General features: G+C 35.9%; 8 protein-coding genes across 8 annotated transcripts in view; 2 read left to right on the top strand and 6 right to left on the bottom strand.

The window, feature by feature from the left end:
* The window catches only part of LOC129262166 (KH homology domain-containing protein 4-like), a 22410-nt gene extending 16421 nt beyond the window's left edge, over positions 1 to 5989 (bottom strand). Inside the window, exons 1-5 of the mRNA XM_054900222.2 lie at positions 5845 to 5989; positions 4435 to 4714; positions 3603 to 3713; positions 2918 to 2997; positions 1191 to 1243 (exon numbers count right to left, since the gene is read on the bottom strand). Coding sequence (XP_054756197.2) covers positions 1191 to 1243; positions 2918 to 2997; positions 3603 to 3713; positions 4435 to 4714; positions 5845 to 5852 — 532 coding nt within the window. The 5' untranslated portion in view covers positions 5853 to 5989. The remainder of the gene's footprint in view (positions 1 to 1190; positions 1244 to 2917; positions 2998 to 3602; positions 3714 to 4434; positions 4715 to 5844) is intronic.
* A 7030-nt stretch (positions 5990 to 13019) lies between these two features.
* Positions 13020 to 16914, top strand: LOC135154278 (uncharacterized). The gene is made up of 2 exons (XM_064100171.1): positions 13020 to 13647; positions 13994 to 16914. Exon 2 carries the CDS (start codon positions 14326 to 14328, stop codon positions 16048 to 16050), a length of 1725 nt encoding a protein of 574 aa, XP_063956241.1. The 5' UTR covers positions 13020 to 13647; positions 13994 to 14325; the 3' UTR covers positions 16051 to 16914.
* Positions 16915 to 22232: 5318 nt separating this feature from the next.
* LOC129261597 (nucleolar protein 6-like) lies at positions 22233 to 49670 on the top strand. Its single transcript, XM_064100170.1, has 24 exons — positions 22233 to 22545; positions 25575 to 25790; positions 26993 to 27109; positions 28606 to 28788; positions 29615 to 29786; positions 30345 to 30464; positions 31167 to 31327; positions 32482 to 32602; positions 33213 to 33376; positions 34030 to 34145; positions 35640 to 35817; positions 36788 to 36910; positions 37115 to 37263; positions 38970 to 39213; positions 40138 to 40255; positions 40780 to 40934; positions 42049 to 42212; positions 42795 to 42947; positions 43954 to 44051; positions 44752 to 44876; positions 45298 to 45390; positions 45928 to 46119; positions 46928 to 47029; positions 48081 to 49670. Exons 2-24 carry the CDS (start codon positions 25593 to 25595, stop codon positions 48234 to 48236), a joined length of 3402 nt encoding a protein of 1133 aa, XP_063956240.1. The 5' UTR covers positions 22233 to 22545; positions 25575 to 25592; the 3' UTR covers positions 48237 to 49670.
* Positions 49671 to 60390: 10720 nt separating this feature from the next.
* LOC135154277 (hemicentin-1-like) lies at positions 60391 to 67420 on the bottom strand. Its single transcript, XM_064100169.1, has 2 exons — positions 66617 to 67420; positions 60391 to 62914 (listed from the first exon to the last, which is right to left on the bottom strand). The coding sequence occupies exon 2, from the start codon at positions 62906 to 62908 to the stop codon at positions 61172 to 61174; it is 1737 nt and encodes a 578-aa protein (XP_063956239.1). The 5' UTR covers positions 62909 to 62914; positions 66617 to 67420; the 3' UTR covers positions 60391 to 61171.
* Positions 67421 to 69401: 1981 nt separating this feature from the next.
* LOC135154132 (uncharacterized) lies at positions 69402 to 79804 on the bottom strand. The gene is made up of 10 exons (XM_064099405.1): positions 79533 to 79804; positions 76288 to 76339; positions 75809 to 75867; positions 75192 to 75253; positions 74473 to 74546; positions 73960 to 74030; positions 73473 to 73579; positions 73090 to 73154; positions 72592 to 72683; positions 69402 to 71876 (listed from the first exon to the last, which is right to left on the bottom strand). The coding sequence occupies exons 1-10, from the start codon at positions 79603 to 79605 to the stop codon at positions 71716 to 71718; spliced, it is 816 nt and encodes a 271-aa protein (XP_063955475.1). The 5' UTR covers positions 79606 to 79804; the 3' UTR covers positions 69402 to 71715.
* Positions 79805 to 83521: 3717 nt separating this feature from the next.
* Positions 83522 to 95129, bottom strand: LOC135154131 (arrestin domain-containing protein 1-like). The gene is made up of 7 exons (XM_064099404.1): positions 94521 to 95129; positions 93057 to 93167; positions 88607 to 88836; positions 87436 to 87621; positions 86785 to 86970; positions 86345 to 86531; positions 83522 to 85897 (listed from the first exon to the last, which is right to left on the bottom strand). The coding sequence occupies exons 1-7, from the start codon at positions 94660 to 94662 to the stop codon at positions 85743 to 85745; spliced, it is 1197 nt and encodes a 398-aa protein (XP_063955474.1). The 5' UTR covers positions 94663 to 95129; the 3' UTR covers positions 83522 to 85742.
* Positions 95130 to 97138: 2009 nt separating this feature from the next.
* LOC129260339 (gamma-aminobutyric acid type B receptor subunit 2-like) lies at positions 97139 to 113747 on the bottom strand. Its single transcript, XM_064099403.1, has 12 exons — positions 113686 to 113747; positions 110121 to 110318; positions 109469 to 109699; positions 107838 to 107901; positions 107349 to 107435; positions 106446 to 106602; positions 104254 to 104386; positions 103442 to 103549; positions 101545 to 101670; positions 100675 to 100820; positions 99963 to 100155; positions 97139 to 98654 (listed from the first exon to the last, which is right to left on the bottom strand). The coding sequence occupies exons 1-12, from the start codon at positions 113731 to 113733 to the stop codon at positions 98490 to 98492; spliced, it is 1656 nt and encodes a 551-aa protein (XP_063955473.1). The 5' UTR covers positions 113734 to 113747; the 3' UTR covers positions 97139 to 98489.
* An 8587-nt stretch (positions 113748 to 122334) lies between these two features.
* On the bottom strand, positions 122335 to 131418 carry LOC129261598 (proline-rich protein PRCC-like). Its single transcript, XM_064100168.1, has 7 exons — positions 131019 to 131418; positions 129824 to 129969; positions 128577 to 128627; positions 127212 to 128030; positions 126591 to 126737; positions 125430 to 125495; positions 122335 to 124744 (listed from the first exon to the last, which is right to left on the bottom strand). The coding sequence occupies exons 1-7, from the start codon at positions 131398 to 131400 to the stop codon at positions 124655 to 124657; spliced, it is 1701 nt and encodes a 566-aa protein (XP_063956238.1). The 5' UTR covers positions 131401 to 131418; the 3' UTR covers positions 122335 to 124654.
* Between the last annotated feature and the right edge of the window lie 12761 nt (positions 131419 to 144179).

Genomic DNA, 144179 nt, shown 5'->3' with positions numbered 1-144179 from the left:
ATAAACATCCTGGGTTTTTTTTCTTCACTTTAATATAGATAGTGAATTTTAGTTTCCTATGGAAAACAAGTAGAATGCCTCTGGCCGTCTCACCTGCATCACGCGATTCAATATAGCAGCAGTGCTGACTTCGAAAACTACTATAACTCGCACAAGATGTTCAGTGATACTTGGTTACTCTTATGTCCACGTTTTATTAACTAGACCAATACACTTACAGAGATATGATGGTAATTCAACAAATACCCCCAACATGGCCAAAGTTCATTGACCTTATATGACCTTTGACCTTGAACATGTGACCTAAAACTCGCACAGGATGTTCAATGATACTTGATTACTCTTATGTCCAAGTTCCATGAGTCAGATCCATAAACTTTTAAAGTTATGATGGTAAATCAACAGATACCCCCATTATGGCCAAAGTTCATTGACCTTTGACCTTGGTCATGTGACCTGAAATGAGCACAGGATGTTCAGTGATACTTGATTACTCTTATGTCCAAGTTTTATGAACTAGACCAATATACTTTCGAAGTTATGATGGTAATTCAACAAATACCCCCAATTTAGCCAAAGTTCATTGACCCTAAATGACCTTTGACCTTAATCATGTGACCTGAAACTTTGGACAGGATGTTTAGTGATACTTGATTACTATTATGTCCAAGTTTCATGAATCAGATCCATAAACTTTCAAAGTTATGATGGTAATTCAACAGATACCCCCATTCGGCCAAAGTTCATTGACCCTAAATGACCTTTGACCTTGGTCATGTGACGTGAAACTCATGCAGAATGTTCAGTGATACTTGATTGACCTTATGTCCAAGTTTCATGAACTAGGTCCATATATTTCTAAGTTATGATGACATTTCAAAAACTTAACCATAGGTTAAGATTTTGATGTTGATTCCCCCAACATGGTCTAAGTTCATTGACCCTAAATGACCTTTGACCTTGGTCATGTGACATGAAACTCGGGCAGGATGTTCAGTAATACTTGATTAACCTTATGGCCAAGTTTCATGAACTAGATCCATATACTTTCTAAGTTATACTGTCATTTCAAAAACTTAACCTTCGGTTAAGATTTGGTGTTGACGCCGCCGCCGTCGGAAAAGCGGCGCCTATAGTCTCACTCTGCTATGCAGGTGAGACAAAAACCCTCTATCATAGAAGCTACTCACTGTCCACACTCTCCCTTGTTGGTCCTTGTACACATAGATATAATGGCCTCTCTCTGAAAAAAAGAAAACAATTTATTTCAAAAATTAAATTCTGAATTGACAAAAACAAGCCTTTTGCTAGATGAATTTTATTTCTTTCAGCATTTCAACATTTTCACTTTATTAGGACTCATAAGCTGGGTTGAGAATAGGCTGAGAAACCCTTCCACAAGTGGGAGTTGTGGTGTCAGTCTGCAATCAAGTTAGACCCCGTTCTCATCTTCTTTCTAAAACCAGATTAAAGACGCAAAACAGTCTTGAAAACCACATCACGGGGTGGTTTTCCAAACTGGTTTGGAACACTACTTGAGATCGCTTTAAATGTTCCCATTTCACGTTAAATAGGTTTCTACTAAACTAGTTTTAGCAAGTACATGAGAATGGGATCTTACACATTATAATTGGTTCGGAGGCTCAAGTCCCGAGTCAAATTTTTTGGATAGTGAAAATGGTTGTTGGACTCGCAGATAATTATATCTGACTGATGTATGTCTGTAAATGCGCAAACATCTAAATTGCAATTCACATTTTACACATACTTTCAGCAAAAGAAACATCATGAAAAGGGAAACTATTAAAAAAAGTTATTTCCTAAGTACATAACCTGCTTAAGCTGAAATGTTTTTCAAGGTGATTTAATTGTAACGATTTTGGGGAATCTAATGATCACTGCAACAATGACCACTTTTGAGGTCATTGCAACATAAGAAAACAATGCCAAAATTAAGAACACAACTTCTGAATGTGTGAGGACGTGTGTGCCATAACAATGGCTTACACATAAGTTTAAATTGCACAAAAGGAATTTAATAGAAATACCTGAGTATAAACCAGTTTTCAAATGACAAGATATGTCTATAAAATTTAAATACCATCAGTAATGAAAACCAATGTGGGATTCCCTTTACTCAGACAATGGTGTCTACAAAAATGCTTGTACACTTCTCATTTCTTGTCACTTGTAGAATTCCCTATTTGTACCAAGTACATGATGTTTTTAAAGGTCAAGTCCACCCCAGAAAAATGTCGATTTGAATCAATAGAGAAAAATCAAACAAGAATAACATTGAAAATTTCATCAAAATCGGATGTAAAATATGAAAGTTATGACATTTTAAAGTTTCGCTTATTTTTCACAAAACAGTTATATGCACAACTCGGCAACACATAAATGAGAGTCCGTGATGTCCTCCACTCACTATTTCTTTTGCTTTTTATTGTTTGAATTATACAAAATTTCAATTTTTACATATTTCACAATAAGGACCAGTTTTACTGAACCATAAAGTGTTAGAACAATTGTAATTCCCCATATTCATGGAGGAAGAAAACTTATTTCACCTTCCAATGAGGAGAAAATTAAGATATTTCATATTTCATATAATAGAATACAAAATAAATTGTGAGTGAGTGACGTCATCAGTCCACTCATTTGCACACCGACCAGGATGTGCATATAACTCTTTTGTGAAATATAGCAAAACTTTAAAATGTCATAACTTTCCTATTTTACATCCGATTTTGATGAAATCATCAGTGTTATTCTTGTTGGATTTTTCTCTATTTGTTCAAATCAACTTTTTGTTGGGGTGGACTTGTCCTTTAAGATTCATTCTAAATGCTCAAACAAAATATGACAACATTGAAGTCCATGCAGCATATTCACTGATTTCTTGAAAGAAACTCACCCCATATTATTTGTTGCTCTATCTGCATATGACATGTACCTCCCTCTTGTTGATACAGCCGCACCTGTTAATCTACTGATCTGTGGAGTTAGGAAAAATGATAATGTGATCCCATTACATAAAGCTAAGCAATTGATCATGAGGCTGATACTATGATTGATTATAAACATTATACAATAAAATTAATCGCAGAAATCCCTATGACCAATCACCAAGTTTCTTGTTACAGGAACCCTGTATGCATACATGCATAATGATTATGGTGGAATCTATAGGAATTTGGTAAACAAACGGGAGATTTCTTCAGAGATGACACCACTTTTCATGGCATCCCATCTTATAAACAGATGAGAATAATTGGTTCTTTTTGTGATCGATACCAATGAACAGGATAACAAACTCATCCAAGGCACTACGTCATTCTTAATGGTGGAAAAGGTACATGTACATGTACCTCAACAGATTGAACTAATACAATTTGGGGATAATTCAAATGTTTAATAAATTCATTTATTATGGACTTAAATTTTTTTCATCTATGATTCGTTTTCAATTATTTTTATTTTGTCTTATTTACTTATCCGTTCATTCGTTTATTCATCATTATTATTATTTCATTTTGGGGAAGTTTCTAAACAATAAATGAAGATTCTAAGAAATTATTACATGTCTATGAATACAATACCTCCTCTTGTGTAGATCCTTTAGTGAGCATGTTACGACATTGAATGGGTACTTCATTGATTTCAACTTCCGCAACCAGCGGTTCACTCTTGCCCTTCTCTTCCTTCACCGGCTGAAAAATAAACACCAGATTTGAATCCACTGGAGAGTTACATAATTGTTTCATGTAAATGTGTATGGCTGCATGGAGAAATATGTTACTCACAAGGCTTTACTTTTTCCTTTGTGTACATGTATACCAGTGATGATGTGAGATGAAAGAACCAAGAGGCAGCAGTCTTGCTTCCAGGTCCTTCTTCTTGTCAGCTTAAAAATTAGATAATGCTTTGAAGGTGACAGCTTCCAATCTTGTATTTTAAACAAGTTAAATATTTATAATAGTATAAAAACAAAGACTGCTTTTACTCTGTATCTTTCAGTGAAAACTGTATTGTGGCTTCAATTTATTGAGATAAAAACTGATTTAACCAAAGAATCTTGTGATTAGACCAATTGGTATCATACCTGGGACCTGCTTCATACAGACACTTGTGGTAATTTTGTCATAAGAAACCTTGATATTAAATGGCGAATGAGCCCTGTCAACATTGCAATAACCACAATGGCATTGATATCATAATCTCAAATTCTTTGTAGAATGGGGCCAAGGCTTTTATCCATCTTACAGAGATCCGCTATTGATCAAAATCAAACTCATATTGATCTCCATTGTGTAGTCAAGACTAAGAGATAAGAATTCAAGTTCAATTTGAATCTATTGCAACTGTCTGTAAAACGGGGCCGAGATATGCACTTAGACTCTAGGATGTGTTTGATTGCCGACGTTTACATACCAGCTTGACTTGTTTCTGTTTGTTATCTGGCTCTGCTGGTAAGATGCCTGGAGGGAGCTTCAGCTTGCCCTTGGATATCAGCATAGCATTGATTCTAGCCGCTGCTGCTGATGCGGCCTCAAGACTGCTGACCTGCCCATCCAACAACTGTGCTGCTGTAGCAGGGTACTGAGAGGGAATCATAGGAGCAGCGGGGACAAGGGCAGGGGCGGGGGCAAGGGCAGGAGCAGGAACCATGGTTGAGGGCGTGTCCCATTTGGAGCGGCGGGGTCGGGCGTGGCTGATGGAGTAAAATAAAGAAAATGTTTGAATTCACATTTCATCTCTACGTATGAGACATCTGTATAGTATGCTTCTGAAATTTGATCTAAATGAATTTACATGTAATATTCTTTAATAAATGCATTTCCGGTAAAAAAACAAAAACACAAGCTCACTTTCCAATTAAAAAGAAGTTTAAAAAAAAAATCAAATTCAGGATGTTTTACGTTTACTTGTGGCTAGTTGAATATATCTTTGAATTCATCAAAAAACTTCCTCAGAGCCTATAGAATATTCAACTTCATTATCCTTCTTCTAAGCAGGTAAATTTCAGAACACTTTAAACTTGTTAATCAATATCCCTATTTTAAAACTCTTTCTCTGATAACGGTTAATAATTTGAAGTTTTGAATTTGTTTCTGGACAGTTGAATGTCCAAATAGTTAACATGTGAAGTTATGATCATGAACACCAGTCTTGACACAGAACATATCATGAGTCTTTTATTAAATACTTCAGATTTGCATTCCATGCAATAAAAAATCGAATTATTACTTGAAATTTCAATCCTACAAGGTACAACTGAACAATAAAGCTTTAGTAAATTAAGAGGCTTTTTTTTTTATAGGAGGAAATTATAATTTGTTAACAAATTTTCGGCATTACTCCTATTTGTTTAAGATCAGTATGCTCGATCTGTAAATGAAAATCATAAGATCAGTATGCTCGATCTGTAATGAAAATCATATGATCATAAGTCAGAAAAAATTGGAACCAGTGGGATTCGAACCTGCCATCTACTGCTTTCCGGGCAGCGACTCAACCACCAGGCTATTCTGGTTCACGGCTAAGTCACGATGAACTGGAATTCAAATACCCTCGATCCTCTTCTTTCTGACTCATTAATATTCAAAATACCGTCCGCCGTGGACAATAGATAGTAAATTAAGAGGCTTTTTTATAGGAGGAAATTATAATTTGTTAACAAATTTTCGGCATTACTCCTATTTGTTTAAGATCAGTAAGCTCGATCTGTAAATGAAAATCATAAGATCAGTATGCTCGATCTGTAATGAAAATCATATGATCATAAGTCAGAAAAAATTGGAACCAGTGGGATTCGAACCTGCCATCTACTGCTTTACTTACTCATTCATTCTGGAAGCGGTCACGCAATATTGCAAAGATATACAAATACACTTAGTCCTTGTATACGGTCAAGTTAACTGATGAAATGATGTAGAAAAGAGTATTAACCATCATGAGGTTAACATCATCCCAATGATATCTGAAAGAGAAAAACAGAAAATAAAAACAATCAAGATTTACCTAGGGGGTGCTGTGTGTGTTATTCACCATAGGCAGCACCCCCTGGAAATCTGGTAGGTATGCTAGAGCTGAAATGCAACCAAAATCACCTTCATTTTGTAGTGAAAACCCTTTTTGGGGGCTTGTAAAAATTTTCTTGGACCAGGCCACCAAAATCACATTTATTCTGAGCGAAGACCTTTTTTTAATTTTTTTCTTTTATTTGCTTGTCAAATTTAAACTAAATCACTTAAAGCGGAAGTCCACCCTGAAGAATAGTTTGTTGTATAAATACCCCAAAAAAATCATTAAAAAAATACTGGTGCAGCCGTGGACCCTGCTCAGCTGTATGACACACGCATACGCACACATCTAGTAAACATACATTGTGCGTAAATAATCCACTGCGCGCAAACGGAAATTCATGAAAATTTATAAACTTTGTTACGCAAGCCTATGCCTATAGCTTTACTAGGCCTTCAGCGCTACTCCGCACTGATATTTTAGAACCACACACCGAAATCCAAAATGCAAATATGATTAGAGAATGTGGCCAAACTTGAAATGACCTTTCAAAATATTTGATTCATTGACAGATATGATCCCAATTTTAGCAGATTTCGGAGCCAAGTCTTATATTGAAATCCGCCTGAAATCCAGACAGATTCGCTGCCGCCGCTTTCACCGTACAGCACGGGTTCGAGTACAATCACGGAAGGGGAAATGGAGTATTCTTACACCCTGCCATAGACTTAGCAGTAGCAATATTGGCATCGATGCATTAGAGCGAAATGACGCGCATACAAATTTCATGCCCATTCGCAACAGCGCCATCTGGTGCCTACTACAGCCGTGGCTACCAATGGCCATGCCATGGCCATGGCTCACGGCTCACATCGAAATATTGCCCATTGACTGTGTGACATAAACACTCAAGCTCCACACAGCTCACGGCAGAGATTCAGAAACCGCTGATTGGTTCATCGCGCAGATCACGTCATGGTCATGTGGTCACAAAAATTATTCGGCCGAAAAGTATGCGCAAGCATTGAAAGCGATAATGATATCCAGCCACGTTTTCCACACTTGAAATGGTCTTGGCTCGTGATCGGATCACTCAAGTATAGATCGAAAATTATCGAGATTCTGCAATTTCGAAACCCTGCACTCCATGATCGACTTTGTACACGTTGCGATAGATTCCATAAACTCTGACGAACACGATGTGACTATGGTGCTATTCTGTATGATTTTGATAGATAAGCAAGAAGCAATCAAAATACGCTTACCTGTGCGATATTGTTGAGAAAATAGATCGTCTGAAAATGCCTTTCATTATTCAAATAAAATATACGAAAGTGAAATTCTATGTCGATTTTGGTACGAGGTGATAGAGAATTACACATTGTCATGTCGCTTGTTTTGATGCCATGTTGTTCTGGGCACTGGAGGCTTGCAACGCGCGTGCTTTTTTTATTTTCATTCATAAATTGGCTTGCGATCGTAGCTGGATGATGTCATGTAATATGCCGACCACTAGCGGCGAACATTAAGTTATTCATGTATGCTATAAATTTTGTTGTGCAGCATGGCAAGGCAAAAAAGTTTGACAAAAAACAGTTTATGTCACTTGGCCTCAGGGTTGTAATAAAAAAACGTTTTTTTACTTTAACAAAACAAATGAATAATTTTTAATTGTTTTAAAATGCTTTAAATCATTTTAAAATGTTTTTTTTCCAACCAATTATGCAATTTTCTGTAAAACAATTAAACTATGTATGTACGTGCATGATTCAAGCTCTTGATACAAATTTTGGGGTAGGAAGAGATGACTACATATTTTTATTGAATTTGCAATAGAAAAGTTTATATTACTCCATAATTACTAAATCATGGAAATTGAATGCTTAAAAAAAAAGAACACTAAAGTTAGTTGTAATTTTATAAGTTTAATCCTCATACTGTACATGTAGTCACAGGGTATTTCGATTCTTATCAATCAGGGGGGGGGGGCTAAACGAATTTGTACAATGGTAGAAAATGACCTAATCTATGGGGTTTCAAAGCTTAATTTCATTAAATCAATATATGCTTTACTAATATTTCATTTGAATCACTTACGTCAAATTTAGTGCATAAAATACAAATTAAGGTTTATATCTATAAATAAAGCCTTTGATCTCTTCATTTGTTTAATTGAGGAATTCTAATCAAATGCTTATTAGAAACAAATCAGTATAAACATGTTTTTTTATTATTCAAAACTTTTTTTTCAATTTATGAACTTTAAAAAAAAACTTTTTGTTTTTTATTATTTTTTTAATGGAATTATTGTCAATAATTTTCCAATCATTAACAAAAGTACAAATAATGATACAGATACAAATTTTGGTGAGAATTCACATTGGATCTATACATGAAATCGCATTTTTGAGCAATTCAAGGTCTGACATGTACTTTGTGTTATATCATGACCATATTACCCATGCATGCATCCCAAAAATAGTCTTGAACGATATGACGTGGCCTGATTGATCTTGACCCGATTACAACAATTCTTACTTTGAAACCTATACCATTTTAAAGCATACATATTCAGCTTTATCATGATCTTAAATTCATTTGGGCTCAAACAAAAATAAATTGTAAAAAAAGCAGCTTTTGTCAAGTGAAAATAATTATTTTGTAGCATATTTTAGATAAAAAGTTTCACCTACATTACAAAATCTTCATATAAATTCAAACACATGACATGAAAGAATTATTCTTCTTCTTTACAATGATACCAAAATCATAAAATTCAATGTATTATTACAGCAGCAATGACTGAATGAAAAGATGTGTTTTGGTCCGCACCAAGCTCATTAAATATGCAAAACCTCTCCATTGTCTTAATGTAAAGTCAATGGAATACAAAACCAATTTTTGTGACCATTTTGTGACCATTTTGAACCCAAGTCTTCAACAGGCTCTAACTTCTTTGTTTTTGAGCCCTTTGAAGTAAATGTAATTTAGGTATCAATGGAAAGGTGAAAGAAAGCTCAATTAATGTGTAATCATGTCACTTTGTAATTTTTCTTCTTAATACATGTGTAAAATAATTTCTTCTAATCAATTTTAATTAATTATGCAAATTTCGCAAAATAACAATTACTCGCCTCTTTTTTGCCAAATGAAGGTGATCATGATAGATAATTTATATCCCGGTAATTCAGTTGGCATCAAAACAGCATCATGTAGATAATTTCCTAAATGAATTTGTTTAAAGTATTGTTTTTGTAATTTCTAATGTATTTCTTTGTTTTTCTGATATAAATTACAAGCCCTTTTTCAAATTTAGTATTGTATACATGTATGTACGGGGGTCTTTTTTTTACATATGAAAATTATCATTCCTTTTGTACTTTGTATGACCAAATGAAAATACAAGTGTGCTATTTTCTGATGTATTTGATTGTTTCATCAATTCCTTATGTATTCTATTGTTACAACAATTTGTTATACATGTATAATATGTAGCTTTTGATTTTAGAGACAATGGACATTTGATTACAATTTTTTTTGGAGGGATGAGCAGCTGAGTGTAAAATATGTATGCAATTTATTACAAGTATCACCAAGTATAAAAATTAAGCTTTAATATATTTTATCAGTTTTCAATGCATTTCTTAGATTTGTATACATACATTGTATAGCAAAGGCCCTGTTTGAGCTCTCTTTTTTAAGAAAAATAAATAAATTCAGATTCTATGGTGAAATCACTGCACATAAATGTATACAATTTTTTACACATGTATACTTCCATATTATTATGAATCAAAACAAAAAAAAATTAGCAAGATTTTGTGTAAATGAACTTAACAATCCAAACTTGAAATGCACCAAATTATTAATTGAAGCAAAAAGAAAAGGAAAAGAGTGGTCTATTTCTTTTAAAACAAAACACAAAACAACCAGGAAAAAACAGATATCAAAGCTACAAAAACAGACATCAAAGCTCCAAACAAACACTCAAAACAAGAGAAACAAAAGTGACACAAAAACTTGTACCAATCCCATCCCCATTTTCAAGTCTAAAACACAGCCCTCACCTTCACCCCTAACAAAAAAAAAGGAAAAAATAAAACATAAATAAAATTAATAAAATAGAGAAAAAAATCATAAATACAGGACTTAGACCCATCTGGAAATGAAATATTCTTTCCTCTGAGTTTTCATGTATTTTCCAACAAGAGTGAAAAAAAAATTAAAAATTAATTAAACAACATAGTTCTTGCATTTTAATTTTAAAAAATCAACATTTAAGATATTCCCTTTCAAAAGCAAATCCAGTCTCCAAATAATGAAACATGAAAAAAAAAAAATTAAAAAAAATAAAAATAAAAATAAATAAATAAACAACATAATCTCTGCATTTTAATTAAAAAGTCAACATTTATGATATTCCCCTTTCTAAAGCAAATCTAGTCTCAAAATAATGAAACATGATTGAAAAGTTTCCAAATATATTTTTTTTCCTACAAAAGAAAAAAAATAAACACTATAGATTTTGCATTTTAATTAAAAAGTCAACATTGATATTCCACTTCCAAAAGAATCCAGTTTCCAAACGATGAAATATGATTGAACAATCAACCACCTTGACTCTTGACTTGGGAAGAAAAAATATTTTTGTGACAAAATGTATGTATTAAAATCAATATCAGAATAATAATCTACGGTATGACAGAAATTTTCAGAAAAAGGCACAATATAATCAACAAACAATTCAGATCCAGTTCAATCCAGCATGAACGACTCACTATCGACCACTCCCTTCACCCAGCCCTCCGCATCAGGTAGCTTGACTGCCGAGAGACCGGCGGGAGCCCACCGCATCGGGCAGCTCGACTGCCGAGAGACCGGCGGTGACAAGGGTACATGTAGCTTGCGGCTCTTATATCTGGCCTGCGTTTTTAAAGAATTGGTTCATTTTGGTTTTATTTTGAAGATCAATAGTTAAAGACTAAATATCCTTGTTTGGAACTTTTTTCTACTTTCATCACAAATTTTCGATCATTTATGCATCCAAAAACTTGATGAACTTTTAAGCTCCGATATCCATACTTGACAGGCGAGTATCCATATTGAAACTTATATGTACAGAAGTGCACATTGTCGACTGTCTGAAAAAATACACAAGATCGCATGCCACTATACAGTTAGGGTGTCTGAAGCCACACTGAAAAGTGTCAGCATAAAACAGGCTGATTTAGGGGAAAATATGGCACATTTTTTCGGGAAATTCAGGCTGCTAGAAAAATGTGATCTGAATTGATTATTAACTTGTGTTTAGCATGTATGGAAGAGAAAATTCAGGGGCTTCTTTTGACAGTATGGACAAGTTTATAGGGTTATTTGAAATTAAGGATTTAGAGATAGATTGCAAACCCTTATTTGTGTGTGTGTTGAGATTGCCATTTCCCCATGCGTTTTCTATGGCCAGAAAGTACTGTTGTAGTAAGTCACCCCACCCCCCATATAGGTCTTCCACCGGGAGATGGCGCTGGACCCCTTTTAGACGCTGGAGGACGTTGGATCCCTTGGATCATTGTATTTGAAGCTGAACTCACACGGAATAGACAGGAACTAGGACATCACTCCAGGAAAATACTGGTTAGTGACTTATTCCTTATATTCTAGCTTCAGGTATCAACCTAGTGGTCAAGCTGGGGGCGCGACCGCTACAGTGGCGCTGCGAGCCTGACTGTGCCTGCTTTTGTGGGCATTCTAGGCCAAATTATTGAAATTAATTGGGGTATAATTGTCTCGCGGCGAGCTAACGGCCCCCTATTGCGCATCGGACGAGCAAATCCCTATGCCCCGCTGCGTGGGGGGAAATGGTCGCCGCTCGAGTACGAGAAATCAGTTTTAGATTGGGCTAATTACAGTTGATAAGGCTAGATTCAGAGCCTTGTCGTATTGCATATATTCTATGAATATTGTCCCTTGTTTCATGTTTGCGATTGTCCTGAATTGAGAGGTTAAATCTTGATTTGGGACATATTTAGGCAATCGTCCCCTGTCTTTTTTGGTAAGGTTTTCGTCGCGGGGACTGATGGTAGTTCCGGTCCCGTGACGGAAATTTCCAGAAAAGGGGGGAGAACACACGTGTTGTTGTGTTGTGAGTTTGTTTTAGTTTTGTGCTTTAATATCCGTTTTTAGTTGTGGACTGTGTTTCACGTTGGTGTGATTGTGTGATTTGCTTGTGATTTTGGGTGTTTGGATGATTTTTGTGTCGTTTTGCGAGTGATTTGTGAGTGAACTATTTTTGTTGGGGTGAGAGGTGCGTAAGAGTGTGTGTGTTCCGGCTAGGTAAAAGCGCGCGGCCCGATCCAAGATTTCACGGCGATCTATTGGCGGAGAGATATTATTGGTTCTCTCTGCCACCGACCGGCGCCATCTTGTTTTACATCGTCGGCTCAACGTTTGGGTCTAGTTTGAGATCCGAACTGACGTCAGGCCGGACCAATCCATCGCACGTATACGGGTAAACAACGGCGATTATTTGGGCGATACGTAGGACGGGAAGCCAGACTGACCAACAAAGGTAGGGCATTATCCCAATCCTCTCTCGCCTGCCTATTTCGGATATTTTGAATTTTGTGTGGTGTTTTAGGGTGTTTTGTTCAAATTTTGGGGGAACGTTTTGTACTCGAAGCTGGGTAGAATTCACGGTAATTATCGAGATCTAACCAGTTAGACCGCCCGATCATTTCCGGGTTTGACGTTAGATCCAGTGCAACTGTGCACGACCATTGGTTGTGTATTGCATACCTAATAGGTTGGTTTTTGGTGCCAGTGTGTAGTGTTGTCTTGCGTGTGGACCCACCCACTCGTTGTAGCGGGGAGTCCGTTGCCAAATAAATAAAAGAAATTTTTTTTTGGAGAGAGTTTGGGATGACTGTGTATGTGAATAAGTACATGTAATTTGTCTGTGGTGTGAGCGGGCACTAGTCACTAGCGTGATTGAGGACAGAACCAGCTTCGAGGATTAATAAAATAAATAGGTAAATTAATAATAGACAAGTTAGGCTTAGAGGTTAATATAAATATTTTTAGAGCTACAATTATTCTTTTTGGCAGTGCTAGTGCAAACTATTAGCAACAACTAAACTAATCTAATTAATAATAAAAGCTAGACTTTTATACCATAAATTGGGTTCGCATTTGGACCTAATTTTTTGGGATAGTTTTTTGGATAACTTTAGCAGGTTTTTGGTCGGGCTTATCGCTGTGCCTAACCATTGACTGTTAAAGGTATAATTTTGGACTCTATACCGGTTGTTAGTTGCTAAAAAGAAAATAAAACGAATTTTATACCATAAATTGGGTTTGCTTTTGGACCTAATTTTTTGGGATAGCTTTTTGGATAACTTTAGCAGGTTTTTTGGTCGGGCTAATTACTGTGCCTAACCATTAACTGTTAAAGGTATATTTTTGGACTTATACCGGTTTTATAATTTTAGTTGCTAAAAATAAAAGAATTGTTATAAAATAAATTGGGTCTGCATTTGGACCTAATTTTTTGGGATAGCTTTTTTGGATAACTTTAGCAGGTTTTTGGTCGGGCTTATCGCTGTGCCTAACCATTGACTGTTAAAGGTATAATTTTGGACTCTATACCGGTTGTTAGTTGCTAAAAAGAAAATAAAACGAATTTTATACCATAAATTGGGTTTGCTTTTGGACCTAATTTTTTGGGATAGCTTTTTGGATAACTTTAGCAGGTTTTTTGGTCGGGCTAATTACTGTGCCTAACCATTAACTGTTAAAGGTATATTTTTGGACTTATACCGGTTTTATAATTTTAGTTGCTAAAAATAAAAGAATTGTTATAAAATAAATTGGGTCTGCATTTGGACCTAATTTTTTGGGATAGCTTTTTTGGATAACTTTAGCAGGTTTTTGGTCGGGCTAATTATTGTGCCTAACCATTAACTGTGGAAAGGAATATTTTTGGACTTTTACCGGTTTTTATAATTCTAGTCGCTAAAAAATAAAAGAATTTATTGGGGCCACTTTGGGATAAATTTAAGTAGGTTCTTGGTCGGGCTTATTATTGTGCCTAACCATAAATTGATTGGGGTATACTTTTGGACTCTTTTTTTGTAATTTAGTTGCCAAAAGAAAATAAAAGAAAGAATTTAATAAGATAGATTGGGTTAGATTGAGACCTAGTTTTAGAATAGCTTTGGGATAATTTCAACGGGGGTTTGGTTGGGCTCAGTATTGGGCCTAACTGAACCTTGCTAGGATAACACCAATTAGGGTAAACACAACATGGACGGGGAAGAGAAAATCCCTATCAATGTGTGCTCCTTTGAGGAGTTCAGGTCGCTAGGGCTAAGTTCAGCCCTAGCTGGGATAATTCAGGGGATTCGAATGGATCAGGGGGAGATAACCCCTGAGCTATTTGAGAGCAGCCCAGCGCTATGCAGCAATAGGGAGCTAGCACGAAGAGTAGATTTTTGGGAGGGCACCCAAGGGGTAGAGGGCAGTATTTTTATTACCCCTAGGGGACGCCTCACTGCGAGCACCCCGCATAGCGAGTCTGACCAAAATGGGGTGGCAGGTTCCGGGGGTGTTTACTCCTATGACCAACATCAGCCCCCTAGGTCAAGTCAAAGTAACCAGTCTAGTGGGTCCTGGGGCGCCAGCTCATCTCACTTCCGGGAGGAGCGGGGGCCCGAGCCCCCAAGCACCCGAGAGGCAAGTATGAGAGTTGGTGTAGAGCCGAGGGTCAGACCCAGGCACCTAATAGGCGAAGAGGCTAATGGGGCCTATGCGAATAGAGGCATGCAGGTAAGTGGTGATTCAAGCGAATGGTCCGGAGGTGATGACCTCCCCGCTAGGCATCCCTCCCAAGGGGGGAGGCAAGGGGCAAGTATAAAGACCAGGGTAGGAGACGGGAGGGGCTCCTCAGCCCCACCCCCTACCCCAGATTACAGCGCAAGGAATGTGCGGGCGGGTATGACACGCCCAGCCCAGTACAGTTCATCTTCGCCGCTTAGTAGCCCGGCTGCGTCACCTGCGAATTCTAGTGGTTCCTCAGGAAGGGGGACTGGTGGTGGATTACCATATTACACGCTGCCAAAGTCCCTCACTTTCAACGGCAAGGGTAACTGGAGGGCTTTCTTCAGAAAGTTCTCCGCCTTTGCTGATCACCATAATTGGACTGCAATGGAGCGCGTAAGCCAGCTATACTGGGGCCTGAAAGGGAAGGCTGAAGATTATTTGCTAATGGTCTTGGACCAAGAGCCAAATATGCCATATGCAGGTCTAGTGGCCCGGCTGCAGCACAGGTTCGGGGAGGAAGGGCTCTCTGAATCTGCTCAGCTGGAGTTTGTGGCAGCCAAGCAGGGACCCACTGAATCCCTGCCAGACTGGGCAGACCGGGTGCTCCAGCTAGCAGCGCGTGCTTTTCCAGGGGTCAATGGGTCCTACCCGAATAGACAGGCGGTCCTTCGCCTGTGCCAGGGCGCCCTCAACCGAGAGGCGGGGTGCCACGCGCTTACGCGGAATCCATCTACCGTGAATGAGGCGCTTAAGTATATTGAGTGGCACCAACACGTGCACCGCGCAATGTACGGGCGTCCCAAGGCAGTGTCTAAGGCTAATGAAGGGGAGGTCCGTAAGGTGGAACTACCCCAAGGGAACAATGCAGCCCTTGAGCAAAGGTTGGTGAACCTAGAACGCAAGACCGATGAACGCTTGGGCCACATCGAGCGGGATCTGCAGCGTCTGGGTGGTTTGGAACGGGACCTCAAGAAGGTCCTGGAGGCTATCCAGACTAGGCCCCAACCAGCGCGTGAACGCGGGAGGTCACCCGGTCGGGACCGGTGCTACGAGTGCGGCGGGATTGGCCACTACAGGAACAATTGTCCTTCGGTCCAGGAAAACAGGGCCAAGGTACAAGTTTCCTTTGTAGGGGACCAGGAGGAGGAAAACTCCAGCGGGTCGGAGGAGCTGGCCAGCCCCCGGCCCCCACCGCCAGAGGCCAAATAGAGGGTTCCAAGCTAGCAAGCAGCTCAGAGGGGCCATCCGTAGGCTCATCTGAAGGAATAGCAGAGGGCGTGTCGGAGCGCCTGATAGTCCCAGGGAATAATGTAACCCGAATAGCTACTTATGTAGAGGCTGCGGCGGGGGATCCAGTAGGTCCCTCGAACACCCGAATATCAGACCTGGGTGAAGCCATTCTGGAATCAGTTCCAGATGCTCTCCCAGGGCTTGGGTGTGCAAGCGAGATTGAAGAGGTAGTGGTGTGTAGGTTAGAGTCGCGCTCTACTCTCAAGGTCTCAGTTGTTATAGGGGGGCAGCCAGTAAGCGCAGTTGTCGATACCGCAGCCGAGGTATCCATCATCTCGGATAGGCTCCTGCAGTCACTGGACCCCCAGCCCCCTAAGTTGAGAGAAGTGATCCTACATGCAGCGGGACGGGATATGAAGATGAGGGGGACAATTGTCGGTCCCCTTTCCATAGAGCTTGGGAACCAGACGTTCTCGGAGGAAGTATATGTAGCCCCTATAGCTGATCATATGCTCCTGGGATTAGATTTCCTCAGCAAACGCAAGGCTGCGATTCATCTCCAAGATCCGCATATGCAGTTGGGAGGTCAGAGAATTCCGCTTTGGTATAGTGATGACCCTGGGCGGCAGATCGCCCGGGTTCATTTGCACAAGCGAGTAATTGTTCCTCCGAATGCAGTTAAGCGGATCACCGGCATTATAGACCAACGTTTAGGGGATTTCATGTTTAACCCTTAGGATGGCTTACGGCTCCTAGTTCCCGGTTTGGTTTACAGGGCTGGGAAAACAGAACCCATCTGATAGGCACCTTAAGGTAACCTGCTCTGAGGTGCTGGGGGAAACTGAAAAAAATTGAAGGGAAGGGAGATGGGATCGCTCCCTGTTGAAAAATGGGTTCACCTGGATCGCGGTTCCTCTACCGAATTACAGGCAAGCAGCCGTACTATTGGGGCTAATGGTTCAGCTTGTAGATGGAGCCAGTCCAGTACAAGTCGGTCAGGGTGAGGCCAGTGGGCGTTACCGATGGGCAGCTGCCCAGACCCGTTACGGGTGGAACAGGAGAAGGATCCTACCCTGGGTTCACTAGCGAGGTGGGAGAGCTTGTCACCTCAGCCCGGCGGATAAGGTTTCTCACCCTCATGGAGCGAGCTAGGATTAACCATCTGGCACTCTATGGGGTGTAGTGAGGAAAAAGGGGACTGGAGGAGATCTGTCCTCCATTTGTCACGAAGGGATTTCGATTCCCTTTGCATTCTTGGGTTAGCTTAGCGCGTTTAGGACCCTATATGTTTTTCTGTACGGGAGGGACCAGCCGAGTCGCCTCCTCTTTGTGTTCGTTGTTTTCGTCTATCTTTTTTGTATATTTAGGCCATGTAGGAAATGCTTCATGGTCCGCTTTGGAGGGGAGTGTTTTAAATGGCCCTTTTCGCATAATGGCAGCGCTGACGCCCCCTTCTTGCACCTGGGGGACCTAGGTTGGGTACTGGTGCTCCAGTCTCTCAACCGAACGGGAATGCTATGTGTTGCACAGCCCGGGTAAGATGGTGCCTCGACAGGGGAGGGCCAGCGGCAGCCCACTGCTATGGGAAAGTGGAGCTTTCTGGGAAGGGGGGACCCTCCTGGGATATGGGTTTTGGTATGGGTTTTATATTTTTATATATATATATACCATTGTTCTATATGTTTTGTATGGGTTTTTTAAAGAACCTCAAAACTCTAGGTTTTTAGGTGTTATTACGGGTTTTTACCCTTTTTATGTTACGGGTTTTTAAAGTTTAAAGTGTTGAACAAGTTTTTAGCACAGTTGTGCCAAGTGTTTTGGATAGTTTTGGAGTTTTTATTTATAAAAGAACGGAATATGTTTATGGCTGATTACGGGTAGCAAATTATAATTAATTTTGGGAATGCAGACTTGGGACAGAACAATGCTGCATAAGTACTTTTTGCCAAATTTTAAGGAGCATTGTGTACATAAAAGACCAAAGGGAATTTTTAAATGGGCTTGTATTTACTCATGCCCAGCCGGGAGATAAGGTCTCCTGGTTGGGGTGCCTAGGGAGTGGAGAATTTTTTCCTCCCTCTGCCTGGTGTCTGGTTTGGATAGCGTCCATTTGGGTTGGAAACTCGAGGGACCGAGTTTTATAGAACGGGGGGGACTGTTGTAGTAAGTCACCCCACCCCCCATATAGGTCTTCCACCGGGAGATGGCGCTGGACCCCTTTTAGACGCTGGAGGACGTTGGATCCCTTGGATCATTGTATTTGAAGCTGAACTCACACGGAATAGACAGGAACTAGGACATCACTCCAGGAAAATACTGGTTAGTGACTTATTCCTTATATTCTAGCTTCAGGTATCAACCTAGTGGTCAAGCTGGGGGCGCGACCGCTACAGTACTATGGGAAAATGAAATTTCTGTTTTGTACAATTTTTTCACTTTGTCGCAATGCTTGGTCTTTAAAGTTTTAGTTTTAGCAAATGGCATTTATATCTCACTAAATACTAATGCTTTATATCTACTAGTACTACTACTAGTACACCCAGTTGTTGTGTGTCCGGACAGGTTGTGTGTCCGGACGATCAATTTTATTTTTACTTTAGAAAGTCATTTGGAAAAATTTACAAGCAAAGTTTCATCAATTTTTAGTACAAAATGTTAAAATTGTTAGTTAGCATGGTTAGGAAATATTATAAAGAACAAAATAGAAGATGATTAAAACTATTGAATTCACATTTTTAGTGGAATCCAAAGACAAAAAAGAAGGCTTCAAAAATATAAAGTGTCCGGACACCCGACTCCCCATCCTACTAACCCTGCACAGACAATGTACTTCGTCCAGGGATTTAGCTCCTGTGCAATTCGAATGACTGCATCACAGATTTGTGATTATCCTGTTAGATGAGTGTGCATAAGAATTGCATGCGCCTGTAATACCAATGACATTTTGTGTGACCCAAGCCACACAGTCACAGGTCACAGCCCGCGCCCGAACTGGGTCCACACGACTTGCCGAGATTATTTTAGCTCTGAAAATCATCATTTTTCAAAAAATTACTTTTCAAAACATCAGCAAAAAGAATCATGAAACATTCACCTACAACTCCATATGGTGATTATTTGATTATAGTTCCAATACTCACTTGAAAATGAACGAAAATACAGCTCGCCAGATCGATCATTATCGTCGATAGGTTACGCGCGACGTCCATTGATTATGGTATCATTAAAAAGACCAAAAAAGAAAGAAAGAAAATAAGAAAGAGGGGAGAAAGGGCGAAAAAACCCACATGGGGCTGTTCTATAGGATCGCAACAGGGGTCACATAATAAATATATGCGGTATATATGGGGGGAGGCGGGGTAAGTTGAGCCACCAACCCCAGGCCGATAATTGAGTCAGACATTGTGGTGGTGCCATATATTGTATTGATGATCCCAAATTTTTCAACGTTCAAACAAAAAATAATTTTTCAGAGGGAAAAATACAAATTTCTTTTAAAAAAAAGGTGTTAATAGATTTGAGGATTGTAAACCAAAATACGGCAAATATCCGGCAAGAGAATTGCGAGAGAGCAAAGCGAGCAAGCAAAAATTTTGACATTTTCATTACAAAGATCCAATTTTGAGAGAGATTTTGACATAATATACAGAAAATAATATAATTCTTGGAAATGACAACTTCCCGGAATTTCTCACTTCCCGAAATGATCTTGGAAAATAGCAAAACTTCCCTGAATTTCCTGGATCTCGGGAAGAGTGGAAGCACTGGGTTGAGCCAACCAACATGAGGCAAGTTGAGCCATGGTAGTTCATATGGTAATGTATATATTTAATATCTTAAAAAGTCATTGAGTAACATGCAGGCAGAAAGGACCAAATTCACAAGACAGCTAGTTTCATCAAATGCAGATATCTCTAATACCCCCATCGGCTCTAATTCAATTGATTTCCTAAGATTATTGAACTTCATTACAAGGAAAATAGTGCACAAAAAGTTGAAACTTCTGTGATTTATTGAAATTATATAAAAAAGGATGCCTCATATAATTTCTTTGATTTATCCTGAAGCGCTTCATTTTGAATTATAAAGAAACCTAAGTGTCATTCAAAATTTCAAACTGAGGGCGCAAAACAGGACAGGAGATGAATCTGCAGGGAAATGACATGAAGATTAATAGAATTTGATTAAAAATATTGTACTTTTTTATTTAATACGACACGAATTTTATACATTCCTCTTTTTAAATTAGGAACCTGTTTGCCCCAAAATTATGGTTGTTTAGTAATGAGCTGAAAGCGGGAGAAGTTGACTTCATGGAGGTGACGGCAGAAATTGATATAAATAACGATTTTACCCGCCCGGAGCCGACCCGACCAGAAGTTGCGCGATCAATAAAAAAAAATATAACTTCATATACTTCAGCCTAACCTTACTCTAATTCCATGCCCTAATGTATACATTTGAACTTTAACTGGCAAGAAACACATATAGCTGAGGTGGAAAAACAGGGTTAGAGAAAGGGTGGGGGAAACAATGGTATTGTCATTGCAGCGCGGGAGCAAAATTCATATATAAATTTAGAGCAAGAGTGAAGGAGTTTCGCTATTGAGAAAAAAAAAGAATGAAAAGAAAAAAAACCCGACAAAGCTACCTTTCCTCCCTTCCCTTTTCCTTTTCTCCTCTCTTTTTTCCCTTCTTTTTTTTTCTTTTTGGGGACGTTTTTTGGGGGGCGACCGCCCCCCTGGCTACGCGCCTGCCTACATACCGCATATTCATAATACATTACACTAGAAACACACTTTATATATTATATCATAATACATGCATAAGTGTGTGTGTGTGTTTCTGGTGTAACGGAGGACACCAAAAATGCATGCACATTTGAGCACCCCAGAACAATTAACTTAAATTTCAGAATAATGCAAGTCAGTCAATCCTTTTAACTAATCAACAAAATATATACCTTTCTAAAGAATGTAATGTCGGAAAAGTATTTCCAGTTTCATTGTGTTAGTCATTAATTGAATAGGCAACTAGATAATTGGCGTCTCATAAATGCTATTATTATTTTTTTAGTGGGGACTGCAAATTCTCCATTTTTTATTTCAAAGTGTCATTTGAAGCGGTCTGCATCTGTATCTATAAAAACCAAATGCAAATAAGATTTAAATAAAGTATAATTTTTTTAACAAATATGATTAGAAAATGGAAGCATTGTTATGTCACAATATTTTGGGGGGACACCAAAGTCATCTGAAAAATATAATAATGGCCATATTTTCACATATTTTTAAATATCTTTTATATTTTGGCTGATTGTCCTTTATTTAGGAATATGCAAAGGCTATATAAATAAGCTAAAATATTTCACTTTCGAAGGGGAATATATAGATTGTACATTCAACTGAAAATCATGCTGTTTCCCCCTGGCGGAATCAGGGGGCACATCCGGCCCATTTGGAGAGGCATATAAATCAAAATTTGTAATGTAAATATGCCGTTCTAACAGATGTGTGCCCCCCTTTTGAAATGAGGATCTTTCTCTTTTTTTTGCTTGTCAAATTTTTCGTGGTCGAAATGAAGTTTTTGGTGAAAACTTTTTTTTTTTTTTTTTTTTTTTGGGGGGGGGGTTGTCAAATTTTCCGGGGACGAAAAAACCTTAAATCTTAAATCTTAAATTGATTTTGGGAACGCCAAAGCTATTACACGTTGAGCACATTTTCGAAGATTTACTTATGGCCTATTAGTACTAACAATAGGCCTACTGATTAAAAAAAGTTTTAGAGACTGTACAAGCTATTTCAATTCAATTAAAGGGATGGTCCAGGCTGGAGATATTTCTATCCAAAGTCACACCCGCGGGTGTCATCACATATCACTGAAGGCAGTATTATTCGGAGTATTATGCTATTATGCTTATTTATGGAAATGAGGCCTATATATCATATTCAAGAGGCTTAGATTTGGGCTTAATTGCGGTTAATATATATATTTTAACAGATAGGCCTAACGTCTTTGATATAAAGGTATATACAAACAAATTTTTCCCAGGTCGCTTTATCCAGCTCATGTTTCGAGTGAGTGAATTATGCATAATGATTATAGTTCATGAAGTACGTGCTTAAAACGTCTTGCTTTTTAGTGGGTGGGGGCTTGACCATGCACATTAAAATCACAATCAATCCGGCAATCAATATTGTGGACGTGGGATTACTTTCCTCATGCAAGTCCTCACTGTCGCATTCTTTTGTTTCATCCACTTAATTATCCCCATAGCTTTAATACACACTTTTGATACATTCCCTTCTAAATTATGCTCCCCCTAATTTTTCTTTCTTTCTGATTTTGTCGTTCAAAACTACCTGCACATGGCCGACCGCGCCAGGCCGCACCGCCAGCAGCGTACACGTGAGTGCTCGATTGCCTGGGTATTGTTGATGTTGTTGTTCCCCAGACTTATTTCCAACATTTTCAGTAAGTATATAAAAAATGTGCGGTAATTTTAACAAAATATTGTAAGATCTATCCAGCCCCTTTGTCATATTATGTGATCTATTCCGCATTCAGAGTTATTTCGCTATTTATTATCGTCCAGGACCGACCGAGGCCGTGTCAAATCCAACTTAAGTCACGACAGCAGTCCCATGCATATGATTTGACGTCAGGGTGACCAGATTTCACAAAATGATATACGGGACAATCGAAGCCTCGTCGACGTCCGAGGCCGAGCCAGGTCTTAATTTTAAAAAAATCAACAAAGAAGGCTACACAATGTTAGACTTGTAAAATATTATAAAGAAAGGGAAGGGAGAGTGAACGAAAGAATGAAGGAGAGAAAGAAAAAATGAACATGATGAAAAAGGGGGATGAAGTAAAGAAAATGAAGGAAAATTCAAAAGAAGAACAAATGAAAGAAAGTTTCCAAAAAAGGATGAAAGAACAAATAAAAGAGAAAAATATTTCTGTCATTCTCTGAAAGTGAAATGAATAAAGTAAGAAAGGGAAGATGAATGAATGTGTGAAAGAAAAGAATAAAGGAAAGTGAAATAAAGAAAGTAAGAAAAAAAGAATGAAGGAAAAATGTTTCCTTCATTCTTTGATTTTGAAAGAAGAAGGAATAAGGAAGGGAAAATAATTGGAAGAAAATAGCGAATGAACGGATGAAAGAGAGCGAGGAAAGAATGAACAAAATGATAATGGAAAGAGAGAGAGAACGAAAAGGAGAGGAAAGATCAAAGGAAGGAAAAGTTTAAGGAAAGAAAGAATGAATGAAATAAAAAAGGAAATATAAGAGAAGAAAATGAACAGCAAAAGGATCAGGAAAGAAAGATTGGAAATAAAGATAGATGGAATAAAATAGGCAAGCAGGAAGGATAGAATTAAGGATGAAGAAAGAAAAGGATAGAAAAGAAAGAAAAATTAAAGGAAAAAAGTTTAAACTTCAAGCAAACAAAAAAATCCAATCTAACAAAAATCTTGATGATATTTGGGTTTTTTTTTAAATATATTTCAAAAATTGCTAGAAAACTAAAATGTTTTAGAAATGATAAAATTTCAAAAGTGAAGCATTGTAAAACTTAAACATTGCGGTATCACTCACAGGAATCTCTCATCCCATTACAAGTTCGCACCGATCACAACAAGTCTCAGAACGAAAGCTGAAAACTCAATAACTTGCTCCTCTGACTACATCACCAAATCAGTAATCTGGACCAAAATAAAGATTATTATTCAGTTTTGGCCTGAAATGCTCCAAAACGGGAAAAAATAAACTTAAAAGGGGAAAAAACAGTGACTTTCTTCGGCTGTCGCGCCCTGTCGTGCAACTCCCACTTCCCTGGTTGATCCGAACTTCATACATAAACATATGGCCATTGAGTTCGTGTACAGATCGAGTTAGAACTTTGGTCTCTGTAATTGGTAAGTGGAGCCAACGGAGTTCAGTGAAACAACCAACATAACAGAGACCGAAGTTTTTGGTCTAGACCAAACACTATAGTCTATAGAGGTCTAGGCCTGAATTGGGCGACATGATTACACATGCTGGCTCACACTAAAGTACTACCGTTTATGAATGGGGATGATAGTAAAATATCAGAAATTGTTAAATAAATCCTCTGAAACGACGATTATTCCTGTCTAGTCAATCGTGGGCTCAAACATATTTTTTAGGTCTTAACGTTAGATCTATGTTTTTTTTTTCTCAAAAACTATCCAAACGTGTTTAGGTAGGTACTCCCATGATGGGCACTAGATCGTGCTGTTGGGCATGTGCGCAAGTAGTCAATGCGTGAGTTGGCCCCAACTACTGCAGCAGCCCGGACACAGTACACTGTGTTCGGGCTGTGCTGGCTTTTACTCGGTCTCACCAGGTGAAACCAAGAAAGCACCCAGAATCAAAGTAGGAAAGATAATTTTTTTTTTAATGTCAGAAAGGAAATCTATACATACTTACAAATTCATCCAAAACTATCCTGGTCTGCAAAACTTCAAAATGATGCCCCAAATCTAGGGAAAATCGTCGAAAAAATCACCTGGTGTGCATCAAAAGTCGGTCGTGCAGGAAGCAATGGAGAATCGGTAGGCCTATAGGCCCTTGTGAAAAGGCACACGAAAACAAACCAAAAACAATATTTTTTTCATCCATCTGGTAGTGTCATCAAACTTCCACACAGAATTTTGAAATTTTGACTAGAAAATTATGTGAAGTTTATTCATGAATAAAAAAAAATGCTTTTTCTCCTTTATTTGTTGATTAATTTATTTTATTTTTTTTGCTTTATACAATAGCTCTAGGTGGGGATAGAAAATTTCTACACAGAATTTTAAAAATCATTAAATATGCTAATTTATGCATATTTTTCAAAACTCACAAGAAATGCTTCTTGTTTATTTGTTGACCGATTTTGAATATTTTTGTTCCATCTGAGAGCTACGTGAGGTTCACCAAGGTTCTACACAGAATTTAGAAATTTTGAATGGAATATTATTTATGCTTGTTTATATGAAATTTATTCATAAATCACAAAACATGCTTCTTTTCCATTATTTCTTCATCAATATCAATTCTGTTTCCTCAATTTATTTCAGCAATATAATTCACTACAGTGTCAACTGGGCTGAAATTAAAAATTGTGAAACCTAATGACACATAACTCCACAACCGTAAGTCAAAGGTCATTTTCAGATCAACATTAAAGTTTATGTGCAAGGCTCCTATGACAAGTGTTATTCCATTCCAGTCATTTCACAATGAAGTTTCGATACAATTCTGTTGCGTGCCCTCGCAAATCACGATATTTCTGGTTATTTTCATAAGTGGGGGAGACACAAAATCGCTTTTGCCTTGTTTATTTCAATGATACTTTCAAGTCTGACTTCTCTAGTTTAAATTTCAGTGCCTTTGTTATTCAGATGTTAATCCTCACTGGTTTACTGATGGTGATTGAAAGTCAGAAATTATTCAGACTAATTTTTATGTCCATCTTCTCTCCCCCACAAAGCTTTACGGATTGTACATCATGGGTAACAAAGAAGGAGAAGAAGAGTCCAATGTTGCCAATTTGAGGAAACGACTGTCTCCCGGGACGATGAACAGATTGCCTTCCAAGAAACAGAAACTAAATAAAGCTGAGCTGTATAAACCTCCCACTATGACGGAACTAGCTTCTCTAAAAGAGACAGAAATTTTGTACAACTCCAGCCTTTTCAAATTACAGGTATGAACCTTGCCAGTTTCAACTACTAGCATAAAGAATGATGAGGTAATCCAAATCTTAGTTTGTCAAAGATAGATTATATTATCTAGAGTGGATATCGACCAATCAGCAATTTACCTTGTGGGCAATTCCATAAAATATGTACATCCAATCCCCTGTATGTGGGACCTTCATGAAATTTTCTGTCTCTAATTTCTTTTGACAGTCTGTAATGTTCTCAAAGGACCATGACTTGGTCAGTTAATGAAGTGAAGTAAAACTTGAGAAAAATGGGGGTTTGACATTAAAAAAGTTTGATCATTTTATGGAATTTCCCTTATATGTTTTTCAATCACACTCTTGATGAATTAATTGTGCAAGTGAATTCAGTAAATGCAATGGCTCATCTGTGGGTTATATTTAAAGGGGAAGTTCACCCTGATAATAGATATGTTTAAATATTAGCAGAAAAAGTATTTTTTTTAATGTGAAGGAGGGTTTATGAAAATCCATTAAAAGATAAGAGATAATGAATTTCAAAAATTAAAATTTGTGACATCGTATGCAAATATTAAAGAATTTAATTGAAATGAATTGAAAGAAGCAGCAGCTCCATGAATTCAATAAATTCCTCTTTTTTAATGGTGACTGAAAATATTTATCTCATATAAGTGGGTATGAAGTGATTTGTATGATGATGTAATGAATGCACAAATAAACTCATTCTCAATTTTCTGTGAAAGTTGCATTTTATTGAATTTAATCATATGACCAATCACAAACCAAACTTTGTTAATCTTTTGTGGTTTGCACCCAGTTTTCACAAATATTTATGTTTGGTTTTTCTGCTTTTATTAAAACAAACTGCAACAAACATGCATAAATTGATGCTTCATTGAACACATATGGGAAATATTATTTCTTCATGGGGTGCTGAATTCATTTTTTGCTCCTACAGTTTTCTTTGGGCATAAATTAGCCCACAGCTCTTGAATGATGACTCCCTTGTTTGTGTATATTATTTTACACAAACAATGTACTCCAACTATTTCAACCGGTGTGAATTTGTAGCCTATTGACAAAAATATATTGTTAATGCAGGAGATCTGCTTAAACCATGGCTCAAACCATGGATTAAAATACACCATTGTGAAACCAGGCCAATAAGTTTTCAATTAGTCCCATATTTTGTCCTTCTTTCAATAATCATATTTTCAAATTAGATGGATGAACTTCGCTTGGAAGTAGAGTTGAAAGAGAAGAAAAGGAAGAATTTGCTTCCAATTCTTCGGTCAATTGAAGAAACCTTGCGCAAACTTCCACCAGTGACTTTCCCAGATGTGAGTACTATTAATCTTGATATTTGGAGGCATAATAGCTCAGTCGATAAAGTTTCGGATTCTAGTGACCTGTGTTTGATTCCCATTTAATGCACTAGTGCCTTTTGGCAAGGCATATAGCATCATATCCAGGTCCTTTGGAAAGGACCTAAATCCCTTCGGTCCTCTGGTTATTTGCCTAAAAGCATTCATGCTTTCTTAGCATTCAGGTGAAAGATCACTACCCCCACCACAACCACTATATCTGAGGTATTATAACCATCACTTTTTGACCGCGTCGCTCGCTGACTTTTTACTTTCAAGTCTTGCGCAACTTCTGAGACCAAATTTGCGATGCCTGGGTACGCGGTTACGAAATTACGCAACATTATGTAAGTGCATGTCAGACCCAAAATTGCTCAAAAATGTGAATTCATGTACAAATCATGTCGCATGAAATATGACTGGTGGAAAACCCCCATAGGTGACGTCATCAAGCCGCTGCGCCGCAAGCAAACTTATGAATGAAAATATAGTAAGCATGCGCAGTGCAAGCCTCCCGTGCCCCACGCAGTATTCCATCAAAACAAGTCTGCAATACTCTGTTACCTCGTACCAAAATCGACCTAGAATTCCACTTTCCTATATTTCATATTAATTATGAAAGGTATTCTCGGAGGATCGGTTTTCTCACCGATACCACACAGGTAAGCAAATTTTGATTACTTCTTGCTTTTCTGTCAAAATCTTACGAAGTAGCGTCGATATTACATGCACAAAGTCAATTGATTTCCGGGTAGTTTCGGAGCGCCGAATACGCCAGCCAATCACGATTGTGTTACCATAAGGTATATCGCTAATCAGAACCGCAATGCATCATGGGATCAAAAAGGGGGCCGTTAGCTAGCTCTGCGCACGTGCTTAGCTAGCTAACGGCCCCCTTTTCGATCCCATGATGCATTGCGATTCTGATTAGCGATAAACCTTATTTTCGGTTTATGATGAACTGAAAATGGTAACACGAACATGGTTGGCTGGCGCTTCGTATGCTCAAGCTGCAAAAGATACATGGCGACGATCGAACGATCTCAATCACAACATCACTTGAAAAACTTGTATATTTATGGATATTTCGAGGGTAATTGGTGAGATTCAAAATGAGACTTTTGTGATGAGTTACAAAAATGTCTTACACTACGCAATACAAATCATGCAAATCAAATACGTATACGTTATACTGGTAAGCAATTTTCGGGCATCGGTTATTGATTTTTCTACCCGGGTTCCCGAGGCTTCCGGGCAGGACCCGGGTACCCGGGTTTTAGTCCCAGCCCTAGAAATACCTAAGAAAAAATTTGAGATGCCAAATTTTTTTTGATGTACATTGTATGTACATGTATATTTTAGTAAGTGCTCCAGAAATGTGGCTAACCATTTTGTATATTCACTGTACAATTATTGATTGTTTATAAAGAGAGTCACCAAGTTGGTTCCTTTCTTTTTTGTCCATTGAATAGGCCTCAGAACTTGATGGCTCCCTTCCCAAGAATGTTCATTTACCAATGCGCTGGAAGAAGACTCAACTCAAAGGAGAAATCAAGTTATGCAAGCCATCAGAAGTTAAGATCATCGGTAGCTATCTTCTTGGAACTTGTCTTAATGATCCTCTAACTGTTGACATGGCCATCCAAATACCAATTGTGAGTAAAAATGATAACCCCTGGGGTGTTTTACGAAGAGTTCAATTTGACTTTAGAGTCGTGCTTTAATGCCAACAAGCCCATGGGATCTAATACATAATCTCGATGATGACTGGCTAGTACTCCGAGTTTGATCTGACCAAGGCAAAGATGCCATACATGTAGGTACTGCACACAAATGGGAATTTAGCTGCAATTTTGAGTCAAACTTAAATCTTTGTGAAACACTCCCTTGACGGTTATTCTGAAAATGAACTTTTTCTTTGACTTATCGTCATCGTCAGTCATATTGATAAATAAGAATACACACCATTGGCTTAACACCACACACTTGCATATTGGTCCATGGGTGCAAATATGCCCTCATCAACCAATCACATGTATACCTTCAAAATTGATTTTGACAATTGGCAATAATGAGGGTAATCTAATTTTCAACAGTGCTAGCTCTTTATCTCTCGATGGATTATCTGGCAAGAACAGTCACAGCTGTTATTAGCCTATGCTCTGGAGGTATTTTTCTATGTTGACAATGAATAAAAATAAAAGAGATTTTGAAAAAAAACAGATACAAATTCTCTGTCTCGGTTTATTAGACTGCTAATAGAAAAGGCTATTAATATGGGATTTGGGATCAGCATTCCCACCGAAGTCAGTCAATATAGCACTTAAAGATATAGAGAATTTCCTATATTACTCTTTTTAGTCTTTATTTCTTACCTACCTTTTGATCTGTTACTTTTGTAAGATAGTTCTAGGAATGAGACTATCAGTTTCATGACTGATACTTTCTGTCTGTATTCAATATATCCATTTGTTTGTGTAGGAATGTCTTCAACCTAAGGATTATCTCAACTTTCGTTACCACCACAAGAGGGCACTATACTGCACATATCTTGTGAAGCATCTCAAGAAGAAAAAGGATCTTGTCAAGAGTGTGACTTACGGTTCATTTCAGGGGGATCATATGACCCCAGTCATTCTTCTGAAATTAGTTGGTATGTCATTGCTTCTCTTTTATTTCAGAAAATTCTTAAGGTATTTTGTAGACTTTTCTGTATGTTACCTCATATGTGAATTGCTTTTCCTTGATGATCAAGTCCTGATTTTAGTAGGACTAGCATTTAGTATCTGAAATTTGTGTGTCAATAACTATTGCTGAATGTTCTGTCATGTACTACGTAAAGCCCACCAATAGTTGCAGTTAGCAATAATTTTGAGAATAAGTTTCTAACATCAAAGTGAAGTGATATTTTATCATAGATCTAGACTAGAAAACTACTAAAATATAATTGAAAATAAAGTATGTTGAAAATCAAACTTACAGAGGCTTTCGTATTTATTATTGTTTGGGAAAATACTTGTCTATTGATGTTGTTGGATTATTGACTGAATAATAACAATATTTTACCAGAATCATGTGGCATATGGAATAAAAGCAAACACCATAGTAAATATTATTTATATTCTGCTTGAGTAATTTCTTTTTGGTCATCACTACAACTGTCATTAATCAATAATTTACTGAGTTCAGTTTTATTTGTTTTTTTTCACAGGTAAGAATGTAACAGTGAGACTGATTCCATGCCTACCAGAGACTGGATTTAAAGAGACCAGATTTACTCCATCTAAGAACAACATCCGGCAGCAATGGTATCAGAAAAACTGTGAAGAAGGTACACTTATATGAATTATAATTCTGTGAGCAGTGAGATGATTAATTCATATTTTTTTGAAGTTTTAACAGGTATAATAGTTTGCAGGTGTTGAAATTTGGGTGGTTGGAGACTGATTTATGAATATTTAAGGCAGTTTTGTTCTCTAAGGTAAATTTGATCCCACCCAAATATTGCACACTGTCACAAAATGGAATATATTTTTAATTGCAACATTAAATTTGTTAAGTGAAGTATCAGTGCCATGATGTGTGGATATTATTGTCACATTGTGCAGCCCTGAATGCTGAAATATAACCAAGGAATTTCAAAGTGCTTTATATAAGAAATGAAGTAATTCCAATACAAAGGACACTTTTCCCGTCAACTTGGTATTTCATTTAATTGAATTGAATTTCATTTATTGTTTCTTCAACTTTTCATATACAAATTAACAAAGAAAATACATAGTACAATACATAACAAAATATTCAAGAATAATGAAAATAAAAATGAAAAAGGTTGTATCTTCTGCAACATGACGATATGATAATGTTGCAGGGGTTGCCACTATGAGCCTTACTTGACCGTGTGGCAACCTAGGAAATGTATTGAATAAGGACATCTGTGCTATGATGGCAACTCTGATAGAGACTTAACATGTCACCACATAGATACATTGCTGAAATATCAATGATAATCCTCTTGACTGTATTATTTCAGAGACATTCCTTCCCACCCCATACTACAATTGGTCTATTCTGCGAGACATGTCCCTGGAGCGTCACCTACACCACCTGTACAACGCGTCCTATGATTTCCCATCATTCAAGGATGCCATTCTACTACTCAAGGTCTGGCTACACCAGAGAGAGCTAGACAAGGTAAGGTGCTTGGTTTCTTACTGTGGTTCTTATGCGCATACTGTTTGGTTTTAAAACACTTAATCTCATGTATATGGTGTTTGATTTCAACACCCTGAAACGTTATATGCATATGATGTTTGTTTTCAAAATACTTAAACCTGTGTTTAGTTTGAAAACACTGAGATTTACTGTATGCATATGGTGTTTGGTTTCAAAACACTGGAGCTCAAGTTGACCATAGCTTGGGGCTTCAAAACTTGTGATAAGGGAACATTCAATGAATCAGATGCATTGCTATGTACATTTACAAATTTATCTCTAATTTGGTATACAATGTACTTGAAGACTCCTCAATAGAAAGTATCATGAAGGAAGTCACCCAAACTAATGTGGTTCATGTAGCATTGATTACTATATCATTGATTATATAAGGCATCCTTGCTCTCAGACTTGTCAATTTTAGGGTACTAATCTTCTCTTTGCAATTTTCATTCACTGTTCTGATGTGCTGTGTCAGGTTGAAAGATGCCTAGGTGTAAAGTCAAAATTTTGTGGTTTCCTCCCACAATGGTATGATGATGGTTACAAGACTGGACATGTATATCAAAGCTTAAACCGTTTATCATACTGTGAAGTATTTTATAATATGATGAGATATTTCAATCTTCACATTTTATTTTGAAAAATTGCAATATTTGATAATTGAAATTAATTTTTTGAATGATATTCACAGAGCTGCCAACCAGTACGTTTTTTGCGTATTTAGTACGTTTTTCAACCAAAATACAATAGTACTTTTTTCTTAAAAAAATACAATTTTGTATACGACTTTTACACAAACCTAATTTATTCAGAAAAAATAATCTCTATTTCATAAAACTTACAGAAATATGGTCTTTGGATCAATGAAATTTCAGGTAACTTGTTTTTTTCTTCAATCATTTTGTTAAAACCACGGTCAGATATACATACACATGTTTGTTTTCTTTCATCTGCAAGAGCAGTCCGCATTTTTTAGCGCGGGCGTCATGCTTTTGATTATGAAATAAAGTTTTTTTGGGAAAAATACAGTTTTTTTTGTCACAGAATACAATTTTTCATTCCTAGAGGTTGGCAGGTCTGATATTCAACATTGATATTTCTTTGTCTTATGTTTCTGATTTTGTGTGCAGACTTACGGAGGCTGTAATGGTTTCCTTCTCTCCATGCTGGTTGCTCACCTCTTAGATAATGGTCAAATAAACAAAGTCATGAGTGGACATCAGGTCATCAAGAATGTATTCCATTTCATCGGTGAGTAGTTTAAATCTAAAAACAGTAGGCAGTGACGATTGGTATCTTAAAAGAATGTATTCCATTTCATCGGTGAGTAGTTTAAATCTAAAAACAGTAGGCAGTGACGATTGGTATCTTAAAAAATGTGTATCATGGTTCATATTTACGACAAAGAGTTCCTAAATACTGAAATATATGAAGGCAGTCATTGATGGTGGTAGTGGTGTTTATGGTGGTGATGATGATATTTTGCATCTGATTTTGATGAAAATTTCATTTAAGCTTGTGTAATTTTTCTATTTTTATTCAAGTCATTTGTGTGTGTGTGTGGGGGGGGGGGACTTTCCCTCATAAGTGTTTTCTACATTTCTGATATTCAATTCTTCTCTCAAAACTCTCATATTCTTTTAATCTTCCCCTCCATTTCCTACTATATTCCACCACTTCTCTAATGTTTTTCTTTTATCTCTTTCTTGCTTTTTTTATTCTTCTCTTTCTTATGCCCTTTTCTCTTTTCTTCCTTCCTCATCTGGCTTTCTTCATTAAGCTGAATATAAATCATCTTTCCCATATATCTTGTGAGAAAGTTCCTCATATTTACTCCTTTTTCAATTTTACCATCATTTAGCCACGACTGACTGGTCATCTAAGGGTATCACCATGTGCAAGAGCAATCCATCCCAAACATTACCCGGGCTTGAAGAATTCCATCAGCATTTCCCTGTTGTGTTTGTAGATCCGTCGGGATACCTCAATCTGTGTGCCAACATGACTAGAACCACTTATGAACATGTGAGTAAACTCTCATTCTACATCAGAGTCAGGACTTAGGATTGTTGTCAACCATTATTATCAGGAAACTTCTTTATAGAGAGCGTTGTTGGCTCAGTCGGTAATGCGTCTGCCCGTCGAACCAAAGATCGTGGGTTCGAGTCCAACCCGGGCGGATGACTGAAGCCAGTCTCTCCCATGTTTCATAGATGCAGGCTAAGTTACAATGGAAAACACTACGTCCCTCGGATAGGATGTTAGAGGTGTAGAGGAGAGTCGCCACCTTTGAACTATTCGTATAAGAGTAGGGGGAAACCCCGGTGTAGTGGTCCACCTGCACTACCTCAATCAGTAATTATATCGGGAGGAGAGACCTGCGGGTCATAGTGATTCAGTTCGCTTTTCGCCTCCCAGGCACAGGTGACGCCAAACAAATGATAATAATAAAAAGGTTAATTGTCTAGAAACAGTTGCCGTGGGGATGAATAGTTGTGATGTCACACTTCTGATATCAACTTCAAGATCCGCAAAGAATGCAAACTGGCAGATTTCTCATCGATAAGAATATTTTTACTTGAAAGAATATTGAATCATTGTGTTTGTAGTATCACTGTAGTATAGGGGATATTAATTTGCTTATGTTATTGTATTTTAATTTATTTCTCTTTCACCAGCTCAAACATGAAGCAAAGTTGGGTCTAGGCTTTCTAGATGACAAGAGAATAGATGGTTTTCAGTGTCTCTTCATGACTTCAGTTCCTTTCATCAGGAAATTTGATCACCTCTTCACGTGAGTATATACTCTCAGACAACAAAACATTGTCAATTCTGCTTTAGGGATTACCTGTCTATATAGATCACAAAATTTGGTTTTATTTGAATATTTTATTTATATGTGGTGTGTGTTTTGGGAAGTTCCTGCTAATATGACTAATACTGTTTTGAGATTTAGGCATTTGTTGAACCTGTCCATAAAGAGCACCACCTCTATTCTTTCTTTATAGGATCTACTGTATCTCAAAGAAATTTAATGTTCAATAAGGTACCAAATATTAGTACTGTCAAAATTATCTTATGGCATACTATCTTTATATGCCATTTAGGTATACATGTATTGTGAAATAAGGACAGTGATATCAATTGATAGATGATCTAGTCATTAATAAATTTTGATCTACTTATGGTCGGGTCATTAAAAAAAAAATTCAAAGATTTAAGATAAATCAGACATCTTGACACGCACTCCAGAACATGAAATGGACAATCTTAACCACCATAGGAAACCAATTTTTTGTTGTGTGTGAAATGTTCAATAGTAAAACTTTAATACTTTTATTCCTCCAGTAAATGTAGATGGTTTGAAAGCATAGTTTATCGAGTTGTATGGTCAGTTCCCCCAAGTCTGCGCACCCGCGTATCTGCGCGATTCTAGTAAAAGAAGATACGCAACGAGCACGAACTTTACACATGCAATACATAGACAGGTATTCATAAAAAATCCGACTCAAAATGGTGGAAAAATAATGAATTCAGGGCATTTCATGTGACGGCCTCAAAATGCAGCCTTTGTCATCAAAATCCCCGAATCGTGTGCAAAGTGAATGAGTGCGAAGACATGGGGTACCATTTTTTTTTCAATCTGAAAATGACTGCCCACAGGTTTTTTCAAGAAAATCTTATATCTTTAATTTTTTTAATGAGAAATTTGGTACACTTACTCTTGATAATATAAGGAACACTATTAACCAAAAGATTTTGTGAAATAAGAAGGAATTCATGTTAAATCTTAACTCAAATTGTTAGGTGCGCAGACTTGGGGCCCACGATCATATGTCTCATATTCTCATTCTTGCTATAATTTGATAATTGTTTAAGAAGTCATCCTGACCTTGGGGTGTATTATAAAGCTGTTCGTATGTTAACAGCGACTTTAAGAACAACTTGTGATCCTTTCTTACATACTAAACCATCGCCAATTAACATTTTGGTGTATACCATTTACCACAAGAAAGGATCACCAGTCGTTCTTAAAGTCACTCTTAATTTACAAATAACTGTATGAAACACCGACCTGACTAGGGGCTCGATCATTCAAGTTATTCTTTCCTATAGGGTACCCATTTACTATATTTACTCAGTGGCATAAGTGCGAAGGCAGGTATTGAATCTATAATGCTTGAAACAAAATGTTTAAAGGCAAGTGCTTTAAACCACTTCACCTGCTAGATCTCTACCATTCCATTCTATTAACCATCCCAACAAATTATGTCCGTTTACACATCAGTATTACCAGGTTGAAGCAGTTGAAAATCTCTGTGAAGAGGTTTGCTCTTGAGAGTCAGTTAATGGACAGGGGAGACAACTATCCCCCCATGGTGCTACCCAAGATAGAGGAGATCCTCAGGCAAGCTCTAGGAGACAGGATAAAGCTGTTAGCATCTAGTTTGTCTCTTCCTGCTGAGGTAACCATTCCTTGAATTAAGATTATTTTCTGGGCTGGTAGCACAAATGCATGCAATCAATCACAAAATGACATTGACCAATCAAGTACATTGTTGTATTCACATGTTGTATAGCATACCAATATCAACTAATCAGAATCATTCTTTGAAATTTGGTATTGATCCTAAATCAGAATGAAATACTTCACACTCACCACTGTATCTTGTAAACATGCATGTAAATGATTACTCAATACAGCAACCACACAAAATTATGAGAATTGGAATACATTGTAGAATATTTTTTGAATAGTATTATCTACACCTGTTGTTAATTAATTTATTCTATCAAATACTGTGGCATCAATTTTCATAACGAGCTCGAGTTATTTATTCATAAATTCTCATATGAATTCAGATTGAATTTGTAACAGCCTTCACCTTAGCAACTCTTTTCCGTACACTTCTTAATTTACTTTTTTTGTAATCTGCAATTTCTTATTGTTATAATCAAATTGCTTTTCTTTTTAATCAATAGATAAATAACACTGTAAGCTGCATGGGTTGCATGTATTTGTTTTGTTACTAGTGAAAAGTTGTCACATGGTGGAAACTGTAGGAAAGTCGTTGGTTTTGATTGGCAGAGAAGTTCATTTACTATGGTAACTGATAAGCTATCATTTATGAGAGCCTTAATGAAATAATTTCAATGTCAAGTCTGTGTTACGTTGATAGATACCTTCTCAATATTGTGGAGACCAGAAAGTAGCAGGGGGAAGTCTAGATAATCAGTCTTTATCATTCTCATGTCTTGATGTCACCCTATATGAACCTCTCTTGATATTATATACCTGAGAAATGAAGTTTAATAAGTTTAATAAGTTATCAAAGTGTTATTCTCTGCAATCTCTTTTGTATCATAACTCATGAAAAGGTTGACTATATTTGAAAGGTTAAGGTTTGATGGCTTGTGGTTGTTTCTCCTCTTTAGTGGCCTGTGAATTCTCCACCCCCTACGATAGAAGAGCAAGGATCTTTGACCTTTGGCCTCCTACTCAATAGTGGTCTATCATCTAGCGTCCTTGACAAAGGTCCAGCTGCCAACACTGCAGAGGTGAGGAGGAACATTTTTTTTGTTATCATTTAGATTTAGTGTAGAATGAGAATATATAAGGCTTCTGGTGCTCTATTTGTGTGTGTGTGTACTGTAATGCAGTGAACCTTGCAAACAAGTGACCACCTACCTTATGTCCAATCAGTAGATCAAAGGGCTCATCTTTAATCTGACTTTTATTCTCTTCATTTGTTGTTGTTAAAGGCTAAGGAATTCAGTGATTTCTGGGGCAAGAAGTCAGAATTACGGCGCTTTCAAGATGGGTCTATATGCGAGGCAGTGGTATGGCCTGGAACAAGTATTGCTGAGAAGAGAGTAGTTTGTAATCATATTGTCAAACACATCCTGCACCTGTAAGTATACTGATGTTTATGTAAGTGTGCCAATCCAATGTTCAAGGTTTATTCACATCAACATTTCACATTTTCAAAAAAAAATCAACAACTCAATGACTTATGATTTTCATTACAGATCGAGCATACTGATCTTATGATTTTCATTACAGATCGATCATACTGATCTTAAACAAATAGGAGTAATGCCGAAAATTTGTAAACAAATTATAATTTCCTCCTATAAAAAAGCTTCTTAATTTACTACAAACAATGATATTATACCATTCAAAATTTCATAGATAAGCATAAATAGATATCGTAAAATATAAAATGTATGCCTAATATAACAATAGAAAAAAAGTACCAGAATGTATTCTTGTAATTGGTTCTAAACTAATGACAAAGAAAGAAAATGACAGATTGTGATATGAGGGAGCCAAAAGTAAAAGCATAGCTTGTTGGTTGAAGGCTCCAAAGGATATGCAGTGAGAGTCCCATAAAATATCAATACGATAAAAATATCAATCCCAATATCCCTTTCATGAACTATTTTTGTGCGTATGGTAAGCTAATGGTTCAACATGTGATTCATATTTATACCTTCTTATTTCGTGATTCATTCCTACTGGTGTTTGATATTTTCTTTATCAATCATGATTTTGTTCATTCTTTAATAATTTTTTGTGTACTTTTATTCTCTTTTTCATTCCAATTTGATCTATTACAAGTTTATTGTCAAATGAATTATTAATAAGCCCCATCGTACATGCAAATAACATCTATTGTGATATATTCATATAACTAAGCCAGGGGAGTTATTCAAATTTTTTTCTAACAAAATTAATCGAAAATATTTAGAATCATTAGAAATAATAAAAATGTTATTATTATTTTCTCAAATGCAATGCTGCTACCCTGCTCTCCCCCCCCCCCTTTCACTAGTACAACATTGTACAAATGTTCACTTTTTATTTGGCCAGAGCTGCAAATTCAAACAAAACCAAAACCATTATCAACTTTCAAATCTGCTGAAGAAATTGACTGGAAATATTGTTAGCTTGCACATGTAATCTGTAAAACTATGCTTCTTAAAAGACCACCACAACAAAAAGTTTATTTTAATCAAAAGAGAAAAATGTAAGAAGCATAACGCCGAAAATTTCAAAATCGGATGTATAATATGAAATAATATAATATATAATATAATATGACAGTTTGAAAGTTCACTTAATTTCACAAAATAATTGTATGCACATCCTGGTCAGTATAAAAATGAGGGAACTGATGATGTCATCCACTCACTATTTCTTTTGTATTTTATTATATAAAATGTGAAATATTATAATTTTCCGCTTATTGTCATGTCAAACAAAGTTGTTTTCCTTCCTCAACATAAGGAAATGCCATTTTATGATTTAGTCCAGTTGGTCCTTACTGTCAAATCTGTAAAAATTGAAAAAATGTATAATTCAAACAATAAAAAACAAAATAAATAGTGAGTGAAGGACATCACCATTCTCATTTGCATGTTACTGTTTTGTGAAAAATAAGTGAAACTTTAAAATGTCATAACTGTCTTATTTTACATCCGATTTTGATAAAATTTTCAGCGTCATGCTTGCTTGATTTTTCTCTATTGATTCAAATCAACATTTTCTGGGATGGACTTGACCTTTAAGAATCAGTTAGAGCCTTTCAATCATTTTTTTTCCTGTCTCATCCAGCCATGCAGGCATCAAACCACAAACAATCACATACACTGCAAGCCAACTAGATCCTATCCTCCAGCGGCCCATGCTACATCCCTCTACAGGTGATGTGGAACCGGTCTCTGGTACAGGGGAAGAGGAACTACTGGAGATCAGTGCAGCTTACACCAAACTGAGCAGGCATCTAAGAGAACTCAAGGACCTTCCTCTTATGATCAGCTCCGTTCAAGGAACCTCACCGGCTATTCGACATACGGAGGTGATAATGAATACGATGGATGGGAATAGATGATGTGTGATGTGGATAGTGATGATGATCATGATGGTAATGGTGATGGTGGTGGTGGTGGTGGTGATGATGATGATGATGATGATGATGACGACGACGACGACGACGATTATGATGATGGATAATGGTGATGGTGATGGTAATGATGATTATGACAGACCTGCCAACCAGTACGTTTTTGGCGTATTTAGTACGTTTTTGCAACCAAAATACAAAATCGTAATTAAATGGGAAAAATCATCTCTATATGTCTCTATTTCATAAAACTTACACAAATATGGTTATTAGATCAATGTAATTTCAGGTAGCTTGTTTTTTTCAATCATTTTGTTAAAACCCGGATGAGATATACACATGTTTCAATGTTTTTTTTTTTTCATCTGCAAGAGCAGTGCGCATTTTAGCTTGCATGCAGCTTGAGCGCCGCGATGAGCGAGTGCGCCACGCATTTTATTATGAAATACATTTTTTGGAAAAAATACAGGTTTTTTTATCACAGAATACAATTTTTCATTCCTAGAGGTTGGCAGATCTGTTATGATGACAATGATGATGGTGATGACAAACATGAAGATGATGATTATGATAATGATGAAGGTGATGGTGGTGGTGGTGATGAGGAGGAGGATGGTGATGGTGACAAAGGTGATGATTTTTGATGATTTTGAAAATGAATATGATGATATGAAGGTGGTGATCATGATAAAAAAAGAAGAAGAGGGAAGCTGACTGGGCGAGATGCTGAATTTATTGCTTAATGCGTAAGTTCGTAATGCTAAAAGTAATGATTCATCAGCACAAAGATCCAGCTACATCTAAACTCCTTGATCCTCCATATGTTACTGACCCAGTACCTATCAAATAGACCTATATGATCTTCCTCTCCTTTATCAGGTCTACCCACCTTGTGCAGGATGGCCATCAGACAGACTAAGGACTGCTACAAAATCGGTACCGGTCAAAATACCCTCACATGACAAACAATGTCCAACGTGGATACCAGCTGTCAGAGGTACTAGTAGATCTTATTAGCTCCTGACTTCAGTTGTACAGTCTAGTTGTATGCATGTTTTCACTAATTGTCTCTGTTTCTTGCAGAAAGATTTGCATTCAAGTTACCTAGGTGGAAGAATTTACATAAGTTCCATATGCCTGCTTTTGATTGTTTTAAAATTAAGTTGCATTTGATTTTCAGAGTTGAGTTCGATTGTAACTATATCTGCTCCAGGCTTGGTCTTGCAGTTGTCATGATGTGCATGTATGATAATTTTTATATAAAGTGCATCGGTCATTACTAGAGTTTATACAGGGTATTGCATTGATAACAGTTGTATCTTGGATGTCATAATAAGGTATTTGTTGCTGTTATGAATTGTTTGCTATGATACATACATCATTGCCATGACTGTTAATATGAATGAACCTTACTCACACATCTAAATCATGTGTCTGGTTGCACAAGGCTTTTCAATTGATTATATGGCATGATTATTATGACTGATTATATCATCTTTGCTTGTTATATTTGAACCACAGTGGTGTGCCACTTAGAGAGTAGTGGCAGGTGGCCAGATGACCTGGAAGCGATTCATCACATCAAAACAGCTTTCCATCTCAAGATGGCTGACATGCTTCGCAAGCAGTGTCAGTTGGTTACCGTGGCAACTGCTAACCATATCCTTGTGATTGTGGTAAGGATTATGACATTAATGAACGAAGGATTTGAAATTATACCAATGTGTATACCTATAACACACATACATGCACAAAAAAAGTAAACTTGATAGTATTGCCCAAACTGAATTGAATCTTATAGGTTTTTACCTTCAGAAGTATTGAGTTAATTTTGGATCATTATTGTGATTCTAATGATTCTAATGCTTTACAGCCTACATGTACATATAATCAACCATTCACAGTCGCTTTGAGACAGTGTCCTTGTAAGATGAAATATTTCTCTTGACATGATGATAATGAAACCATTTGAAATACAGTGATACGGGGGACAATGTTGTCTTTGATTTGTCACTTTGGGCCTTATGCTCGAAAAAAAAGATTTCAGAAATTGTAGCATGGCACAAAACCATGGACTATGCAGATTTTGTTCTTGTTTCATTGCGTATACTTAGAAAAGTCTCATTATAAATGCGTGCTTTTGGTAAAGGGTGCCTGATTGAAGCGCGAAAATATGAGAAATCCGCATAGTCCATGGTTGTTTGCCATGGTATAATTGAAACCTCTTTTGAGAAAACAGGCCTTTAATAAGTTTATATTTAAGTCATGCAACTTTACACAAACAATTTCATGAAACAGCACCTCTTTGTCACCAGATTGCAGTCTCAGAGCTGCCAAGTAGTACGATTTTTCCGTATTTAGTACGTTTTTGCAACCAAAATACGGCAGTACGTTTTTTCTTTAAAAAATATGTTTTTTGTATTAAAAAAAAAAAAAAAAAATGTAATTTCAGGAAACTTGTTTTTTTTCTTCAATAATTTGGAAAAACCAGGGTGAGATATACACAAGTTTCAATGTTTTTTTTTTTTCATCTGCAAGAGCAGTGCACATTTTAGCTTGCATGCAGCTTGAGCGCCGTGATGGGCGAGTGCGCCAAGCATTTTATTATGAAATACACTTTTTTTGGGGAAAATACAAAATATTTATCTCACACGGTAAAAATACTGATTTTTTGTCAAAATACTGATTTTGGGGAATAAGAATACTGAAAATGCAAAATACAACTTGGCAGCTCTGCAGTCTACCAACCGATCTATTTATCACTTTCTTTTGTTTTTGTATCCTTATTAGGATGGGTTTGTGTTCGAGGTAGCAGTGGCTCACAGGAGAGAGATTGTACTCCTCAAGGAGGTGGTTACTAAGGAAGGACTGAGCATGCTCAGAGATAATGAAAGGTCGAAGGTCGTGGAGAAAGGGACTGAACACCTACCCCATCTCACCAGTCTACTTCATGGGTAAGTATAGCATGTATATTATCAAATTATGAGATGAGGAGTAACCGATTCACAAAGAGAACCTTCATCAATTTGCTGTCATGATTCTTATTTGTTTGCTTTGGAAGATTACATGTTGCCACTCTCTGACCAGATGTTGAACGGGTACTTGGTCAAATGTTGAAGCCATTGTTATACACTTTAAGTCATTTGAGCTTCTTTCTTGTAGGAATTCTCCCTAGGAAGTGAGGAAAGCCCCTAGGATGTTGATCATTTGAAAAAATATATGTACCTTTACTTATGAAAGAATATGTTCATCCTTTACAGATTATTACGGATTATACTTTGTTTACATACAAAATCAAGAAAAGAAGGATAATTACTTCATGAGGCTTTCACCAAGTTATGTTGGTGTAGGCTTTTTTAACTGCCAACTATTGTGACAGCCACAACTTCACCTCTGGTCTATCAGAGCATTCACCCTCTTAAGAACCATAATGCAACATAGTAAGCAAACATCTTACAAGGTAATTGCCTAATGACTTATCATTTAAAGAGGAAATTTTGAACATATATATATTTTTTTGTTCTTGTTGCCACCAGTGTTCACCAGCATCACAGTGCCTTTGGTCCGACGGTCCGCCTTGCCAAACGATGGATAGCGTCGCATCTCTTATCTGATCACATGACCTCAGAGTGCATTGAACTCCTGGTAGCCTACCTCTTCTTGCATCCAGAACCATTCACATCCCCAGTGTAAGTTGGTTATCCAGGGTACAGTTGCTTATTTCATATTAACCTGTTGACTACTGAATTATGTGATTCCCATAATCTTTGTGCAGGGATCACCCGTTTCCAATAGGCAATGGGTTAATATACAAATATGTCAGGCTTTGAGAAAGTATAGTGGGAATCATTTATCCGAGGTTGGACTGGCAATTACTATTTTCCCCGAGAGGCGAAGCCCCTAGGATATTGCCAGTCCAACAGGGGATTAATAATTCCTGCTACGCTTTCGAAGGAAACGCCTGATATGTTTGTTTTATATTCCTCTTTAACTTCTAGACCTAGTCCTTGCTGATGTGTAATCAATCTAGACCGATTCTAACGTTGCCGGACGTAGTCCTAACTTAGGCCTGTCAAGCTAATGCTAGCCAGGCTAGCTGCTAGAAGCCGGCTGCGCGCGGCTTCTACCCGACTGCAGTTAATGAGAAGTATGCTGCTCTGCGCCGCTGCAGTTGCAAACAGTCTCATGATAATTTTGTAAGCTAACTCATTTTTAAGACTCTTTGGTATCGGATTTTGAATCACCTTATTAGGTATGCTAATTCGCCATCAATTTAGGTGCCTTGTATGAAGGGCCGTCATGGAATTATATTTCCTGCATGATAATCTAGACCCAATTCTACACTGACTTTTCACGATTGTAGATAAATAATTTGAGCGAGAGCTTGTATTTATTTCATTTATTTAATTTGCGGTCAGAGCCTAGGAGCATGCACAGTTCAACGTTGAGATAACATATGGAGCATGAAAGTATATCGAAAAATATATGGAGCTAGAAGAAAACTATACAGAGCTATTTGCAGCGATGATTTTCCTATTGAAATTATACTTTGTCACATGACCATGAATTGACCAATCGTTTACCTAGAATACTCATGAATATTCATAAGAGGGATATAAAGCAATATATATATGTACTATATTTGCTATATATCTCACATACAGATATTTTCATGACTTATTTCCCTATGTACAGGTCACCACAAACAGGTTTCTTACATTTCTTGAATCTTGTTTGTCAGCATGACTGGGAGAGTACACCTCTTATCGTCAACTTCAACAATGATCTCAAAGGTTGGTCACATCCATTCATTAAATATCGGTAGAAAGATTGAGGGAAAGGGGTAAATCTACAGGCATATGAAGAAATGATTTGGTTGTTATGATTATTTTATGAACAATGTTTCATTTTTATATGAGGATTAAAAAATAACAGCAATGTAAATGATGATGATTATTACGATGATGATGATGATGATGATGGTGGTGATGATGATGATGATGATGGTGGTGGTGATGGTGGTGATGATGATGATGATGATGATGATGATGGTGGTGGTGGTGGTGATGTTGATGATGGTGATGATGATGGTGATGATGATGGTGATGATGGTGATGATGATGATGATGGTGATGATGATGATGATGGTGGTGGTGGTGGTGGTGATGTTGATGATGGTGATGATGATGGTGATGATGATGGTGATGATGGTGATGATGATGATGGTGATGATGATGATGATGGTGGTGACGGTGGTGATGTTATGCCCAGCTGCCAGTAAATCCTCCAGACCAAGTGAATATTTAGTCAATTTTCTTGCTTCTTCATGGGAGACTGGCATCACAATGTATAATATAATTTGACATCACAAACTTGTGTAAGAGGGTGTTACCACATTCGGGGACTAGCATGGGTCACAATACATGTATATCAAGCACAATTTCTGTATGGTTTTATAAATATTTTGGTGTTTTTTTTTAATTTTTATTACAGCTTCAGATTATGAAGAGATTTGTCAGCAGTTCACCAATAATCGAGCTCATCTTCCTGTGATGTTCCTGGCCACACCCACTGATAGACAGACATCTTTATGGACACAAGATAAACCAACATCAATGGTAAAAAAAATATTCTCATAAAAAGATTGTTTATTTCAGAACCTTGGAATGAGTTATCATACCTCAATTGTATAGTAGTAGTTCAATGTATTTTTAGATCATTATTATTGTAAATGTTTAAGTTTTGTTTTACTGCCTCCCCAAGAAACCTTTTTAACCATTGTTAGAAAGTAGCCAAAAATTTTAGAAAGTAGCCCAACTTATAAAAAGGTCCTCATAAATTAAAGAAAAATATGAATATATGAATTATTATTTTTAAGTTTAAGATGTTTAGATAAAAATAAAGTAGCGTCCAAGAGAGTAGTACCAATATAATAATTGGAGGCAGAAAGAAGTGGGTTTTTGTTTTGTTTCAGATGCTCCCATTTTCACATAGCCTATTTGTTTTTAGCAAAGCTTTTCTTGAATGCACTTTATCCAGATTTTCCAAAGACTTGTTGAGCTTGCCCGGGAATCATTCAAAGTCTTACATCAGCAGCTGACTGAGCCATCCACACCCAGTATTGATTTCAAGGTAACAATCACTATACTAGGTTCCTTCCCTTTCAAGTTTGTCTTGGAATGTTAAAGATAAGCTTAATCCTAATCCTCCCCTTCCTAATCCATCAGTTTATGGGATAAAAATTACCCCCTGCATATAGATAACGATTGTTGCTCAAGCATTATACATTGTAACACGTTGGAAGGGAAGATTTCTCTTCCAAATCTCGCACATTTGGTACCAAAAATCAGAAAAGAGGGTCAAAGCAGTAACACTGTAAATGTATTATCAAATTAAAAAAAAATTACAAATATGTTCAACAGCCACTAAAAAAGAAATTAATATATTTTACTTGTATAATTGGTTGTGATCCTTCTTTCAGAAATTCCTACCACTTAACTTGCATTCTGTTTCAAAGATATTAGTGTTACTGATGATAATATGCGTGTAATGTACCGTACTTGACTTCTATAGTGTACGGCTACCTTTCTTTGTATATATTTTAGTAATATTTGTTTTTGTGGAAAAAAAAGAAAGAAATGAAATGGATTTCATATTTAATCTTGACAGCAAATCTTCCGACCTCCGCTTGACCCTTATGACGTGGTCATCCATCTACGAGCCAAGCTTCTTCCCAGGAGGCACCAGGCAGTGGATTCTGACTCATTAGAAAGTTCATTGACCCTCAAACCTACCCTTGAGGCCAAGCACATACCAGTGGTGAACTTTGACCCTGTGCAGTGTTACCTCAATGAACTTAGAGTGAGTCATAAGCTGAGATCCTTACAACATGATGCACTTTTCATTTTAGTGTCCATCAGTGCTTTATTTAATGTGAACATTGAACATGTTAATTGTTACACTGATAAATTTAGTGTTTATATTTAGTAATATCTATTTGTATTACATTTATTTATTTATTTATTTGTCCTTTATACCAAGGCTAGTCTGTTCAGTGATTAAAATACTGTTCTCAATTAGGGCCCTGCACAATATACATAGGACAATCATAAGAACATACTATCAAGAAACATATGAAATCGACATTATTACATTACAGTGCAATTACATAGATTTTGCTCAAGGACTTATAAGCCTACAGACATTATTTTCAGTCATGAGACTAAAGTTCAACACAAAAAGTCACTGATACAAACATTTTTACAATAGTTTTTACAGAAAAAATATAACCCTAAGAAGTAAACCATGTGTTATCCCTTTGATAAAACAAAATATGAAGTATTTGGTCTAATTATTATAAAGTATATCATAAAAATTAATGAATAATCTAGTTATGTCCTAAACCTTGTTCTATCTTATTGTGTAAAAGAGTGGGGCAAAATAAAATGAATTCTGAGTACAACCCCATGTGGATAAAGAAATCTTTCAAATAAGACATTTCAAAATGTGCACTTTAAGCTCATGGGGAAAAAAAAATCTTTTTCAGATATGAGTCAATCTCTATGATATTCATTGAGATGATTTTTCATAACCGACATTCCGATTTGCGGACAAATGTATTTTTGATTAATATTTTGTTGTGATGAATGTTTGTTTTGCATAACTCCAGGAAGCCTTTGAGGACGTAGCCTTGTTCTTCCATGATACATACGGAGGTGATCTCATTGCGGTAGTATGGAATAGACCTGCATTTAAACCACAACCTTTCAAGGTGATCTCAACTTACATGAATTGATGTGTGAATGTTGTGAAATGGAGGATAACAAAAGTAAAACTACTTATCTAAGTTAGCCTCTTAAAAAAATGTCATTAAAGTATAATGGTGGGCCCCAAGGCTGCGCACCTAACAATTTGAGTTAAGATTTAACATGTATTTCTTCTTATTTCACAAAATCTTTCAGTTAATAATGTTCCTTATATTATTGTTAGTAAGTTTACCAAATTTCTCATTAAAAAATGAAAGAAAATATAGGATTTTCGTGAAAAAACCTCGGGCTGTCATTTTCAGATTGAAAAAAAAAATGGTACCCCATGTCTGCGCACTCATTCACTTTGCACATGATTCAGGGATTTTGTTGAGAAAGGCTGCATTTTGAGGCCGTCACATGAAATGCCCTAAAATTATTATTTTCCCATCATTTTGAGTCGGATTTTTTTTTGTGAATACCTGTCTATGTATTGCATGTGTAGAGTTCGTGCTTGTTGCATATTTTCTTTTACTAGAATCGCGCAGATACGCGTGTGCGCAGACAAGGGGGACTGCGCAGACTTGGGGGAACTTGCCATACACATTTTTTTCTTGAGTTCCATGACCTTAACATCCAGATAAATGAGGCTTTACAGTTTGATGTCGCCTTGGACTGATGTCGGCTTACTCTCAGAGATGGCCTCTGTCATATCGGCCTTTTTGAGAGGAATTAATAATCAGGATGAATCAATTTATTCGGGCTAATTTTAGCCTTCATACCAGTTTACTTCTGTACTTTGTGTATTAAGTTGGATTACAATCAATGTAGTAAGAATATGTTGTACAATGGAAGTTGATTGATTTCGTACAGTATTTTATCCTTACCTCGCATGATCAAAAGAAACTGGCTGACAGTCTATCACTTCACATTCCAATTGTTTGTAAACTGTAAAATCAATTGTAGTTTTACAAACAGCTTTATGAAACCGACCCCTTCCCCCCTTCCCAGTGCTATTGAACCTTAATGACTTTTCTCACTATTTCTCGTAATTTTCCAAACATTTTGCAATGTCAGCCTCTTCAAGCCCAAGCCAAGATACCCTCGTCATCATCGTCGTCAAAGACGCCCCAAGTCATCCCCAACATAGAGGGCATCCTACAAGATTTCCAAACCATGGGACGAGGACTTGTGTCAACCATCGAGGTCCGCACAGAAAACTGGAACATTTGATTACTTCAGTCGCCTTGCAGCTCCCCTTGATTCTTCCTCCTTTTAATTAATGTCTTCCTAATTATGTAAGATTGTGTCTTTCCTCAATCAGTGTTTTTCTGGGGGAGAGTACTTGGTGGTTTTATTCATGGACATGTCCTCTTCCCTTAAAGATCTTATGAGATCTAAAGGCTCTGTCACCTGTATTGCGATAAACAATGTGAGATTGTTGGGTGTGTGTATATAAAGAGAATTGAAAATGGAGATGAAAAGTCCATCCCAAAATAGTCTAAGTCATATTTTTCTGGTTTATTCATTTGGTTTGTGTTTTTGGAAAAAGGCAAATCAAATTTGAACCTGTCTTGTTCTGGTGAGGGAATTTCAAAATTTGTGTTTCAGAAGCAAAACTTGAGAAAAGTTAATGAATTTGTTGATTTCTTCTGAAAATCAGGCATGTAATGATTCATCATATTTGAATGTGAGTATTGTTTTCTCACTTTCACCAAGCCTGCCTACATTGTACTCAGATCAGCTTTATAATCCTGTAAACAAACTTGCTTATTCTGAAGTACATCGATATTTGTCAAACATATGATTTATGAATCATTAATTTTTCTGCTCTTGGAATTAAAGGAAAATTTGGGGGAGTAAGGAAAATGTGGAAATAAACCATTTATCAGTGCATGTTTCAGCATATTAATTCTACAGGAAGGATGGTGATCAGAAACACTCAAGGGTGGACCACGTTGAGAAAAGAGGAAACTATTTAAAGATGCAAAAGGATCATATGTCAATGAATATTACACATGAATGATTGATGATCAGGATCATGATGAGGATGATATGATCATTATGAGGAGGATGGTTGTGATTTTGATGAGGATGATAATGAGAATGATGGTCATAGATCATGACCATGGTGAGGATGATCACGATCATGATGAGGATGATGAGTATCATGATATGGAAGATGGTGCTTAATTATCCCTGATTCCATTAGGTTCATTTGAAACCTCTTAATTCATAGATTAGCATTAAGCAAGTACAAAATAGTTTTCAATTTTCTTAATAGACATGCACCTGTGAAATCTGTGTGCCATCACCACCCTCCAAGGAAAAGAAAGAATATAACTAATAAATATGATGAAGTTGAATTAATGTTTATCACAATTACAATTATTTTATAAGTGGAATTTATCACTGTACATTTCTATAATGTACTTGTTATGTATGAATGTTTGATTCATTCCTACCAACCTCTATCAGCTCACATGACTTGGTTGTATTTAGAGTTTTCTCTCTTTTGTATTTATAGTCATATGTTAAGATGTACCAAACTCGTCAATTCATTTGAATGAATAATGTGTTTGTATGTACTTTAACAATGTATGACGACTTCAGTCAGTGACTTGATGTTTTATTTCAAAATATAAATGAAGAAGATATAACGTGAAATGCATGAACTTACATGTGTGCATTTGTTGTTGCTTTATTCCTTTATAATTATGATTTAGATTTTGTAATGCTCATTTGATTTTGTTCAGGGGATTGGTTGGTTGGTTGGGTGGGTGGGCGGTCGGTCGTTCGGTCGGACAATTGATGGATGGAGGATGGGATGGAGGGATGAATGAATGGATGGATGGGATGGATGGATGGATTGATTGAGTGACTGACTGACTGATGGATGGATGGATGGATTGATTGAGTGACTGACTGATTGATGGATGGATGGATGGATTGATTGAGTGACTGACTGATTGATGGATGGATGGATGGATGGATGGATTGATTGAGTGAGTGACTGACTGATTGATGGATGGATGGATGGATTGATTGAGTGACTGACTGATTGATGGATGGATGGATGGATGGATGGATTGAGTGACTGACTGATTGATGGATGGATGGATGGATGGATTGATTGAGTGACTGACTGACTGATGGATGGATGGATGGATGGATTGATTGAGTGACTGACTGACTGATGGATGGATGGATGGATTGATTGAGTGACTGACTGATTGATGGATTGATTGAGTGACTGACTGACTGATGGATGGATTGATTGAGTGACTGACTGACTGATGGATGGATGGATGGATTGATTGAGTGACTGACTGATTGATGGATGGATTGATTGAGTGACTGACTGACTGATGGATGGATGGATGGATTGATTGAGTGACTGACTGATTGATGGATGGATTGATTGAGTGACTGACTGATTGAATGATTGATGGATTGATCGACTGACAGGTTGACTGACTGATGGATGGAAGGAGGGATGGACTGAAACATCAACTGAATGCAGTCGTCTTCGTTAGATAAATGGAAATCTGAGAAGGGAAAGAGGCATTAAAAAAATATTACGTACGAAGAAATATGAGCTTCATATACTATCTAGTGGTTCCTCAATGTTGATTCAAAAATTCTGAATATGTGACGGTGATTAGGCATTTTACTCACTGGAGAAAGAATTTTGTTCAAGATTTACTTTCTCCTTCGCTGATATTTTTTATTAATCCTCTATCGTCACATTCACCCCGTATCCGTACTTCCCATCTCACACTTCATATCCTTGACTCTCTCATATCACACTGAACTGCGTTCATTTTACTTTCATTTAACCAATTCAGGAAGCGGTCTGACATCAGAACACGGACCTACTCTGGGGACTAAGTGCCAATTAGTGCCTCGCCGTTCGCCTCGGTTGATCTTAAAGGGATGCTCCAGGCTGAAAATATTTACATCTAAATAAATAGCGTAAAATTCACAGAGCAAAATGCTGAAAATTTCATCAAAATCTGATGACAAATAGCGAAGTTACATGCACGTTGTCATGAAAATTCATTAGATTGGCTGATGATGTCACATCCCCACTTTCCCTTTTCTTATGTTATTACATGAAATCATAATTGTTTCATTTTTCCATACAAAATGTGTTTCTCCCTTGTAATGAAATAAGTTGCAGCAGTGAATATTTGATGCACTTAATCAGTTGATATTCCAATAGTTATGGTTCATGAAGGAACAAATTTGAATAAACCTAATTTCATATAATGAAATACAAAGGAACAAGTGGGGATGTGTCATCAGTTTGCTCAATGAATATTCATGAAGACATGCCTAGAACTGTTTCAACGGAATTATGCAAATTTTTTAACTGCCATAACTTCACTATTTGTCATCAGATTTTGATGAAATTTTAAGCATTTTGCTCTGTGAATTTATTTTATTTATTTAGGTAGAATTTTTTTCAGCCCGGAGTATCCCTTTAATTTCTATTCGACTACCCCTGTGTGACACGCTAAATACGATGTCATACTGAAATAAACAGTTTAATGTCGAAAAAAAAATACGGGTGGGGATGCAAGTTACAACTTTTGAAGTACTTAATGCAATTGAATATAAGGTGGAAATGGAGTTACAAACATCGTCCAGTTTGGGGCAGTGGCGTACCTAGGATTTTCCACAGGGGGGGGCAAATTCGTCAGCCAAAAAGCAAAAAAAAAGTCTTCAACCACAAATAAAGGATCTCGTCCGCCAAAAAAATTGACAAAAAATAAAAAATAAAAAAAGGTCTTCAACCACAAATTAAGGATTTCGTACCAGAAAAAAAATTGACAAGCAAAAAAAAAAAAAAAAAAAAAAGTCTTCAAGACTCGTCAGGGGGAGGCAGGGATATGTCCCTTGCATGGGTTTTGACTTGTCAGGGGGAGGGGCAGTCTGCCCCCCCCCGTAGGTACGCTAGTGGTTTGGGGGAAGGGTATATTTTTATCTTAGTTTATGATATGAATATAATGAACTTTGTTATCATGGCATAAATATCAGGATGAATCATGTTATAGAGAAGTAGGTACCCTACTAATTTAACCAGTTTCTTTATTTTCAGTAAATATGTAGAATAGGAAAATCTCGGCTGACGTACCTCAGTAGGTCGAGTGGAAGCGGCAGGGAAATAGTTGATAAAGTCTGCTGTCGTCAGATTAAACTCGTGCGATTATATCACTCATAACTCATTTTAAAGGTTTAGGGAATTTCAGTCGTGCAAAGAACGTGATTGTGGTTGGATTTTTAAAAGGAAGGGGTAGCTTTCGCTATAACCGAATGTTTATGGCTCCCATCTTTCCCTCGCTTCCAACCGTCAGTTTCAAAAATTTTGTTTCTGTAGCTGCCAATGCACTCACATACATACCCTATACATATCGTTTTAAGTTTTTTTTCTCTCTTTTTGAATTTATCAAACTGTAAAATAATTAATTTTTTAGGCGCATCCAAAACCAAGTACCAACTTGAGCGCTTTTGGATGGTTAAAAAAATTGCAGTTCTTAGGGGTGTTTTCTTTCTTTAATCACTAACTTATTTACTTTCTTCATAATCAATTTACCACGTATCTGTCTGTCTCATGTGTATTTATTTTACTCACCATAACACATTAATATCTCCGCCAAAGGCATGGAAACGCTCTTTGAAAATTGGGTGCTGGTTTTGAAAAAAAAATGGTGAGAAGCAAATATATATATATATATATATATATATATATATATACATATATAAATTAATGATAACAATAAATAAATGGGCTCGCTTTCCAGGGCCATGACTCCCCCCCCCCCCCCATCCAAAAGAGGAACCAGCCCTTCTTCGTTGTAAACTTTTAAATGTTTATAGAGAATAAGATCAGATCAGACAAGGACACCGGACAAAAAAACCCGTTAGAAATCGTGATCATGATGATATTGCAAAGATTGTTGGCGGAAAAAACATTGCGAAGATGACTTCGTGAAGCTTATGCAATACTCCTAATGAATGGCAATTAAAAGGAGTTAGCGATGACAGCAAACAATAACAGAGATATAATGGAAAGATAACGATAGAATTAGTAAGTGAAGAATGAAAGCAAGCGTGAAATGGGCAGTTTTTTAATAGTAGTTTATGAGTTATCTAGGAAAAAAGTGACTAATCGTGTGTGTTTTCACAAGTCCAAATGACCTCACTTTATTTTCTTTATATATCCTAGACCCTCACCCTCCACACACATTCTCTAATATGACTAAATGGTTAAATCAACGGTTAGAGAAAGAGTTGCAAGTAAACACACACAAACCAAAAAAATAAAACGCAGATTGATTTCAACTTTCAGAAATTAAAACAAACATTTAGAAGTCAGAAAAATAAAGAACTTGTTTTATACGGAAACACAAATGTACAAAGTTATTCATTGAAACATCTTTTCATTGATGACATTATTCATGTTATTCAATTCTGCTTAGCTGCTTGAATTTGAGTCATACTTAACTTCATGTCATGTTGTCTTCGAAAATTTCGTTCTTTGATATTTATATTCCAGGAATTCAAACTAATGTCATTTAAAAATGAAATAAAATATTAGTTTACTCGAAACAATAGTATGGCCGGAAACACTCGGATTTGTTGGTAATAACATCTGGCTTATAATGCTCTTCACCATGAGTCTTTATAACAATCAATTAATTTCTTTAACTATTATCTATGTTTAGTAATAATGAATATCAACCGAAGGATATCTCATTAAACACTAGTTGATATTTCAATAGTTGAAATGGATTATCAGTTTGTCCTTCTTTAAATCAATTCAAATGATGTACTTCCTTTCATCCTTCCTGATAGCCTTAGCAGGTACCCTTCTACTCAAATAAGCTATTCAAGATAATGACTTTAGTTCGCAGTGTCCTGTAGAAGTTTTGAAATATTTAGAATATATGGGTGACGACATATACAGTGAGGTTGTGTGTCTATTTTTGTTTCCTCCAATCGGTTGATGATTAATGTAAAATTAAACCAAAATTCTAATACGTCGAGCGTTAGACAACAATGCAGAGAGTTTCATTTTATCATGGATCTAGTAGGATCCATAATATTATTAAGTCTTTGGTATGACTCGGCCGGGGATCGAACCTACGACCTCCCGTTCACGAGGCGGGCGTTCTGCCAGTGAGTCATCAACTTACAAGTCAAGGGGAGGAAGAAATTAGATACGGCGTGGTAGGAAAGAGACACATAATGATAACTTTTATTCATAAGATATATCCGATAAACATTTTTTGTACTTCATAATAATATGACTTTCAAAATTTTCGAGCTCATTGTCAAAATCAATTGTTATTTCCATTATTATATTTTACAATTTACTAGAACATTGTATTGAAAGTTTCAGTCATCATGACTTATGAAGCATCCTTCTTGCACTCAACAATATTGTCATGTTTTATCCAGCGCCGAGTCATGTTTACCGACCTTCTGTCGTACCATGTGTTTCCCAAGATGTGCCCGATGTTTCGCCAGACGATAATTAATTTCCTCCCTTCTTTAAAAGCGTGAAGTTATCACTCTGTCATCATGAAGGCAACATACATAGATTTCGGTTAATTTGAGAACTCGCCGATATATATTATCCCTCATGTATAAACTTTTGCTAAAGGTCATTCGTTCGCTGCGAATTAGCGTTGTTTTCAAAAGTTGCTTTGATGACGTCAGGAATAGTAAATTGCAGGAGAAAAAAAACAATGCAATATGTTGTAGTAGTTAACGTCCTCTTACATTAACAAATGACCTTTAACGTAATCCCCCAAATAATCTCTGAATACATAATTATATGCATATACGTCATGGTTATTTATTAAATTTTTTTGCAAATGACATTTTTACAATTACATTTAATTCGGGATCAATAAACCATACCACGTTTGCCAGTTCTAAATTGCAGCCTTGATGATAGCTTACAAGTACAGTGGTTGTAGGAATCTGCATAGTTATCGTCATAGATATTATAATGTTAATTTCATTTATTTAATTTTAGGAATCCGGGGAAAGAACAGATTGGCTATTCATAGCCGATCTGAAACTGGTTATCCCTACGATATGATTTATACATTTTGTATTAATCGTGAATAAAACCAAACCAAACAAAACTAATCCTCTCTGATTTCAATGCCATTTTGATTTGAGACATCATTGATTATATTTTCATATATACGATCCCTTTCCTTGGCATTTTCAGATGGTTGTGGTGGAAGACTTGACGAGACTAGGGGAGACGGGCTCATATATTAACATGTCACTGTGTCTGTCTAGCTTAATGAAAATCTATCTATTGTTTTACGTTTGTAACTTCACTAAAGATACAACTAATAGCTTCAGAAATTCCTGACAAGTAAGTGAAAAGGGGGTTATCATTCCAGAAAAAGGCACAACTGCCTCAAAATAGGTTATCATCTCAAACCGGGGGCGGACCTCCCATAAAGGGGGTGTTTACCTGGATCCGCGCCCATGATGTAGGGCATAATTCTATTGGTAGGACAGGAATTTCCATGACTGCGGAAATGGAGATCACTCTTGCATGTTTACGTACAAACGGAACTCTTTCCTGAACAGGGTACAGAAAATCGTGAGACATCGAAACTGAGTTCATCGAAGATGTAAATTGGTTTGCTCTTTCATGTGGGCAGGTATATATATATATATTTTTTTTTTTTAATCTAATTTCTCTCATTTTATTTTTACTTGTACCAGATGGACGGGTAGAAATATGATGTTGCATGTCATAAAAATAATTTTATTAAGATTTTCAATATTTGTCATTTTTTAGCAAAAAAAAAAAGATTCCTTCTTTTAAAAAATTTCTATCAGAATCAAGGTCAATATGCGGCGGAGAAATTAAAAAAGTACAAAATCACGTTCTTGTATTGGTATAATAGTAATTGAAATTTTTTGATTTCTTGGCTGCTAGGAAATACTAGTAGTATATTTAGATCTCCAAGAATTGTATTTTTGACAGTCTATTACAATCATAAATATTACTAGCGCCCCGTTGCCCAAACTTGAGTTACTATTATAGTAACTCAACCATCTAAAGGTAACTACCATGGTAGCAATGCTCATCAGCCTATCAAAATCAAGGATTCCACAAAAGTTACCATAATGGTAACTTTTGTGCAACAGGGTCCTGGTATGGTGGGTTGTTTGTTCAGCGGATATGTCTGGATGAGAGGGTGGGATATATACATGAATCGAATTGAAATCAAAGTGAGGTAAAATTATTTTTGTTGATCTTGTTAGGTATCTGATATCGGACGAAAATATTGATCAGAATATTAAGGATATGTTACGGTGATCGAGATTGCAGTGGTGGTATAGTTGGTAGAGGAGATGATCGTGGTTGTGGTAGAAGTTGATGATGATGGTGGTGGTTGTGGTCGTGGAAGTGGCAATGAAGGTTGTGGTGGACCGTGGTTGGATATAATTTACAGGCACTTAAGTGTTTGGAGACCAATAAAATCATTATCCCAACAACGGACAAATCATGTCATCTATTACTTCCAAATGGCTAATTCATTCCAACAGTTAATTGGTGTTTTACATTATGTTATGCTCCCTTTCCATTTTGTTATCAAACTCATTTAGGCATACATCGATAATGTATTGCATCTGTGTTTTCGTGAGGGAAAATTAGTTTGTTTTGGTGAGGAGCAGTTTTCATTACTTTTTTAATAATGAACCAATTACATTCAACTCTATAGGTTGGAAACAAGTAGACTCGTTAATCTGACATTGAACCATTCTCCTTTATTCACCTCTAAATGTTTGGTGATTTGAGTAATGACATGACCCGGAAATGATTACTTATGTCTGTAAGTAATGTATAGGTGCAGCCTATTTGTCTTTGCGATATATAACACAAAAAGAAACTGAAAAAAAAATCAGGCCAAATTAACAAGATTGTCAGTATTGATAGTCACAAATCAAATCACAAAACCATACGCCATTTAAAACCGATTTCGATCAAACGCGTAAAGGACCTGTCCTTAATTCGTACTGATTAAATCAATTATCTCACCTTTTATGTAAAATATATATGTAGACTACAAACTAATTGATACTGACTAAAAGACCAGTATTTTTCTATAATTGTTTTTGTATAATGTAAATACACTAATGTTCCATCGTTTTCTCTTTTTTCTTTATAGATTTTTTGATTGGCTTAACCTTACTATGGTTTGCAATCATCTCAGATCAAAATCTTTGCGTTCAAGTCTACCTCTACACATTTTATTGAGATGTACACGTATCATGGTATAGATGTATATGTTTTTCCAAAAATAGGAAAGTAGCTTTAGATTTTTTTAATGATTTGTGAAATATTGATATAAATAGATAAGTGAGTAGTATATATAACAATGAAAAAGTAAAAGATTTAACCAAAAATGATATCGAATTGTTAGTCAATGAATGAATGGAAGAATCGTTATGCCGGAAATTAAAATGTGAACCCTTTTAAAGGAAAACTTCGAAATTCGTTTCATATCCTATAGATCGCCATAATTATATACCCACCTGATCTGGTCGAATGCCAAGGTATATGATTAAGATAAGTCTTTCAAAGATTTTTACATCATATTAAAATAGGATGTATATAATTGACCTGTCTATGATCTGGCCCAGATATTTCAGTTTAGTTTTGAAGAAAAAAAAATTCTTGAAAGATTGGTTTACAGGAACAGAATATGCCAATAACTTAGACATTCAAGCGGCTCGAGGGGGTTAGAAATATAGCTCTACATACACGGGGTGATGCAACGGTAATTTGGTGGGGGGGGGGGGCAAGGAGGCCTTTAATGGTGAGGCCATATTTGTTGATTGAATAACAGATATTACAAAATTAACACGACCCCTAAATTTTAAATTAAAACGACCCCTAAACTTTTTAATTTTCGAATATTCTTCTGTCTCCTTTTGTTAATTCCCTTTTCTTCCTCTTTTTTTCTTCTCCTTTTTTTATATTCACTACGTGAAAATCAATGAAGCGGTTACCCTTTCTCCTCCGTAGTCCCGCCCGGCGTGATTCAATACGTCACAGTATATAAGCATAAGTTGCCTTTAATGTAAAATACATAATTTAGTTTCTCGTAGTTTCTCATTTAGTGATTTGTTGATAATTATAAAAACTATTTTATCATATCCACAGGAAGTAAAATATGGACCACCCCACTGATTTCGATTCCGGGACGTCATTTCTTTTGGCAAAACCCAGTTCATCATGTGGTTATGGTGTCCTATCTTCGTAAGGTAGAAGTTCAGCATATCGACCCCCCCCCCACCATCACCACCATTTCAAATGAACTAAGGAAATACGTCACTGTCATACGCCACGTAACTTCACCCAGCCCCCCCCCCCTATATGTCGTTCCAAATTCCTTCTCAATGAAATAAAATAAGACTGATAACCAAAATACAAATTTGCAAGAGCTATCTGAGTCAGAGGCGATCTTGAGCAGATCAAGAGGGTCAATACTATATCGACACCTAACCTGAATCTGTCAGTCTTCATCTTTACATGAAAACTGAGGCATTCCTAAAATAAACAGATCAGTCACCATGTCGATTAATTACTTCAATATAAGAAAAAAAAGTCATACACAAGTCACAAATTTGCTTGCTTTTACCACTCGTGTAATTAACGCAATAATGTGAGTGAGCCCCCCCCCCAAAAAAAAAAAAACTGTTAAAAAGTGAGAATTCTGAGAGAATATCATGTAAAAAAATAAAGAAAACGGGCGATAAGTCTTTATTCTTTATGGAGTATTTTTGTTCTAAAAAAACTCACAAGGAATGTGATTTGATTTTAATTAATAATCTTTAAATCCGGTTTTCAAAAGTATTCTTATACTCCATCATTAAGAAAAAAAGAATAACATTTATTAAGCGCAGTCGCCGCAGTAGAGTATATTCAGTCTTTCGTGGATTTATTTTTATTTCATCAAAGTGTGCCGGTGAAATAATTCAATCAATGTATGTATAATCTTATCTGTTTCGTGATATGACAATCCCTTTCGCGTGTCTTGGGGAGGATATATCAGAACGTTTTAAGGATCAGGAACAGTTGCGTGACGAGACCGGATTTTTTTTCCGAGGAGCTACCACCTCGAGTGTCTATTTTAAGAATCAATTTCCTGCTTGAATGAATAATAGCAAAATTGTGGCCCACTTTCGATGGCTTGGAATTACGCAGTCTACCTGACTTTAAAGGGCATATACACCCCCAAAAAAATTTATGAAAAGTAGCAGAACACTAAAAATTTAATCCAAATCGGATGTAAAATTTGACAGTTTTGAAGGTTTGCTTAATTTCCTAAAATATTTATATATATTATGTACATCCTGCTCGGTATGCAAATAAGAGAACTGATTAGATCCTCCACACGCTGATTACTTTGTATTTTATTGTATGATATATGAATACATATCATTATTCCTAATTATAATGTGAAACAAAATTTGTTTTTCCAAAGAAAATGTGGGATTGTCGTTGTTGCAACCTATTTCGATTCATGAATAGGCTTTAATATAATTGAAATATTCTATAATTCATGTAATAAAATACAAAAGGGATAGTGAGTGGGTAACATCGACTCTCACTCATTTACATATTACAAATCACTGTGTTGTTCATAACTGTTTGTGAAAAATAAGCGAAATCTTGAATGCAATATTTTTCTTCTTTTACATCCGATTTCTATTTTGAAAAATAGCATTGTACTTGTTTGATTTTTCAGATGGGGTGGAATTGCGCATTAAGATTTAACACAAGCACGATTCTGTGACGCAAACGAATACGGAGGACTATATGTAAGGGAGATAAACGTAATATAGGTAGATGGTTTATTCCCAAATATAGGCTCTATCTTATTTTGATCATCTTAGGTATTTATTTTGTCATATAATGTTTGTACTCTAAAAATCAAGGATTTGAAATAAATCCAGATCGGCTGTGAAAAGTGAATCAGCCGAATATTAGATTTAGTTTCAAACCGTGTAGATTTAAATATGAATCTAAAAGATTTGAATTTAAATCTTTTGAGATTTGAAAGTTAATCCTAAAGATTTAAAATAAATCCAACATTCGGCTGGTCATTATCCACAGCCGATCTGGATTTAGTTTAAATTCTTGATTTTTAGAGTGTGTATTTTTATATTGTAAGGTATATTCATCCATTTAAATATAAGCGGAAAATCTGTGGGCTCTTTTGCTTTCTGTATCGTCATTGACTTCTCTACATTGTCATCATGGTCGAAAGAAAACGACTTAAAGTCCTAATGGGTCTTTGTCAGTACAAAATTATCAAGCTTACATCTTCCATTAATGAACTTTCTGTTTGCCTGCTTTATTTTTTATACTATGTTACATTTCATTTACACTGGGGTTTTACACAAAATAATTAGATATGTACAAAATAACGATATATACAAATTATTAACATAATTGTGGAATTGGCACCTGACGAAGTATTATGAATAAATATACTACACCCTTAAGTGCTACGTTAATAGCTGGAATAGCAAAAAAGAAAAGGGTACTTTGATATCGAATCAACAGAAGAAAAACGGTCACTACTCTCTTGTATGATTTGATTATCAGATCAAAGTTTACTCACTACAATTCACATTATTGAAACTTCATACCAAAAACTCAGGCTTTAACTCATTTCCGCCCGCTCCAGCGTCACTTTTAACTTAAGATGTCAAATATTTTGAAAGGATAATTTATCAAAAAATGAGAACTTATTCATCTCAGTACTTAGCAATACTTTGACCAAGTTGACTAGATAACCTTCTACAGATTTTTTACGTGAATCGTTGACTTTTTTCTAAACGCATGTATTACTTATTACTCTACATGTATATATCTTTCCATTATATTTTCTTCGATTCGGAACGAAATGGGCTAATTTATGAGTGGATAATTTTTACTTCAATTTATACTCTTCGGCAACTTGACCTCTTTGTCAATGGATAGATTCTATACATCAACATTCCCCGATCGGATTATAATTGCTGTCGTCATCTGTCCTTGTTCAAATGAATTCCTAAATATCATCACTTCATTTTAAAAAGTTAACATAGCCCTGAAAGCTCGTCAATCAAGCTATAATTTCGATGTAAACACCATCAGGACTTTGTTGAGAAAGTTTCTTTTCCTCTGGCTTGGGTGCTTCTTTAGTCGTAAGTGTTTGCGGTTCAGGTTCTTCCTTTTTGCTTCTAGGAGGTGGATCAGGTTCAACATACTCTTCTTGAGGTGCTTCCAGCTCTGGCAAGATGTCCGGTAATGCGTAGTCATGGAAACCATCTTGATGTTCAGGCCTGGGAACCAATCTTGTTGGTGTTATGATAGGTTCGGCATAAATGGTCATTGGAGGAGCATTGAGACCTTGGTATTCGCTCAATCTTAACCCGTTTGAATCCAACTCAGCATACTGACATTTATCTGTCTTATTTGATTTCGGATGAGGATCTTTCTTCGGGCATGGCGCCGCTGTAACCGTCGTCACTGCCGTCTTTGATGTGCCGACGGAATCAGAGCTTGACAGAGACCTTTCGGAATCTTTTGTAGTCATCAATGACAACCCAGAGGCAACAGGTTTGATGTTCGATTTGGGGTTCGGCTGATCTTTCTTGTGTTTCTTTCTCCTGATGACGACGAAGTTAATAACTATAGCTGATATGACAATGAACAACCCGCCACCTGCACCAAGAATTACGAACAGGGCTGTTTTATCTGGCGATTGCGATTCATCAGCGCCCACAGACATTCCAGGACTGGAAACATCTTGTTCACCTTTTCTACCCATCGAAGAAGATTCCTGATCTGTTGGTGAATCTGTGATTAATCTTGGTGGTGGCAAGGTTCCAACAACTTCCCCAGTGATGATGCTGACCATGAGGTTAGCTGTACCCGTAAACCTATAAGAAAGGACGGGAACCACACACTTGATATTATCGCCACTGTCTGCTGCAGTTATATTCTTGATCGTCAAAGCCCTGTTATAATCGCTGATATTAAACCTACTTGATGATGCCGAAGTTATGCGTTCGCCTCGGAAGAACCAAGTAAACCTGTGCTCGTTAGGCTTATCTCTTCTGTTGCAAAGAAACGTCACTGTGTCACCCTCCTCGGCTTTCTGGTTATAAGGCTGGATGACGACCATAGGACTATCAAGTGCTAATTGCGTCGTACACCTCCGTTGTTGCGTGATGGCAGGGCTTTCTGCGCGACACTCGTACTCGGCATCAATATCGAAAGAGTCCAGCACTATCTCAAGCTCATTGACCTCGTGGTATACCTGTCCAACCGACTGACCATTCTTGTACCAAGTAAGAGACGCAGGTGGTACACCTTGATGTGAAAGACACACAAACTGAACTGTGTCCCCAACAGCAAGGTTTATATTGCTATGCTGTACGGAACATTCAGGGTATCTTTCAGGAGGTGGGAGGAGCACCTCCAGATAAGCTCCATGGCTTCCAAAGTAATTTCCCGCATGATAGTAACATCGATACTCTCCCGCATCGCCGGCTTGTACCTGGGAGATCCTTAGATTGTATTCACCCCTCCTCACGTCTGATTCGATAGTGTATTGACCAGCGGTGGGCGTGGCACCTGGTAACACTTCGGTGTTGCTGCTGATGAGCTGTCCCGAAAGACCCCTGATCCACATGACCTCGCCTCCTATCAAGTACCTTATTCTGCACTCGAAGAGGGCGTCCTGACCTTGTCTAACAGTGACATTTGAAGGGACTCTGTCTATCATAGGCATGGCCATCACATCGGCAGAGAAAATCAAGAAGATGATGGACGTCAGTGGGTGTGTGGGAGACATTGTTACCTGGGGAATACATAATGAAAAGGTGGTTGTTATAATCCATTAATCAATCATTTTGAAAACTTATATTAAACGGTAACTTCGAGAAAGGATATTGGATTTTAAGACGTTCATTTATCGTTCGTTTGAGAATAATGAATAACCATGCAAAAGAACATAAATTATCACACTAATCTTTTTCATTCGTTTACCAGCGCCGATATTGGGAATTAGCCCATTTGGCTCAAAACACCATGATGGCAAACTTTTATTCATTCTTTTTTTTTACAAATAATTGTGTCGTCATTTATCATATCCGTATGTCATTACAAAGGTAGCTTTCCTTTTTTACAATTACTGTCATCAAACTCAAACGATGGACCCTACTACATTCTCAAACACTGTATATGGCGTCCACTCAAGCAACGGATCAAAAATCTTTTCATGACCACCGAAAGGCAACAACCCCTGTATATTGTATCGAGGACAGATATTTGATATTCCGTTATAGGTCCCATATGGTGTGAATAAAACGTGTACCAAATCATGATCATACTATATAGGCCTCATTACAATGATGGCCATGATCGTCGGAAAGCGGCAATGTCAGTTAGTTGAAAGGAGACATAATCTAACATACATGTACCACCATATTGTATCTGATGCAGAGTCATAGTCTCAATGTTCAACTAGAACTTGAGGGATAAAACCAATTCGTGCCCATAAGTAATCCCAACTGCCTTACAATTTGTATATAATATGTACAATGTATAATGATTATGTTTGTTATATGTATATGAAGTTATGAAAATAAAAAGATCATTGAAAGAAAAAAAAAATCGTGCCCATAATGTCTTTAAAGATAATTCACTGTTTCCACACACCCTCTTCCTCATCGATTGGAGGGACATCGATATACATAAAATATGTACTCTCTAAATATGAAGAGCTAATCTAGTCCCTATAACATACTCCTATTGAAGTGAGACGAGTGATAAATCATTTTGGAGTGAACTGTACATCCTAGTAGAGTGTATTACAGCCTAGTCTGGAGTGAACTGTGCGTCGTTGAAGATACTTTCACTCTAAAAGGAGCTATAATGCACTCTAATACAATGTACAATTCACTCCAAAATGATTGGTCCCTCGTCTCACTATGATTATATAGGGACCAGATTAGCTCCTACGCATTTGGAGAGTAAACTCTGGAATATCAACCGGCTTGGGCTGAACTTGACAACCTAAATATTGAAACTGTAATATCACCACAAGGATTCCCATGTGTCTTATCATCCACGAAGCGAGTAATCTAATCCAGACTCTTGCATTCCACAACAACAGGAAGAGTTTCATCATAATCTGTCATCATCAAATATCATCTCATTAATGACATAACAGAAATGATGATATATAGGAGCGAAATCACAGCCAAAGAACAGTAACTATGATGTCATCTTTTCTTGACTGAAACCTTCGCAATCATCGGTTGTGACCACATTGCCTTGGTTTGAAGAACTTCCAAGAAGTTAATAACTTGTTGAAATTCATCCCTTTTGAATTATGTTATTGTTCACGGAAAATGGCCGAGTTCATGGAATACGTAACTTTGATTGAATAATGATTGACATTTTGAAATAATTCCATGATTTTGAAGTGTAAAATCCCAATTGCCTTTCTGATGGCATACCTGAAATATTGATATATTTATTGAAAAGGATGACAGCGTCCAAGCAAGAATTTGCGTGAAATGAGTGATGATATCTTGCTTTTAGATATACATTCTTTGTTAATTTTCAAATAGTTTAATTGTAGTGAGGTTTTTGTATAAGTATTCTATGATATTTTCGTAGTGCTGTATAAAATGACATCTTCTTTTTTTTCAAACTGGAAGTTTCAAAGAAATAGGACAAAATCGTGTTTCAAAGTCGAGAGAGATTTGAACTATTGACATAGTAAGCCTGAATATTTTTGTTTTTAATAAAATCACAAGGGTGCGTTTTAGATGTTGTTACTCGACATCCTTTACAAAGTTCAGTTGCAGGTCATAGTCAGGTTTGCTCGTGAGACTGTTCTGATAACGTCAATTCTCATTTCTTTTCAATTTTTATTGACATCTTCCTCTGAATCAAAGTACACTTTCTTCCCTATCTATGTTCATGCCTTTCTTATCGAGAGTGGCACTATGTACAGTGTAATAATTTAGATATTTACAAAAGAAAATAAGATGTTATGTTTGTGTAATGTAAGATTCCTTGAGCTGTAAATCAATATAAAACACAAGAAGTACATTCAATAATAGGTACATGCTGACAGATTATTTTGTTGATATACGGTGCGTTCAAGAGAGCAAACCAAGAAATGTCGATGATTTATAATTTATCATATACACCCAGTACTGTGATTCTTGGCTACTTTGATTAATTTTCAAGCAATGCTTTAATGAAATTGTAGTAGACAATCAAGTATAAAAATATAACAAGTCCGAATCAAAACTTACCCACGCCTGGCCCTTGGCTATGGGTTACTTATGCTTTTTAGGTTACAAGTAAATAATCAAAAATGCCCTAACGGCGCGTCGGGTTGACCACATCAGGAAAAGACTATTTCTCCCTGGGAGCTCGGGACAGAGGCATATATCCTTCCTGAACTATGATTTTCTAGAAATTTATTGGAACACATGTAATTTGCCGGGGTCATTTTGTTTACTAAACCGTTTTGACTCTGCTTCATTTTCTCCCCCATGCCTTCTGTATACCATTTTTATTTGTAAGTATCGGTATACATTATATGGAAACCATGGTGCGCCTACATACGGCTATTCTCTAGCTCATTTTGGGTTTTTGCAAACAATTCCTCTCACTTGACATCATCTCAAAATGTTCATTGTTGTCAATGTACGTCCATACAATTGGTTAAAACTTTATCAAATTCTGGGTAGTTTAAACCAATAATGTGTGCTTTGGGGGAAAACTACACAGTATTGGTTGAAAACTACACAGAGTTGGATAATTTTTTCAACCAATTGTTGTGTGAATAGTACGTTGCCCAACATTTTAAGAGTGTGGTGATAAATTAACACCGCCGTTTTTGCAGTGTAATTACAGGAAAATGAAAAACTGGGAATAAGTGAGCTTTTGCAAAAAAAACAAAAAACCGGGATAATCATTAGAAACAAATCAGTGAAAGTTTGAGAAAAATGAAAAGATATGAAGAAAGTTATGACCATTTGAATGTTGAGACAATTCCCCGACTTCCTTTCTACATATTTTACTTTAATTTGTCACTTTTGTAAAGTCAATCCATAAATCAGTGTTTTTCATAGGAGGACATGTAATATAAAACATATATAAACAAAGACTTTGTCCTCTCATTGGAATGAGCAGAAATTATGTTTTGGGGTAGAACCTATATTTTCAGTGTGCATGCAAATGGAAGAGATGATACTTGACATCACAAATCTTGGCCGGATTGTCAACGAAAGGATCTCAATATAGCATTGACATGAAAGCTTATTACTTTTATTATCGTCTGTCGATGTTTTTTTCCCTTTCATTTCTCTCATTTTTCGGTTTTAATGCAAGCTTACTTGTTTCAAGGGTTTCATTCTCTTTAAATATATATCTCTTACTGATATAGTGTGAGCTTGTGTCGGTCTGTACATTATTACTTAATTCCAATCTTCTTTGCACTCTCTGTTGAACTATGATAAATCGTTACGGATCTTACCTTGGATCTTTGATAATTATTACGTGGATATATCTTCAAAAGTCTTACAGCTTACGATGCTGACTAGTAAACTCTGCAGTGTTAATTCAACATAATTCCAACATTGGGTCCACCTGCAAGTGAGCACTTTGAAAACAAACTCTGGTTTTCCAAATAGAATATCCACAAGAATCCATGAATCCACTTCACAAGAATAGGGAAGAAATCTCTTTTTAGTCATCAATTACATAAACGCACCTCGTGAACTGATCAGTGAAAGGGTTTACGCTATCGCATTTGTCATTTAGGTCTTATTCCCAGTGTGGCACATGCTATCAACTGGTCACATTCCCCCAAGCATTACTCACACAGAGGAGCACCCAAGGGGTGGGTCACAAACTCGAAAACAAGCGTAAGATCCGGGCATATGATCATCGGAGTTCAAGTATAGGTCTAGATAAATGTACAGAAAGGAGTATAATGTCCCATGCGAAATCGAAGACTTTCATCTGGATTTTCGAAAGTTTTGACAATCTTTCAGTGATGTACCTAATCCTAACGCAAGGTGAGAGGAGCTCACTGTTTCTCGCACCAAGGTGGTTTGAATGATGACAGGCTGTTGGAGACTCAAGCAACGTGCAGGTGTCAACTAGTCTTGATCCGCAACTCTTGTCCGTCTGAATGCGTCGGGTATTCTTTGAAATTCTAGAATGATTGTCTAAACATATTTCGTTCCATTGGACTACATTCTCCATGCGAATGGGGGCTCTCTCCCTCAGCTTAACACTGACGGAATGGTTATGGAATGTCGGATTTATTTCAAATGAGGGGGTTTGAGATTAGACTAGTATTTGGTCGGAAAACAATAGATAGGAATGAATCATACCGGTAGAAAAAGGAAGCAACAACAACAAAAAGTTTGTAATGACGTCATGAATGTACTGTCCGACTGACATTCGGGTTTATCTCAGGATGTTTCGATGTCTTGTCTGGTGAGCATGCTAACTCATAAATAAATCCAAAGAAATTGCAGTTATTGTTAATTGTATGGCAGCCTCTACGATTTAATACCCAAAGTGGAAGATCCAACAACGTTGACTGCAAACTATTAATAGAGAAGGAGGAGTTTCATATCAAGTCCTTTTTACAGTTATTTTGTGGCGAAAGCTAATTAACTCAACTTCTTTTTAAACGATGTAGTTGCCACCAATACGAACGAATTGTTCTAACCTCTCGAAAATCCTGTTTGGTGAGAGATATGAAAATTTTGAGTCTATTTACGTTCAAGATATGTTTTTTTATTACATGAAACAATAATGCAATAATGTTTTCACAAATTATGGGTAGTACGTTTGAACGCGAGTACGCGACGAATTAGTTGATAAGTGAGACGCTTATGTAGTGGGAAAACGATTTACTGGTTATCCGAAGTTCAAGGTATTGTTAGGTATATTCTGAGCGATCACATGACTATGTCAATGCAATTGTTACGTCAGTGTATTGTTACAAAGGTAAGAGGAAGTGTGAATGCCAATGAAGATGGAACAATATTACGAGAGGAGGAGAGATGGGAGGGAAAATAGGGATTCGGATTGGAACGGGGTAAAGTAAGCTAGGACTAAGGGATGGGAGACGAGAGAGGGGGCATGTAACGATATTATGAGCGCGGGCCGGGAGACATGGAGATAGAGTAATGAAGGTAACAGTCCGTAATTCCAAAGGCTCGTTATTCCGAATGTTCTTTATTCCGAAGGTTCGAAACACGTAAATCCGAAAACGAAAAGGGGTTCGTTAATCCGAACATTTGTGGCGTTATTACGAATGTTCGTTATTTCGAAAGTTCGTCATTCCGAAAACAAAATAGGGTTCGTTATTCCGAAGCTCCTATAGTCCGAAAACGATATGAGGTTCGTTAATCTGATAAATGCAATAAACAGGAAGGGCAAGCGTGGTGGTGGGGGGGGGGGGGGGAGGCGGAGAAACACTGTTGCTGTTCAATTGTTATGAGGATGGGAAGGCACGGGCCTCCTCCACCACGCTTGCCCTTCCTATTTTCCCAGCTTCGCCACAGATTATTTCATTTTTCAGATTAAGGAACCATATTTCATTTTCGGAATAACGAACCTTATATCATTTTCGGACCTACGAACTTCCAGAATAACGAACCTTATTTCGTTTTCGGCTAACGAACTTTCGGAATAACGAACCTTATTTCGTTTTCGGATTAACGAACCATCGGCATAACGAACGTAACCCGAATGAAAACATGAAGGGGGAATAAATAAACAAACCTACATGAACAAAATCCTACTGTAAAGGTGAAAGTACAAACAAAAGAGTAACAGAAAACCGTAACATCTTATTGAGAATATTACACCTATCAAACGCTATTAGTGAAGACAAAGAAATATGATAAACCGCAAATGCATGTATGAATCACGATTCATTTTAATCTTATATTGTTTTAAACCACTCCTCCAACCGCTAAGGACATTAAAAGCCGATTTGAGTTGAATGACTGAACAAGCATTGTTCTGTCAATAGTTCACAATTTTGTAAAAGGTCGAATTCTAACATTTTTGTTAAATCACAATTTTCTTACGAAATATATAATGTGATGTATAGTAATGAAAGTGACATTGGTATAAATTGCACTTTTAATGATTGGTGGATTTTATGATACTTGTTTGCTCTATCAAAATAGGTCTTTTGGGGGGTGATTGGGGTGGGGAGTTACTCCATTTTTAAAATGATGTCCGTTTAAAAAAAGAAAATGAAATATTGGATATGAAAACAAATAATTATTCCACATACTGCTTTACATTTATTTTGTCAATAGAAAAATCTTTAATCTATAATAATATAAAATAAATCATCACAATCAATTACTACATAGGTGTATATAATGTAGGGGGCGGCTCCAGGATTCTTCATATAAATAGAGGGCTCGATTACCTTAACATGCTAAAGATAATGTCGTATTTTTTTTTAAACATTGGTATTATACATTTCTACGACTCCGTATTCTCTTGTATGCATCTTTTGCATTTTTTACCGTCCCCCTCTCTTTAGGGATCTCTCCCTTTACCGATGTTTTATCAAGGGCAGTCATCCCAAAGCCCATCCATTTTTCCCTTTGCACTGGTGCCGCCCCTGGTTATACAGCACTAATACATGTATAATACTTTATAGTAATAATCAATTTACCATTTTCCACGAATGAAAATCACTGGATATAAAACACAACTGATTTATATGATGGCGCTCTTCAAGTCAAGAATATTGTTTAATATAGTATAGTTGTGCAAAAAAAATAGTATGACCCCAAAACTGGTACATGTACGTAATTGTCATTTTCTCCTAATCATTTCGTGGATATTTTACACTTATTGATAACATTTATTTGGGGGCGTCATTGCCTTTGGTTCAAGTTTTTTCCCCCAGAATTGTTCGACCTGGCACAAGTTTGTAAAGACTGATTCGATTTCATGCATAAACATACTTATTTTACTCGAAGCTTTTCACCAAATAATCTAAATATGTAATATTCACTTCAAAAAAGAAAATGAAACATTGCTATAGATAATCGGGCATATTGGCTTGTAATGTTTGTCGTATCCTGAAATAACATCAATATTCCAATTTGCATTTCTGACATTACAAATTCAGTTAATGATAGAAGAATATTTAGATTAATTGACGAAAATGTAGGCCTGTATGAATTATTCTAGTACCATACACAAATAACGTACTAAATTGTCAAATTTCGTATGAAAGGGATAACATTTGAATGTATTTAACTGATTTTTGTACACGGCCTTTAATAAAAGGAGAACATAATTCTTCGTATGAGCGATTTTCTTGGCATATATCATATTTCACTTTAATAACAATGTGCCACAGTGCATCATTTAACATAGATTCGAAAAAGTATTTATAATAAAAAGACACAAAACGAATATACATGTATGATACATATAGCAAGCCCTTAATAGTTAAATTGTACAAATAACTGCACTCCAAGGTCTCATTGTGTACAGATTTATTATTATGATAGCTTTGTTATTTATGATATATCAATATCATGATAGACACGGCTCATCAACCAATCAAAATTAATTAAAGTTACCATAATAATCGGTATTTATGTAACCGGACCTAGGCTTTTCGAATACATTCGAATACAAAAGCACCAAATTGTAATATATACAAAATGGAAGATAAAAACACTCCAATATAAAAGTACAGCCAGCTGCATATCATAAAAAAGACTTTCTTTTAATCAATTTAAGAATGTTTGATTTCAGATACAATATCGAATGGTTTAAGTATCGAAGAAAAAAAGTTGATCAGTCTGAAAAGAAAACTGTTTCTAAAGACTAATGAAACAAACATAAACATCTAAATTGACCTGTATAATATATAAATTTTTCAATTCACATCAATTTCATAAACGCGAAATTCAAAACTATATAAAGCATATTATTTTGATAATATAATTTGGATACACATGTATATAGGAAAAGGAAAAGCTTGTAAGTTGCAATGCAATGCCACATGTGAAGCATCTTTCAATGGTGCAAGTTTGCACAGTTCTGGTGCTGAAGTACCTTTAGACCTCGAGGTGCTACTTTGCACCTTTCAAACTAGAAAGGTGAAACAAAAATTACATGTAAAAGGTTCTCTCCCAGTCTGGCATTGCGAAGAATGCGAAAAGTTTGAGTTTTTTATAGAGTATATTTAGCCATCATCTAAGGCACTGAATTAGCCAACCAGGGAAGTGCTCACACCATTACTTTAAGACCCATTCACTACTCCCATAGCCATGGGTCGGTCAGAGATCCTCGCAAGTCAAAAGAAAGAATAAATGTAAAGATATACATAAATAGTTATTTCAAACTTCTTATCAACTTCTGAAAAGTTATCTTCTTTTACCAGGGTCCCGTTTCATATAGACTTTTTATGACAAAATGTACAATTTCTGTAACAAATTTACTATCAGCCAATCAGATTGAAGGATTTCAGTAGCTTTTGACTGTTATTTTAAAATTGTTAGCTTCATGAAACGGACCCATGACTGTAATTTTGTGGGGCTAATTGAAACGAGTACTTCTGGGCCATTATTCCGTGGTGAGCGTTTGACTTGCTTGAAAGATGGCGCCGGGCAGGAGAGTCAATGGTTGAGTCACGTGACCACATCCGACACAGATCATTTCCTTGTACTCATCACTTGTGACGTCATGACTACCTTGGTTGGTCCCCTCCCATGGATTCCAGACGACTGGAAGATTCAAAAGAAGAAGTAAAAAATTGAAACCAAAATTTTTTTTAATGAAATTGGAGCGACTGATTACAGGAGGGGGGGGGGCATTCAACTGATAATGATGACAAAGATGTTTTTATTATCTCATATAGGATTATCATACCAACTGCAAAGTATTGAAGAAAGTTGTGATCAAACAATCAATGTAATTAAACAACGTCAATTAAAAAGACATCATCGAAATCAATGAAAAACAATGTAAATTGATAAGGCGATATAACTTATTTTAAAGGTATAATGCAGTGAAATTGAATCAATATCAATATTCAATCACATATTCTATGATTCAGTGGCGTACAGATGGGGGGGGGGGCTTGCCCCCCAAAAAATAGAAAGAAAAGGAAAAAGAGAAGGGTGAAATATGGTATTATTCTCTGAATATTATTCCAAAATCTGTCACAAAATTTGATTTTTTTTAAATAAAAATGTCTAGAAATTTTGCTCGCTCGCAACTTTTAACAATTGTTTTGCCCCATACGTAATATCTCGCCCCCTCAAAATGTTTGAATCATTACACCACTGCTCTGAATTTAATGATTGGCAACTTTGTGAAAATAAAATGAAGCGAACTTGATGTACACATGGAAAAACCTTAACAAAAACTATACACATAGATTATCCGATTTCTATAATCTGACAGAAGAACTAATTTTGCTATTAAAATGTTATATACCCGTGTCTGGTAAGTTCCATTTTCGGATGAAAAGTGAAGCACTGTCTTGTGTATTCTTCAGTACGTGCTCTGACGATGTATTGCTGTACACACTGAGAAAACAAAAATATCAAACATGTTATTTGACTATTGCCATATCACATGTCTTTATATATTAGTATTCATGTATATCAATCAGTGTGACATTAAAATGATATGATTTTTCATAAATTATATAGTTATACGACACGGTCATGATTAAACTTGACAAGACTTACTGCCATGACTTTATACCTTCAGCTATCTAAAATAGATGAAACTTAATAAAGTACCTGAGTTCAATATTACATGAATGAAAAATGTTCTCATTTGATAGTTGCAAGCAGAATGCCATTTCAATCAAATCACGATAAAACTAGCACTGTTCATCTATTTTTGTCTCTGTTTTTTTAAATTCTATTTATGGCATTGTTGAAATTTTGCATTCCATTCATAATTTCTATATGCGATCGTAATCACCTGTTATGTGGGCCATCAATTGAGACTCTGTCACCGCACTCTGATGTTGTGAAACTGTAATTTATCTAAGGAAGAAATAAACGAATTATTAGTAGTGTTAGATTTAATCATGGTATATCAAGCAAACGTCTATTTCATATTCATAATTCATATGTCTTATAACATATTTTGTCGTATTTTTCTATTGGATAATCATGCAAATGATTAGACTTTGTTGACCATGCGTGTTGACGGACTTTTTTAAAATACATTTTTTAAGATATAGGCCCCATGTATTTTATTTTTATTTTGAGCCATTTACTGAGAGAAAATTATTTCGTTAAGGATTTTAAATGGATGGAATCGTGTCTCAGAAGTAAAATGAAAGGGGGGTGAGAACTTACCTCATCTGAAGAATCTGCTTCTTGAAGTCCCAAAACTGATGTATTTGTGACGTCATCAACAAGGAAATGATTTTGAAGCATAGGAGAGCATGTGAAAGGTTTGGAATCTAAAAAGAAAGAGCATAATAAATTTGATAATTCCTTTAATTCTTATTATATTAAAAAAAAATATTTTACATATCTAAACATATTCATTTCCCCTCTCAATTAATATTACGTCTGTTATATCGTTGTATATATATAGAAGCGGTCTCATTTTTTTCATTCTACTTTCCATGATTATTTTTTAATTCTAATCTCACTGAGATACTCTTTTCACTTTGGCATGATATTTCCTGAGTGTTTTTTGTGTGTCTTTCCTCTTTAATAATCTATTTCCCCTTTTCCTTTCAGAATCCTTTAAATAATTCAAAATTTTCTCTTTTTTTATTTGATCCCCTGGCTCTCTCTATAAATATAAATTCTGATCTAATTTAAATGTACTTACCTTTATTTTCGATAATGTAATCAAATGTGACTTCCTTCTTCTGTAGTGAGATCTTTAATGTAGCCTTAAATCTATGGAAGCAAAGAAAGTATCGAAATATGTTTGGTGAATGAATAAGAGCACTATCTTCCCCACAGAAAATATGAGCGATGGATACGAACATTCAACAAGTAATAAAGTCTGTCAATATTGGACATGAAAAGGGTAAACACAACAATTAATGAAAATTAAAACACTGAAATTGCATAAAATAATCGAACAAAAGAATACCATTGTTGTCAGCATTTTATCATTTTAATATCACACTTCTCAAAATTCCCCTCATTTATCATAACTGGAAAATCGCAAGGATGGGCTATGGCAAGTCATTTGATTTTTTTTAAAGATTAAACAACGAAAATCATCTTTAAAGACAATCTTTTCAGTAATTTTATATATTTGATACTTTGATTTTTCCCAAGCTTATTTTTATCTTTTCTTTTTCTTCCACCATTGTTTTTTTTTCTGAATTACCTTTGGTCCCAGTGTTTTCTCGTGTTTTCGCTGTCTTCCAGAGAAAATGATGCGTTGACGTCACCATTGGGATACTGAAATAAATAAAGGAACAACAAAAATGATACCGTCTTCATTTGGAACAGCATATACATGTGACATGCGCAAACTGATCAGGACACGCCGCAAGTGGTCGACGTAAGGGGATTCTGGGAGAAAATGGGATTCTTCAAAAGGGGGTAATGATATATGACTTTGAAAACTATTTTTCTGTATTAAGGACAATACAACAGCGTTAAATCAATGAATTAAATATTTCGACATTCGCCAGTATAGCGTAAAGAGCCAAAGGTTTGAGGGGTAGAACATGGCGTACGGGGTCAAATATTTAAATAGTCGTGAGTGGGCGAAGGGAGCGAACGGAATGCTGAACCGTTTGATATTTGTATGAAAATTGATATTCTTATTCTGTGGTAAATGTTTGTAAATTATAAAGGAAAATTCTCTCATACTTCAACCCTTTTCGTTTCCTTTCTTCTTTCTCTTTTTATCTTGGTCGTGGGCCTTTTTATCGGGGGGGGGGGGGGGGTCCAGTGCATCCTTAAATATACGTCAGTGAATTCACCAGAGACACCTCTTCACAAACTTCCAATAAGTACAATAACATAGTCATTATGTCAGTTATGAATTCTGTCATCAGTTTATTTGATGAAATATCATCCAAATAAGATTCCAATTACCTTATTTTGTTCTGTGAGAACCCATTGTGATGATCTGAAGAAATCGTGTACTGGGTCGTGAGCTAAATAAAAAAAAAACGAGCGTTTAAAAATTCATGCATTTAAACGCAATAGCATCATAATGAAGATGAGTGACCAAAACAAATTCTTAATACATAAAAGACAATTTTTGATGGAAATGTATTCAAGCGGTTGTTCATTTATGCCGTTATTTCTTTCTCATGTCATTCATGAATGGAAAAGTATATATAACGATTTCTGAATTATATTAGTTCTTGAACTTCAATTATATTACTATCTATTTTTGTGTGAAATATTAATCCATGTTTAATGCATTATAAAGATAAAATAGTATCCAATTATATCACTTGCATCAATATATACAGTATGACTCCTTATTCTTATAAATTCTTATTCTATTCTCTTTGAGAAAAATCTTTATCATAAAACCATACAAGTGCCTATAATAACCATCATACTGCCGAAAACATTTCGTAAAATACAACTTAAACCAGAAAAATTGAAATTAGATTGATGAGTGAGATTCATATAGGGTACACTGACGTAATATTTCTTTCAATAAAAGGAATGGCTTACTGCATATAATTAATACTTACACAACAATAATGGAACACCACTTCTAATTGGTGTTTTGTTGTCCAATACCGTTGACTTACTGGGAGTAAAAAGAAATAAAACAAAATAATTGTTATCCTTTCTGTCTTTTGTAATTTCAATCTACACTAAAAATTTTCTGGCAACCTTTTTTTTCCGAACCACCTTTTGAGCGTGTGTGCGGCATATCTATGGGAAAAATTATTTGTGTCGTCTGAAATATCCATAAATCAAATATCGTAAAAAGTAGGGACGGAACCAGAAATTTCCAAAATGGGGTTGAGGGGTGGGGCACTCCCGAATGTTGGTGGAAAATTTTGACAAGCAAAAAAAGTCTTCACTTGCGTATTTTTCACTACAAATATTTTCAAAACCCTCTCCAAGTAGGGGGGCACGGGTCGTATAATGTTCCCCCTCGATCTGCCACTGCGTAAAAGTATCATAATATATGGAAATGGAGAGAAAGGAAAACATCTCTCACCTTAAAAACAGCCTTTCCACACCATTCATCATTAGTGACGTCACAGATGCACCTGTTATGGCACAAACCAGATACATGACAATGTGAAAACTGAGTTGACACTCAGGAAATAGTGTCAAAGGGGGCAATGAAAAGAAATAGAAATACAAATGATAGAATAAATCATATTTCATTGAATGGTTTCATGATCGAATAAAAGTTTTGATATATTGCCTCTCGCCCAGGTCATGATGAAGGAAATGAAGAAATCTGAAGGTTGGTATAAAAAATCACTTCTAATTTATTTCAAGTGTACATGGCATCTGCCAGTTTAAACTATATAAGGAAATTACTATGAAACTATGTTTCCTTTCAGTTATCCCTACTTTTTAAATACTTTTTTGTATGTTTTTAAAACGTTTTTTTGTTGAAAGAATTGTAAGTTTTATAAAGGATCGTTTAGCTGTATCCTATATTCTTGACAGTTTTATTCCGCCTCAAAAGTATACTGTATAGACTCACCATGCTCACTGTTTCCAACATATTTGCAACGGAATGAAAAGAGTAGGCATATCCGCTAATCAGTATCGCCCATAATCAAGCAACCAGAGAATGGATTAGTTTTAAATGAAGTAAGAACGTAATTTATATCAGCCTTGTTCACATATCCACAGATCTTTTATTTGATTAAAACATTAAATGCAATTAACCTCCGCTCAAGCCCGGGAGCTGATTGTGATCCTGACAATGTTTTCACACGTCACGAGATCAGTGACATGTATTTCCATCTCACATTCACAAATGCAATCACATATGTCTCATGATTAATGCCTAATGATATCATAATTTTGATTCATTTCGTTCGGGAGTGCATAATGCATTATTTCAGCGGACCTTCCCGCTGTGTTTTGAGTTAACAGACGGCAAATCAGTTCAATAGCATTTGAGGAATTTGCTACCCGGCGATTGGAGATTCCATGGGCATTACCCAATTAAACCACACTTTCGAATGTCTAGCTGTTTAAACGGCGAGTAGTGAATATCAACTTCATGTTAAATGTCAAAGATCACTTAAGTTCAATATACTGTAATTTTTAGAAGATGTAAGTAGCATAACACAGAAGCGAAATGAGCCCCCCCCCCCAAAAAAAAAAAAAGAATTCCAAAGGGACTCACATAGCGGATGAGGTGAAATTAATCAAAAGTAAGGGGAAATTGGACCTTTAAAATGAATATTTGCATTTTTGATAGAATTTGAGATAATATTCATAAAATTTTATAATATTCAATCCATTTTCCCATCCAATTCTATTTTTTCTCTTTTTTTCTTGCGGTCGTGAAACTTTTTAGGCTCTAGTGCCTCCACTCACTGTGTACGGCAATCACATAACATATCCTCTGAAATAGGCAGGTAAATCATTTTAAACTGTTTTCTGTTTATTGTTGTTTCGTTACACATGTTACAGTAAGAGTGGGAATCGCTCATACACATAGGCCTATAGGAACATTGCACTATATGAATTCTAAAATACCTCAAGAAATTATTGTCATTCATGGCCAATCTATATTACATAAAACACCATTCATGTATGTAATTTCACTCCCCCATTGATATATCGTATATCATTAATCAATGGACAAAATAGAGATGATCAGGGGCCCCTAACAAGGTTAGCGATTAATCGCTAAATTGAAAGAAAAATTATGATTGGTTCCTAGTCAGTCTACTGAGCAAAATGCGCATGCAACGATGATCTTGGTAGGCCATTTAATTTAGCGATTAATCGCTAACCATTGTGTTACGGGGCCCCCAGGACAGTTTAGACTGCAGTCACACAACCTACTTCAAACCGACCGATGGTAACAAAGTCACTGGTAATCACGTGATAGTTTTTGTCGGTATGGGATCATTTTCACAAGTATGACTGGAGCATGAGATATGAAATATAAATCCCTCGAAGAATCACTCCAATACTATTTGACATTTATTGAACTTCAGCATAGTTTTTACTCGACGAGTGAGACAATTTGGCGGTGATTCTGTTCCCTTCGGGTGTAATATAAACCAAATCACCCACATGCAAAGCAGCTGGAGGGTCCGAATGAAACACGATTGATAGCACTTTACTTTCCGTTATTTTGTTTTATTTGAAATTTGATCGTTTTTGTTTCGCTTCATTTTAAACGGTGCATATTGTCTCTGGAGAAGGGGCATAAAATATTTCGAAAAACAAGTGTCTCTATTACCAGACATTATGTAAACACATTATGGATTAGATTTATATGTTTTGTAAAATCGTTGTTCACGACAATGATAAGACTGACCCGTTAAAAAAACAACAGATGAATATTGAAATTGATTGGCTATGAATAAGATTGATGTATTTTGTTAAATTACCGATTTGGTTGATACAAATTTATGTCATTTTGAAATATCCTGAAAAATAATATTCATGACAATGACCCGTTTAAGAAGCGACAATGAATAATGAAAATTCATCAGGTATACATGGGGCGTATTTCATACAGACTTACAACTATTGTACCTTAGCAATTATGATAATTACAATGGTAAGCTTGATTTGATTAGCTATTGAGTCATGTTACCATTGTAGTGGCCATATATTAATGACAAAGTAACGATATATCTAATTATTTATGAAACGGGTAACTGTACTCAATATTTTAAGATTTAGATTTAGACGAATAATGTCATCTCCTTCAATCCTATCTTAGAGAAAATAAATATTCATGAATTACCTTTAAAAATCGTTTTATTGGTCTTAATAATTCCTTTGGTAAAATGTAAAATTTATTTATTGGTTTTCTTTATTTTATACTGCAGGTTAGGCCTGTTCAGTTATGCAAAACTGCTTTCCAAAGGCGCCCTGCAGTTTAACAAACAACTCTACATCAATAAAAATTCAATGTATATAACAAAACAATAAAGTAAAAACAGAATACATTATATACATAACGAGTGAAATCAACAATTATAATTATCATTTTTCAGGAAGAAACAAAACTTTAGAACCTATATCAAAACAAAGATGTCACTATTAAATCATTATGCAACTGAGTTCCAGCCGTGGAATTTATAATACATTATGTGTAAAAGTCTGAAACCCATGACATCAAAGACTGCCAACATAAATTCCAGCAAAAAGAAAAAAAGAAAAAGAAAGCTTAAAGACTAAAGAGAAAAATGCAAATGTAACCATATAAGCTATTTCTTCAGAAAATTGTTAAAAAATGACAATACTTACCAAGTAAATTGACAGTGACGCTTGACTCAAGCCTTCGCGCCAATACCACTTGTTCAATATGATTCTGAGGCATTGTTGATAACGTCCGCTTACAAAATTATATGAGCAAAAATAGAATATCAACAAAAACAGAGCAATCGATGGCCCAGGTCGCGTCGTTACAAATCTTATATCTGTTCGGATATCTTCTCCTCTAAATCACATTTATGATTCTTCCACTGATACGACTGAACTAACTCATAAGCATGATCGCGATATTTATACCATGCTCTGGCACGAGTGGTCCTATGCGAATCGTTTGGATCGAGTTGCGCATGCTCACAGAGAAGATAGTAATATTATTTTTATGTTACTAGCGCATGTGCTATTTTTCGTCTGGTGAGTTATTGCCCAGCCATGGTAGTAGGCCGACATCCCTGCTGCGAGGCCACGTTCACATATGAAATGATGCCGATGAATCAAAGGGAGAGATTGGGACAAGTGAGTGAGAAGCTGAAAGAGAAAGAGAGAGAGAGAGAGAGAGAGATAGTCAGACTGATAGAAAGATAGCGAGAGAGGGGGGAGAGAGAGAGAGAGAGATTATCTTATCACAGTAAGATGTGAACATAGTAAATCAAAAGCGGCATTTTCAATTTGCTGTGGGGGTGATAATAAAATTTGAATTTGTTTATAAGGGCAGAGGTGGGCGAAATAAATCCATTATCACCATTATACAGTGTGTTGATATTGCATAGGGAGGGTTTACGTGAAAAGTATAGGTTGTTCCACTTATTCTCCAATAATGCAGTGAAACAAGAACCAATGTGATCCGTAATAAAACATTTGAACGTCAAAAGAAGTAAAAGCAGACGAAATGTAATTCTGAAAAGTCTGGGAAAGACTCTCTCACCTACACACAAAAAACATAAGGATCTGCCCCAAAAAAACATGCGAATCAAATCTTATTTCCAATTGAATTTGATTTGCTCATCTTACACATACTCACGTATACACACATCCCCACACGTCACACCATTCTCCAAATACACACGCTCCCATACCCACCCTCACATGACACGCACATGTACACCCTCGCAAACACACACACACATACATTGTCACACACAGTCAATTCTCCCTCAATCTCTCTGTTATATACATGCACATCGCCCTCTCTCACAAACACACACGCACCCTCACCCACGCACACACTCTGACATATACACACGCACCCATTTGTGTTACCTCTCACATTTTCAATTAGTTTCTAAGCTTTCAATTTTTTTAGGGGGGGTTATTTACTCGAGTTTGAAATCTCAAAAATAAATTCATCTTGTATACAAGTTAAATGGAGATGATCAACTTCTTAAACATAAGTTTATTCCATCAATTTCTACCCTGACTGCTTACCTATCACCAATGTAGTTTTACCATAGACATACCAAATTAACTGTCATCATCATCACCATAACCAAACCATCCCACCACCCTCATCATTTGAAAATTTTCCAACAAGTTGACACCATCTCTTGAATGATTTGAAAAGCAACCTGCATACAGCAACAAACCTTCGAGTCATATTTTCCGATATGAACTTGACCTTGTAATTCCCAGCCGACGACATGCCGAGGGATGACGAGCGATGACATCGGTACTAATGACCACCGGAAGGCTCAGGGCAGACATCATCTGACATCTACCAGGAAATCCTCATCGGGCAGCGATGATCCCGGATCGCATCTCTCTGCTTGAAAGAGATAGTTGAGTGGCTGGAAGTTTCTTCTGATGAGTCAAGCTTGTCGCATTGCTTATGAAAAAAATCACGTCATAATCCCAACGGAGAAAATTCTTCCAGCCTCTAATATTTAGTATTTCATAGAAGCTTATGGTGGATCCAGAATTTACAAAAATGAGCATGCGGGGGTGGGGTCTAAAAATTACAAGCCCCTAAAATAATGAATGGTCATCGCAATTCGAGGAAAACATTTTGTCGTTGAAAAACAAAGGATTGGCAAGCAACAAATAAAAGAAGGTTCTCAAAAAGGGACCACATGTCTCTTTTAACCCACACCCCTGGATCCCTTCTTGGTTATTTACCCTCCATCTACTTTTTAACCGGTTCCAACCACAATCTTATTTTTAGCATAAGGGGTATCACAGTGTCCGCTATGGATTTCACACCCCCTGCTACATTTTTCATTGGAAAATTGGCGTCCGTCCAGACAAGAGTGTGACCAACATGGTTGCATACTAGTAACATTTCCGAATGGTGTCTTGTAAATGAAAACAGTCTGATGAAAGTTTAACTGATGAGTAAAAGATCCCTTTCATCCCGGTATTCCTTGAATTCAGATTAAGTCCCAAGTGTTTCTTATTAATCGTATTTACTGACAACTTTCCAGAGGATGCCGTCAACATTCTCTCGTGTTTTGAAATCAGCATGGGATCAGAGAGTATCAAACATTTATAACAAAAAGTCTGTCAAGAAAATACGACGCCCATCATCCCTCTCCTCGGTATTGAATCAAATTCATGTATTCTATCTCGCTAAAACGTGTCATCCTCTCTCTTTCCAACTAGAAAACATCAAAATAGAAATATCGACACTTTTCCCTTTCTTGTTTTTAATATGATTATGCTCCTTATTCAAGGAAAGGGCTCAATGTAATTTTGGGATAGGGTTAAAAAAAAAACACGATATAGATTAAATGCGACATTTAATTTTTGTATCATTTTATTTTGTAATTTCATCTTAATGATCCATGACTGTCAATGATAAGTTCCAATTTACAACACTTCAACACTTGGCTCAGAATTAAGTCAAGAGTCACAAATGAAACCAAGGGGTATTTTGCCTTAATGTGATTTTGTTGAAACTAACATTGATTTTTAAAAATTGGGGGATAGAAGTGTTAAATTATGGAACCTATTACATACTCGTACGAATTATTGTTCAAGGGAAAAACTAGTAACGAATGATAACAAGATTATGTTACATCTGGGCGAATAGGTTATGTTGACACATCATAACAGTGTACACTTTAAATTCATCATCTATATCCATATATACCCTGACTTTAAAAATTTGCCTTCGCTCAGAATCACATATTCGATGACGTCATCATAAAACACTATGTATATACAAAATAATGTCCTGTACATAATTATTCACCATAAATTTGTGGATTTACAACATCCATATAAATATCTATATTCTATAATTTCTATCTCTTTAATGCTACACTGCAAAAACCCCGGTGTTGATTTAACACCAACCCGGAATCTATATCTGTCCACACCAGAGAAGTATTGAAATAACACCAGTTTGGAATCAAACCGATGCTGTTTTAATACTAATTGGTGTGGTATAAACACATATCTGTTGTTAGACCAAAACCAAACTGGTGTTGTTTAACACTTCTCTGGTGTGGACAGATATAGATTCTGGGCTGGTGTTAAATCAACACCAGAGTTTTTGCAGTGTATGTTACCAAGGTTGTACCACCAAATGGTACCTACTTGGTCTTATTCCACTTATCGCCTTTGCATTTATTATTTTCAAAGGTTGCCAAAATTAATGCTATTTCTAATATACACTTTTATTTACTAGAGATGATACTGTCTGTCTGCCAATTTGTACCACAAAGAGCATGGAGTGTGGTCATCAACTGCAAGAGCATCCGGTGGCCGTAGGGGAAATGTGACTGCATCATATTGTTTCGGTGATGGATGTGATGGTTCTGAGCCCTGAAGACTATTGAAAAAAAAATGATCGAGATATCTCAACATCAGTAACCTGCAATCCAGTTTCGAAACTATATTAATTCACCAGTGCTCTTTGGTAAGCATCAATTCTCATTACCACGTCCCTTGGAAAGGACCTACAAATATCATTCCTCTGACTCATTTATAGACTGCGATCCAAGTTCGAAAAAGAGATGCATTACTGCTTTTTGATAAGCCATCAACCGACATTTATGGACCAGGGTTGACGATTTTTTTTAATTTAAAAGTAATCAAATAAAATCGGATTCATTTGATTTAAAGCAGATTTTTTATTATTTAAATCGGATTTTTAATTTTTTCTAAATTTTATTAAAAAACATTTTCTAAAAAAAGTGGAAACACCAAAAATATAACCCTTACACTGAAATCATTTTCAAAATCATACATTTCACAATTAAAATCATTATTAACTTCTATTTTATTTCATAATTAAATCAAGTCAAAATAGAATTTATATAGAATATGTAAGTCATGACGAAGATACTGTTTCTGTATCCTCTCGTGTATGGTCTTTTGCTCCTACTGACTGGTTTGGTCCAAGTTGAGGAACTGCCTTGGTACAGCTAATACTGCAAAGTTAGTGTTCCTATTCAAATATGAAATGAGGATCAGTTTCTTTGGAAGAATTCCATGACTCAGAGAATCACATTCTCGAAAGAGAAACATTCTTGATTTTCAAGCCAAACCTCCTTTGGTATATTTGAGCCATGGTTGGAGCTTTTTGACTGTTTAAAGCATTGATTTACAAAGCTGACTTATTGGGAAAAAGTTGCAAGTTTATTTGAATTACAATAATGAGTTGTACATTGTACATTAATGGAAGTGATTTAAATCAATGATTCTTTTTTTTAATCACAGTTAAAGTGGAGTAGAGGCCTTAAAGGAGTAGGGGTGTTAAAGTGTTAAACCGTTTGTAGGCTGCATTGCAAGATCAACTGATTTTATTGACATGATTTCAATTGTTTTAGTAGATACGAAGCATTTATTCACATTTTGATGATATAAAATTGATAAAATCTTTCTATTTAAAAAATAAAAAATAAAAATGTCAAACATTTGTACACGTCTCAATGGAAGTGATTCAAATCAATTATTTTTTTAAATCATAGCGATTTAAATCATGATTTAAATCAGCCAACCTTGACCTGGTCCCTCGGAAAGGCTTCTGTTTAGCTTACCAAGAAGAACTACCTATTCTGACATCCTTACGTATGCACCAGACTTGATAATTTGTATATTTACATTATACAAGTATGTTGGCCAGCGATGGCATCTCAAAGCGCTTTGTATCTCTTGGAAAAGACTATATAGAAATATTACATATAGGTTATGTCGATTCGAATCAGTGACAGGTCAATACGCCATCACGTGACCATAGCTGCGAGGATCGCATTCGTTATATTCTAGGTTTTAACGTCACCTCAGTGAATATAACTGCGTTGTAATATAATAATATAACATATATTGCTATCTTTTTAATAAATAACATTTCAACTCCGCTCCGAAGCTATATTTTTCCATCGGGAGAATATTTTCCCTCAGCGCTGCGCGCTTCGGGCAAAATATAATCCCTTGGGAAAAAATATAACTCCGTCGGGGAGAGGAAATGTTATATTCAAACTCTAGGTAGGCAATATCTGTATAATATTGACTATTATCAATATCAACAAGTATTTGTGATTTCTTATAATATTCGGGTAACATATCCGCCACAACACAATTTAGATCTTTTTGTATTTGATGATACTTTCTTTTGGTGTTGCACTCCAGCTGGCATTTTTGGCAATGCTATAAATTTCTCGCGAAGTTGTCATATATGTTCTGAAGGAGTCATGTTGCAATTGGAAAGGCATTGTATTCGATGTCTTCATTCACAGTCATGTTCACGTTTAAGGAATGTTGCTAGGCAACAGAATACTGAATTTCCCAGTGCATCTTCGCTGTAATCCCTTCAGCATCTTTCTACGGCGTATGTTCTTTTGTCAATAGCAAACAAAAGAGGAGAATCATACAGAAGCTTCCTGAAGGAGCTGCTTTGACACAAATAAAATGTAGAAAAATATAGTCTGATATTCCTCTTTTCATTTGTAATTCTATTGCGCTGGAAATGAAGCGGAAAAACCCGATATAAAGTCATATAATGAATGAATTTCATTCGATGTACACACGCTGGTTACTTGTTAATATTCCTTTTTCGTCACTGCCAAGAAAAAATACATGTCGCAGAGATGTTCAAAAAATTTCAAACGACGCATATTGCACAACAATATCTCTTCCGATCGAAAAACTCAAAATACATATCGCTTTCACTTTGCTGCATGTAATGTTGTATTAAAATTCTCTTAAGGAGACTGGTCATTCACCGAGTATCCAGAATAAAGCTGTGCCGGAATCGTCTCTCTTTTGTTAAATCGTTGAGAAATTGATGAAAAAAGGAAATAAATACTAGAATACGCCATAATGTTTCATATCTCCTTGAACCAACGGCGAAGAGGGCGTGCTACCTGAAACGACTGATAGTCTCTCTTTCTCATCTTCTGACGGTGATGTAGGTCTTAGTTGTTTTTCTTTCATCACAGTCTCATAGCTTGGTGGTAGACCTGACAGAAAGAAACATGATGTGATTCATTTCTCTTATTTTTTATTTTTATTATTCTTATAAAGTCATCAATACATTTTTTCTCATAGGCCTTACTAGTATCAAGATGGCATAATATTCAAGGCCAAATAGCGTACATTCAAAGAAATGCTCAATATGAACGATTTTTTTTTGTAAACAACAAAAAATATTCATTTTGCAACCAAAGTTCTTTTAAGCAACGATTGACAGAGAGTACATTTACTCAGTGTCTCTAACTTTAGTATGCGTTCAATTACTTCGTAAAAGAATCATTCTTCAAAATCTTCTATTCTAAATACCTCATTTGAAAATCCCATTCTTTATTATTTGCCTTTTCATTTCCTTTTGTTATTATTATTATTTTTATTATTATTATTACTATTATCATTGTTATTATTATTATTATTATTATTATTATTATTATTACCATTAGATGAGGCGGACTGTCCCTCTATATCTGTAGGTCTTGGTTGGTATGCCATAGGAAGTTGTCTTATGGAGAATGGCGGGGGTGGTGGTTGTCTCTGGAGTGTTCGATGTACGGGGATGGTACCGATGATGATGGGGAAGATTAGAGAAGCTACCGGCTTGCTGCCACCAAGGTAGGCTTTGATCTGAGTAATGTGGAGAAAATTAATTTGAATATTTAGTTATCTAGATATCTTAAAAGCTATTGACATGTATCATGATAATGGTGTCTTTTTGTTTGGTGTATCATTAGGGGTATCCCACTGTTTATTCCTTAAATGCTATATAAAGCGCCTTAATTGCAGCTATGCAAAAGCCTATAAAGCGCTATACAGATAAAACGTTATTATCACTCTTATTATTACTACAATCGATCGTGATTTTTTTATTTCCTTTTACCTCCAGCTCATAATCAAGAGCAATATTTGAACATCCTTGGAAGGCACATGGTAACAAATCTCGGGGCAAGAAGATGGCTTGGTTTGAAAGGCGTCGAGGCTCACATGACACGTGACCTGACATGACTGACGTAATCATGACGTCACGGGTCGTTAGAGTACTTTCTTTGGATTTGAATGTCGTAACCTGCATGAAAAGTGGATATGAAGTTAGTTACAAGAATCTGGTATGAAAAATATAAATAATACACTCACAATTGAACATTAGTTGTTTTCCATCACGATATCAATGTATGAACTGACACTCCACCTTCCCTATCCCATTTCGAGAAAATTCTGGGAATATGAAACAAAAAATAAAAAATTGTATAGAATTTTGTAAATATATATATATATATATAATCGTTCTCTATATCATAATAGTGTAATATGCCTTCATCTATTTTTATGATATTTACAGATCTTTCTTTTATTATGAATTATTTTCTATAAAGCAAAACAAAATCTAATTCTGTATAATTATTTGTTAACTATTAATTCTTAGTTATACATCTAATGTTTATTATTTAATGATTTTGTCTATTCTTCGGTTGGAAATGAAAAAATACGAACTGAATTTGAATCTTTGAGCCACATGGAAGGGGATTGATACCTGAACGAGGGCTGCGTGGATGTCATAGCGATCTGTACTATCATCTTCATCTTCCACCTGTCCTGACAGGATGATAGGCTCCCCAGTCGCGTAACCTCCCTTGTCAATGCCTACCATGACTGTGACTTGCCCGACATGGCAACAACATGATGTCAGACTTTGTGTGCTTTCCTTCATCACTGGGTCCTGTCATTGAAAGAAAAAAATAATGATTATGATTATACTGATTATGATTATAGTGTAAAAATGAAACGATTCATCTTCTTATGAACATTGTATATATAATAAACACCACTCTCATTGCAATGTTCATCATGACAATTTTGTATCGTTATGTTCATAAATATACATGCATATATACATACATATATATTTATAGAAAGAGAGAGACAGATAGAGAGATAGAGAGTGGAGAGAGGGACAGAGAGAGAGAGGGGGGAGGGGGAGAGATAGAAAAATAGAGAGATTCGCATATTAACTGGTATAACTTACCTTAATAATAATAATAATAATAATAATAGGCATTTATATAGCGCCATCTATCTAGAAATATTCTATTCCGAGGCGCGTTGTTATTATTATTATTACCCCGGCTTTAGTTTGAGCTGCCTTTCAGCGCTCATGCATTCAAGGAATTAATCCTGCCGGGTATCCATTCACCTCACCTGGGTCGAGTGCAGCACAATGTGGATAAATTTCTTGCTGAAGGAAAGTACGCCATGGCTGGGATTCGAACCCACGACCCTCTGTTTCAAAGTCAGAAGACTTATCCACTGGGCCACAACGCTCCATTATACCTTCCTCTACCATGCTAGAATACTGTCAACCTCTATTGACTTTCTGATATATTCAATTTCTAATGATATATTTCAAAAAGTTTGAGCCCTCAGTCTAAATTTTACAATTTATGTTCCTTCAAAAACTTAACAACTATGTCATCTGTTTATTTATCCACTTAGGTCAATATTTGTATCGAGAAGATCGTTCAATATTATTGCGATACGTAGTTTGAATCATATTTGCTATATCTGCTTTGAGGTTGTTATTGTGGAATAATATCGAAAATAAAAAAATACCGATTTTCATTTTAAAAACCGGGGACAATTAGAATAAACGAGTAAATATTAACTTGGTATTGTATTTATATTTTGAACACTTCCTTAATTATTACCATAATATTCTCCACCACGTTCAGGTCTAGATCTCTTCTGATGTTGAACTGACGTTTGACCTTGTGAGCGGGTTTATCATTCAACCGATGAATCTTTACCCGGACGTTATAGCTGACCTCACCCGATTGTTTCCGGATGACGGGAGGTAGAGGGGCGTCTGGCAGTCGATACTGGAAAGGAAATCTGTGTTCACCCGGCGAGAGGGTCTTTGGACTTTTATCTCCCTGGACTAAAAAATAGAGGAAAAGGGGGAACTATTTCACACAGCGTAAGATTACAAGTTACTTTACGACCGGTATGGCAACGGTAAGCCAATTGCGATTTTCATTAATTTTCAATCATACCATCTGAATCTGAAATACATTAAATATATTCATTCTGAATAGCCTTAATTCTTAACAAACAATTAGTATTATTTTAATTTGGAATATTGGACAGATATCAAAATTTTGGTTTTGACAAACAAAGGAGCTTTCAGAAATATCATTTGGTACTTCGAATTCTAGATAAACACTTCATGAAAAACCAACATCACAGAATCCTCCTACATTGTAATTACACTGTAAAAATGCTGTTAAACATTTTAAGTACGTTTTCTAAGCCTGTCATTTTGACAACTGTTGTTTAAACTTTTAATCAAATTGTTTAAATTTTTTATACCAAGTTTAAACAACAAAGCAAGTATAACAATGCATACCTGTAACTACGTCTTTTATTCTGCAAAGAAATAGTGAAACCAATGATTTTAAATGCGAAATCTGCACAACTAATTGTATTTATGCAGTTATGTTATCCCTTCCAACGACGAAGAAAGCTGAATTTATTTACCGACATCAATGTGAAATGAAAAAAGGCGAGATAATCTAAGTATACATTTTACAATTATGCAAAAAATATTGATTGGGAATTTAATATGACTTGTTGGTCATTTTTACATAGACAAACGCTCAACTGGGTGAACCCAATGTATGATTAATTATATGAGCATGTAGATGTTACAGCCAATGGTTGTCTTAGAAGCATATTGCGAATGTTTGTTAGATATGTTTTATTGATAGATACATCAAGCCCACAGCCCATCGGGAAGACTTTATGTAAGATATTGATGAGACAGAGTCCCGGTACCACTAGTTAGGGGGCTCATGGAGGGATTGTGTGATACTTACACCTATACACCCCAAAAAGAGGAGGCAAATTGATTAGATGCATTTACTTATTGGAAATTATAGTAAATTAAGAGGCTTTTTTAATAGGAGGAAATTATAATTTGTTAACAAATTTTCGGCATTACTCCCATTTGTTTAAGATCAGTATGCTCGATCTGTAATGAAAATCATAAGATCAGTATGCTCGATCTGTAATGAAAATCGTAAGATCATATGTCAGAAAAAATTGGAACCAGTGGGATTCGAACCTGCCATCTACTGCTTTCCGAGCAGCGACTCAACCACCAGGCTATTCTGGTTCACGGCTAAGCCACGATGAACTGGAATTCAAATACCCTCGATCCTCTTCTTTCTGACTCATTAATATTCAAATGCCGTCCGCCGTGGACAATAGATAGTAAATTAAGAGGCTTTTTTAATAGGAGGAAATTATTGGAAATTAGTTGTGCTAAAATGTTAGTGAACCCTACCACAAAGTGTTGTCCTTCATGCTGAGTGCTGAATGTAAGCAAAATCACTACAATGTTCGGTGAGCCCATGCATTATTCAAAATTTATTGAATGTCATATTTTACCTGACTTTTCAATTAAATAGCTGAAACATGGCAGAACTTGAACTCTTGATATATATTCATTTTCTGGTGGGATTCACTAACTTCAGAGCACCATCATCCAAACAAAGAAATTCTTTACATTTACATTTCTTGTCTTTTTTGTCTAAAATAGCCAACATTACCAAGGTTAATGTCAAATTTTATTTCTGTTTGTTTTAACCAAATGATTACTTTACATATAATCATAACTGTAATAGTATTGTGGAAAATTTAAACTGTATTACTAATTCAAATAATGTTTAACTTCAACCAACCTCCGAGTCCTATTTTAACTTCAATGTATTTGATAGTAGACTGGACTACTTTGTATTAGCTCTTCATATTTAGGCTGTTTTTCGTATATAGTCATGCGTTATTCTAAGAAGTAATACCCTCCAAAATAATAAAATAAAATATCCATTGGAGGTTTGACTGAAGAGATTATCAAAATCCAAATGTTCAGATGAATCCTTGAACTGCCATCAGCAGTTATCATACGTTCCAATTTGATTTACAATTAAAAGGGAGACTGACACTCGTTTAGGAAAATAACTTGCTTTCCTCTTCGTTTTTCTCTTCCCTACCAACAAGGCAGTAATTAAGCCCAAATATTTAGATAAGAACCATAAGTACAAAGTCATAGGTCATGAAATCATAATAAAATATTAACAAAATATTCCAGTTCCTTAATTTCAAATTCAAACTTTATTATTTCGAATCAATGAGAAAATCAATATAGAATCTGAAGTGGATTAAAACTACACGATCTTTGCGTTTGCAAATGAAATCCATAGTACGTGTTAAGAACCTAATTGACATTTTCAAACTAGCCCCGAGCATTTTAACCCAGCATTTGTGACCGGCATCCCAATCTCTAACATAAACAGAGTCGAGATTTATGCGTTGGGATGAGAAAGAGTAGGGGTACTGTACAAATGAGAGGGTATGTAATAAAAGGCGGTATAGATTGCCAGGAAAGCCGAAAAATGGGTTAAAAACAAAATTAGTACATATCCTTTTCTGTCTAATATGCAGTAGGCCTATGTATTAAAATGTGTACGTTTATGGAGATGATCAAACACGATTCATCCATTCTGTGTCATGATCACCGAATTATCTTGCTGCTGAAACACCTGTGCGTGGGGGTATAATGCGGGTGTGTTATGTTCATAGCTCTTATAGTAAAACATGCTAAATCTCTGAATAGTGATCATACTTTATCATGTAATATACTGGAATATTTTTGTTTAAGTAGTTCTGTTGAAAATAACAGTCGTCAATACATGAATATTTTTATACCAGTTATGATTTGCATAATCACTCATTAATAAGAAATTGGTACAGAAGGGAAGTATTGATATTGCAGATAGGGAAACCCTTGAAGAACATCATGCTTTGCATTGGAGTGCCGAAGGAGACAAATTCACAAAAGATACAGATACTGCGACAATACCTGGTATTTATATATGCCATATCTTTTCCATTAAAAAATATCGTTCACTGATTTCTACTGATTTATTAATTTCGTGATTGAAAATTTACATTACTAAAGTTTGATTCTGTGATCGTTGACCACAACCACAATGACAATAATCTTATGATAAAAAATCTAGGATATCAATAACTTTTAAACTCCCTATATATCTCTCATATGCTTCTTGTAAAATCAAACTTCACTGATCATATTGAATATGTATCTGCAGTGATATTATGAGTGCCTGTATCATTATCAAATAACCAAGATATAATTAGGGCTCAAGCGGTGGAACTGCGTTCACCCATAATTTAACGACCAAAATATCAGAGTCGACTTATGCATCTAATCGGTCGTAAATATTCGATATCGATTTATATTACCTTTACCTTAATACCTTTTACATACATGTAAAATGAGGATGGACTAATCCTTCATCATTTAAGCCCATCTTATGTCAAAATTCAGCTTTTAAAGAAATTACAGGATAATTAACTTGACTTTCCCCACTTCAGATACATACTTCGGCTATACATCATATGAATTTGTAGCATGAGTGGCTATTTCATGACGCTCTGATGGGTATAAGAGGCACCGTATGCGTGGCGCCCCGGGCCCTGAATAAAACACACAGCGTCTTAGTCACGTGACACTCGAGACTTGAACAGCTTAACGAATTTTGAATGCCGCTTACATTTCGAACGAAGAGAATAATTGATACCGTGCTCAGACAATCACTGCTCAAACAACCTCGTAATTATTACATCCTTGGTTGCAACGCGTGTCGGTAATTCAATCGATAAAAGCAATACCAAAAGCTTAATTATTACGTGCCAAAACCCCCGATTAAATACACATTCGAGCCATGTTTTGAGATTTAGAAAAGAAATTCAGAAAATGTATTTTGTGTAAATTATGTCTTTATTTCTTTTATCCATTTATTTAATTCCCTCCTCTTCCTCTTTCTCACCCCCTCTCTCTCTCGCTGGGAGGGTATGTGTGCCTGAGTTTGTGTGTTTGTCTTTCCGTCTCCCAGTATATTTGTTATGTTATCAATTATAGTAATTAGAATCGGGAAGTTAATTTCATATACGTTAAGTCCATGTAATGTTGTATGTTTATCGTATTGGTCACTCACAACAATACAAATTTAATTCGTAATGAAGACAAAAAATGCTTTTAATAGAATACATGTATAAACAGAATATCTAAGTTACCTTCACCGTATAATATCCAACTATCTTTAAAGAAGTATTCCGTTGAAGAAAAAGACTTGTCATCTTTGGTCCAATGAGTTACCGATTTCCCTTTGATCTTGATGTCAATATCTGTAAAGAAGTAAATCAATAACAAGATACATTTGATACAAATTAATATAATGATTCTAGTGCTAAATAATCCTGACTTTTGTTGGATTTCATTTACCTCATGCAAATAAAAGATAGGGAAATTGCAATTGAATATTTACTTACTACACTCTAAAAACTTCAATATGAAATCAACCTCTGAAAGGTTGGAAGAGTGACAACTTTGTCTAAATGTTGCATGTACTACTTTAAATGGTTCAACCCAACATTTAAATTATTGAATTCAGCTTTAGGCAGGTTGGATAGAACATTTGGAAATGGTTGTCATTCCCCCAACCATTTAATTGTTGATTTAACATTTCAGTTTTTAGACTGTACCATTACTTGAAACATTTGCATTTATTTTGTTTGTTTATATTGATAGACTTTGTTTATCTTTCATCAGAGCAGCAGATAGTCTGACCTAGTTGGGTGTCACAATGTCCCCTGTAAACTACGAATAACTTTACACTTAACTTAATGATATCAATATAGTTGTGTTTTAAATGTGATTCAAGGTCATTTAAAATCTCATCAGGTGGGTGTTTCATAAAGCTGTTTGTAAGATAAGAGCTACTTTATGGGCGGCTGGTGGTCTTTTCTTGTGGTAAATGGTATTTCATTGGCAATGTTTAAGCGCGTAAGAAAGGATCACCAGTCGTTCTTAAAGTCGCTCTTAACTTACGTACAACTTTATGAAACGCCCCCTGATTAAATTGAAACATGTGCTATACCATGCTTATCGTTAACTAAAATTAGTACCAAGTGTAATATTTTCCGTTGTTGGGATAAAGAGTAAAACATTTTAACACATCAAGAATCATTTTGGCACCTCATCATATCATAGCCCTACATAATTATTTCAGTCCATAGTTATTAGTCATGTATAACTTTATGTGAAATTACAGGAAACATTCCTCAGGTCATATCTGAAACGGCAATGAAGAATAAAAACACACATAATGCAAGAAAACATTGGGACATTATTTTACAATCCTATTTTGTGTATGTTGCAATACTGAGATTTTGTAAAGTATCAACTATTATTTGCAGCAAATATAAATTGGAAACTTTTGCCTATTATCAACCTAAACTTCTTACAATCGAATGATGTGACCCTTTTTCGTAAATAATAGACTGTCATCATAGCACTTTATGATAGGTGTTCACTATTCAAAAACGATTTTTTTTTTATATACCCCTCTTTCTTGACTTTGATTTGTTTATTGATTGATGAGGGTTGACACCTGTATAATGAGACACCTAACTGTGAATGCAGGCATAAAAGATCAGTTCAAGATGCTAAGGATCTTACAGGAAGGCAGGCCTACTTACCCGAAAAGCTTTTCTTATGCTGCAACACAACCCGGACGAATCCTTGCATGACATCACCCGGTCTGAAATCCTCCTCGTCATCGTCCGCGAAAACGATGTCCAAGATGTCCACTCTTAAAGAGTATGGGGTGGGAAGCGCCATTTTCGTTCGAAGAAGAAAGCGCAAATATCAAAATCACCCGTGGGTTTGCGTGTGTGCATAAATGTTACCAAGTGTAAACACCGCCGTTCCAGTATACATTATGCGTGCATTAGGTATATCCGTGGCGCTCTTGCAGTTAATGCGCCAAATAAATAGGTAACCGGCCATCCATTCGACTGGCAGCCGCGGCCGGAGTCGACAGCCTCGTGCAAAAAGTCATTGCCTGTTTCAAGAGAAAGCGTGCACACAAAAATCTACACATAAAATACTATAACTGTGCTTTATTCGTCCTCTCCGAATTTCGGAAGCTTTTAGCGATGCGATACACGAGTACACACTCACATGATGGGTGCACAGAGCAGGTGGAATAAGGGAAAGGGTTTGCGAATGGGACCTCATGTCAAATTTATGCGATGGCCGGGCGCGCTCATTTTCTCCTCGGTGTCTTTAAAATGATCTCGGTGAGTGATTCAAAGTGGAAAATGCCCGCTGGAGATTGAAGAATGTTGACGTATAGAAAAGTCGCGGAACATAAGAGGCTCGATACTTTAATATCTACTCAAGATGAATGGCGGTAACCATGGTGATTTCTCTTTCACGATCAGCGGACATATAAAATAAAAAGAAATATAAAAATCATCGTTTTTTTGATAAAAATCGTAGGTGATTGCTCTGAATGATAGTTAGAGCAAACAAACAAGATAACCAGGTTCATAACAACAGGATTTATTATCAGGATTGCTTTGATGTTCCTTCTTTTCGATTCTTTTACTTCCCGTCTACTGTTATATCCTACTCTCCTTTTTTTTTTCCATTTCTTGTCAAATTTTGCATTTTAACTATCATCCATCAAGATTTTTACTCACTTCTTCATCTCCTTGCTTCTCTTCTTTGCAGTTTCCGCGTTTAACATGTCTAAATACCTATGGCCGTACGCACTGGGGGGGGGGGGGGAGCTCGTTAATGAATTTAACCCCCCCCCCCCCCGAAAATTTAAAACTTTAATTTTTTTTAAACAAAATTTACCAAAAGCGTGCACGAGATCCTTTAATTTTACTTGATAAATACAAAAGCGCTCCCATGACAAGCTCAATCGCTACGATTTCTTTCCTTCCTTCTTCTCCCCTCTACCTCCCTCTACCCCCGTCCCTATCTCTCAATCCCCCCTCAATCTCCCGCGCTCTCACCCTCTCTCTCTTTGTATTATTACTAGCCCCCCCCCTTCACACGTCGTTTCTGTCTCTCGTTTTTTTTTTTTTTTTTTTTCATGTAAAATACACAAATCTAATAATACGTGGTCTATGATCACTTTAATTGAAGCTAAATATCAACACACTAATATCAACATTCTTTTGGCATGAGTAGCTGTATGATGGAATTGTACATTATAATTCCAAATTTCTCATAAACCATATACATATCTTGGCTTCGCTTTTCGTTCCACCACCAATTTGTTAATATTAGTAAATACAATCATCAACATTTAGAATATTAATTTCCTCTCCTAATGAAGAGTTTTTAAACATTTATCGTTAATTGGTCATAAATGGCGATGAAATCGTGTCTAGAAGTGACAGTAACCATGCAAAATCCAGTGCAGAAAAAGAAACCAGAATTGTGTTGGCCTAAAGCCCTGTGAATACTTAAAAGTCACATTATGTGACATCGCCAATTATAATCTACAAGAATTTATATACTTGCTCACTAATGATTTAACCCAAAAAACAATAAAGAATGTTTTTCAACCTTAACTATACAAAGTGCTTACTATTCCAAATCTTAGATTACATTTTTCAATGTAATGTGCATGACTACGAAATTTAGCATTTTGGCTGTATATACGTGCAACTCCGATAACAAAGGAATATCGTAATGACATAGTTACGAGAAGCGGCAACAGTGCAGTTATACGATCTACACGACCACCTATAAAAACGGGCTTTCATTTGTTTTAATAATATTCCCCTTTACGTGAGTTTTATTTCATAAATAGTATATACTTTGTTCAGTTAATGTTTACAATTTAATATCGATAAAATTTCCAAATACATATAAGCCTATATACAGGCATTAAATATAGTTGAAATCATGTGAAAACAATTCTAAGAGATAGGTCAAAATATACAGAGTATAATAAAAACTATATTATACTATGATAGAGACAAAAGAAGCAGTTAATCCCTGGAAAATCTTAGCCAGTGACGCCTTACACGAGCAAATATGAATATAAATGTGACTGACAAATATAAGGGGTGACAATATGTCATGAGATATTGAGTATGAGTAACGACTCCCGATTGTATATCCACTTTGATACATAGGTAGGCTATATAGTAATATAAGTTTGATGATTACAATTTTATTTACATTGTGCTGTGAAAGAAATGAGAATAGACTCGTCAAAGAAGTTATTGGTGAGGTTGAAAGTCTGCTCGTCCTAGCCACTAATCCGGGGGGGGGGGTCGTTTTTTTTTTTGGGGGGGGTAGTGGTTAAGGCACCGGCGTTCTAGGCTCAAAGCTTGGGGCCAGTGGCGTAAAAAGGCAGAGACCAGGGGAGGGGGGTCTGCCCCCCCCCTCCCCATGGGAAAAGGAGAAAGAAACGAAAAGCGAAAGGAAACAAGGGAAAGAAAGAACATATAGAGAGAAATGGAAAGTGGAAGGAAAGAGGGAAAAGAAGAACGTGTGAAAAAAAAATCATCCCCAAATAATAATTAATGAGTGAAAAAGGGGAAAACATCTAGAAAAGGAGCTTTTCCATGAAAATTGATTTCTTGTTAAGCAAAAGATAAAGTTTATATCTTATCATATTATATAAGATGAATTGTAAGAGAAAAATACATGTATATTCATTCATTGTGCTATTTTTTTCTCTAAGGAAGTTCATAGCATAATTAGAATATTCCAGAATGTCTTAGTAAGCTTTGCAAGATACGCATATTTAATGAGAAAGAGCAATGATTGGTATTTTGGTATTTTTGTATTGGTCAATAGAGACTGCTTGACAATAGAAACCCTGCAGTGAAAAGGACAATAGGATTAGCTATGTTTTTTTTACATTGTTAATTTCACTGAGGTCATTCAAGAGTCGTATAATTGGACTGCTCTAGAAATTGGCAGAATGTTCTTTTTAAAGACAATAATAGAAGCTTCCAGAATAGTGTAAATTTATATATATATAAGCTGGCAGTTTCTTCAAGGACATCATCATATCAGATCAGAACTTAGAATTTCACACCATTTTTTTTTTAAGAGCATACTTTGTTTCCAACAACAGTTATCTTCTGTGGAATTTTGCACACCATCAATGAACTATTTGCAGTTATTTTGAGAGAGGAATTCTCAGTTTTCATCGAGATCATCAACCTGTTCTACAGAACATTTGTCAACCCGTGGATTGCTGAAATTGACTGTTTATCATCATCAAATTCGTCTTCACGGACATTTCAACTTGTTACAGTGACTCTTATTATTCATTGTGTTTCAACATCAATTTCACCATCGCCAGCATTGTGGACTTTAATTTAAGGAACTTTTGCCAGCCAACTTGCATATAATTATATTATTTGAAATAACTCAGAACTGAATCTTCACGATATGTAAGATGTATTATATATTTTTTTTTATTCTGTGTAAATAATTAAAAAGCAAAAATAATCTAATGAAAATTGTCTTTGTTATTTGTTCGGTATTCAATATTGTAACAATCTTACAAAGGGGGAGATTTGTCCAAAAAATAAAAAGGGCTAGGGTGCACAATTTCGGCCAAAATGGGGCACACTACATAGGCTCCCCCTGATCCGTTCATAATACATTGAAATGTATATAATTCAAGCTTTCTTATTGATGGCATTATGTTCACCTAGTTGAGTTGGTTCTCGTCCCATCATTTTAACAGTTGTCACACCTGATGTTCCTGGCATAGAGTGAGTTGTGTTCAGACCGAATCGTTGGATGTTACCTACTTCATGATGCTGCCGATAGATGGCGGATATCTAAAGGGAGAAAGGAAAAGGTAAATGTCACAATCAGAACATCTGCTCCAGATACGATTCCCACGCGAACATTGTGCGAGAGCACATACACGGAAGATTATAATAGTGACAACCAAACAACGAGATAAAAACACGAGAAGGCGATTTTAATGACGAGAAGACCAGTTGTTGAAACTTGGCCGGCAAGTCAACTTGTTTGCGACATGCGACAAGAAGACAAATTACGAGTTATTGAAACTCTTCAAATCGACTTGTTTAGGACAAGAAGACAAGATGACGAGTTGGCGGAAGTCGAAATGTCGATTAATTTCGGAAGAGAACAAGATGATGAGACTTTGAAACTTTGCGAGTCGACTTGTTTGCCACAAGGCAAAATGACAAGCTTTGAAAGTTGGTAAGTCAACTTGTTTAGCACAAGAATGAATATAAGATGACGAGTACCAAAATCCAACAACTCGTCATCTTACTATTCTCTAATTCCCAAACAAGTCGACTTGCTGAGTTACAACAACTCGTCATATTGTCGTCGTGTCCAAAATGTGCCGCATTGCCAAGTTTCAACACGTCGTCATCTTGTCCTTTTCTCCATGATCTCCCAACGATTCGTCTTACCAAGTTCCAACAACGCGTCTTCTCGTCATTTAATCCGCCTTTTTCTCTTCTTATCGCGTCACCTGGTTGGCACTGTGCGGTACATCCCGCGGAGCGTGGGTGAAAAGACGTACACTTCGATGACCTCTCTTGTTATTAAGGTAAACGGCATACGTTGATCTATCGGAAGGTATACTGCCCGTCATTTCATTTCTTAATCTGAAGATCTTCCAGAATTAGGCCTACTACTACTACTACTACTACTACTGCAACTGCTGCTTCTGTTTCTGATGCTGCTGCTACAACAACAACAACTACTACTACTACTACTACTACTACTACTACTACTGCTATACTACTACTACTTCTACTATTATGCTACTTCTACTACTACTACTACTACTACTTCTACTACTAGGCTACTTCTACTACCACCACTACTACTTCTTCTACTACTACTACTACTACTACTACTACTACTACTACTACTACTACTACTACTACTACTACTACTTCTACTACTACTAATACTACTACTACAACTGCTGTTCTGTTTCTGACGCTGCTGCTGCTACAACAACAACTACTACTACTTCTACTACCACTGTTACTATACTACTACTACTACTACTACTTCTACTACTACTACTAGGCTACAATGGCTAAATCGTCTAGAAGTGACAGTCCCTTTAGATAAGTATCCCATTATCTATTTACCTTGGGAAGGAAAAGTGTACAGAGAATAGTTGTCGCACAAAAGATGATGAACCCAGATGTAACGGCGTAGGTCACGTTGAGAGAGTTTATCTTGAAAAGTGATAAGGGAACAGCCACAGCGCAACACAGGCAAGCATTGTATATAGATAGTCCAACATAGTAACTGTCATTCAGTCCAGAAATGCTAATTGTCCTATTCAAACATATAAAACAAATAAGGAAATTAGAAAAGAACCAAAAAGAAGACTGCATTTATATGGGTGTCGATATGAAAAAGATCCCCCATACTTCTTTACTGATTTCACTTTCAGATTTTTGCATGAGAGATACTTCATTATATTTGGATACCTTCACCCGTGAGCTACGTTTTAAATGTGTAATTAGATTGTTCTGATATCACAATTACCCACTGATGGAATACACAATACATAGCAGATCAGATGGCCACATGGGACGATCTACCTACCATGCCTATCACACTTCCTACGTTTTTCCAAGCGATCATTTTAAACGAAAATCAGAAGGGGGCAGTAAAAAGGGCGAATTGTCTGATAACAAAATAAAGAGTATGAAAGCCCTTTCCATGCATTTTATTATCTTTTGATGAATAATGTCATATTCTGCCTCTGCTATATCGAAATACCTTGGAGTCGCTCCGAGATTCGACCCTTCACAAACTTCATGAAATCATACACTGCATGGCAATACGTACCTTGTCTGGAAAGACAAGAATGCCCCAAACACCATGATGAAACTCTTGTATACAACCAAGATGATGGTCCATATTGTATTGAACTTGGCAGAACATCGTCGGTAAACATGGATGTACAGTACGAAATTTTCACGGTCTTTCTGGGTCTAAAACAAACAAACACCAAAAAAAAAAACACGTAGTTACTGAAACAGGCCATGGAAGCGGCTATATACTGAAGCCGAATTTATATTACAGCAATACACTCTTTTTTATATATCACTCAGGAATAATATTGCTTGACATGAAAGTTAATATTATGTCTCTGTGTGCAACTAAAAGAGTTCACCTGTATACCCTATGGCAAAATTTAATGGACATGGTGAGTTTGTAAACTGTAACTTGGACACTCTGGTGTGAGGGTGGGTGTGTGTGTGTGTGTGCGTATGTGAGCGTGCCGTGGCCGACTGGTCTAAGGCGCCTGACTATACATTGAAAGTCCGGGGTTCGATCCCCGGCCGCGGTACCTATGCCCGTGAGCAAGGCATAAAATCGGCCAAGCTATTTTATCCTGCATTCACATAAATGAAAAAGCTTTAAGCATTCTTGGTAACTAGGTTTGCACTTTTTTAAAATGTGTGGAGGTGCCGTGGTTGAGTGGTCTAAGGCGTCTGGCTATACATGAAAGTCCGGGGTTCGATCACCGGCCACGGCACCTATGCTCTTTTATCCTGCATTCAAATAAATGGAAATGCTTTACGCTCTATGAGTAACTGGGTGTGCACTTAAAAAAAGTATTTAAAAAGTGTGTGTGTGCCTATTGAATTTAGCCTTTTCGTAGTTTTTTTTTTTTTTTTTTTGGGGGGGGACGGGGTGGTTGGCGGGACCTACCCGTGGTTTCTCGATCAGCTCATCAATAACGTGATAAGGATCAACGATCTCCTTGATGCCCAGAATGATGAGGTCAATGATTAAAAGCACCAAAATGATGCCAACCAGATGTCGATCCTTTATCACCTCAAACAAACGAAAGACAGATCATCATGAAATACATCAAATACCAACAAGCTTCGGCTTTGTTAGTTAAATAATTAAAACAAGTAACTTGTAAGGAATTGTTGAATTATATTCATATATACAGTGCGTCCCAGAATAAACTAAACCGAGATTAAGCGACGATTTATCATAACTTATTCACAAATACAATAGACAAATGACCTACCAGTGTAAAGCTTTGAATCTCCTCTTTCATCCGATATTATTTAGATTATTCCCCATTCACGCATGAGTGAGCATAAACAATTTGAAGAAAGGATACCAAAAACTCATTTGGCGGGGGGTATCTGAATTTCAAAAAGAAAATCACATGCCTAAAAATTTCAATATCTGCTCTTTTTTTTTATACCTTAATCACAAAAAATGGTCAAGAAGTAAAAAAGTTATGTTCCCTCGAAACAATGCTTGTATTTCCATAATTTCATTAAATAAACGTGTTTTCACCGGTTACCCACAGAAGCTATCGCATGGTTAACAAAAGACTTAATGCATGGCTCGTCAACAAAACGGAGCGTCAAGTGAGTTTGAACTCTAGCCTGCAGAACCTCTTAATTTTATGAAATTGTTGAAATTCAAGCCTTATTTCAAATAACCAGAACTTTGTTATTTCTTGACCATTTTCTGTAATTGAGGTATCAAATTAAAGAGCAGATATTGAACTTTTTAAAAATGTGGTTTCCTTTTGAAACCCAGATACAGCCCGCCAAATGACTGTTTGGTATCCCCTATTCAAATTGTTTTTGCTCACTCATGCGTGAATGAGAAATAGTCTAAGGAATTTCAGATGAAAGAGGAGATTTTAAGCTTTACAACGGTAGCTAGGTCATTTGTCTATTGTATTTGTGATTAAATTATGATAAATCATCGATAAATCTCGGTTTCGTTTTTTTGTGGGACGCACTGTATATATATGTTAAGTGGTAATATATAGAAATAAAGACATTTATTTACACTCTAAAGTAAGTACTAATGATATCGATAAGAGGCTTTTATAGAACGCTTTCTATCTAGAATTTTATTCTGACCAGTACATTGTAGGCTATATACTTTTTATACGTATGATTCTTGTGCAATATTTTATTACACTATAATGTATTTTTAAACGCAAAGTAAAATAAAATCGCAAGACTTGCAATAATAGATTTTTCGGATAGGCTGTATGATGAATTCAAATGGTTTCTATTTCACTTGCATGGTCTCAAAGCAGTCAGCCTACTTCTCAGAAAGTCTAATGCTACATGGATGAAAGCCCGTTTGGTCCATTTATAATTTGGTATTATGACCGCTTGATCATAACAATACACTTAGCCTAATTATTCTTTATATATTGCCTAGATAATTCAACTTTCGCTTCTTTTTATGATTTTAGTATGATTATGATATATGGTTCATAAACTGACCGTCTAATCATATCTACGGACTTAGTGGTTTTAAGTAGCTACTAGATGACATGGATAAAATATAAATGAATTTTAGACAAATGGTGAGTGGGCTAAATGGCAATTCGACCAAATAATTAATTAAAGAAGTAGTTGAAGACGGATTATGATTACACCATGTGGGATGAGGCCAAACAGGAAGTGGACAAAGCGGGCAAAGTGGCAATTTACCGTCCCAAATCGGTTTCAGGAGACCTAGACGCAGCAATATCCATCTTAGATATCTTTGGAGAACTTATGCTAGATGTATACTCTAATCTTTTCTAATATGAACATTATGGCAGTGTTTATACCTTCCTGGTGGTTCGTTTGTTGATGATGATATGATAGACCCTCCACGTTTTGGTAAACATTCCCCCGAATGCTATAGTGAAAGCAAACGAGATAAACCACACACGCGCCTGAGAGAAAGAAAAATATGAAGCTAATTTAATTTTAGAATGTCAATTTATTTCATATTCGAACTTCATGGGAGCTGATGGTTGCTGATCCCCAAGCTATTCAAGTATTTTGCACTTTTATTACTACCTACTTGGAAATTACATTAACTAATAAATATTTGTAAGTCAGATTTTAATTTTCTCAATTTTACTCAACTCTATGAACTACCAGTTAATAACAAAATGTGTGCGTTAAGGCGACCGCACACCTTACGACTGGTCTGCGACCCGATTTTGGAACAAATCGCATTTTGCTCATTTTCTGAAGATGTGAATGGAACATATCATTTTATTTGAGGTTAAAATGAATTGAAATAATAATATTATAACAATTTTGAAAGATTGCAAGTCCTTATTTTGGTGTAAAGTCCAAATTAGTTTCAAATCGTAGCCAATCGTACGACTGCTATGACGTCATTACGACTAGATATTAAATTCGCTTTTATTCTAAGAAGGATGATAGCATAGTCACGAATTTGATCATAGGTATTCGTACGATGATTTAGAACATTATGCAGTAAGATATTCCAAGTCTCAATATTAGCATCAAATTCTATTACATTTTATTCTGAAATCGGGTCGCAGACCAGTCGTAAGGTGTGCGGTGGCCTTTAAAGTGTAAACACTACAGTAGATCATTATAGGATGAAAAATTAATATCTTACCCCGCATATGATGTACTGATGTGGAGGTGTTAACATTCCAGGGTCTATGCCAAGTAAGATCACACATGTATATCCTAAAGAAATTCCACAGATAGTGAGGTTGTTCAGATTTGGACTAGACATCTTAATAAACCTGATAAAGTGTTTAAATTTGCATCAAACGTACAAATTAAAAGAAAAATGGGGAGGGAAAAGAGAGAAAAAAAAAGAAATACTAATATGATGAACTACTCAGAATCCATAGGCGTCAAAAGTTGGAACGGGTTCGATTCCATGCCGTGCCTCAAGGGCCTGGGAAAGAAATTTAAATTGGGGGTGCTGGTTAATTCAAAGTTTGAAAAGCACATCCCCCCCCCCCCCATTAAAAAGGATTTTCACTCCCAAATGAAGGGTATTTTGAGCAAAATATAATATAAAAACAAAAGTGTTTTGGGTCAAATTTCGACAGGCGATGCTGCGTACCCCAGAAAAATCCTGGGGTGCTTCCCCGCTTCCCAGGGCCATTTCTTTCCTCCAACATGAAATGAATGAAGAGGCGCAATCCTAGAACTTGCCCTGGGTGCCAATTTTGCATAGATACGCCACTGGGTATACCCCTTCATGGATGTCGATCCCGGGGGGGGGGGGAGGGGATGGGGGATATATCCCCCCAATATTTCAGGTAAGGGGATGGCCTGTGTAATCAACCCCCCAATAAATTGAGGTCGAACATTATGATATTTCTACATGATGAATCATATGATAAGTTATATTAGAACTAGAACTTTCCATTGCGAAGAAACGGGTGAATACGTCCCACTGGGAACTGTAGACCAGCACGGGATGAGCGTGTTTTTGCCTTGGTTCGGGCCTTTCCACTCTAATAATTGCTATTATCATTATTACTATAGTCATTATTATCATTATCATAGTTATGACTCTCATTTCCTCATTTAAGTTAAATAAGAGAAGAAAATACAAATGAAATGAGAATTGAAAGAGTGTATACAAGAGATATAATCATGAAAACCGATATGAGTCCTCAAAATGGTCAATTTTCAGGTCAATTTTTTCAAAAATTTGAGCTCGTGCTTCGCGCTCGCATTATTGATAAGCCCTTATTGATAAGCCCTTATAAGTACCTAGTCTTGTAGAAATAAAGTTATATGTTATACTTCAAACTTCGGTCTTATTACAACTACCCCTCCCCCATACAGACCTGGGGCTGGGGTTCGGAGGCCATGGACCCCCCAGAAAGTTTCACGACCAAGAAAAGACAGAAATGAAAGGAAAAAGGGTGAAATAAATAATAATAGCCAATTTTTATATAGCGCTTTTCCCAGAATGGCTCAAAGCGCGTTACAGCTTATTATTACCCCGGTCATTGGATTCATTTAAATCCCGCACGAAAAGTGCACAATTTCCACTCCCTGGAGAGCATTCCTTGCATTCATCGCAGCCTCATTATGGCGCTGGCAAATTCAAACATACAATATCTTTCGCATCCTACCGGGTACCCATTTAGCACCTGGGTCGAGAGTGGCAAAGTGTGGATTAACGCCTTGCCAAAGGACGCTAGACCGCGGTGGGATTCGAACACACGACCCTCTGTTTACAAGGCGAGAGTCAGAACCACTACACCACGGCTCTTCCAATAAAGATATATATTTGAAATATCATGTCAAAATCTATCACAAAATTAGATTTTGTATTTAAATGATCAATTTTTTTACTCGCTCGCAGAATTTTTTAAATTATACATTTTGCGTTTTATGCCATGTCTGGCCCCCTAAAATATTAGACCCGTAATGCCACTGACCCCCCCCCCCCTTGAGAAAAAATCCCTCACAGAGAACAATATTTGTGTCAGTCATTCCCCTCCTAACCATGAACACCGATCGACACCCATGTACCCCTTCAACCATTTCTGAATACTGATTATTATATTTAGTAGTCTTTGTGATCTATTTCGAATAAGATACAATATTTTGAAATTGGTTGGGATATAGATAACAAAAAGATTTCACTTTCTTTTAATACGTTTTAAATATCTTTTAATTGCTCCCCCACCTTCACGAAAAACACCTAAATAAAATATACTAACTTTCGCCATTTGCATCCTCATTCTCAGTCATATACGACTATAAAGGCTTCCATTATACATTTCATTTAGGTAATCGTTTGTAAGAGGTGTCTTATTATTCTACTTTTACCTATTCTTCCTATTTCTGATATTGAAAATGAAGAAGAACAGTGATAAGGATACTCCCATTACAGCAAAGACGCTCATTATGATAACCGATATTTTAGAGATAGTTTGGACTACCAAGATCTCATGCGTGCGGTCCTCGTCAAATGGTGGCTGTCCGTCTGTTCGTAAAGAGAGAGAAATATTAATATAATGTTTCTTCCTGTATCACATCGAATTGAAGGGGAGAAGTACCATATTTACCATTTTCGGGAGGGGGGTAACTGCTACATGTGCAACTTTCAAGGGGGCGGAAAATTGTAAAAGAACAATAATAAAAAAAAATACAATAATAAAAAATAAAAACAAAATAAACAAACAAACATATATTTAAACACTTGTGAGTATTTATCATCTCAAGAATGAAACAGTCACCAACGTTCAAAGGGGCGAGGCTTTAGAAATGACCATCACCCCCCCCCCCCTAAAAGAGAAGAAAACTGTTCAAAAAGCTGATTTCCAAATTATGGTTCTTCAATTAGTTCGATATTTTCCATATATTGTCAGCAGGAAGATATATATATACATATATATATATATTTACAGTATAAATATATAAATCACTGTGTAATTAATTTACTATGTGCATTTTAAGTACGAGTATAAAAATCATCAAATTCTGTACACAAATGATGAGTTTTCCCTCCATATTTTAAATTTTTGAAAAAGTGTCACCACTACGAATATAACACATGGATTAAATCCCCTGATATATAAGACAATAATACAAACTATGTACGCAAAACAAAACATTCTATTACAAGAGAAAGAGTCGGTTGTAATGTAATGTATGTCATTACTTGTAACATGTTTTTATATCATTTAGCGGCTTATTAATTGCATGAAATTAATTATCTGATATACTTACTATTTTGATCCCATATATCCTCGGTAGGCAAGAGCCATTTAATAACTTGGCCTTGTTCTAAAGTTCCTAAGACTACACGTTCTCCATCTTAAATTGATCATAAGAAGAAAAAATGGGGAAAAATATTAAGTTCTGGTTTAATGGGATGAAGTAGAAGTGCGCTGTCTGGCGTATTAAAAACAATTACGAAAAAACGTCAGCGGAATCAGCATGATAATCTGCTCTGAAAAAAGGCATTTTTAAAATTAATGTTGGTACTTTATAGAACAGATGGGCAAACTTTGGCCTGTATACTGGTGATCAAATCAGCAATATAGCAATTGGTCAAAGTATTGGTCAACTGTTCCTTTCTCGACTGGATTGTGTCTGATATCACCTTGGCTCGGAATTATCTTCTATTTCTTACTATTTATTATTGATATTAAGTATTGCCTTAAATTCAAATAAAACACACGCCTCTCTATGCTCTAAGAATGGAACAATAATTACCTTTAATTTGTTCAATGACGAAAAACCCCGTTCTGTCACCGTCTGCTTGGAATCCCATTGGTCCCTAAAATGGATAATATATCCATAGAATATACAAATAAGAGAAATGTGGGAAATAATAGAATCTGATGAATAAGTAAATTCATTCATTTATACATCAATTATTTGCCTAATTTGTATATTAGAAAACAGTAAGTCTACTCTTTGTATCCAACATAATATGTCCCCTTTCGTCAATCCCCTATTCAGCGTTACAAAATAATGGAATCTATGGGAATAATAAGAAATCTAGAATTGCGAGGTGCTAAATTCGAATCACGTTTCTTGGCTGCAATCAGTGGCGTAACTACGGGGGGGGGGGGCATGGGGGGGGGGCACGTGCCCCCCAATCGGCTGGCCAAACAAAAAAAAAACGGGGGAAAAGGAGAAAAAGAGGGAGAAATGAAAAGTAAACGTAGTGGGAAAGAAGAAATTGTTGTTCATTATAATTTTATATTATATTATAATTATGTTATGTTACTGTATATTACATTAAAAAAACTTTTTTTAATAACTGTATGAAACACAATTTGCTTCATTGTTCCTGGTACTCGCATTGTCTGTATAACTAGTTGGAATAGATCAAATATTTTTTTCGGAATACTATAGTTTTCAAGTATATTTGAGAGACGTGACGTTGTAAAATTAAGTCAATATACACCAAATACATTTCCTCGCACGTATTATTGTTTTATTTGGTGACATATATTTGCTTCTTTTTCATGACTACTTAAAGTGATAGCCCCATTTTAAGGTCTTAATATAAAACATTTCCTGTCCGTGCTTACGTTCGCATTAAAGGATTAGTGAGATATGTCTGCTCTTTATGAATTCCTAAAATCAGTCCTCAAAATGTCCCTTTTTCTGATCTGAATATAAAAAATTTTCAGCTCGCGCTTCGCGCTCGCATCGTTTGGTTAGTGAAATACGTATGGTCTTAGTGAATTCCTACAAACAAGCCATAGAATGCCCCTCTTCAGGTCTGAATTTCCAATATTTTCAGCTCGCGCTTCGCGCTCGCAATATTTGATTAGTGAGATGCATATGATAATCAAGATTACAATAATATATGAAAAGTGCTTAATGTGTTTAGATGTAATTCTAACCAAATCAGCAAGCGCTTGGCATTCGCATTAGATGACTATGGTGAGATATGTATACTCTTAATGGATTCCTAAAATACAGTCCTTAAAATGTCCCTGTTTGGGGTCAATACATACAAAAATTTCAGCTTGCGCTTCGCGCTCTGATTGTATTTTTAGTGAGACCAGTACATAACATGATAACAAAAATTTGCTTAGAATGTCCCTTTCTCGGTCTGAGTATAAAAAATTTTCAGCTCGCGCTTCGCGCTCGCATTATTTGATCAGTGAGATACATATCCGTTTAATGGCACTGTCCTTTAAATGTTTCTATTAGGTCAGTATACCTGGCAACTGAGCGCGCTTCGTGACTCAAATTTTTTGCTGGTGCCCCCCCAATGCCGTGACCCACGGTACGCCACTGGCTGCAATGTTAAACGAAGAAGCACATGAGAACAATCATAAGCCGATTCAGAAAAGAGTGGGAATTCATAAGTGAGTACGTCTTACCGATACACCATAAAACTGTGATTTGAGGATGTGGTTGTAGAATGTTCTTGTCATGTTCTTGTCATTGTACGTGTAATCGTGTAGACTTCGATTACCAATAAAGGCACGAGACTGGTTGAGACCGTATCCGATAGCCCAGATCCCATCGTGAGCATTCGCTGCTACATCGTGGCTCGTTAAGATCTTCGAGCCCAGGATCCGGGACATCTCCTTTCGAAAGGACAGGTACGTCTGAGGGTGTATCGAGATTCAAGAGGAAGAAAAATGGAAGAGAATATGGATTGAGACGAATCCTTAAGGATAAACTTAGTTGATATGAACATGAATGACGATTTTTTTTTCGATTTTTATATCCACCTCAGCAACTGATGTGCATTAGAGTACAGGATAGTGACGTCACATCGATTTATAATGGTTGCTAACGAGGAAAACCCTGTCTCTAAACCACTGATAGTCATATATGCCTCGTGTGAGATTCCTTGCTTGGAACCGTCGTAGACTGTGAGATGATAACTTCAGTACTCTTTTGGAAAAGAAAACAATACGTTTCGTCAATACCCAGTTCCTCCCGCCTTTTTTTATTGTTTCGTCAGTACTTATGTCGCAGACGTTAGAGATCGCATTAACTTGCGTCCGTCCCGCCCCATCTCACCTGGGCCGTTGCGACTGCAGTCCTTTGTCTTGCATTCATGTTGAAGTATACAGTAATTACACTCTGTAGGACAGTCATCATATCATCATCTGTGCACCTTAGATCCACTGGTTTGTCTGAGGTTTTCCACCAGTTGGACTCCAGGAAACCGCGAAAGATGAAGATTCGTTTAGGACCATACAATTTGCGCATAAAGGCCTAGAAATGCAAATATAAAGGTTAACATAATCGTTTATTTCAACAGTCATTACTATAGACGTGGTTTGGAAATATCGTTATTTATTACATTATGTACATGAAAAAATATAGCACAAAAGTACTCTCTAAATGAAAAAGAAAGAGCTAATCTAGTCCCTCATTAAACTCTCGGAGTGAAAGTAGGGACCGATCATTTTGGAGTGAACTGTACATCCTTAAAGAGTGCATTGTAGCTTCTTCTGGAGTGAACTGTACATCCTTAAAGAGTGCACTGTAGCTTCTTCTGGAGTGAAGTGTGCATCCTTAAAGAGTGCATTGTAGCTTCTTCTGGAGTGAAGTGTGCATCCTTAAAGAGTGCATTGTAGCTTCTTCTGGAGTGAAGTGTGCATCCTTAAAGAGTGCATTATAGCTTCTTCTGGAGTGACTAGTGTGCATTTTTATAGACACCTTTACTTTAAAAAGATGTCTCACTCAAAAATGAATGAGTTCGTCTCACTCCGAGAAGAGTATGATTGGGGACCAGATTCGCAATTTTGCATTTAGAGAGTAAGTACATTAAAACAATACACATCAGTTTACTCTCATGAATGCATGTCGAAATACTTATGCTTTTACGCTTTACTTACTTACGCTTTTTTTAATGCTATTTCCACGTTTGTAGTACCAAAATCTTGTATATAACCGTTTTGAAACTACAATTCAAAAGAAAAAACTTGGTCAGAGTATGCCCAAATTTTGACTAATTTCTGTATTAATATTAATGTGATCCCGAGCTCCAGGCAAGAATTTTTAGGCATAATGGTCAAACGTTACACGTGTCATTGTGCCTACCTTTTCTGATGTTTTTTTAAAATCTATGCTGTAATTCATGTTTTACATCCGCCAAACGTAGGCCTATAAAACTTATCGTTTGAAGTTATTCGTGGTCTTAATTTTTGATAACCGACCTGGATTTGATAAGGCATACATAGTAAAACCGCTGTTTAATTTTTTTTAAACAAAGCTCTATATATACTGATATCATTATTGCACAGTAAAATGCTGTTTATTTTGTTACACAACGCAATTTACTACATGAACCTTTATTAGTTGTTTAAACAATTTGAATAGTTGAAATCTTAAACAACGAAGTCTAATTTGCAATATTAAATTCTCGATAAAATTAAGCGATATTGTTTAAACTGTTAAATAGCTACTGTAAGGTTCATGTAGTAGGCAGTGTTCTATGAACTTTTAAACTGCCTTTTTTTACCGTGTATTTAGATATTGTTATATAAATGTGTTGTCAATTGATGGGTGAACATAACAAAGAAATTATCATGCCGTGGTTGAATGAGCATCATGTGATAGGCTTGAACGTGAATAAAATCATAAAACAACAATCTTTCGCAAATAAGGAGAAATTTGCTCTCCTGATTTATTGTTGTTGCTTTTTGATAAATTGTGAAAATTGAGTTAATATTAGAACTCCTTGGAGTCGGTTTCATTAAGAAATTAGTTATCATCCAATTGCACTTTTCGATCTGAAATGAAATTATCAGTGTGTCTGATGGGGGCACTTGGAGCGCTTGCTCCCCCCCCCCAAAAAAAAAAAAAATACAAAGAAAAAAGAAGAGAAAAGGAAAGAAAATGAAATAGAAAAGGGTGAAATATATTATTTTATAAATGTGAAAATATATTACAATTTTTTTATCATAAAAATTTCAATTTTTTTGCTTGCTCACTTAGTTCGCTTGTAACTTTTCATAAATTTTGCCCGATACCCTATATCTGCCCCCCCCCCATCAAAATTTTTGGCTCATTACGCCACTGGTGTGGAGGCAATTAAGTATGGCCCTGGGAAGCACCCCAAGATTTTCTTAGGGGGTGCAGCGTGCATTATTCTCCATAGGCAGCACCCCTGGATCCTGGAAGGTGTGGAAAAAGAAAAAATGTAACCAAAATGGCGTACTTTTTGTTTGTAGTGACCCCCCCTTTTTTTTTGTGGCTTTTCAAATCTAAATCAGCACCCCCAGTAAAAAAAACATTCCCGTGGCCCTGCGATTGAGCCGCAATTTCAATAATTCGGTGAGCTCGCCATTAGCTCAATGTGGTTGCGACTTTGCCAATAGATGTCGTCCTATAATTATGTTCAAAGCCTTCTTTTCCGTACTATAATACAGTTGCATTAATCATGGAAAAGACAATGAACATCAGTAATTTGTGCGGTTCATCGAATTAAAAACTAAAACTCTGCATATTAAGATTGCACAAAGTCTGTTTTGCCGTCAATGCACCTGCATTGATCATGGAACGACAAGAATCATGCAGTGGTTATCGGTGCGTTAAAAGTTCATCTCGCTTCAAGTTGTTATTTTAAAAAACGGGAGGGGGTGAGGAATATGAAAGAAACTTACATGTAGGCCTATCAATAAAGGATTTACCTAAATCCATTAAGATTAAAAAACAAGGACATGAATTTTCTGAATTTTTATTTTGTGACATCACTTGCAAGCCTCTCACTAATGTCATGAATTTTTAATCCCCCCCGAAAAAATTATTTCTAAGAAAATTGAATGCTATTGCCATTGCATAACGATATGTCATTATAGAGACATTACCTAATACATGCTCCTATGAGAAAAATACTTTTAGTTATCATGATGGACAATATAAGTGGGAACAGAATTTGAAATTCGGACCAATGGCGCAGCTGCTCGTATGTGACGTCACAAAATAATATGTCAAAGAATATAATTCTTTATATTCTTTAACAGATTCTCATAAAATCTTTTTTGATGTGTTCCTCTCAATTTTCTGCAATCATAGTGTCATGATTGACACCGTATTTTAAACTATATCTATATATTAGCAGTGACAGAACGAATATGATGAATTGTACATACATAGCTATTCTTATTCATCTCATAATTATTATCATGAATGTATACTATCCTTATCATCGTCATTATTACTATCACTATGCTTATTATTCCATAATCGTCATCTCGTTCACGTTTTCATCAGAACTTACGATTTTCACTTATTACATTTTAACTTATAAGATTTTATACACATTGTTTCATTTTTTATCCCTTTTTGAAATTCAGTTATACTTGTTATATCCTATGTACTTTTGAATCCTATTGACATATAACTTTGTAGCAAATGCATTTATCATGAAATAATGAGTCCTGCATTTGCTTTTAATTCAGTCCTTTAAGATATCTCATCCAATTAAGAGACAGCCAGCCTTGTTTTGCGGTTAATAATATTTCCTAAGAGAGAGAAAGAATATGCGGTGAAGAGGAATAGACTTAGTCGTCGATATAATTCCATAATTGTAATATGATGAATGACAGTGAAAATGACGCATAACTACACTTACCTCGCATAATACTTTTCTAGCCGTTTCCTCTGAGAAGCTAGCTATCATTATTCTTGCGTCTTTAGACTGAGAAGACAACAAGATGAAGATATATAATGCATTATTAATTCATTTAATTCAAAGGATTTTTTTTTCTAAAGAAAAATATGCATAGAAGGAATTAAAAAAGTCATTAAAGAGAAGGAAAGGGAAAGGGCAAAATGAAAGATGAAATAGAGTGAAAGTTATAACAAATGAGTTCTATATTGTATATTACACTTATGTACATGTGAGGGTGCACTACAGTATACTGCACTTTTTTTAGTGTGTGTGCGTAAGAGAAAGAGAGAAGATACTAAGTGTGTATTTGAGTCCACTGTGTGTTTAAAAAATATGTGATATTTGTCTCTTTTGATTTGCTTTAGAACTACTTTTTAAAAGTTTATTTAATAATTGTCTTCTTTGTATCGAAAAAGGAAGAAAAACATGTATATTTGAGCTCTTATAAGGTAGTCCTGCATCGGACATGAGGACATTATGTCCTCATGTCCGATGCATGGGCCCTAGTGTGAATCATTTTTCCATTCACCGTCGGCATATCATACATTGCTATATCCAAATGACGTTTACATGGATTTCAAAAGCGTAATATGAGGTTTAATCGACCGTTATTGCTCTTATGAAGTCTAAAATTGGCCCTAAAGATCATAATCGCATTTTTTAAATTTCCGGACAGATCTTCAAAGTCCTATAGGAAAAAGAACGAACTTCTTTATGTCTCTCCCTTCCATCCCCTCTCTCTCTCTCTCTCTATATATATATATATATATCTCAGTGGCGTACGCAGGGGGGGGTTACAGGGGTTACCCCGCTTAATTTTTTTAGATACCCACCCCCCTAAGAATTCACCCCCCCAAAAAAAAAAAAAAAAAATTGAAGACCAATTTTTTTGTCAACATTTCATTCAGCTTGAAACAACCCCCCCCCCCCTTAAAATTCCTGTGTACGCTGCTGATTGATATATTGATGGATCGAGGGACAAATACACGGGTGATTCATTACACTTGCCTTCAATCTGCCCATTACACCAGCTGGGTCATAGAAAAATGACTGTCTTGTTACCAGAGTGATATTCCTGTCATCTAATAAACTGTGCAAATCTTCCATAATCTGAAATAAGAATATAAAAACAATATTGTTTTAGTGTGAGTAAAAAGAGTTTAGTCAAATCAAGACCGGTTCATATAAATTTGGGTATATTTCAAACTGATACAGTTTTACAAGTATTCGATTATTCATTCTGTCGTAAAATTTTCATCGTTCTTGTCTTTGTCATTAATCCGTAGGCCTACACTAAAAATCAATACTAATTTTCATCCAAATCCGCAATATATAATTTATTGCTTCTTTGCTGAGTAAAATCATCGTTAGTGGCATATTTCATTGGTTGAAACAGTTCATAAATCATTCTTTTGAAAGAATAGTGCAAGCCTATAATTTGTCTAAAAATTAGTAAAAGTTTTGGGTTAAATATCGCCCCAGGATACCGCCAAATGTGGGGAAATTATTAACTTTTTTTATGTTAACACATTCTAAGCACTTCATAATTTACAAAACGGAGCGTTAGCTTACCACCCCCCACACACTAACCCAAACACCCAACACACATCCACCCGCATCCTTCGACACACACTCACACATACGTGCGCGCACACCCACTTAACTCCTCCCTAACTCACTAACTTACTCCAGCATGTGGCTCAGTGGCTTCTGTAATGGTGGAAATCTTCGACCAACCAAACCGTTCGCAGATTTGTAGTTTAACCTTGTTCAGATCAGTAGAGCTTCCCATCGTCCGGATGAAGAATGGATAAAGAAGGTGATCAGATAGCCCGATAGCAGAGTTAGCAAAACCCATCTACAGATGGATGGAAAGATGGAAATCAAAATAGGTCCCGTTGTAGAGTATGGACAATTTTGGGCAAGATATGCATGCAATTTGACAATTTCCACACAATTCATTAAATGACTTGCGAAATGAAAAAGCACTATTTCGTGAACTTTGGGCAAACTGCGAAAGGGGGTGAGTGTGCGGCCTTAGAGCCACCCATCATCCCCAGCACAGTTATTCTACACGTATATATTACGCTCACCATACATACGTCCGGAAGAACACTCTCTATTTAACCGCCATTGGTATGTTTACAGTTTATACTACACAGACCAGATTATCATCACACTTGTTTTCCTCACTTTTCTTCTACAATTATAAATACCTCATTTCGGATAAAAAATGTCTCAAATTTATTCTAATGCGGCTAAAAATTTGATTATGTATTTACGGTTGTCATATGTTAAACGTATTTAAGTATCAAAAACTGACAGAGAAATGTGTATTATAAAAGTGTTAAGATTGTGTACAGATAGATACGCCAACGTCATTTACCTGAATGATGCCCCAATTACCAGTGACTGCAGCTAATATCTTGGTAGTTTCAGCCTCAATGCTTCCAACGAATGCTATCATGGATGGCTTGGATAGTATCATCTCATAGAGGAGGTTCAGTGCAAGCGCTGTAGACCCCTGTCACAATGGAGGAACATATAAGGAGATCAATGTCGGGTAATAATATATTCAGCATACTAAAGGGCTGGTCTAATATATATGAGAGAATTGAGTATGGGGATGCATAAAGATTTATACTCCAACAAATTATTTCATTCATCTCGAAGATAATCGGGCAAGGACGAAATATTGTGGTTTATCACTCGGGAAATTAAAGGATGAGGATGGGGTTTTATAAATATATTTTACAATCTTTTCATTTTTTTCTCAATACCAATTACGATCATGCAGTGTAATTATAAGAATTGGAAATCGCAAATCACACATTTATTCATATAAGTGTTAATCTGATACTACAACGATGGCGTATGGCTAGGAATTTGGTAGGCCTGTTTTGTGTCCATGTACATATATACAATTCTGTTAGTTGATGTTTGGAAAGCAAACAATGTTTTATCATGGGTGATTTCTTTTTTATTTAATGGACTTAGATTGTATGTCATATAATCATGATTTTGTAAATATTTTTTTCTACCTTTTCATATTTTCCATTGATTAATTAACTCACAAGGCTAACATGTAATTCGGCAACGATACTAGATAATATATTTTATATCCAGTCCGAAAATGGCTGTTATCATTACAACAGGTGTAAGTGATCACCTCACCCCTTTTTTCATAATTGAAGGTCCTTTAATCACTAATAATTCAAAGACCCATTTTTTAGACACTTACAAAAAAAAACTATATAATGAAAGTTTTCCCATAACAAATGTTAAAATTAAAAAAGACTTGTACTGATATAGGTCATGGTTTAATACGGATATCAATAAAATGTGCAAACGAAAATACTTTTATGTAAGAAATTTTTAAAGAACTCCACTTCCTATAGAGAAATTGTATATAGAAGTTACAGAAACGTGGTTCTATCTTCATTCGTAAAAAGAAACGTGAATTCTATTATTACAAATTTGAAAGTGTAAAATACAATTCTAGAGCCACATGGAAATTAATAAATATTTCAACAAAAAATAAGAATAGAAATATTGATTAAAATATTGAAAACAATGGAGTAGTGACTGAATATACTTAATAATTTTTTTAATAATAATAATAATAATAATTAGACTTATATCGCGCCAAATCCACTCTGTAGAGTGCTCAAGGCGCTTTTTAGGAAATTAGTAGTATTGGTTCTAAAATACATGAGAGTACTGGAAATTTATCTCAAGAAAATAACTTTAAAAGGTTTATGAAAAATATAATTTGCCATTCTATGTACTTTACTCTAGTAACAGAGAGAAATATATTATATGATGTTATTTTAAAATTGGATGCGAATAAAAGCGCGGGTTACGATAATATCAGTCCTGAGGTATTTAATTATATTCAGTTCATGCAATAGTTTCTGCTTTATGTAAAATTATTAATATGTCTCTTGAAATTGGTATGGTTCCGAACTCTTTAAAACTTGCTAAAGTAATTCCTATCTTTAAGAATAACAATAAAACACAAGTAACTAACTACCAACCTATATCAATTTTTATCAGTTTTCAGCAAGGTATTTCAGCATATGATAAAATGATAGCATTTATTTTGAAACACATTATGTTATATAACAAACAATTTGGTTTCAGACAGGGATGCAACAGTGCTCATGGATTGAGTGATTTAAATGAAAAAAGAAATGGTTAAGGAATATGTAAACAAACATTAACGATTGGAGTATTTTTAGACTTATCAAATGCATTCTATTGTTTTGACTGTAATATTTTAATTGATAGGTTTTCATCATACGGATTTAGAGGGACATTATTAAAATGGTTAATCAGTTACTTAAGAAATCGAAAATAATGTGTATGCATCAACAAAATTTATTCAGAGTTTCAGGATATAAGAGTAGGGGTACCCCAAGGGTCTAACCTAGGCCCTCTTCTTTTTTCTATTGTACATAAATGACCTGCAACACGTAAGTGACATTTTAACTGCTACCTTATTTGCAGACGATACAAGTGAATTTTTATCTCGTAAGGATCCAATTCAATTACATGATATCTGAAATTCTGAGATGGAAAAAGAGGTCACTTGTGGTTCCAAGCCTACTGACCTCAAATTAAGACAAAGGAGACATCTTTTATGATTTTTAAGCCCAGAAATAAGAAAATTTAAGAAAATGCAATAAGATTTACATCAATGATTTTGAAATTTAGAAATTGCAAGATACAAAATTCTTAGGTGTCACAATCGATGATAGCATGAGTTTGAAACAACATGTTAATAATATTTCTATGAAGATCTCTCAAACCATTGGCGTACTTAATAGAATTAAAAGTGACGTACCATTGCATATTCGTGTACAATTATACAAGTGATACCCAAGCATCTCAGCTATTGCAATATTGTATGGGGGACTGTGCAAATTATTTGGTGTTACAATTATTTTTATTACAAAACGGGCGATAAGAATAATAACAACTTCCCCATATTTAGCTCATTCCCATCAGTTATTGTGTAAATTAAAGATTCTAAAAATGTATTATATATATATATACAAACTGCAGGAATCCGTTGCCTGACACATTCGATGGTTATTTTATAACAAATCGCAATATAAACAAATATAATAATAGAAACTCTGACAATTTATACATTCCTTTTTACCGTTTTACTTTTTCGAGAACAGTCATAAATCACAGCGGACCACTCGTATGGAACAATTTGCCCCCTGAAATAAACAATGTCCTTCGCTAAATTCATCTAAAATAAAATGTAAATCATACCTTCTAAATACTTCATCATGCTTTCGATGAATAAGTTGCCTGTTTTATTTGTATGTTTTTATATTTCTTACAATTTAGTTGTTGTTTATTCGAATTCTGTTACTAGTTTGTTAATTTTGAATATTTGGGTTTCTTGCAATCTAATAAATTCATTGTAAGATGTTCAGTAATAAATATTAAGCAGGGAGTATCCTAAGTAGGCCCATTTGGCTTTTTGCTACTCCCTCACATCCCATTCATTACCTATGTATTTTGTTATATTTTTTTTTCAATATTCATTGTTTACTCCATTATCAATAAATCAAATCAAATCAAATCAAACATTCGATTGATTTGATCTCGATGTCTGTATCTTGTATGTTTTAAGAGGTGTTAAATAAATGATTTTGAATTTTAATATTTAGATTCAACAAATTATTTCATTCATCTCAAAGATAATCAGGCAAAGACGAAATACTGTGGTTTATCACTCGAGATAATCATTAATGGACGCGACTCAGGAAATTTTCAATTAAAAGAGGACATCTTTAAGGGGATTTGTCATATACGTTTGGGGTTGAAGGGTTTAATGAAAATAGAGGACATACGGATATGGTTAAAAAAAAGGGGGAATCGAAAGATTCATTTTTAAGATCTCTCAGAGTCTACACCTTCATAACTTGCCAAAAACACCGGTTATAAAGGGAACAAAAACCATGTTCCATATTAATACCAATGATTTCCCAAAGATAATCAGACATGGGCGAAGAATTGTGGTTCATCACACACAAAAAGGATGCGATTCCTGAAAAAAGCACATGACCCCCCCCCCCCCAAAAAAAAAAAAAGAAGTAATAATAATAATAAATAAATAAATAAAAATATAAATATAAAAAAAGATGAAATAAAAAAAGGAAAGCAATAAGGGTATTTATCGTGTGAGTTCGGGGTAATAAATCTTAAATTAGTATTAATATTAAATAGATCTGGTGGTGAATCAGCAATAACCTTTTTCTTGCACTGACCTTGGTATCTCTTATGACGAGGTGAATGAAGTGATCAGATAGGATGTCAGTTCTGCTGTTCAGGTCATCTACTGCTAGATTCATGGCTACCATACTCTGGTTTGCATACTCCTCCTCCCATCCATTACTACTTAACGGCAGGAGAACACCTATGTAGAGTGGTATCAGCCCAGAATCATTAGATACCTTTGCCTCGATTTCTTCCACTTCAAAGTGACCCGATATCCCAGGAGTCATAATTGCGACGCCCATCGCCAGCGTACACAGCAATACGTGTTTATTGATCGGGGGTCTTTCTGGAAGCCAAGTCATTGCAGAAAATGGCCAATTATTGTTGATGGTAAAGCCGCGACTGAACAAATAATGCGCTTCTGCTCCACAGATTGTCTTGTTCCGTGTTTGAATTCATTCCTTCCAAAGGAAGATGATTCAATTCAACGCGATGTTTCATTCTCCAGAAACTTTCTGAACGCGATGCTGACAAACGCTCATTTTTCTTAATAATATTAAGGCCTTTTAGACGATACATCTTATCTTAATGATCATTTCTATAGACATGAACTGATCTGATTATCTAACGATAAATCTTGATGTAGCCCCGGTCTACATATTTTTTTTCCATGATGGAAATCTTCAGAACTAATTGAATAAATTAATGTGCTCATGCATGCGCGAAAAGAAGATGACGGCAGCGATTTCTGATCGACGATCAGAAACCAACAATGTCATTATTTTTCTGAACAGTCAATATAGACTTCCTATCCCATCCCCCTCCTCCTTCAACATATCCTCTTTACCACGCCCACACCTATTCATCATAAACGATAAAGATATCACTACCCCAAGGTAGATGACCGTCCAGACCCGTACTTTTTTTTACTTTATGGCTTCTACAAAAGATGTTTCCATGTACTTTAAGTGAACAGGTTTCGGTTTTTTTAATTTGCATATCACAAGAAGAAAGATGCATATCTGTATCTAGGCACATTATTGACAGATGCTGAAATGAGAATAAGAAGTCGCATGAAAAGCTTCCTTTTCCCATCTTCTTTCTTCTGCTACTTCTACTCCTCTTCTTCTTCTTCACCTTCTTCTTCATGAAATATCAATACGAAAACCCCCTTGTGCGAATAATTTTGGTAAGATTATGTGTCGGTTTCATTTGGTGACAAGAGTTCATATTTTGACCATTGGTCAAACCATAATGATTATTAATCCTGATTTTGGCACTCTTCCGATCACTGGCGGTAAATTTTATTTATACTTCATTCATCGTTGCACAATCCTTTGCGCATATCCCTTATAAAGTAAGCCTTTCTGCTTGTATACTACTCATATTACCGGACTGTAGTGTATCAGCAAGAATATATTATTTCAAAAGCATATTTTTCTTATGAATGACTTTGTTTATCCATCTGCATAATCTGCAAGGATGATTCAGCAAAGTAAAGCACATTTCTGTCAAGATTCCTCGATATAACGATGAAAATTTCCACAATTCAAATCTTCAATTACCTCTACCATCGTCTTCTTTTCAAAGTATATAATCATCCATTGCTCTCAATTGATTTATATACTATCTACCCTCATCACCATCTATCACCACCTTTCCATACTTTTCCCACATCTATTCTTTCCTCTAGCTCCTCTTCATCTGAATCCCTACCTCCCCTCCCTCTCTATTTCTCATTCGCCATCTCTTCGTCCTTCACCATTACCCTCTCTTCTATCCCCTTTGCTGCCCCTCTCTTCTTTGCTACCTCCCTACCTCCAGCAAAGGGGATAGAAGAGAGGGTGATGGTGAAGGACGAAGAGATGGCGAATGAGAAATAGAGAGGGAGGGGAGGTAGGGATTCAGATGAAGAGGAGCTAGAGGAAAGAATAGATGTGGGAAACGTATGGAAAGGTGGTGATAGTAATATATAATGGGAGTATGAGGGTAGATAGTATATAAATCAATTGAGAGCAATGGATGATTATATACTTTGAAAAGAAGACGATGGTAAAAGTAATTGAAGATTTGAATTGTGGAAATTTTCATCGTTATATCGAGGAATCCCTACCTCCCCTCCCTCTCTATTTCTCATTCGCCATCTCTTCGTCCTTCACCATCACCCTCTCTTCTATCCCCTTTGCTGCCCCTCTCTTCTTTGCTCTCTCTCTCTCTCAGCTCTATCTCTACATTGTTCTCTTTTACCTCTCTCTCTCTCTCACTCCCACTCTCCCGCTTCTTCCCCTCTATGTATCATCCATACCTTTAGAACTATCAGTGTTCTTATTTCTTGTTCTTGCATTACAGACACTAAATATGATATCGCTATCCCTTTTTCATACTAGTACACAGTAAATGTACTTTATTTAAATATAGACGTGTATGGGTCAGTTATCACAATGACATCACTATTTTCTCTCCAATGTATATTTTACTTCAAAAATTTAAAATTTACTGAACATACATGTCTATGTACCTGGATTCCTATATAAAGAAAAATTAAAATGCATATCAGAAGATGCAAGTATAGAATATTGAAGATTGCAAAACCTGTCAAAAATCAATATTTATTTAGGTTTACAGGTACACTTTCAGAAAAAGGGCTAAACTAAGCAACTGTACCACCCCACAGTGGGAGCACCTACAACAGGAATGATTTGCACATTTCTGGTCTAAAATGTGGCTGTGCATCTTTGTGTACTGTTAAAGGTGCACCAAGACTAGAAACCTGTCCAAGGTGCAGAATTTAACATTTCTTCTTCCAGTGTACAGCCATATCAAATATTTCATCAAATCTGTCCAAATACAAAACCATCATAGACACATTAAGGCAAATAAATCACTTATCATAATTCATTACCTTAAAGACCCATCATACAGTGTATTAAAAAAAAATGATATCCAAAATTGTGAGTTTTCATGATCAGATTATGAAATAAAACTATTCTAATTAGCCTGCATGGGACTCATCAGCTTTTCATCTATACTTCACTTTACCTATATTTGCCAAACAGGACTGAGGAAAAACTATAAGTATGAATTGCACATTTTGTGAATATGGGTATATAAGGGTGAGAAGAAACTTCCACTGAAGATTCAACTTAGAGGTTACTTTGTCACTAAATATATTTTCTATACAAGGCTAAAACATACTGATTGAAAGTGAAACATTAGTTACTATTTATTAACTTCATTCATTTTACAAAACCTGTAAATAATGAATTCAATAGCTGTTATCTTTTAGATTAATCTATTCAATCACACATAACGTCAGTGGTAAAATTAAGGAATAGATTAAAAACTGATTATTTTCACCGTCACATTCAGGTCAATTTGAAATACCAATTTGATGAATGTCATCAAACTTTGATGAATGAATGTTTACGAGTGCAATGGATCATTCCATCTTTCACCGAATGAATCATTCTGTCCATTGCATGAATGAAAGACAGTCATTATTTGCTTTATGACGCCTAACAGTAGATCCTTCTCATTTGACATTTATGAATTTATTTTCAAAGAAAATGCATGCCATGCATGCACCTGTGCGAGGAAGCGCAGTCTTGTTGATTGTCACATACATACATGTAACAGTAAAACACATGTGCTGCAAATACGCATGTTTTTACATGTAGTGCAGGTTGTCTCGATGAGCATGCAATGGATAAAATTGTATGGATCCAAAATTGCATGAATAATGATGTCATTGTACAATGGGGTGAAAGACAGATATCAACACCCAATTAAATGACAAGGATCTATCAAGGTGCCACATAAAAAAGTAATTAATATAACATTCTGTATTTAAGTACAGTTCCAGTATTGCAACTATAAATATCAAATAACTTATCAAGTAATGTTTCATGTTTTTTAAATAGATCACTTTAATCTAATCAAATTGATGATAATTTCAATCCCCAAGAATAACTTTTTAGATAACCACATCTTTGATACTAAGACCGATGTTGGACATTTGGTCATAACCAGATTCCACTGCCCTTTCACCAATGTCCTGCAGTGGTCTCCAACACTATAATAATAAAAAAAATAATATGCAACATTTATATAGCACTTGATACAATGTTTCTACGTGCTGAATACTATTAGCCCGGCTTTAACATGGCTACCCTGATCAGACGCTCGAGCATTCAAGGAAATTCTTCCTACTGGGTACCCATTTATTACATGGATATTACTACACTGATGATTGAAAGACTCTCAGTGCACCCAATTATATTTCAGTAGAATATAATATCAACCTTCCTTCAGCATTACCTTGGCACATAAAGACACATCCAATGTCCAATCGATTAGTGAATTCAAATGAGCCTCTTATTCACAAAAAAATTTCAGACTATCATCTCTTAGCCTTATCTATCCAGGCCAATTGAATGCTGATAAACCAACTGAAACGCTCGAAGGGTTATCATGATCTACTGACTGCATCGCCTTAAATCAAAATAATTGAACCCTTTGTTCATGATGATGATGACATTGAAAAGCATTTGTATAGTGCCAGTTTTCTCTGAAAAACATTTAAAGTCACACAGTTTCTGGAAAATATAGGTCCTATGAAAACAGCATTGGGGTAAACGATTTAGCGAACACATTCTCCACCACGATCTCTTGTCAATGGATCCACAGACATTTAGAAGAATCCATACTTGGCGTTGGTACTCTTTCGGTTCTGTCGATTTTCAGCCCATTGATTTTTAAGTTCCAGCTCCCTTTCCTTGGCCTGAATAGGAAGATATATTTTACAAAATTAAATGAAACAATATCATTTAACCATGGATAACGAGACTTAATAAATTTACTGATGAATTTATCAAACTTGTCAGAAAACATACTAGTTATAAACGTTCACTTACATATTTTGATTATTTGACTTGAAGCATTATATTTAAGGCGGAGGAGTAAGAAAGATATTTTTAAGAAATCTCATTTCATGTCTGTGCTCTTATATGCAATCAATAGTGATTAATATTGATTGTAAGAGTCTATGGCAATCCATGAATTACTTAAATGTTCAAACTAATCAAATACAATTGATTGTATTACATGTAACAGTGCACAGAAGATACAAACAAGAAATAAAACGTTAAGCCTAAATATTCCATCACAAATAAAAAAAAGTTCACCTCAGCAAAATTAAGATAGAAATTCTCAAGTTTTCATCTTCAATAGAATCTCTAACATCATATAAATCATGAAATTTAACCATTGTAGACTTCCCAACTTCAAACAAAACTTGATATATCAAACAGAAAGTAAATGCAAACTTCTCAGAAGAGATGACTAAAAATGTTAGATGTCTTCTAAATATCAGCCAACATTTCTTGCCAAAAGAATACCAGTTGATCATAACAAAACGGGGAGTGGATTACATGAAGCTGTGTCTGAGAGATGATAAAGTGACTTACCTGGCGAGCTAAATAGGTGATCTGATGTTTTTTCTTCTGTTGGGATGTAGGAAGCTGCTCTTTTTTCTAGGATCGAATAAAGAGATATGAAAACAAAAAAATGAACTAATTTCTTTTAATGTACTACCTTCTCTGTCTAGACCCAGAATGATATCATTAACAGGCCGACACCAAACTGGTAGAAGCGTAAAACTGATGATACTTGTTATAGTGTTGGTAAAAATCTAAGAATCTGGTCTTGATTTCACAGGCTACATTCACATTCTGAAATGCATATTGACTATAACATTATTTTTTTAATGCACTAAATTGTAATAAATGAATTTGACAATTTAATTAGATTTAGCACCAACTATCAGTAAATGTTAGTTATCTCAGTCATCTATATGTAGGGTCAGTGAATTTGGAAAAGTAAACTGATAACTTGGCATCTGATTTTCAATTCCATATTTTCATAAAAGGGCAATTCAATACAATGATAAACCTTTTTGTACGCCAGACCCCCATTTTACTAAAGTCTTACTTCACTTCATAAAGTGACCAAGTCATGGTCCTTTGAGAACATTACAGACTGTCAAAAGAAAAAGAAATCAGAGACAGAGAATTTCATGAAGGTCCCACATACAGGAGGTCAGATGTACATATTGCATGGAATTGCCCAAAATCAATAATTTGTACATTTGTTTATTACATGCACCACGAGCATTCATTAATAATGAGAGGATTGTGGGTCAACCACTCTTTTCTAAGACATACAAAGTATCAAACAAATTAAAGAAATGCTTAACTGAATGAAGAAACCCAAGCACAAGGATGTTTTATGATTAATTAGTAAAATTACTAGTGAGATCCCAGGAAATAGCAATGCTTTAATGGAAAATGTAATCACTTTGCATGGCCTTGACCATTGAATTCCGTTTGGTCAACCGATCTTCCATTAATTAATGTGCATAATTTACATCACTATAAGAGGGCAATTTTTAGGCATATATTATGAAATGCACAAACTAAAAAGCATCCATCATACCATGTGTTTTACATATTAATCTTCATTTTTTTGTATTTATGTTTTTATTATAAATCATCCACCAGAATCACAACATTTACAATAGATTGACATGACAAGACCCCCCCCCCCCAAATAAAAGAAAGTCTACATACCAATTTTCCTCTGTACTCTTTTTCTTCTGTCATGGATTTGACCATATCCTGCAAGCCAGCAGTAGGTCCTATCTGATCATCCGCTTTGATGTCAATGAACTGTATTTCTTCCTTTCCTCGTTTATTCTTACCAACCATTTTGGCAAACTGTGAATGGAACAGACAAAACAATAGGTATATTTTTTTTAAAATACTGTTCCCCACAGAGAAGCAATATTTGTCTTTTTTCAAGTAGAAAAAAAATGATATTTCAATTTCATTCTCGGCGATAATGGGTCAGAAGAGATTAATCATAATTTCAAATATGAAATTTCACTGCTTCATCATATTTCAAAAACATCTTTTTTAATGGAAAATTGCAAATACTGAAATAGAGCCAATCGATCATTCAAAAGCATGTATACATTATCTATTAGCATATATATATTTTAACGATAAAAAGTATAAGAAATGCTGCAGAGAGTTACTATAATAGTAAGTCCTTTGCCATCCAATTGTAACTTAAATGAAATTCTTGATTTTGATTAGCTTTTCACCACTGTTTCCATGGTATTCCATGGTAGTAACCATTGGATGGAAAAGTTAAAATAGTAAATGAATCACATTGTATAATTGACAAACCCTTTCATCTTGAAGGAATGATTGACTTGAAGTCTCTGAGCTGGTAGCACTCTCCTTATACCCAGTATCAGCACCCTCTTGATATGGCTGATTGTAGTACTGCATAGCTCCCTGACTATCCAATCCAGTTTGATTGTACAATCCATGCGGCTGGCTTCCCTCACTGGCTTGTGCATAGTTTGATCCTTGTAAAGATTGTGCGTTGTATTGAGGATTGTACATCGCTTGATGACTGTAGTTTGATAAGGAGTACCCAGCATTGTTTGTTTTTGACGAGTTAAATACAAGGGGTTCATCATTTGTGGGGGGTACCATTGGTTCTGTGATACCGGGAGCAGCTTCCACCCCCGGATCAGCCCCACTCATTGTAGTCCGACTCGTTCCAGTAGCAGATTCAGTCACTGATGGTTCAACACTCGCTTTGCTACCTTGACTACTCAAGTTCAAAGGATTGGAAGCAACAGGTTTACGTTGCGCACCTTTTGTGGATTCTTCCATAGTTCTTTGCTTTAAATCATCACTTCCTCCCATTGAAAAGAAATTAACACCATCACCATCATCTTCTTCATCATCATCGCTATTGTAACCCATCACTAATGGATTGCTCCCAGATGGTTTACTCTGTACAGCAGTACTTGTAACAGGATGAGATGGCTTTGCAGATGGCACTGGAGCCTTAGGAGTGGTTGAGGGCTTTCCTGGAGGCTTGGTAGGAGCTGCAGCAGGCTTCTTGGTGAGAGTGTAGGGGATGAGAGGACGTTGCGCCTCCCTACGACTTGCTATTTTGGGCTTAGGCAGCATTGCAAAGAGTCCAGTTCCCTAATATAATGCCATTAATGAAAGAAGAAATACAAGAAATAATCAAACTTAATATTATAGAGACACATATAATCAGTCAAACAAATAACAATACACCTGTCTACTTGCATATTCCAAGTGTATTTAAAACAACGATTGTACTAGACAATTGAAAGAGTACAAAAGGCTTGCAACTTTGCAAGACTTTACAAAAGTGTACATAATGGATTTAAATTAATTATGGTCATAAGTCATTGGAAACCTCTCCAATAGGCTTCAAAAATGAAATGATTTAATATCTGAAGCTTTATTAACCAGCTTAACATTGTGCTAGAGCAACATGTATGAATATAAATTCTAAATAATTAATTAGCATTACCACATCTTTCAATAAGGTGAAAATATTAGACAAGCTCTTGACACAATCCATAGAATCAAACATAATACATAGAGTCACATAGAAATAAGAGAAGCATGCGCAATACATCAAGCAAATATGTTGTGTGCATTAACATAAATGTATGAATAAATCCTCATTGAAATAAAGAGAGTAATGATGATTACTACCTTGGTGCTCTTTGGTCTTTTTGCCTCTGGTTCATCATCATCAGAATCAGGCTGCATAGATGACAAAAAGAAACCATATTAACAAATACAAAATGGCAAGATATGATAATACCTTGAAATTGGGAGCTTGCAAATCATTTCAACAGGATTTCATCATGCAGTGAAATTAAAAATAATGAAAAAATGAAAAAAAAAATGATAATAACTCTAGACCCTAAAACATAAATACACCTTACTGCCTATAGATGCCTGCATAGGTTTCTACCAAAAATGTTGTTAAGGAGTTCATTTCAAGTAAAGATCAATGATTAATTATATAAAATCTAAATTCAAATTGTGAAGTAAACACAAATTAGATGTAAACTGAATGAATGCACATTTTACACTTTAGTCTTTTCTTTCTGGTTCATCATCATTAGAAGCACAGATGACAATCAGAAACCATATTAATAGATACAAAATGGCATAATACGATACTACCTTGAGATTGTGAGCTTGCAAATCAATTTTAGCAGGATTTCATTTATTACATGTTAGACTGTAACATGTATTCTTATCAATCAGTACCCATGTCTCTCATGTTGGTTTATAGTTGAATTGCAGTAAAATTAATAATCATAAATTAAATAAAAAAATACATAATTCTAGACCCTAAAACAAAAATAAACCTAGCTGCTTTAGACCTGCTTAGGTTTCTATCAAAAACATTAATGAGGGATTCATTTCAAGTAAAGATCAATAACTAATATATAAAATCTAAATTTGAATTGTGAAGTAAACACGATTCAGATGTAAAGTGAATAAATGCACATATATTTTGGCTAAAAAATGAACAAACAAATATTATATAGTATTTAATACTTTTAAATGATACTGTAATTGTTTTAACAATAGTGATATAAACATGATCCATGGTGTATAATAGGCAACTAGTCTATTTGAGAGTGTTCCATCAAACAGGTGACACATATCTACTTCATCTGGATTATTGGAGATTAGAAAATATCTTGAAATGCACAGGTTGTGATGCAAGCAATAACAGCCTATTCCTTTCAGTCAATCTATTTCAAACATTGGAAACATGTGTGCACCAAAATCAATGGTATGCATAAATCTATTCACATGACATATTATGCAGTCAATGCAGTTTCAAATTGGTCAACTAAAATATCACTTAATAACAAACAACTTGTTAAACATTGAGGGAACGTGATGTACATGGAAGTATGAACATAAATGTTACTTACATCAGGCAGAGCTGGCAGGCTTATTTTCACTGGCTGCTTCTTTTTTGGAGGTGGCAAATTCAACAAACCCTTAGAGCCTGTTTTATTATCAGTGAGTAAACCTGTGGACTCTTGGGCCAGGTTTGGTTTAGCGGCAGACATTTTTGCTGGTGTGAGAGGAAAAAATGAGAATAAAGAAATCCACTGAGATATTCAGCTTTAATTTGAATTTACAAAATGGAAAAAATGGAATTACAAAAAATTGCGGCTCTGAATACTTCTAGGAAAGAAAGCTTTATTTCACAAATCACAAAACATGAAAATGAAGTATTGTATAATGATTTCTAAATGACTAGAGACATTTCAATATTTTCCTCACTATCCTTAAGTATCCATTAGCCTGACCTTAGCATGATTTGACTCCATTTTAAATCTATCACAATTCCATTGCTTTGAATTGAAGGAAGCAGACGATTTAAGTCCACCCTGAAATCAAATTGGTATTTAAAAAAATCTTGAAAAAAAAAGAGAAACATATCAATGAAAGTTTGATGATGAAGTTTTGACTATGTAATATAAAATGCTAGCAGCTATATCATATGAATTACATAATTTATCATTTTTTAATGTTGCAATCATTATGTCAATGTATTCCCCCAAACACATGCTGTTTTAATCCTGTGTGAAAATGACAAAAATAAGTATTTTAGAGAATGAAAACAAAAAGATGGTCTATCCAAGAAATTAATATATTTAGTACATTATCATTGACATTAATATTGAATAATTATTAAAGATGAAACATTGCATTCTATAGAAATGTGGACTAAAATTTGTTTAGTCTGGAGATAAACCAGGGGAGCGTTTCATGACAGAACTTGTTGGGCATTTTATTGTTTTATCCGACAAGTCCCGTTTCATCTGACAGTTATCATAGTAACAGTGTTCTCAGCCAATCAAAATCAAGGAAAGCTGTCAGATCCAATATGTCGGACAAAAATGTTAATGAAACACTCCCCTGTATTATACCATCTATTTATTTAAAAAGTGAAAGAGTACACCATTTGCCTAGAAAAGGTAGCAGTTAATAGTTTCATGTGCTGTCATTAAAGCACTTTAACCTATATGATTCATTCACTGACATTTTATTGATGAGCTGTTCTGTGAAGATATCATCGTCGTGACTTTTCAAAAACAAAGTGGACAATATATTCACCTGCAGAATTTGGATTTGCACTTCCAGTCTTCTTTGGTGGTGGCAGACTAGAGAAGAGTGATTTCTTATTGGAACTCCCTGACTCTGATCCAACATCCTCCATAGAAGGAGTGCTGGCGCCCTTTGGCTTTGGTAGAGAAGCAAATAATGATGACTTGGGAATAGCAGGTGTAACATCTGCATGTTTAGCCTTCAAATCCATGTCCTTTGACTTTGCTGGAAGCGACGAGAAGTCTTCGCCATCGCTGCCATCACTTTCATCACTACTGCCATAGTTGACAAGACAAGACATTTTGGCTTTGACAGTATTTACCTTGCAATCATTAAGACCAATGTGAGCCAACCTAGGAGAAAGAATAAACTGTAAAATCAAATGCATCATGAGAATGGTCTGGTGGGTATTGGTGAAGGTTTGAGGAAAATCCATAAAAGATTTAATAAGTGATTACAATTTTAATTTTTTGATTTGTGACATCATATGCAAGCAACTTCCCATCCCTGTGGCATGTATCGTCAATTGAAAAAAAATAAATAAAATGTTATTTTCTCAGAAAAAATAAAATGGGTTTTTAATGTACCTTCAGCATATATCAACAACAGACTAGACAGCTGGCAGCCGTCTGTTTCGAGGAGTTTTTTAACATTTTAAATTTGTTAAAAATTTATCCTCGTATACAGACGGCTCACGATCGTGCAGCCGCCATTAGGGGATTAACAACACAAAATCCCCCCGAAGGGCTCATCGATTTTTTTCTTTATATCATAAAAATATATAAAAAGAACTGGACCAAATTAAAGATTAGGCCTATGATTCCGTTTTGGCCTGAAATGCACCAAAACAGGAAAAAAATCAACTTAAAAGGTAAAAAAAACAGTGACCACTTCCCTGGTTTATCCAAACTTAATACATAAACATATGGCAATTGAGTCCCTGTACAGATCGAGTTAGAACTTCGGTCTCTGTAATTGGTGAGTGGAGCCAACAGAGTTCAGCGGAACAACCAATATAACAGACACTGAAGCTTTTAATCTACAACAGACAAACTATTTCATACCTGCTCTTGAACGCAGAAAATTTGTAGTCATCATGAATAATTAAAAATTGAAATTTATGCTTTTATGAGGCAGCTGCTCATTTATCACATCACAAATCAAGAACGATGATACACCAACCTGGTGGACTGTACTTTAATGGATGATGATGAATCCAAAAGTCTAAACTTGTCTTAAGTTAAAATTCTAAACTTTCTTAATCTTTAAATGGATTTTCCTCAACCAGTACGGAAACCAGTAGGGAAATCCATCTTTGTGTACATGCGTCTCTTATACATATATGGGAGGGGATTCAAGACTCCAATGATGAAGAAGTATATGTCAAAGTTTTTTAAAAAGACATCATCATGGAGTCCTCAAGACTACACCAGTTCACCGTCCATTTTTCACGACTTGCCGTCTTCCAATAATCTTGTTATGAAACCTGATGTTTACATTGACTAGTGCACTTGATTGGTGTCGGAACTTGACAGGAGAGTGAACTTTACTAGATTTCTTGCGTGGAAAATCTTTGAAAATTGAGTCTGAGACAGTCCCTGTAAACTGGGACGATCCCAATTTTCGAACCAGCGCCTTTACTGTCAACCCTTCAACAATATTTTCTTTTATTTTGTCTTGCATTTTTACAGCAAACTTTCCATCAGGGTGAACTTCCTCTTAAAATACATATACGCACCTAAATTCGCGGGCCGGCGCCCAGAAACAAAAAGTTCTCTCCTACCCCAGTCTCGATCGGCCATTTTTGTTATGAATCATAACAAAATGGCCGATTGAGACTGGGGTAGAATGAGAGAACTTTTCGGTTTTTTGAGGTTCCAGTCTGTGCCTCGAAGTCAGGATTCTACCACTCGATAGAGCTTCATCCATATAATAGTGGTTAGTGCATAATTTCTGTTTTCACAATTTATCTTGCTAGATATTTTGACCATAATCTACCCTTGTCCACTCCTAGTACCAATGAGGTCCAAACATTACATGTATGGACCTCATAGGCGACAATGCGTTAAAAACAGGTTAGAAGTAGAACCGTTACTGTTTCCTGCACCCAAGTATGATATTACTCCCTAAATACGATTTTTTTTTCTCGTTTGTTTATCATTTATTAAAAGATTGCCCATTAAATATCATATTATTTCTACTTAAGATTTAATAAAATAAAGGGAAACTTACATTTGAGTCCTTTTTCGATCTTTTCTTGGCAGTCAGTGCGGTCACCGTCGAGTGCGATCAAAGCGGTATGAAGCTGATTTTCAGATCACGTGATACATGTAGTCATCACCTGATCTATCGACTATCCTTTTTTAAAGACCGCAACAGTTATAAATTTTATTATACAATATATATAGAATAAATAATTGCATGATATTATATATATCTCTACAATTAAAAATATTTTGTGATATAAATTTAATATTTGACGTAAAAATCGCTAATTTAACAAAATATTTATTAAAAAGTAAAAAATAAAACAAAATAAAAACGCCTTGGACACAGTGCAAAAAACCTAACGATTTGGCCGCGTTGTTAACAACTATCGTAAGGCCAAGGGGCGCTCTATTTATAAATAAAAAAGAATTTACAGCTGTCTACCGCGACGTGGTTTGTCGCAAGATTTGGGACAAATCCTTGGGAATTCTTGAGAAAATACATCAAAAGAACTGGTGAGTACCGATTAAACATTATCAAAGTGGTAAATAGGTTATACATAACTTGTAGATATATATTTTAAATTGATATTGATGCTTAGTTCCAAGCAGGGGCGGAAATCTCTCCCAAAAGGTAGGGGGGACACAGGGGCGGATCCAGCCTTCGCCAATAGGGGGGGGGGCAGAAATTTGTTTCAGCCATATTTTCCCCGATCGGCAGCTCGAAGATGATTTTTGTTTGTTTCTTTGAAGGGATAGTCCTCATTAGTCACTTCTTAGCTTTATTCTTATAAATTAATATATAATATCATAAACCTTATTTGTATGATGCGAGCGCGAAGCGCGAGCTAATTTTTTTTTGAAATTTTATGTATTTTTTCCTAAAATTTGAACTGATTATGGTCTTGTTCTTTTTATCCTGAAAAAGATGTGTATGCAACTTAATAATTACTACGAACGCAAAGCGCGAGCAAAAATGTACAGATGGAAAAGATACATGTTAAAGTAGCATTTAACAATCAAATAATGCGAGCGCGAAGCGCGAGCTGAATTTTCTTTGACATTTCACCTAAAGAATGGAAATTCTAAGCACTTTTTGTAACTCAAGCAGAATAGGTATATAAGTAAACAAATAATGCGAGCGCGAAGCGCGAGCGGAAAATTTCGAGATTTAGTCCTATAATATTTACTGAACGAGACACTCTATTCATGTTTTGTAAATCCTGAAAAGGATGAGTATTAATAATGTGAGCGCAAAGCGCGAGCAGAAAATTTTTAAATATGTTTTGAACTGGTACCTGTTAAGGACTGCTTGCACTTAGCCATGAAGGCGTTACATATTTCAACAATCAAAAAATGCGAGCGCGAAGCGCGAGCTGAAAATTTTTGAACTTTCTAAAGAATTGAAATTTTTAATCAGTTTTTGTAATCGTGAACAGGATAGCTATATAATTTAACGATTGATGCGAGCGCGAAGCGCGAGCAGAAAAAAAAATCGAAATTTATAGACCTAAAAATGGCCCACTCTGTTCATGTTTTGTAAATCATCAAAAGGATGAGTAATATGGGGTCTTCCTACATTAATAATGCGAGCACAAAGCGCGAGCAGACAATTTTTGATATTGTGATCTGAAACTGGGCAATGATTTAAATTAGAGAACAAGTTGAGTATCTGAATAAACATGCGTGAGCGTGATGTTGTTTGAAGGTTTGAATGGTGGCATGTACAATCGCTGATGTGGTTTATGGTACACCATGTGGAGTGTTATAGAAACAGTGGAAAGAGGAAGAAAAGGAATTGGATAGGCGAGAAAGTGGAGATTTGAGAGTAGAGTATTCCTTTCTTGAAAGTAGTCCTGAAAAGGACTGTAAACCAGAATAGTTTGATGAGTTGAAGAAACAGCTTAAGTAGTAGGATGGATGAGGAGTTGCTGGCTTGAGTCGGCGAGTGGAGATGATGAGTAGAAGCAGTAGAGAGATTCGACGTTTCGGGCAGGTTGACTGTCCGTCTTCAGGAGTGAAGACGGACAGTCAACCTGCCCGAAACGTCGAGTCTTTATGGAATACACGAAAATAATAGGTACCTGATAAATCAAAATTTGCGAGCGCGCAGCGCAAGCAGCAAATGTTAACATTCAGACCATAAAACTGACATTTTTACAGAGCACTTTTTAAAAACCAATTTGTAAATTACACAGAATGAAAGTTCGATTTCCGAGGTGAAATATGTTTTGTATATTGACTTCCAAACTTGATATTCGAACTCCATATTGAACAAGATATGTAAATCACCCTAGATCCGCCTATGGGGACAAGGGGCGGGAAAATTTGGCAAGCAAAAAAAAATGGTTATCATCGTCAAAGTAAGTTCATCTCTAGCGATTAAGTTCATCTCGTCCCAAAATACATGTGTTATTTCGATTTATAATGATGCATTTCTTACCATCATAAAAGACCAAAATAGTAGGGGGGACATTTGATATTGTGTCCCCCCTACTATTTTGAGTAGGGGGGACACGTCCCCCCTGTCCCCCCTGGGATTTCCGCCCATGGTTCCAAGCTAGGGCGGCCCAAATGTGCGTGAGTGGAGTCCCAGTTTATTAACACGGGTAAGTATTGGTAGGGATATTAAAAGGAAAATCTATTTTTTTAAATCTATATGTTTAAAAGCATTGAAAAGTACCTCACCTGAATCAGCACATTAAAAAACCCCAAGTGAATGACTTTTAGTGTTCCAAAGAGATCTAAATATCTGTTAATCTGAGGCTAAAGTTGGTCCGAATTGTGACAGATTTGTGTACAAATTTAATTTTGAAATTTCGTCGACACGTATTCACAGAGCTCGGCACTGAACGAGGGATTGTGGGCGTGTCCTTTCTCGCTTTGGCGTATTGTTACGTAAATACACAACTCGAACGAAAGTGCGTTCACCGTCCCAGTTAGTCTCGGATCCGAGCTTATCCAAATAAACAATGATTAAATAACAACAAAAAATAGAAAGAAGAGAAAAGAGAAAATAAATGGCTCAAATGCAGTCGTTTGGTGACGGATAGTATGCTGTGACCTCTTGCTGATATAAGGATTAGATATGACAAGTTTTATGCCATGATAACTAAAGCATGGGGGGCGGGGGCACTCTGACTTTCAAAATAATTAATTCTTTAAACATCTATATCTAGGCAAGGGAGGGTCCAGGATTTTCCAAGGGGGGGGGCACTATTAGCGGCGGCAGTCAAAAAATTTAGGGGGGCACCAAAATCTTTGACAAAAAAAGGTTATCAAAGGGGGGGGGACCGAAAAAAAAATTAGCAAAAAAAGGGTAACAACGTCCCCCCATAGGCAGCGGGGGGGGGGGTCGTGTCCCCCCTTAATTTGAGGTGGGGGGACAATCGCCCCCCCTAATTTTTTTGTTGATAACCTTTTTTTTTTTGCTTGACAATTTTTTTTCCTGCGTGCCCCCTAAATTCCAGTGGACCCCCCCCCCTAAAAATTTCATGTGGTCTCCCCTAAAATTTGGGTTGATAAACTTTTTTTTTGGTGGGGGGCCTATGGAGGGCATATTTTCCCGATGCAAATTTGATAAGCATTACAAAATGTTTTTACAAAAAATTCAAAGTCATTTCGTCCCTAAAAATTTACAAGCAAAAAAATTGGGCCTATATATATATATGTATATCCTCACTTTCAAGGGGGCATGCTTGGGTAAAAAGGGCATGCTAATATTACAAATTACAATTTTGGCTCTCGATAATTATGCCCCTTGGATCCACCAGTAATCTAAGGGGAATTTTTTGTTTTTAGTTTTGATATGGCTACCTTCTCGGAGGGCGTCCTCGCCGCGGTAGCTGGATAGTGCTGCAAAAGAGTAGGCCTTATACATCTTTTTGCAGCATTAACTGACACTCCGAGACTTATAATTTAACCTTATACTTAAAAATGAATAATACAAAATAAAACATAACACTTGTTTTTAGAGAAAGTTGATGTCAAAATATATTCAGTCTGGGGCATGAAGACTTGGAACTCTGCCCCATATCATTGTACTTGCCTCGCTCGATTTGTATCATAATTTTTTTTTTAATGTTTCCACAATAAAATATAGATCTAAGTACAATGGCCAGAAATAATAGTACGAATAAACTAGCAGAATTTGTATCATATCACCCATATTATTGAACGCCAATAAAGGCAGTTTCTAAAACTTGTTTGCTTTATCCCACTTTTCCACTAAGATCTACATGTATCCCTTTTGCGTGTCATATAAAAGCAATTTTGTGCGCAGATCTAGCGTAACGGTGGGACCACATGCAGTCATTAGTAGGTCTCTTTAATTTTTTTTCAACATATGATGTCTCATGCTTTCTTTAAAATTAATAAATTAGAATCCTTGTATATGGCCCTGAGAAGTGGGGTGCTCGGGTTGTTACCCCCAAGATTTATTTTTTTTTTGCTGGTGGTGCGTTTTTTGTACACGTACGGCAGGGGGAGTGGAGCGAAGTTGGGGGAACAGAAAAGGGGCACTTTTTAGTGCTTTTAGAAGTGGGGCATTGAGCCCCCGCCTATCCCCTGGATCGCCGCCCCTGCACCAGAGGCAGCACCCCCTGGAAATCAGTTTAGTATGATATTCGACCAAAATCAACTTATCTTTAGAGAGATAATCTCTTTCTTTTGGCTTTTTTTCAAAGCCAGCAACCCCTCTTTAAAAGATTTCTTTTCGGGCAATCCTCATGATTATCTCAAAAATTTGAACATTTTTTTCTTCAAAGCATCTTTATAGTGACGGATGGTATAATCATATTACTAGCAGTGGTGGTATGGCCAACCCCCCCCCTCCCAGTTTTTTTTTTCAAGTAGTTTAAAACAGGAAGAAGAATTACATAGATTTTTGTACCGAATTATTTTCATTAATGATTTTATTGGTAAAAATACCAAGAAAAAAAAAAATCAATTTTTCATGTTTAACCCCACTTTCAAAACTATTCCTCGGTTCCTGGAAGAATGGAGAGATGGATGGAAGGAGAGAAATAAATAGGATGAAGGGTGGATCCAGCTTTCGCCAAGGGGGGGGGGGTTTCTTTCACCCATATTTTTCCCCAATCGGCCGCGCGAAGATGATTTATGTTTGTTTCTTTGAATAAAATGTCACTTCTTAGCTTTTGTCTTATAAATCAACATAAATATATAATATCATAACTCTTTTTTATATAATGCGAGCGCAAAGCGCGAGCTAATTTATCATTAAAAAATATGTGTTTTTTCCCCAAAGTTTGAAATTTCTGGGCAATGTTTATCATGAAAAAGATGTGTATGCAACTAAATAATTACTAAGAACGCGAAGCGCGAGCAGAATTGAAATAATAGGCACTTTTTGTAACTTAAACAGGATAGGTATATAACTTGGCAATTGATGCGAAGCGCGAGCACAAAATTTGAAGATTTAGACCTAAAAACAAGACATGTCTATTCATGTATTTTAAATCATGCATGGAAAGGATATCAAATTTCCGATCTTTGTTAAAGCGCGAGCATAAGATTTTTGTTTACGTTTTCAACTGATCAAAAAGGTACCTGTTAAGGACTGCTTATTTCACTTAGCCATGGGGAGACGTTACATATTTCAACAATAAAATCATGCAAGCGCGAGCCGATTTTTTTGGGGGGACACTTCTACATAAAGAATTGAAAATTTAAATCAATTGTAACCATGAACAGGATCGTCGCTATAAAACAATTAATGCGAGCGCGAAGAGCGAGCGGGAAAAAAAAAAATCGAGATTTAGACCTAAAAATGGGACACTCTATTCATGTTTTATATATCATGAAAATGATGAGATAAGAAAGAAGTAGTAGTGCATGGGCGGTATCGCCAATAGGGGGGGGGGTGCCAATTCGTCTACGGCAAACTCGTCCACTCACTACATGGTCTATTTTAATTAAGTCTAATGCCAATCTGTCCATCAACATTTCGTCTAACAGCCATTGGTCCATTAACCATTTGGTCCAATCATTACTTCTTCTAATAACCATCTCGTCTATGACCATTTAGTCACATAACCGGTTGGTCTAATAGCCATTTTATTTTCATAACATTTATAATCCAATTAGATGAAATGGTATATGGACCAAATGGCTTTTGGGTCCACTGGTCATTAGACGAAATGGCATTATACTAAATGAAAAAAAAAGACTATGTGGTGAGTTGACGAACTGATGGACCAAACGATAGTAGACGAGTTGGCAATTAAACAAATTAGAAATAAACCGGGGAAGGGGCCGAAAAATATTTGCTCTGCTCAAAGTTAATAGGGGTAGTCCTAACAGTCACTTCTTTATTCTCATTAAACAGCATACACAAAACACAATATATAATAATCTCATAGCCCCTATAGTGCGAGTGAGAAGCGCGAGCTAAAATATCTTTGAAATTTCATGTTTTTTATTCTCAAAATTGAACATTCTGGGCAATGTTTGTGAACTTGAACAATATGCGTATTTTAATAAAATTTCTGCGAGCGCGAAGGAGGAGCAAAAAAAGAAAGAAAAGAGAGAAATATACATTCTGGTCTGATCGAAAAGGGACTTGCTAATGGCGGTTTACAGTTCAATCAAAATAATGCGAGCGCAAAGCGAGCTAAAAATGTTTGAAATTCTGACCATAAAAATGGACATTCCAAGTACTTTGTGTATGAACAGAACAGAATAGGGCCTAAGTAATATTTTAGGTACAAAGTGGGAGCACGAAGCGTGAGCGGATAAAAATTGAGATATATAGACCTAAAAAAGGAACACTATTTGATATTCATGTTTTCTAAATCGTGAAAAGGATGGGTACTTGGTTACACCTTTACTTGTATAATGCAAGCGCGAGAAGAAAATTTTTGATATTCTAATCTGAAGCGAGATAATTTAAGCATGCTGTTTTCAATACAGGATAAGCAGCCCGTCTCAATAAACATGCATGTTCTAGAATTTGCGCATTCTTAATACACTTTTTATCACGGAAATCAATAATGCGAACGCGAAGCGCGAACTGAAAATATTGGATATTCCGATGTGAAAAGGTCAAATTAAGCACTGCACTGTGTAGGAAAATAATCGTGAAGTGGACATGGATTGCTCTTAAAAATGAGGCGAATGCAAAGCATGTCGAGCTGAAGTTATTCTGGACCGTAGGACCGGGACATTCTAAGGACATTTTTTCATCATTATGAATGACTGTCTTCCGATTCCTCTTCCCAAGCGCAAAAAGAAACATGTCGATCTTCCATTCTGAAAAAAGTGACAACTTAATTACGGTATTAGGAATTAATGAAATGTTATCAATATCTTATTTACTAATCTAATAAGCCTAATGAGAGCGCTAAATTTGTTGATTTTAAAGTGTTAACCTCGGAGATTATAAGCACTTTTGTCATTATGAATAGGATGTATTAATTAACGTACTTAACGAAATTAATGCGAACGGCAATTGCGAGCAAATTTTTAATTTAATAAACTTATTATTAACTAAAAAAAACTGTAATGAAAAGGGGAATGTGAGTACTTTGATTTATATATATTAGGTATACATGACTCACCAATTCTAGCACGTGCGCGCAATATAGCTGATAAGATATGACAATCAGACCTTAAAAGTTATATTTTGAGAAATTTATGGGATAGGGCCTACACGAAGAGGAGGTACTCCACAAATCAAATAATGCTATAGGGCACAGCGTGAGCTAAAAATGTTGATACTCGGATCATAAAACAAATATTTTACAAAGCACTTTTTATTGATTCGTTATACCTCAGTCACATTTTTTCTACGGCGGCCGTACGGCGAGTCGAAAACAGTCGTTTTAACATTTTTTTTGTACCAGCTTAAAGCTCGTGGATAGTGTTGGTAAAGGATACAAAAATTCCAGTTGAATGGATCTTTCCTATTAAATAACGATTGCTGATGATGATTCAATGCGAAATTGACAGAATTTCTTCTTGGAAATATTAAATTTTAAATAAACTCCGAGAAATAAAATCATTCTCCTCGGCTGAATTTCAAAGACAGTTCGCTGAATTTATGCGCACTTATATAGCGCCCACTTTCGTCCACGACTGATTTTTCCCCCTGTTAGTTGATCACTAGCCGTTCCACTTTTAGCAAACCGAAATATCCCTGCGAGCGTAGTCTGCTAATTCCGTGTACCCGCTCGTCGATCATTGTTCTTAGTTTTAGCATGGCCTCCGTCGAGTTTTTCCCCCAGCGAGTTCGGCGAGGAGCACAGGAAACCGTTGAATTTTTGTTAGATGGGTTAGATAATTATTTAAAAAAATGTGGACTAACTTACCCCTTATGCTGTCCCTCCAACCTGTAGTTCACATGTTACAGTAGTTTATTTTGACGTTCATGAAAACGTATTAGAGATGAGTCTGTCAAAATTTTGGCTACAAATTTCCACGTGCGACAAGATTGGTTCATGGTTCTTGAAACTGCGAGATACATTATACTGCATGCTGCATGCGATGCGATGCGATGGACATTGGTCACGCTCGCTCAGCTCGGCGCTTCGGCCTGACATTCTCTCACGCAAAATATCCAACTCTATGCATTCTGTTCATACACAGTTTTGCGTGTACGATGTGTTCATGTCTTTCACGTCATATTTCAGCGCATGCATTGGGGAAGGGAAATTAATTTGGAAGTGGGAAAAGGGAGAAAAGAAGAAAGGGAAAGGTAAAAAAAAGAGGATAACAAGTAAAGGAAAAGAAAGAACAAATGAGGCAAGGGAAACAGGAAATAAGAATGGAACGAGCTAACATGATAGCAGAGGCAGATCAATTTCGCGGCCAATATCACGAATATGGGGGGGGGGGAAATTTTTCACCCATTATTTTCCACGATCGACCGCTCTGAGTTGATTTTTGTTTGTTTCTTTCTTCGAGCGCGAAGTGCGGGCTGAACATTTTTGACATTCCAACAAGAAAATTGACATTCTAAGCATTAATCCTGAACTGAATAGGTATATAACTAGACAATACGAGCGATAAGCGCGATGGGGAAAATTAAGATTTAGAGCTAAAAACGGGACACTAGTTCATGTTTTGTAAGGCGTGAAGATGGGTAATTAGGCATCTTCCTACGTAATGCGAGCGGGAAGTGCGAGCAGAATTCTAATCTGAAAACTATTTCAAACACTGAAAATGAAACTGACTGGATGTGGATCGCACTCAATAAATGATTCAAGCGCGAAGCTCGAGCGGATATTTTTCGGAAATTATTCTGACCTAGGACGGGAACATTCTAAGGACATTTTGTCATATGAAAATAGAAATTATCTACCTATTAAGTGTCCCCAAGCGCGAGATGAAAATTCTTTCAATTATAAAAAAAGACAATATAGTTATTAGCAATTCATGAAATGTTATTGTTATTATCTTATTTATTACTCTAATAAGCCCAATAAGAGCGAGAAATTTGTTAATATCAATTTCTGAAAACTGGATATTCTAAGTATTTTTCTATTTATGAATAGAAGGCATTGGTTGATATATCTTTAACAATTAATGCGAGCGCAAATCACGAACCGATTTTTTTAAAATAAATTGTCATGAAAAGGGATTTTAAATAGTTTGTTATAGAGATAAATAACTAACCAATCGAAATGTGAGCGCGCAGCGCTAGCTGATAGGTTTTGACAATCAGAGCTGATATGTTTTGACAATCAGACCTGAATAAGAATATTTTGAGAATTTATTGTAAATACGAAGACTAGAGATTGGGTACTTGACAAATAATGCGAGCGCGTAGCGCGAGCTGCATTGATACTCGATCAGACCATAAACGGACTACGGCTGCACATTAAAAAAAATCAATTTGTAAATCAAGCAACGTGATATTTTAAGCTCCATATCAGCCCATTGAGGATTATTTGTATCTCGATATCAAACATGCAAGTGCGAGCGAAAAATTCATATAGTGATATGAAAGATTCTTTTTTTTTTTGTATTTTCCAAGTCTTCTTCTCACCTTATTTTTTTCATTTGTCTTCCTCCTCTTTTCCTCCTTTTTTTCTCCTCTCTTTTCCCTTTTTTTATTTTCCCCACTCCTAGAGGGACCCGGGAACTTCGCCCTGGATCCGCGCTCGCATTATTCATGTTATTAATCTAGAAAGATCCCAAATTACTCATCCTTTTCATTATTTACAAAACATGAATGATGTGTCCCGTTTTAGTCTAAATCTCTTTTTTTTACTCTCGCGCTTCGCCCTCGCATCAATAGTTCAGTGATATACATATCCTGTTTACGTTTACAAAAAAGCTTAGAATTTCCCTTCTTTAGGTAAAAATGTACTTCTATTTGATTGTTGAAATATGCAACGCATTCATGGCTAACTGCAAGACGTCCTTGACAGGTGCATGGTTCCTTTTCGATCAGATCAAAACGTATATTTAAAATTTCTGTTCACGCTTCGCAGTAATTATTTAGTTGCATATATACACGATTCGTTCAGGCTCACAAACATTGCCCAGAATGTTAAAATTTCAAATACAAAATTAGCTCGCGCTTCGCGCTCGAACTATTTATATAAGGCTTATGAGATTATTAAATATTTATGTTGATTTATAGGAATACAGCTAATGGACTACCCCTTCAAATAAACATACATAAATCAACTTCGAGCGGCCGATTGTGGAAAATGTGACTGAAAAATCCCCCCCCCCCCATATCAGCGAAGCTGGATCCGCCCCTGTACCCAACATATCATTTGTAAATATGCCTCTATAAAGGAGCTATATACAGTTCTTTACTTGTGTTTCTGCTCAGACTCATTAGAAAGGTGCAAATTGGAAACTTGAAACTGATCATGCATCCAGTGCCATTTGGCCAGGGTATACCAATCATGGTACAAGAGCGATTTATATAGTTTATGGCAATATCGAATTGGACTGTGTCAGGCAAGGTCGCCAATTATAGTAAAAAGAT

The sequence above is a fragment of the Lytechinus pictus genome, chromosome 5 (assembly GCF_037042905.1).
Source record: "Lytechinus pictus isolate F3 Inbred chromosome 5, Lp3.0, whole genome shotgun sequence".
Lineage (NCBI taxonomy): Eukaryota > Metazoa > Echinodermata > Echinoidea > Temnopleuroida > Toxopneustidae > Lytechinus > Lytechinus pictus.
Note: the sequence above shows the minus strand (reverse complement) of the source record. Positions and strands in the feature narration are given on the sequence as shown.

Coding starts and splice junctions, on each gene's coding strand:
- LOC135154277 (XM_064100169.1), bottom strand. CDS start 62,908: ATGTCTCCCACACACCCACTGACGTCCATCATCTTCTTGATTTTCTCT.
- LOC135154132 (XM_064099405.1), bottom strand. CDS start 79,605: ATGCCTCAGAATCATATTGAACAAGTGGTATTGGCGCGAAGGCTTGAG. Junction 75,254..75,808: donor TGGTGTTCCATTATTGTTGT/GTAAGTATTAAT, acceptor TTTTTTATTTAG/CTCACGACCCAGTACACGAT. Junction 74,031..74,472: donor AGAAAACACTGGGACCAAAG/GTAATTCAGAAA, acceptor TTGCTTCCATAG/ATTTAAGGCTACATTAAAGA.
- LOC135154131 (XM_064099404.1), bottom strand. CDS start 94,662: ATGGCGCTTCCCACCCCATACTCTTTAAGAGTGGACATCTTGGACATC. Junction 93,168..94,520: donor GCATAAGAAAAGCTTTTCGG/GTAAGTAGGCCT, acceptor ACTTCTTTACAG/ATATTGACATCAAGATCAAA. Junction 87,622..88,606: donor ACGTGGTGGAGAATATTATG/GTAATAATTAAG, acceptor TTTCAATGACAG/GACCCAGTGATGAAGGAAAG.
- LOC129260339 (XM_064099403.1), bottom strand. CDS start 113,733: ATGATAGCTAGCTTCTCAGAGGAAACGGCTAGAAAAGTATTATGCGAG. Junction 110,319..113,685: donor CTAGAAAAGTATTATGCGAG/GTAAGTGTAGTT, acceptor TTGCATTTCTAG/GCCTTTATGCGCAAATTGTA. Junction 100,156..100,674: donor TTCTTGTCTTTCCAGACAAG/GTACGTATTGCC, acceptor ATGTTTGAATAG/GACAATTAGCATTTCTGGAC.
- LOC135154278 (XM_064100171.1), top strand. CDS start 14,326: ATGGACGGGGAAGAGAAAATCCCTATCAATGTGTGCTCCTTTGAGGAG.
- LOC129261597 (XM_064100170.1), top strand. CDS start 25,593: ATGGGTAACAAAGAAGGAGAAGAAGAGTCCAATGTTGCCAATTTGAGG. Junction 30,465..31,166: donor TCAGAAAAACTGTGAAGAAG/GTACACTTATAT, acceptor GTATTATTTCAG/AGACATTCCTTCCCACCCCA. Junction 36,911..37,114: donor CAGCTGCCAACACTGCAGAG/GTGAGGAGGAAC, acceptor TTGTTGTTAAAG/GCTAAGGAATTCAGTGATTT.
- LOC129261598 (XM_064100168.1), bottom strand. CDS start 131,400: ATGATGCATTTGATTTTACAGTTTATTCTTTCTCCTAGGTTGGCTCAC. Junction 125,496..126,590: donor AAGAGTACAGAGGAAAATTG/GTATGTAGACTT, acceptor ATTCGATCCTAG/AAAAAAGAGCAGCTTCCTAC. Junction 124,745..125,429: donor TCACCTATTTAGCTCGCCAG/GTAAGTCACTTT, acceptor CTTCCTATTCAG/GCCAAGGAAAGGGAGCTGGA.